The 124,641-nt window shown below is 40.3% G+C and overlaps 26 protein-coding genes across 26 annotated transcripts; 17 read left to right on the forward strand and 9 right to left on the reverse strand.

Moving 5' to 3' along the window:
• Positions 1–26,754: 26,754 nt before the first annotated feature.
• Positions 26,755–28,287, reverse strand: INS49_015051 (uncharacterized protein; the record flags this gene model as incomplete). Its single annotated transcript, XM_043175737.1, has 2 exons — positions 26,755–27,281; positions 27,813–28,287. The coding sequence occupies 2 exons, from the start codon at positions 28,285–28,287 to the stop codon at positions 26,755–26,757; spliced, it is 1,002 nt and encodes a 333-aa protein (XP_043020694.1).
• A 1,310-nt stretch (positions 28,288–29,597) lies between these two features.
• On the forward strand, positions 29,598–30,311 carry INS49_015052 (uncharacterized protein; the record flags this gene model as incomplete). Its single annotated transcript, XM_043175738.1, has 2 exons — positions 29,598–30,021; positions 30,082–30,311. The coding sequence occupies 2 exons, from the start codon at positions 29,598–29,600 to the stop codon at positions 30,309–30,311; spliced, it is 654 nt and encodes a 217-aa protein (XP_043020695.1).
• Positions 30,312–30,341: 30 nt separating this feature from the next.
• INS49_015053 (uncharacterized protein) lies at positions 30,342–33,357 on the forward strand (the record flags this gene model as incomplete). The annotated part of the gene is made up of 7 exons (XM_043175739.1): positions 30,342–30,391; positions 30,454–30,700; positions 30,786–31,019; positions 31,074–31,228; positions 31,351–32,059; positions 32,129–32,647; positions 32,674–33,357. 7 exons carry the CDS (start codon positions 30,342–30,344, stop codon positions 33,355–33,357), a joined length of 2,598 nt encoding a protein of 865 aa, XP_043020696.1.
• Positions 33,358–34,949: 1,592 nt separating this feature from the next.
• On the forward strand, positions 34,950–35,947 carry INS49_015054 (uncharacterized protein; the record flags this gene model as incomplete). Its single annotated transcript, XM_043175740.1, has 2 exons — positions 34,950–34,955; positions 35,018–35,947. The coding sequence occupies 2 exons, from the start codon at positions 34,950–34,952 to the stop codon at positions 35,945–35,947; spliced, it is 936 nt and encodes a 311-aa protein (XP_043020697.1).
• Positions 35,948–35,976: 29 nt separating this feature from the next.
• On the forward strand, positions 35,977–36,466 carry INS49_015055 (uncharacterized protein; the record flags this gene model as incomplete). The annotated part of the gene is made up of 2 exons (XM_043175741.1): positions 35,977–36,314; positions 36,367–36,466. 2 exons carry the CDS (start codon positions 35,977–35,979, stop codon positions 36,464–36,466), a joined length of 438 nt encoding a protein of 145 aa, XP_043020698.1.
• Positions 36,467–36,634: 168 nt separating this feature from the next.
• Positions 36,635–37,513, forward strand: INS49_015056 (uncharacterized protein; the record flags this gene model as incomplete). The annotated part of the gene is made up of 1 exon (XM_043175742.1): positions 36,635–37,513. The coding sequence occupies one exon, from the start codon at positions 36,635–36,637 to the stop codon at positions 37,511–37,513; it is 879 nt and encodes a 292-aa protein (XP_043020699.1).
• A 317-nt stretch (positions 37,514–37,830) lies between these two features.
• INS49_015057 (uncharacterized protein) lies at positions 37,831–40,345 on the reverse strand (the record flags this gene model as incomplete). The annotated part of the gene is made up of 3 exons (XM_043175743.1): positions 37,831–38,891; positions 38,945–39,170; positions 39,242–40,345. 3 exons carry the CDS (start codon positions 40,343–40,345, stop codon positions 37,831–37,833), a joined length of 2,391 nt encoding a protein of 796 aa, XP_043020700.1.
• Positions 40,346–53,278: 12,933 nt separating this feature from the next.
• On the forward strand, positions 53,279–54,731 carry INS49_015058 (uncharacterized protein; the record flags this gene model as incomplete). The annotated part of the gene is made up of 3 exons (XM_043175744.1): positions 53,279–53,625; positions 53,711–53,909; positions 54,183–54,731. 3 exons carry the CDS (start codon positions 53,279–53,281, stop codon positions 54,729–54,731), a joined length of 1,095 nt encoding a protein of 364 aa, XP_043020701.1.
• A 344-nt stretch (positions 54,732–55,075) lies between these two features.
• INS49_015059 (uncharacterized protein) lies at positions 55,076–56,756 on the reverse strand (the record flags this gene model as incomplete). Its single annotated transcript, XM_043175745.1, has 4 exons — positions 55,076–55,451; positions 55,514–56,191; positions 56,262–56,581; positions 56,661–56,756. 4 exons carry the CDS (start codon positions 56,754–56,756, stop codon positions 55,076–55,078), a joined length of 1,470 nt encoding a protein of 489 aa, XP_043020702.1.
• Positions 56,757–59,861: 3,105 nt separating this feature from the next.
• INS49_015060 (uncharacterized protein) lies at positions 59,862–60,416 on the forward strand (the record flags this gene model as incomplete). Its single annotated transcript, XM_043175746.1, has 1 exon — positions 59,862–60,416. One exon carries the CDS (start codon positions 59,862–59,864, stop codon positions 60,414–60,416), a length of 555 nt encoding a protein of 184 aa, XP_043020703.1.
• Positions 60,417–62,216: 1,800 nt separating this feature from the next.
• INS49_015061 (uncharacterized protein) lies at positions 62,217–63,476 on the forward strand (the record flags this gene model as incomplete). Its single annotated transcript, XM_043175747.1, has 1 exon — positions 62,217–63,476. The coding sequence occupies one exon, from the start codon at positions 62,217–62,219 to the stop codon at positions 63,474–63,476; it is 1,260 nt and encodes a 419-aa protein (XP_043020704.1).
• Positions 63,477–65,319: 1,843 nt separating this feature from the next.
• INS49_015062 (uncharacterized protein) lies at positions 65,320–66,213 on the forward strand (the record flags this gene model as incomplete). Its single annotated transcript, XM_043175748.1, has 1 exon — positions 65,320–66,213. One exon carries the CDS (start codon positions 65,320–65,322, stop codon positions 66,211–66,213), a length of 894 nt encoding a protein of 297 aa, XP_043020705.1.
• Positions 66,214–66,554: 341 nt separating this feature from the next.
• On the reverse strand, positions 66,555–70,172 carry INS49_015063 (uncharacterized protein; the record flags this gene model as incomplete). Its single annotated transcript, XM_043175749.1, has 6 exons — positions 66,555–66,683; positions 66,740–68,415; positions 69,369–69,513; positions 69,570–69,644; positions 69,702–69,909; positions 70,102–70,172. 6 exons carry the CDS (start codon positions 70,170–70,172, stop codon positions 66,555–66,557), a joined length of 2,304 nt encoding a protein of 767 aa, XP_043020706.1.
• A 650-nt stretch (positions 70,173–70,822) lies between these two features.
• On the reverse strand, positions 70,823–71,940 carry INS49_015064 (uncharacterized protein; the record flags this gene model as incomplete). Its single annotated transcript, XM_043175750.1, has 2 exons — positions 70,823–71,824; positions 71,893–71,940. 2 exons carry the CDS (start codon positions 71,938–71,940, stop codon positions 70,823–70,825), a joined length of 1,050 nt encoding a protein of 349 aa, XP_043020707.1.
• A 710-nt stretch (positions 71,941–72,650) lies between these two features.
• On the forward strand, positions 72,651–73,592 carry INS49_015065 (uncharacterized protein; the record flags this gene model as incomplete). The annotated part of the gene is made up of 1 exon (XM_043175751.1): positions 72,651–73,592. The coding sequence occupies one exon, from the start codon at positions 72,651–72,653 to the stop codon at positions 73,590–73,592; it is 942 nt and encodes a 313-aa protein (XP_043020708.1).
• A 1,487-nt stretch (positions 73,593–75,079) lies between these two features.
• INS49_015066 (uncharacterized protein) lies at positions 75,080–76,270 on the forward strand (the record flags this gene model as incomplete). The annotated part of the gene is made up of 1 exon (XM_043175752.1): positions 75,080–76,270. One exon carries the CDS (start codon positions 75,080–75,082, stop codon positions 76,268–76,270), a length of 1,191 nt encoding a protein of 396 aa, XP_043020709.1.
• A 1,031-nt stretch (positions 76,271–77,301) lies between these two features.
• Positions 77,302–78,980, reverse strand: INS49_015067 (uncharacterized protein; the record flags this gene model as incomplete). Its single annotated transcript, XM_043175753.1, has 2 exons — positions 77,302–78,668; positions 78,737–78,980. The coding sequence occupies 2 exons, from the start codon at positions 78,978–78,980 to the stop codon at positions 77,302–77,304; spliced, it is 1,611 nt and encodes a 536-aa protein (XP_043020710.1).
• Positions 78,981–80,857: 1,877 nt separating this feature from the next.
• On the forward strand, positions 80,858–82,010 carry INS49_015068 (uncharacterized protein; the record flags this gene model as incomplete). Its single annotated transcript, XM_043175754.1, has 3 exons — positions 80,858–81,419; positions 81,476–81,540; positions 81,903–82,010. 3 exons carry the CDS (start codon positions 80,858–80,860, stop codon positions 82,008–82,010), a joined length of 735 nt encoding a protein of 244 aa, XP_043020711.1.
• Positions 82,011–86,580: 4,570 nt separating this feature from the next.
• INS49_015069 (uncharacterized protein) lies at positions 86,581–87,006 on the forward strand (the record flags this gene model as incomplete). The annotated part of the gene is made up of 1 exon (XM_043175755.1): positions 86,581–87,006. The coding sequence occupies one exon, from the start codon at positions 86,581–86,583 to the stop codon at positions 87,004–87,006; it is 426 nt and encodes a 141-aa protein (XP_043020712.1).
• Positions 87,007–88,458: 1,452 nt separating this feature from the next.
• Positions 88,459–88,971, forward strand: INS49_015070 (uncharacterized protein; the record flags this gene model as incomplete). The annotated part of the gene is made up of 1 exon (XM_043175756.1): positions 88,459–88,971. One exon carries the CDS (start codon positions 88,459–88,461, stop codon positions 88,969–88,971), a length of 513 nt encoding a protein of 170 aa, XP_043020713.1.
• A 2,316-nt stretch (positions 88,972–91,287) lies between these two features.
• Positions 91,288–91,889, forward strand: INS49_015071 (uncharacterized protein; the record flags this gene model as incomplete). The annotated part of the gene is made up of 2 exons (XM_043175757.1): positions 91,288–91,627; positions 91,702–91,889. 2 exons carry the CDS (start codon positions 91,288–91,290, stop codon positions 91,887–91,889), a joined length of 528 nt encoding a protein of 175 aa, XP_043020714.1.
• Positions 91,890–98,349: 6,460 nt separating this feature from the next.
• On the forward strand, positions 98,350–98,933 carry INS49_015072 (uncharacterized protein; the record flags this gene model as incomplete). Its single annotated transcript, XM_043175758.1, has 2 exons — positions 98,350–98,361; positions 98,631–98,933. 2 exons carry the CDS (start codon positions 98,350–98,352, stop codon positions 98,931–98,933), a joined length of 315 nt encoding a protein of 104 aa, XP_043020715.1.
• Positions 98,934–99,831: 898 nt separating this feature from the next.
• On the reverse strand, positions 99,832–100,443 carry INS49_015073 (uncharacterized protein; the record flags this gene model as incomplete). The annotated part of the gene is made up of 1 exon (XM_043175759.1): positions 99,832–100,443. One exon carries the CDS (start codon positions 100,441–100,443, stop codon positions 99,832–99,834), a length of 612 nt encoding a protein of 203 aa, XP_043020716.1.
• A 679-nt stretch (positions 100,444–101,122) lies between these two features.
• On the reverse strand, positions 101,123–102,811 carry INS49_015074 (uncharacterized protein; the record flags this gene model as incomplete). The annotated part of the gene is made up of 1 exon (XM_043175760.1): positions 101,123–102,811. One exon carries the CDS (start codon positions 102,809–102,811, stop codon positions 101,123–101,125), a length of 1,689 nt encoding a protein of 562 aa, XP_043020717.1.
• A 2,242-nt stretch (positions 102,812–105,053) lies between these two features.
• INS49_015075 (uncharacterized protein) lies at positions 105,054–107,673 on the forward strand (the record flags this gene model as incomplete). Its single annotated transcript, XM_043175761.1, has 2 exons — positions 105,054–105,358; positions 105,423–107,673. 2 exons carry the CDS (start codon positions 105,054–105,056, stop codon positions 107,671–107,673), a joined length of 2,556 nt encoding a protein of 851 aa, XP_043020718.1.
• Positions 107,674–109,582: 1,909 nt separating this feature from the next.
• On the reverse strand, positions 109,583–112,764 carry INS49_015076 (uncharacterized protein; the record flags this gene model as incomplete). The annotated part of the gene is made up of 6 exons (XM_043175762.1): positions 109,583–109,722; positions 109,791–110,013; positions 110,076–110,929; positions 111,031–111,154; positions 111,212–112,573; positions 112,717–112,764. The coding sequence occupies 6 exons, from the start codon at positions 112,762–112,764 to the stop codon at positions 109,583–109,585; spliced, it is 2,751 nt and encodes a 916-aa protein (XP_043020719.1).
• Between the last annotated feature and the right edge of the window lie 11,877 nt (positions 112,765–124,641).

Raw genomic sequence — 124,641 nt, forward strand, 5'->3', positions numbered from 1 at the left:
ATAATTATAAAGATAATATAATATATTATTAAATTATTATAAATAATGCCTTTTTTTATAATTTTTTTTTAAAAAATATAATTATTAAGGAGAATAATATTAATAAAAATAAAGAAAATATAATATTTATTTTTACTTTTTAATTTACTTTAATTAAGAAATATGCTTATATTTAATTTTAAGATATTATCTTTAATATAAATATTATAATTCTTTTTATAATAAAATATAAATAATACTTTGTTTTTTAATATAAAAACCTTTTTATTTAACTTAATACCTTATAAATAGGAAAAGCATTTATTAAATTTAATAAGGAATTATAAGCTTTATTTTTAAGAATAGTAATAATAAAGGTTATAATTAATTTAATTACCTTTTATATTATTAAAAAATATATTTTTTTTTATTTTATATAAGTAATATAAATAAGTTATATATTTATTTATAAAATATAATAAATAAATTAATTTAATAATAATTAAATAGCTTTAAAAAAATATTTTTAATTACTTAAAAGTAAAAATACTTATAATACTTTTTATATACCCTTATTATATTCTTTATAAAAAAGAAATTATATTAATTATATTAATATTTTAAATATTTATTAATTAAATATTTTAATTATTTATTAAAAAATGTTAAATATAATATAAAAGCAAAAACTTAAAAGATTATTATAAAATTTTATTATTATTATTAGCTTTATAATTTTGCTTTATAAAGATTTAAGTTTACTTTAAAAAATAATTATAATTTTAATTATAAAATTATTATTAATATTATATATTTTTTTAAAAATAAATTTATTTTTTATATTATTAATTTAGTAATAATATTTTAAATAGCTTAATGTTTTAAATTACTTTTAATTAAAAATATATAAAAGGCATTTTATAAGTATTAAATTAATACTTATCTTAGCCCCTTTAATTAAATTTTTTATAATGCTAATATAAATTTTATATTTATTAAGTTTTAAGGAATAATATAAATAATAAGAATTACTTATAAATAAGTTTTAATAAAAGCTTATTAATTTATTAATAAGGTTAAATATTATTATACTTTTTTTTAATAAGCATTTAATATTTTATATATTAAATTAATTATTATTTATATAAAAAAAGGTATTTTTTAAATAATAATAAAGGCTATTAATAATACTTATAACTTTTAAAGCATTATACTTATATTATTTATTTTTAAGGCTTATTTATATTTTATAAAAAACTTAACTTTAACTTTTTTAATATAAAAGTAAATTAAAGCTATTAAAATAATTATAAAGTTTTTAAGGAAAATAAATATTAAATAATAAATAAATATAATTCTTAATATTTATAATAAACTTAATATTATAAAAACTTTTAATTTATTATTATAAAGTAATATAAAAATATAATAAGAAAAGAATAAATAGTAAGGCTTATATAAACTTTTTATTATTAATAATTATAACTTTATTTTAAATTTTTTAAATAGCTTAATAATTTTTTAATTTATAATAATATAATTATATTATTATAATAAAATAAAAAATATTATAATTTAAACTTTATAATTAAATAATAGTTTATAATATATTATATACTTTAAGCTAAATTTTTTAAAAATATACTTAAATCCTTTAAAATTAAGATAATAAAAATAACCTTTAAAAATAAAGAATAAAGTTAAGACTTTTATTAAAGCATTTTTAATATAAATATTTATTATTTAAACATTTCTTAATTAAATATTTATTACTTAAAATAAAAAAATAATTATAAACTTATATTAAAGCTTTAATAAGATAATATAATTATTATATTTAAAAACTTATTTAAGGAATTTAATTATAAGGAAGTATTAAACTTAATTAAATATAATATCTTTAAGTTTATACTTTATAATAAAAAGATATATAATAATATATAATTCTTTAAGTTTTAAATAATATATAAAATTAAAGGTAAGATTAAAAAGCCTTATAAAAAGTTATACTTTATAATAGTTAATTATAATAATTATAATAAGAAAGAGATTTTTACTTAATTCTTTATTATTTAATAATTAAGTTAATAATTTTTAATTACTTTAGCATTATCTTTTTTTTAATAAGAAATATATATTAAGCTTTAAGATATTATTTAAGCTTATTTATAATTAAAATTAAAGCTTAAATATATAATACTTATAAGGTTATTGCTAAAGATTTATAATAAGTATTTTCTTAGCATTATTATATATATTATTAAATCTTTATATAGCATTATTAAGTTTAATATATATTAATAAATAATATATTATAAATATTATTATAAGAAATTAAGCATAATTATTTTTGCTTATAATTTATACTTTTTTATTTTAAATAATAATATAAATAATTTTAACATTATAACTATATAAATAAATAATACTTTCTTTATTATTACTTTAATATTTTTAATAATAAAAAAAGAAAAGATTAAAAAGGTAAATATTTAATATAAGCTAAAGATAATACTTATTCTTAAAATAGCACTTAACTTTAACGGTATAAAGATTATTATTATAAAGAATAATATTATTAAAATACATTAAAAAAGCTAAGGCATAAAGATTACCCTTATTTAAATTACTTTTCTTAATTAAAGATAATAATATATTAAGCAATAAACTTATAATACTTATTTAAGTTTTATTTATTAATTAAAAGCTGCATTTAACTTATTTATAGCTGCTTAAATTATTAATTTAAGTAAAAAAAATTATGCTAAGCTTAATAAAAGGTTTTAATAATAAGCTAATTATCTTAAATATAATATATAATATATGCTATTTAATTTAATTATAATTAAATTACTTATCTTTATTAATAATTCTTTTATTAATAATTAAAATCTTAGCTTTTAAATAAACTTTATTATTATTTTTATTAATAAAACTTAAGGTAATAATTTTATAAAATTAAATATTTATAATAATATTATTTATTAATTCTTTATTAAGTATAAGAAAGTTATTAAAAGTATTTTAGCTTTTAAGATTTATAATATAGTTTATAAATTTAATATAAGTATTATTTTAATAGCTACTTTATATTAAATTATTATTTATTTTAATATTAATATTATTCCTTTTATAATTTATATAAATTTATACTTTTTATATAAATGCTTAATTAAGCTTAATATAATTAAAAAAAATGCCTTATAATTAACTTAATAATACTTTAATAATTATATAAAAGATATAAAATCTTTAAATTTTAATAAATTATTAATATTTATAATTTAGCTAATGCTTTTATAAAGAATATATTAAATAAAACTTTTAAGCAGCTTATAAATATTAATAAATTATAATTAAAATATAAAGATATATTAATTAAGAATAATTATTTACTTAAATAAGAGGAAAAGATATATTAAAGCTTAATGCATTACTTATTATTAAGGAAAAACGTTTAAATGAAAGTTAATAAAAGTTAATAAGTTAAGTTAATTATAAATAAGGTTGCAAAGAAAAGATTGCTAAAATAACTTAATTTTTACTTTTATTTAATAAAAGTATATAAAATTAATAAAAGTTTAAATTTTCTTTTTATTAATTAATTACGAATTACCTTAAGGAATAATATAATATAGCTTATATTTAAAATTACTTTCTTTTTAAAAATAAACCTTATAGCTAAGATTTTTATAATAATGCTTATGCATTAAGGGTTTAAATAATAAGAGTTATTATTATTTTATAGGTACTTAAGTTATTAGCTTATATTTAATAAGCATTTTTAATTAAATTTTATAATTTAATATTTATATATTAATCTTATATATATTTTTATTTATTAACTTAATTAATATTAAATAATCTTTTAATAATTCCTTATATTAAAAACAAGCCACCTAAACAATAAGGGATAGGTTTTGCTAAACCCTTTTAAGGATAACTTAAGGAAAAGCTTTAACGCAATAAAGAGGGAAGATAGGAATAAAAGGAAATTAAAGAAAGAAAAAAGATAAATATTTTAAAAATTCTTAAAAAATAAGAAAAGCTTAATTAAAGCACTAAATATATAAGAAAAGAAAAGAGTTAATTTCTTAAAAAAATATTTAAAATAAGCGTAAAAGCTAGCTTTTTATAGCTAGCTAAAATTTAGCATAATATTATTTTTATATAATTCTTTATACCTATTAATATACTCTTTTTTAAGCACTTTATAATAAATATTATAAAAATTATTAAAATAAAACTTTATTATCTTTAATTAAGCCTTTAAGTTTTAAAATTTACTTTATTATAATTTTAATTATTATTATTATTTTTAATTCCTTGCTTATTTATTTTATTATAGCTTTTGCTTTTTTATAAAAGCTTTAAATATTCTTAAAACTTATTTAATAATATATTTATTAATTATATCTTCTTAGCTATTAAAGTTTACTTTAATAGCTAGCATTAATATAACTATTAAAGATTTAAATATCTTTATAAAATAAAAAGTAAATTTATTATTTCTTTTAATTATTATATTAAATATAACATATTAACTTTATTAATTTTCACTTTTATTTCTTATAAAGCTTTTGCTTTTACTTTTACTTTTTATAATACTTTTGCTTTTTAAATTATCCTTAAATAAATTTTATTACTATTTTAATTATTTTAAATTAATTAATATGCTTTAAGTTTTATTTATATTTATTATTAAAATAAGTAAGTAAAAAAGATTCTTATATATATTAAGATAAGCATTTTTTGCTAGCTTTAAAATATTTTATAGCATAATGCTTAAGCTAAAGGCTTATTTAATTAAAGTTATACTTAATTAATTTTAAATTATTTAAAAATTTATACTTTATTATATATTAAATATTTAAAATTAAGTTATTAAATTAATTTATATTAAAGGTATTATTTTTTTTATGCTTTTTTTATAATTAATAGTAATTTTAATATATTACAATTTAAATAACTATTATTAAATAATATTTCTTTATAATAAAAGCTTACTTTTTACTTTAATTACTTTTATATTATTAATTTTAATAAAAGAAATTAATATAAATATTTAAATAGCTTTATTAATTTTATTAAGCTTTAATTAAATAATAAATATTTAAATAATAATATTAATAATAGCTTTAAGCATTTTATAATATATAATTTTAATTAAAAAAGCCTTAGCTTAATTTTATACCTTTTAATTATTTTTTCCTTAATTTTCTTTAAAGTAATTTTTAATAAATTTAGCAATATGCTATTTATAAAATATTTTATTAATTTATTTTAATTTTAATATAAATTTTTTATTAAAATTTTATATTTTATCTTTTAAAGTAATTATTAAATATTTATAAATAAGCGCTTTAGCATCCTTATTTATTTTACTCTTCTTATTTCTTAATGCAAGATTATTTTATAATAAGTAATAATTCTTTATTTTATTAAAAATTGCTATTATTTAATAATTAAATATATAAATAAGCATAATAATAAATTTATAATCCTTTATTAATTTATATTATTAATATTTCTTAAATAAGGTATAATTATAATATAAAGGTTTTTTAAGTAAAAATATAATATTTTAAAAGTTAAAAAGCTATTAAATTATAAGGGCTATAATATATTAAGTTTTTAATTTTTTATATTTATAAAGCATTTTTTTTATATTAAAGAAATTAAGGGTAAAAAAGGCTTAATATTATTTTATTAAATTTATTAACTTAGCTAATTTTTTTAGCTTAAGATAAAAGTTAATGCTTAAAAAATATTTTTATATTATTTTTATAAGCTTATTATTAAATGCTATTTATTTTATATTAAAGAATAATAATTAATTAAAGATTTAAAATTGCTAAATATTATTTAAGTAAACTTTATTTATAATAATTTTTATTTTAAAGGGATTTTTAAAAAAATTAATACTTACTTTTTAAGTAAAGTTTTATTAATTTTAAATATTTATAATATTTAAAAATTATAATGCTTTGCTAAGTAAATTTTTAAAGTTATTAAAATAAAGAAGTTTTATAATTATTAGCATTAAATTATTCTTTTTTAAATTAATAAGCTTAATTATTAAAATTAAAGCATTAGGGTTTTAAGGTATTTTATAATATAAAGATAATTAAAATTACTTCTTTACCTTGCTTTTTTAATTAAAAGATATTTTAACTTTTAATTATAAAGAAAAAAGATAAAGAAAATAAATAATAAAGTAAAAAGTAAGTAATAAAAGTTAAATAATAAAGAAGGAAAGTATAATAATAAAAAAAGCTTTATACTTTTAAGAATTATTATATAAATAATTAAAATAAAAAAGTTTGGAAATAAGGAAGAGATATAATTAATATTTAGCTATAACTTAAGGTAGCTTTTATAAATAATTATTATTTATTTTTAAATAAAAATTAAGTAAGGGAAAAGATTAATATATTAAAAGTATATTATTATTAAAATAGCTAAGTAATAGCTAACCTTTAACCTTTAATTAATAATAATATAAAGATAGAAAGAAAAAGAAAAAGAAAGAAAGAGAAAGAAAGCTTAATTATAAATAAATAAATATAATAATATATATAAGTTAAAATAGCAAAAGCTAATAACTTATTGCTTTTAAGTTAAATAATTATATTAATTAAAAGAAAGAAGTAATAAAAAGGCTTATAAGTTATTATTAAAAGCTATTAATTTATTATTTTGCTAATAATTAAAGTAAAAGGATATATAGTTTTTTATTTCTTTTAAATAATAGCTAATTATAAAGTACTTTTTTCTTAATTTATAAGTTTATTAAGTATAAATTAAAATAAGTTACTTAATTAAAATTTCTTTATAATAAAAAAATAAATAACTTTTTTATAAGTAAGGAATTAAAGATAAATAACTTCTTTTTAGTAATAAATTAACTTTAATTAAAAGTAAGGTAATAAATTACTCCTTTTAATAATAAAGTAGTTTATTATTAATATTACTTACCTTTTCTTATTATAGCAACTTTATATATATAAATTTCCTTTTTTCCTTTAAGTTTTTTCTTTTTCCTTCCTTTTTTTAATATTTTCTTAATTTTAATTAGCCTTTAAATTAAATTAAAATTAAAGCAAAATATTATAATCCTTTTATTTTTTAATATCTTTTTATAATAATATCTTTATTATTAAACCTTTCTTAATTAAAATTAAAGAATTTAATATAAGAAAATTCCCCTTTCCCTTTTTAAACTATTTATTATAACTTATAAACTAAATAAACCTTAATTAAGAATATTTATATATCCTTTAAATTAAAAGGCATTTTTAATAAAGATTAATTTATTAAAATTATTCTTTATAATGCTTTTATAAAAAGTATTTATATATATAAAATTATTAATATTAAATAAAATTAATATCTTGCTTAACAACTTATTAATTTTACTTTTAAAAAGGTAATTAAGGAATTATTTAATAAATTTCTTAATAAGCTATAAAAAAATGGTTTTTAAATAATATTAAGAATTTAATTAAAAGTTATATAAATATTATTATTATTAAGAAAAGTAATAAAGCTTTTTATAAAAAGTATATAATAATAATATATAATTACTTTAATTATTACCATTAAGCAACTTTACTTATAGCCTTTTATAATTATTAAAATACTTTTCCTTATAAATATTATTTAAAGCATATAAATTATAACTTTTCCTTAATTATAAATAAAAATATTCTTATTATAATTCCTTTTTTTAATTATTACTTTTTATATAATTTTTATAATAATGCTTATATTAATTATATTTATTATATTAAGGGATTTAATAATATTTTTAATAAATATAATAATATAAAGAAAGTATAAAAGGTTATAATAGCTAAGTAAGTAAAGTTTAAAAATATACTTAGCTTTATAATTATTATTAATAAAATAATATAGCTTAAAGAAATAATTAACTTTAATATTATTTAAAATAAAAAGATTAGCATTATTTAAGGTTAATAATTATAACCTTATAATATAAAATTCTTATTATATTAATTATAAAAATAAGCTTTTAATAAAATATAAATAATAATTAAAATAAAAGGAAAAAGGAAAAAAGTAAATTAAGTTATTAAAAAGAAAAAGAAAGTTTTTAATCTTAATAAAAAAATAATAAATAAGTATATAATAAATTTTATAATGCATTTTTTAAAAATATAATATTTTATATTTAAACTTAAGGCTAAATTTAATTAAATAAATAAATATATATAAAAAGAAATTTTATATTATAATAAATAAATATATATATATATATATAAAAAGATAACCCCCCCTTTAAATAAATACTTAAGCTAAGATTTAAAAGTATTACTAAATTAATTATATTAAGAATATTAAAGGTTATTTAATTAAAGCAAAGGAATATTAATAAATTATAAAGGCTTATTTCTTAAGTTTCTTTATTTTATATATAAATATATTATAAGTTTAGCATTTTAAATATTAAAGTTTAAAGAATTTAATAAATTTAAGCTTATAAATAATTAATATACTTAAATAATAAATAAAGATATATTTAATTAATCTTAATAATAATTAAAGTTAAAATTATTTAAAATAAAGTTAAATAAGCTAAATTTTATTAAAATATTTAAAAAGGGGTTATTATTTATAATAATTATAAAATTAATTTCTTAAAGTAAATAAGGTTTAAGTTTTTATATTTTAAAATAATTAATAAATCTTTTTAATTATTTTAATAAAAATATGCTTAAAAGGTAAATATTATTAAATATTTAAAGTTTATAAATATTATTATAATAAATATTATAAATAATAAAAGGATTAAATTAATAATAAGTTAATTTTTAAAATAAAAAATAATTAACTTTCTTTTATATATTAATAAGTAAAATTAAGTTATTTTTTTTTAAGGAAATAAATTAAGGGAAATTATAATATATATCTTGCTATATAGCTTTCCTTTTATAATTAAAGATTAATTTAATTATTACTTTTATATTTTATAAGAAATTAAAAAGTAAATAAAGCTAGGAATTAAGAGTATTTTAAGGAAATATATTTAAAGTTTAGGTTTAAATATATTATATAGGAATAATAATTTTAATTAAAATAATTAATTTAAAGCTATAAAAAAAATAAAAAGAACTTTTTTTATAAAATCTTTTAAGTAAAGTTTAATTAATAAAGAAAGTATAAAGTAAGATTTATACTTAGCTTTTAATCCTTTTATTAAGTATCTTTTTAATAATAATTATAATAATAAAGTATTTATATTTAATAATATTATTAATATAAAAATTATATATTAAAATTATAATCTTTTTAACTTTAATTATTAAAAAATATTAAGTAAATTAATTTATATTCTTTTATTTCTTATTTATTATTATCTTTATTAAAAGCCCTTATTTAAGAAGGAATTTTTAAATAAAGAACTTTTTAATACTTTTTAAGTTAATTATTTTAAAAAGTATAATTTTAATTTATCTTATTAAGTTATATTATTCTTTAATTAACTTATTATATTTTTAATTAAAAGGTAAATATTAAATATTAATATAAATCTTAATAAATAATTAATTTAATATAATTAAAATAATTTTATTATTATAAATTTAAATATTTTACTTATTATAATGAAAATAATTAATAATAGCTTTTTTAATATTAATATATATTCCTTTTTAATAATATATAGCTTAAATTTAAAAATAAGTAATATTTTTTTTATAATACTTAAAAGGAGCATAATAATTTTTAATAATTTCCTATTTTTAATTAAGGTTATTAATAACTTATTATTATAATAAATCTTTTTTAAGTTATTTTTAAAGAGTTTCTTTATAAATAAAGAAATAATAAGCCTTTTTATAAAAAAATAATTATTATTATAATATTAAGTTTTTAAAATAAGTTTTATAATAAAGGTATTAAATAATCTTAAGTAATTTTTTTAATTAAAAATAATTATTAAGCAATAATGATTTTTAATTAAATAATTAAGGTTAAGATAATTAATTAAGAAAAGCATTATATTAATTCTTAATATCTTTTTTAAATTTATAATTTATTTTATTTAATAACCTTAATAGCTTTTTAAAAAATATATTTATAATAATATTTTTAAAACTTTTAATATAATAAATAATAAAATTATATATTTTAATTATAGCTAGCTATTTTATAATATAAGCGCTTAATATATTTAAGGTAAATCCTTTTAATTATTAAATTAAGATATTAAAATTTATTTTTAAAATAAAGTAAATGCTATAAATATAAAAGCATAAGCACTTAATTATATATAAAATAGCTTTATATTTTTATTTTATTATATTATATAGCTTTTTAACCCTTATTTAAGTATTATTCTTATATTAAATTAAATATTATAATTTATTTTTAATTTATATAAAATATATACTTTATTTCTTAAAATTTATATTTATTATAAAAATAATCTTATTATTAAAATAATTAATATTAATTAAGTATAGCTTTAAAGTAATTATAGCTTTAAAAGCATTTATAATTTTTTAATAATTTAAAATTTATTAATAAAGTATATTTTTCTTTAAAAGATTAAATAATAATTTAATAATAATTTTATAAAAAGGCATTTATACTTTATAAAAGTTTAATAAGCTTAAAAAGAATTTAAGCTTAATTATATTTTTATAAATATTTTACTTATTAATTTTAATAATTTTTTTATTTAATAAAGATTAATTAAGTATTTTATAAGTATAGTTAATAATATTAATTTATTACTTATATTATTTTAATTTAATAATATTAATTACTTTTTTAGCTAGCTTAAAATTATAAAGAATATTATTAAAGTTTTTAATATACTTAGTTATATATTTTTAAATCTTTAATAAAATAAATACTTCTTTATTTTTATAATTTATTTTTAAACTTTTAATTATAATATTATTAAGAAAAGGTTTTTATATTATAAAAATTAAGTTATAAAAGATTTAAATTATATATTATATAAATTAAGTAATAAAATTTATAGCTTTTATAAATAAATTATATTATTAAAATAATTTAATTAAAGTAAAAAAGGTTATAATATTTTAGCTTTTTTTATTTAGCTTAATTTAATTATATTTTAAAAAGAAGTTAAAAAAGGATAATATTTTATATATTATAAATTTTTTAATAAACTTATTTATTAATAATAAAATAAAGGTATTTTTAATTATAACTTTATTAACTTTTAAAATATTATTAATAAGTTAATAATTAAAGTTTTTCTTTTTTATAAGAAATTATTAATTTTTATAAATAACATAAGATTTTTTAATAACTTTATTAGCTTATTAATTTTTAAGCATTTTAATAATTATTTTTCTTAAAGCTTTTAAGAATTAAATTATTTTTACTTAATATACTTTATAAAGAATTATTTAAATAAATTATAATAATATTATATTAATATTAATTTAAGCAATATAAAATTAATTTTATATTAAAGATTTCTCTTAATTAAAAAGTAAATAAATAAATATTTCTTTTTTTCTTGCTTTAAAAAGAAGTTAGTTTTTTTTTTATAAAAAAGCATTTAATTAATTAAGCATTAATTTTAATTCTTTATTAATTAAAGAAAACTTAAGCTAAATTTAAATATTATATTTACTTTTATAATTTTTATTTATAACTAGTTTTACTTCTTTTTTATAAATAGGTTTTTAATTAATTATATCCTTAGAAATAATATTATTAAAAAAATAATTATTTATAAAATAAACTTTAATACTTACTTATTTATAAAGAGTTTTAATTAAAAATTAAAAGGTTTTATTAATTAATTTAATAATTATTAAAGTAAAAGGAATTTTATTAATTTATTTTTAATATATGCAGCTTTTTTTTATAAATAAGCATTATAAATATAAGTTAATATTTATTAACCTTCTCCTTTAACTTAATAAATCTTTTAAACTTTAATTTAAAAGTTTTTTATAAATATAAAAATTAAATTTTTTATATTCTTATTTAAGAAAATATTTAAAACTTTTTTATTTTTTTTATCTTAATATTAAAATAAATTAATATTATTAATATATTAATTAATATTAAGCTTTAATTAAGGCTTAAAAAAAATAAAGAAATACTTTTAAAAGTTAATAAATACTTTTAAGGAACTTAAGCTTCCTTAAAAAGAGCTACTTTAAAGAGCTTTTAATTCTTTTATTTTAAACTATATATTACCTTAATATCGCTAAAAATAAAATAAGCATAAAGGTATTTTTTTAATTATTTAAATATTAAGTTTATATTTAAGAAAAAGAGTATTTTTAAAAAAATATAATATAAGATATTAAAGGCTTTATTATTAATAATAAAAAATATAGCTTTAATTTTATTTAAATTAATATAAATTTATTTTTTTATAACTTTAATTAAAAATAAGGAATCCTTATTATATATTATTAAATTTATATTATTAAGCAAAGTATATAAAAGTTTATTATATTTATAATATAATAAAGATAAAAGATTTATCTTAGCTTTAATATTTAAAAGAATAAGTTATAAAGAATAATTATTTATTTTTATATAAATTATTAAATAAGTTAAATTAAAATATCTTTAATTAATTATATTTATAATAAATATAATAATAAAGTTAACTTAATATTAAATAATTTACAATAAATTAATTAAAGTATTAGCCTTAATATTATTTCTTAAAAAAATAATTATATTAACTTTAAGAAATAAGTTTTTAATATAATTTTTAAAATATATTAGCTTAAAAGGTACCTTTAATAAAATATATATCTTAAATTATATTATTAATAAATGCTTAATTAAAGTTAAATTAATATTATTAAGCATTAAAATATTTATAATACTTATTTTAATAATTATAATTAAAATTACTTAAGCTACTTTTTCCTTAAGTAATAAGGGTTATTAAATATATTTCTTTAATTTTAAGTTTATTATATTTATTAAGCTTATTTTTATTATAAAAAACTTAATATTTTCCTTTTAAGCTTAATCTTAATTAATAAATAAGTTTTTCTTTTTTTTTATTTTCTTTTTATTTTTTAATTATAATTTATTATTAATAATTTAAAATTAATTATTTTCTACCTTTTTAAAGTTTTTAAGTTTAATATAATTAGCCTTTATAATTTTTATAACTTTATTTTAATTTTTAATATTCTTAATTATATGCTTTTTCTTAATTATAATAATATTTATTTAAAAAAGCTTATTATTATTTATAATTATAAGTTTTTTTTTAATATAAATTATATAATTTATAAGATTTATAAGTATTAAAATTAAGCTAACTTTTTTTTAATTATTAAGCTTTTAAATTACTTTTAAAGCTTTTAATAAAGCCTTTTTTTTAAATAAAGAATTTACTTTAATAAGCTTATAATATTTAATTATATAAAGTAAATTAAACCTTTTTTTTTTAAATAAGAACTTTAATTAATTATAAATATATTTTTTTAAATTATAGCTATTTTAATTATAATATAATTAAATATAAATAAAATTTAAATATTTTAAAAGGCTAGCTTAAATATTTTTAAATAAGCTAAAGAATATTAATAATTTCTTTAGCTTAAAAGCTATTAATAAGCTATTTAAAAAAAGTTGCTTAAGCTTATTATATTAATATATATTATAATTTTAAAAAGTATAATTATAATAAACTTTAAGTAGCTTATTTTTTTTAAAGAAAAGCATTAAAATTATAACTTATACCTTATTATTATTAAGATTATTTTAATTAAATTTTATTAAAAGCTGCTAAATAAAATTTATAGCTTTTAATTTAATTATTTTAAAATTACTTTATTATTTATTATAAAAAAAAGCTTTAATATTTTATTAAAATAACTTAAATTTATTTTTAAACTTAATTAAATTAAATTTTAATTTTATAAACTTTTTAATAAATTTATTTATATTTTATAAATTTTAATTATATTTTTTAATAATATTAATATAATTAAATTTAAATAAAGATTATTAAGCTTATAAGTTTTTATTTTAAAAATAATTTAAAAAATTAAAATTATTTTAGCTTTTTTAAAGAAAATTTAACTTTTTTAAATTAAGTAAATTTTAATTAAAATTATTTTATATAAATAAATATTTATTTTATTTAAAATATTTAAATTTTTAATTAATAATTTTTAATAAAATATACTTAAAGTTTAATTAAAAAATATTTCTTATTAATTTATAAGTAATTCCTTTCCTTATTAATTACTTTTTTAAATATAATAAAAGCACTTTATAAAAGGGTTAAGTTATAATAAGAAAAATATTATTTATATTATTAAGTTTTTAATTATATTTTATAATTTTCTTTTTTTATACTTTTAAATTATTATAAAAGTTATTATAAATAATATTTTTAATAATTATAATTAAGTTTATATAATAAGTTTAATTATTAAACTTATAAAAAGTAAAAAGCTTTTTCTTTTAATTTTTTTAAATAAATTATTTAATAATAATGCTTTTAATTGCTTTTATTAAGTTTAAAGTAATGCAATATTATTTAAATAATTTTAAGATTTAATTATTTAAATAAAAGAATTAATAAGTAATAATCTTAAAGCTATTTAAAACCTTAATAATATTAATTTTATTAAACTTTAAAATATTTAAATTATAAATTATAAATAAAGCTATTTATAATAAAATTATTATATTAATAAAAAGTAAGATTTTTAAAATATTAATTTAAATTCTTAATTTATTATTAATAATAAATTATAAGGTTTAATTAAAATAAGGCTAATGCTTTAATTAATAATAAGTAAAATTAAATCTTTCTTTTTTCTTAATAAATTTCTTAAGATTCCTTTTTTAACTTTAAGTAAAAAAAAAAAAATAATTTTTAAGGTTTTAAGATACTCTTAAAATAAAAGTAAATTTAAAAGGATTTTAAGCTTAAAAGTATAATATATATATTATAATAATTCTTATTAAAATAATAATAAAATAAAGAAACTTAAAAGTAATAATATTTTTAATTAAAGCAATTACTTTTAAGAAATTTATCTTTAATATTATTATAAAATATTTAAATTAAAGTTTAAAAAATAAAGGTATTAATAAATATAATAAATAAAATAAACTTAATAAAAAAATATTTTATTAAAAAATAAGAATTATAAGGTTATAATAAAGAAAGCCCTTTAAATTTATATTTAATGCTTTATTTATTAATATTATATTAAATTCTTAATAAATTAAATTTAAGTTTAATTAAAGCTTAAGCAAAGTTATACTTTAAATTTAAATCTTTTATATAATTTAATTAATATAAAAATATATAATATAATGCTATTTATTAAACTTATAAGTAAGTAAGGTAAATATTTTAATTTTATATTATAACCCCCTTTATTTAAGCTTAAAATATATAATAATAATAATAAATATTAATTAAAAGTTTAAAGCATCTTTAATTAATATTAAGTAATATTTATAAAGTTTAAATTTATTATTTTAATTTTAAGTTTATATTATTATTATATTTTAAGCATAATCTTTAATAAAAAACTTAAAATAAGTTTAAAGCTTAATAATATATTAATATATAATTAAAATAATATTTTATTTAAATATTAAAAGCATAAAAGGTACCTTAAGATTAAAAAATAATTTTAAGATACTTATAATATTATTATAAATTTAATTATATTTAACTTTTCTTTATAATAAATTAAAAATAAATGCAAGCTTTAATTAAAGCTTTAAGTTAATATATAAAATAATTTAATAATATTTAATATAAAAATAAAAAAAAATAAAATTAATAAATAATTAATTTATAGCTAACTTTTTATTTTTTTTATTATTAATTAAAGATGTATAAAATTAAAATTATGCTTAAGCTAAATTATTAATAAAAATAAGCTACTTAAATAATAAGGAATAGGTTTTATTAAACCCTTTTAAGGATAACTTAAAGAAAAGCTTTAACGTAATAAAAAAAGAAGATAAGAATAAAAGAGAATTAAAGAAAGGAAAAAAATAAATATTTTAAAAATTCTTAAAAAATAAAAAAAGCTTAATTAAAGCATTAAATATATAAGAAAAGAAAAGAGTTAATTTCTTAAAAAAATATTTAAAATAAGCGTAAAAGCTAACTTTTTATAGCCAGCCGAAATTCAACGCAATACCATTTCTCACATAATTCCCTGCACCCGCCAATACAATTTAATTTCTTTCCTTTATTTAAATACCTTATTTATTAACCCTTATAACTTATCTTATTTATTCTTTCTTTATAATTAATTAATTTTTATTTAATTATAAAGATTAAGCATAATTAAGCTTAAGTTAAATTAAATTAAGGTATATTATAAGTTAAAAATTAAATAATAATGTTATTAATTTAAGGGTTTAATGTAATCCTTATTTAATTTAAGCATTATAAGTAATAAAAGTGTAAATTTATAAAATATATTATAAATAAAATATTTATATAATAAAAGTAATAATTTATGCTTTATTAATTAATATAATTAAGATAATTTATTATATATAATTATTAAAATAATCTTTATTTATTAATTGCATACTTTAATAAAATAATTAACTTTTAACCTTTTAATAATAACTTAAGTCTTTTTATATGCTTGCCTTTTATAAGCATTTAATATAATTAAATAAGTATATATCTTTAATTAATTTAATTAATTAATAAATTTAAATTTAGCAATTTTAAGTTTAATTTAACTTCTTTTTCTTATATACTTTTTAAAGGCATGTATTAACTATTTAATTAAAGATTATTAATATAATTATAAATATGCTATAAGGGGATAATAACATTATGGGTGATAAGCATTATAAGCAATTAGCATTAAAGCATTAATAAGCAAGGGTTACGTGCCGTAATACGTAATTAACCTTAAATAGTTTATAGCCAAAGGGAGGTTTTGCAGCCTACGGCCGCAACCCTCTTTCCTTCTATATAGCCGATTTAAATATAACCAGTTTGCTATCAACCAATGTACGTTAACCCAGCCAACAAATTATATTATTAAATATTAGTTTATTATAATATAATTAAAATTTAATTAATTAACTTTTTTATTTTTTTATATATTTTTATATTATATTTAATTTTATTATAATTATTATATTATTATTTAATTAATTTATTATAAATTAATTTTTATATATTATTATTTATTTTATTAATTAATTACTTTTTTTATTTTTATAAAATAAAAGCTTAAAACTTCTTAATTATAAATATTTTTTTTAAATTATATTTAAGTTTTTTTAATTTTTTAAAATAATAAATAAATATATTATTATTTATAAACTTTTTATTATTTAATTAATAATTTTTATAATTAATATAAAAAATCTTTTTATATAAATTAAAATTTTATTTTTAATAAAGCTTAATTATTTAATAATTTATTAAATATTAAATAATATTTAAAATTTTTTTTTTTTTTTAAAAAAAATAAAACAATATTATATTAAAATTTATAAATAAATATTAAGCTTAAAATTATAAAGTTAAAATTTTTAAAAAAGATTTTAACTTTTTTAAATATAAATTTAATATTTTTTATTATAAAACTTTTATTATAAATTATTTTAAATATAAAAAAAACTTAAATTTAATAATATAATTAATTAAAGCTTAAATAAAAAGATTAATTTTATTATTATATATATATATTAAAAATAAATATAATATAATATTAAATAATTAAAATAAATAAAATAAATATATAATAATATATTAATAATAATACTTTTATTAATTTTATAATATTAATTAAATTTAATTAATATATAATTTTTATAATTATTTATAATTAATATTTAATAATTATTTATTTTTTAATTTAATATATTTATTAAAATATTAAATTAATTTTAAATTAATTTTATTATTTATTTATTTATTAAAAATAAGCTTAATAAGTTAATTATTTTAAAAAAATGTTACGGTTTAGGCTTTGCTTATTATAATTAGTTAATGGGCTTTAACTTTATAAAAATAGGCTTTAATGCAAATATAAATAAAAAGCAAACCTTTTCCTTTATACTTTAAATATAAACCTTATTTAAGCACTTTATAATAAATAACTTAAGGCTAGCTTATAATATATATTTAAAGTCTTCTTATATTATAAACTTATAATATAATTATATAAAACTTAATATAGCAAAACTTAAAAAGAATAATAATAATTTGCTAAGCCCTTCTTTATTTTAAAGAACTTTTATCTTAAGAATACTTAATAATTTAGCTAATAAAAATAAAGGCTAAGTTTATAATAAATAAGGAAGTAATTAGCATTAAAGAGGCTTAATTCTTTTATATATTTAATTAGCTAAAAACTTTTTATAATTAATTTTTACTTTATATTAATTTTATAAAGATATTTAAAGAATAATTAAAAAGCTTTTTAAAAAAGGTTTATCTTATACTTAAAAATCCTTTTAAATAAAGATATGCTAAGCTTAACTTAGTTATATTATAATAATATTATAAAAAGGAAATAATAAAATTTTTTGCTTAATTTATTTAATTAGCTTATATAATAAAGACTTAAAATTAGTTAAATAAATATAAAATATTATTAATAATTAATAGCTTAATCTTTATAATAAAAGCTTAGCTTAATTATAAAAAGTAGCTAAATATATTTAAGGCTTTTTGCTTTGCCTTATGGCAATATAAGGGTGTTTTTAACGCTATAGCAAAAAAGAATAATACTTAACCTTAAAATAATAAAGCAATAAAAATTAATATTATAGTAATCTTAATAAATAAAGTTAAATATTTTATATATAGCTAATTTAATTATTATAAATATAATTATTTAAATTATTATAAGAAAATAAGGGTATAGCTTTTATTAATTAAGGCTAGTAAGGGAAAAGAGTTTATTTAAAAGGGCGTAATTTTTTTTATAAGATAAGGCTTAAAAGCATTGCTAACTTAATGCTAACTTAAGCTTAAAGCAAGCTAGCTATATATTAAATAATTTAGCGCTATAAAAATGCTTAAAATTTAAGAAATTCTTATTAATAAAGCAAATTATTTATAATTAAATATTAATTAATTATAAATTATATAATAAATTTATAATCTTAAGTTTTTAAATAAAAAAGCTTATATAAAAGGCTTATATTAAAGGATTATAAGAATATTATTAATTTAGCTATTAACTTATACTTAAATAATTATCTTTTATTAACTTACTTTAATTAATATATTAAATTATAAGGGCTAAAGTATGCTAATTATAAATAATAAGCTAAACTTTTAATATAATTAAAAGGCATTAAGGTATAATTAAATAATTAAGCAAAGAGTAATATTTAATTTATAATTAAATTATAATATTCTTTATTTTTTATTATATAGCTACTTTTTAAGGCTTATTATAAGAACTTAAAAAAGGAGAATATATTATGGTTTAGGCTTTATTTATTATAATTAATTAATAGGCTTTAGCCTTATAAGAATAGGCTTTAATGTAGGTATAAATAGAAAGCAAACCTTTTCCTTTGCACTTTAAATATAAACCTTATTTAAGCACCTTACGGCAAACAACTTAAGGTTAGCCCATAATAAAAAATTAATTTTATTACTTAATTAATAAAATAATAAATATCTTAAATAATTAAAAATAATAAAATTTATAATTTATTTATATTAATATATTTAATAATTATTATTTATTTTTAATTATTAAATTAAATTAAATTAAGTTTTTTATATTTTTATTAATATATATAATAATTAATAATATAATAATTATATTTATTATAAAGTTAATTTTTATTAAAATTATACAAGTTATTATTAATAATTTAATATTTAATTATTATAAAATAAAATAATTTAAATTAATTTTTAATAATTATAAAAATAATTAAATTTAATTTTTAAATTAAGTTATAAATTTATAAAATATTAAACTTAATATTTATTAATAAGTTTTATATTTTATAATATTAATAATAAATTAATTATATTTTTTATATATAAAATTTATATAATATTTTTTTAAATATTTTAATTAATAATATATTAAATAAATATTTATTTTTTAATTAAATTAATTTTATAATTATTAATATATAATTTATTATAATAATATTTTTAATTTATATTTTATATAAAGTTTATTTTAAAATATAAAAAATTTATATTATTTACAAAATATTAAAAAGTTTTACATTATTCTTTTAAATTTATTAATTACTTAAATAATTAAAAAAATATTTACTTTTAAAAAAAACATATATTATAATTATTAATTCTTAATATATTAAATATTTAAGTAAATAAATTAAAGTAAAATTAAAATAAAATAATAAAATATATTTAATATTAAAAATAATAATTTTATATAAATTTTAATAATTTTTAATTATATTATATTATTATTAATCCCTTTAAATTAATAAAATTAATTAAAATAAAGAAATTTAAAATAATTAATATTAATTACTATTAACTTTTATTAATTTTTTAATATTAAATAAATAATAAAGTTAAATAATTTTATTATTTATTAATATTAATTATTTATTAATAAATTATATTATAAAAATTATATAATTATTATTATTAATATATTATTATATTTATTTTATTTATTTTAATATATATATATATATATATATATAATAATAAAATTAAATAATTTTATTTAAATTTTAAATAATTATATTATTAAGTTTAAAATTTTTCAATATTAATAATTTATAAAATATATTTATAAAAAATAATATTTAATTTATATTTAAAAAAATTAAAATTAATTTTTAAAATTTAAATTTTATTATTTTTAAATTTATTATATATTTATAAATTTTTATATAATTCTTTTTTATTTCTTTTTAATATTAAAAATTTTAAATATTATTTAATATTTAATAAATTATTAAATAATTAAGCTTTATTAAAAATAAAATCTTTATTTATAAAAAAAGCTTCTTTATATAAATTATAATATATTTAATTATTTTTATAAATAAATAAATTTAAATATTTTAAGATATTAATATAATATTTATTAAATATTAAAAAGTTAAAAAACCTTAAATATAACTTAAAAAAATACTTATTATTAAAGATTTTTAAGTTTTTATTTATAAGAAATAAATAAAAGAATATTTATTAATAAAATAAATAATAATGTTAAAAGAAATTATAATAAATTAATTAATATAAAATATAAATATTTTATTAAAAATTACTTATATTAAACTTATATTATACTTATATTAATTACTTTAAATTAATTAAATTAATAAAAAATAAGAAATTTAAAGTAATTAATATTAATTAATATTAATTTTTTAATATTAAATAAATATTAAAATTAATTAAAGTTAAAAAAAATAAAATAAAAATTAATAATTAATGTTAATTATTTATTAATAAATTATATTATAATAATAAATAAACAATATATAAATATAATAAATAATAATTTTATATTTTTATATTTTTATATTAAATAATTATTAAAATATTTAAAAAATTAATATTATTTTTTTTATAATATTATTTTTAAATTTATATTTAATTTTATTTTTATAAGTTTTTTATAATATAAAATATTATTTTATATTAATATTTTTAATATTAAATATTTATAAATATTATAATTATTTTAATAATAATTATAATAAATAATTAATATATTTATTTTTTTTTATATTTTATTAATAATTATTTTTTTAATAATTATATTATTTTTTAAAACTTTTTTTAAATAAAATAAATATTTTTATTATTATTTTTTATTTAAATTAATAATATTATTATTATATTTTTATAATATTATATAATATAAAAATAAAATAATAAGTATAAAATTATTTAAATTTTTCTATATATTTTAAATTATTATTAAATTTATATTTAATAACTTTTTAATTTATTTTATTTCTTTTTATATATTTTTATAAACTTATAAGAAAATATTTAATAATTATAATTTTTTTTTTATAAATTAAGCTTTTTTTAACTTTTTATTTTAAATAAATTATTATATAATTAATATTAAAAGCTTATTTTAAAAATTAATTATTAATCTTTTCTTTATATTAAAGTTTTTATAAAATTATATTATAATTATAAATTATATTTTATATTAAATAAATATTTTTAATAAATTTATTTTATAATAATATTTTAAATTATTAATTAATTATATATTATTAATTAATATTAAAATTATAATAAATTTATAAAAACTTAATTTATTAAGCTTTTTATATTTTAATATTAAATATATATAAGTTAATTTATTAAAGTAATTTTATTTTAAATATTTAATAATATTCTTTTTTTAAAATAAATAAAATAATTAATAATATTAATATTTATAATAAAATTAAGTTTTATATTAATAAAATTAATTTTTATTAATAATAATTCTTTAAATTTAAAATTATCTTATTTAATTATCTTTAAATTTAAATAAATAAATTTATTATTATTTAAGTTATTATTATAATTAATAATTAAAAATTTTAATATATTAATAAATTATATTTATTTAATTTTAAATTATTTAAAAATAAATCTATATTATTATAATTAATTAAAAATTATTAATTTAATATTTAATATAAAACTTCTTATTTATTTAATTATTTATATAATAATTTAAATAATTATTAAAATTAAAAAATATTAAGTTAATTAAATTAATTTTTTTAAGTTTATTTTAATTACTTTATAATAATTATTACTTATTTAATTATTTTTATTATATAATGAAAAATAAGTTTTTTAAATATTAATTAACTCTTAACTTTTAAATATAATTATTTTTATTTATTTATTTTAATTTAAGATTTTTTTAAAAATTAAATTTAATATTTAAGCAAATTTTAAAAGTTTTTTTTTAATTATTTTAAAATAAACAAATAATTAAAGTTTTTTAAATAATTTAATACTTTTATTATTAATTATTTATAATTAATTAAAAATTATTAAAATATATTTAAACTTTATTTTTTAAATTTAAAATCTTAAAATTAATAAATTATTTAAGTTATAAATAATTAATTAAAACTTTTACTTATTTAAAAATAAATTTTTTAATATATAATTAAGTTTTAATTAATTATTTAATTTATTTAATAATATAAAAAAGTTTTATAATAAAAAAACTCTTATTTTATAATTTAAGTACTTAATAATAAATTTAATAATTATTATAAAAGGGAATATAAAAACAAGGCAGCTATCTTTAATATGTTAATTTAAATTAAGACGGCGCTACCTTTTATATAAAGAAGAAGTCTTATTAAAATTGCAAGTCATGGGTTTTATGCTTAAGGGGTATAAGGCTTAAAGTTTTAATAAATGCTTGCAGTTAATAGGGTCCTTTACTTATATACCCACTTATAATAACCTTAAGTATAATTATTATATAAATATTTTAATTATTTAAAGAAATTTCTTATAATTATTTATTAATAAAATAAAGTATAATAAGTAACTTTATATTTTATTTATAAGTTTAAAAATGGTTATTTATATTAAAGAGTTTTTATTAAGTAAATTAAAAGGAAAATAAGGCTTGCAAAGAATAAAAAGGAAAATATTTCTTAAAAAACAAGCTATTTAAAAAATAATACAAAGAAAGGTTAATTCTTTTTTAAATAAAAAAAAGGAAGGGGGCTATGAACTTATATATACCTATTTGCTATAAATTTCAAATAATGCACTGCCATAATAATAATATTAAGGGGGTGATTTGCGGCAAACCAATTAAATAATAATGTAGTAATTATAGTAAAACTAAGTATAATATAAGAATTTTAAAAAAAAAACTTTAGTTAATGAAATTTTAAATAAATTATAGTTTTTTTAACCTTATTAATAATAATTAATATTAATATATATATTTAAATAATTTATAATATATTGCATTTTTAATAATATAATTAGCTTTAATTAATATTAAATATATATTTTTTATTAAAAGTTAGCTATTTTAAATTAATATTATACTTACATTATTTATTTTAAATTTATAAAATTAATTAAAAATAGGGAATTAAAAGTAATTAACATTAATTAATATTAAATTTAATTAATTTCCTTGCATTAAATAATAATAATAATAATAATAATAATAATTTATTTACGTTATTTTAAGCTATTGCTAGCTAAAAATTATTTAATATGCAGTCCCTTTATTAATTTACTTATAGGGAAAAACTATGCTAAATAGCTAGAAAAAACTCTTATGCCGCGACCTTTCCATAATAACGCAGCTATTTATCCACGTTATATTAAGTAATATAAGCATTATACTTATACTTAAAAATCCTTAAAAAGGGAAATTTTTCCTTTCGCCTTATAACTTTTTCATAAAGTTCTTAACTTATCTATTTATTATTTCTTAAATAAGAAGGTAGTAAAAAACTATTTATATAAGTAATAGAATTTAAGTTAAGAAGTATAAATAATTGCAACCCCTTATTTATTTCTTTTTTTTCTTTCTTTAATAATATATTATTTTTTAGGTAAGTTTTTAATTATTAGCGACCTTATAAAGTATTTAAGTGCTTTATAGCGGCATTGCAACCCCTTTGCAGCCTCTTTTTAATATTTCTTAGCTTTATACCCTTATTATTATCTTTGCAACTTTTTCGCGATTTTTATTATATTAAATAATATTAAGGATATGGTTAAGGCCTTAAATTAATATTTCCGCCCTTACTTCATAATCTTTAATAACCTTGCTAAGTTTCTTAATGGAATTAATAATAATAATAATGATTTTTAAATAGTTTTAGCGTTTTCTTAAAAGCGTTGCTGCATTAATACCACAACCCTTAAGAAATTTAGCTTTAAGGGTATTACCTTAGCTATTATAAAGAGCGTTATTAATAACTTTACTGCGATTTTTTTTAAGGCTTTTAAGGCAATGTTTATAAATATAATTAAGCTTAATTATATCTTAACTTATGCTTAAACCTTTAAGATATTAAAGCGTATTCTTGATAAGTTTGCCGTGATTATTAGCTGTCTTTTGGCTATTATTGCTGCCTAGGGTTGCGTTTTGGATAACGTTTATTTCTGCTATACTTGCGCTAAGCGTTATGCTGATCGCGGCTACTTCGTTGCAACCCCTTGCACTTAGGCCGTGGGTTCCTTGCACTAAATAGGTATTAAAATTAATAAAAATTAAGTAATATCATAAAAATCAGCTACTTAGTGGTAAATTATATTATTATGTTTTTAAAAATATTTTTAAAGTTTATAATATAAATATATTAAACTTTATATATAAAATATTAACATTTAATAATAAAATATATATAAGCATTTTTAAAATAATTAAAAATAATATACTTTTAAATAAAATATATTTATATATTATAAATATATAAGTTTTAAATATAAGTTTTTAATTTATTACTATTATTTTCTTTAAATAAAAAATAATACTTTTATAATTTCTTTATATAAAACTTATATAAGGAAGTTTTAATAACTTAATTTTATAAGTAAAAGATATAATATAAAATATATAAAAAGAAAATTGTTAATGTTATCATATAAAGTATTAGGATTTATTAATATTTTAAATTTATTAATTTTAAAAATATATTTAAAATTATTATGCTTAAAAACGAATTTTTATAATATTTTCATATAAGTTTTTAGATAAAATTATATATAATAAATTGGGAATAAACTTTTTAGATTTTACTTAGATTTAATAAGAGGGGGTTGAAAAGTGGGTGTATGTGTGGAAAGGGCGGCCGGAATCGGGGGGGTGTCGGAATCTGGGCCGGGGACGTTAAGAAGCATATATGTATAGATTAAAAACGAGACCACACACCCATAGCTCTGTAATGTCTTACTCTGGACAGCGGGAAGGGAAGGGGAGCAAGCGGGTGTAGAAAAAAGTGCCTGGGGATTGAACCCAGGCCTTTGATACGAAGGCGGCCGTGAATGGTCACTCCGCTGATCGGCACTCTTCTTCCAACTGAGGTGCCTTCCTTTGCTGAATGCTCTGCTGTTTATCAGAATCATGACCTTTCATTGTGTTGCTCTCCTGGACGTACAAAACTGTGGGCCCGTCTGCGTGGCGAGTAGCTGAGTCTTTGGGTTGCGGCGGGAGTCTCGTCCTTTCTGATGTGGGAGCATATGGAGTCGGCCGTCCCACAGGCAGCAGGGCGTAGGAGAGAGGATATATGGTATCACGGCTTATTGAGATCTATGAGCGCGAAATTGTTCTTGAACAGAGGAGTGATTACAGCATCTCACACCACTTGGTCCAGTATGCCTGTCCCGGCACACTTCCTCGAGACCTTTCACCACTGCAACAGAGGAGGAAAGCTTTTCGGATGATCTCATCTAAATCCTATTGGGGCAGAATAGTAATTGATTTGCGAAACTACGAACTGTGTATTCCATGGGGAAACTTTCCGTCGCCAGGCCATGCAGGCGGCGAGCTGTCAAGAAATCCCGATGAGAGATGCAAGGAGATGGGGTGGGTAGTGGTCATGATGGGTTTTGTGGTCCTTGGAGGAGGGCAGCTTGATCGTCAGGCCATGCAGGCGGACGGGTTGCCCAGTAACCCAATGCAAATTGCATGAATCTTGCTCCAAAAGATGGCGGTGAATGAGTTATTCCTTTTTCCAGCCCTTTGGTGGCCACTTGAGGTCTTCCAATCCAAGGGCCTTGGACTTGCGGCACGCAACTGCCTCCCGACTACGACGATCCTCGCCCACTAACGCGAGGAGGTTTGATCGAGGTCATACGAGGCCAGCGAGTGGGTCATCGCGAGGGATGGATGGGGCACTGCCTCTCGAATCATCTTGGGCTGGCAGGATGGTGTTCTCTTCGTCATTGTGATGAGACTTGGCCTTCTTCGGGTCTGGCGGAGACATGTGCTCCTCGTGGCTGCTTTCCGTTCTGGGCCTCTTCGAGGTTGACCGAGATGCATCTTGCTCGTCTTCCTTGTCTCTCTTCTTGTCCTTCTTTCCCTTCCTGCTCTTTTTCTTGTCCTTCTTGTCCTTCTTGCTCTTCTTGCTCTTCTTCTCTTTGTCCTTCTTGGTCTTCTTCATGTTGTCTCCGGCTGGGTTGGGAATCTCGGCCACGGGTTCCTGGAATGGCTTGGAAAGCATATTGTCGTTGCCCTTGTGCTCGTCCAAAGCCTTCGAGTATGGACTGAGCACGATCGGGGAGTCGCTCATGATAATGTGATCATTGTCCGGGTCTAATCCGCTAGAGTCATCGTCCACCCGGTTCTTGTCGCCTGCCACGGTTTCAGAGGCCCTGCCTAAGTGGCTTGCAAAAAGGGAGCCAGTGGACTCATCTGAATCGGAGGCTTCGTTTGCAAATGCAAACTATGAGCCAGTGTCTATCATTAAGTACGGGAGATCGAGAGAAATATGGCCCATCGGACTCGAACTCCGACACTTCCTCCGCGAGTTTCCAGTCTCTGGGTTGAAGAAAGAGAGCAGCGATGGCGTCGATAGCGTGAGTACCCGCTTTCTGTCGTTGGGCCTCTGGGAAAGCCGGCTGGAGCTTTTGATCCAAAACCTGGCCTGCTCATGTGCTTTTGCCGGGCGGCCCCTGTCTCGTGCAATAGCTCCTGGACCTCTTCCAAGGCCAACGATGTCATTGAAACATTTCGGTCCATCAGGTCAGCCTCCAGCAATTGAATCTTGTTACTGTACTCTAAGGTTTGCTGGGACCCCAACTTGTTGACAGAGTTCACGAGATGTGGCGACAGTTTCGTGTTGTGTTTAAGTACCACGTTGAATTGCGGTCTGACCTGGTCCTCATTTTCCGTGTACACGATCCATACGCGCTTCATCTGTGTAACTGCCCTGTCTTTCAAAGCGCATGGGACGGTGAAGACACAAGACGGCGGGCGGGGTCGTCTTGTTGCTTGGAGGTTGTACCAGAATGAATGTGTATGGGCCAAATCCGTGGTACTCCATATCAGAGTCCATCGCCTGGGCAGTGATGTCCCAGTCGAACGTGCAGTTGTCTGCCGCAGGCTTGACAGTAGCGACAAAACCGGCGCTGGACACCCGATTGACTGGCTCATCATCTACAGCTTTCTTGTAGTAGTAGTAAAGATCCAAAACGGAGAATTCATAAGAAGGGTGCTGAATGGTGAGCGCAGCAACCAAGGCGTGCAGAAGACTCCAGCATCCGGTAGAGCTGACTTTGTAGACGGTGAATCCGCCTCGATGATCCAAGTCGAACGTCTTCTCGATGCTGTGATTGGCGTCGACGTACCTGAAAAGTGATTTGTGCGCTGGCGGTGCCAACATCTATGAGCTTGGTGAACTCTGGGTGTGACGATGCGAATTGATCTCAGAAGTAAGAGAAGCTGACGGGGAAAAGTCTGAAGCGGGTAGCAATCGGGAGTTGTGTAGGTGTTGTCGCGTGAGTGTTTGTTCTAGACAGACTTCGCGTTTGTTGACATCGGTGGTTAGGCGGAAAGTCAAACAAAACCTGTTCTAGTGGAGCTCCAAGCTGTCTCTCACCAAGCTGGGTGAAGCACAATTACTGGTAGGCCACCATGTGTAGTAATGGTGTCCCAGCATTGACGTTGAGCAGGGCACACTCCTTACAGGCACCATACTAGGCTGGCCTATACACCGTCACCGTTCTTTCTACAAAGTAGCTCACCACAGGAGTACTTTTTCTTTCTGTATGTGTAGTTGATCCAACAGTAGACACGTCTGCTTGCCAGTGACTTCGTCGTCATGTCTTGGCAACGGGAGACCGTCGCCCCCGACTGCTGTCGTACACACTGCTTGGAAGCTCTTGCAGCATAAAACTCCTCAAGATGAATGTGTATGTGCTGTAGGAGAGTCGATCTGGTCAGACTGGCCGTCAATGACGATCCGAGGCGAGTAGCAGCTAGCAATGCTAGCAGGTGATAACCGCCTGGAGATCCAATTGCTGTCCTCTGCAGATTGCTATTGTTTGCCTTGAGAATAGCAATGAGAGGAAGCCTTGGTCCCTTAGCTTCAAGAGAAAAGTGGGTCCACCCAGGTGTCCCAAATTAATTTAAACTCGAACTGTCTCGTCTGTTGGCAAGTCTTCTTGGATCTCTTCTTCCAACCGCCCCAACCTCGCACTGCGAGCACAACCGTTGGCCGTTCTGGTCGTTATGTTTTTTGTTTGTTCTCGGAAAGCCAAGCCAGCCCTGCATTGCCAGGCATGGAAACCAGTTAAGTCATCGTCTGTTTGCTAGGGAGCATGCACTGCATGCTCTTTTTTTCTCAAAGGCCAACCAAGCCCTGCATTGCCGGGCACCAACTTCAGTTATCGTCCAGTAAACAAATTGAGTTTGTTGTTTTTCGCAGTTCACCAAACGCAAATCACAGAAAACCTTGACCCACTTTTCCTCCTCCTCCACTACATTTCTGCCTGGGACTACCTTTTCGGCCACCGTCAACCTCCAGCCATCCCTTCTACTTTGCCATTTACCTGACCGTCTACACATAGTTTGATCGCCGCACGCGACTGTCACTCTCGCAATTGACCATCAACCTCACTTCTGGCTATTTGCGCATACTCCAGCCCTCTTGCGCCACTGTTCCCAGCATGCATGTCTAGGGTCTCCCGAGCAATGGGCAAGGTCAAAAACAAGACCAATGCCCCCGCAATCATAGGCATCATGACTGATGACGACAACGTCATGATGCTTGGAGGCAGGCAGCTCAAGGCTGGCGATGAGTATCTCTTCCCCAAAAACGTCAAGACGAGTGTGTTTGTCAACCAGTCTGGCTATGGTCACAACGGTCACAACCCCCGCGTTGGATTCGAATGCATTGCTGAGCATGGCGAGCTCCACGGTCCTTGTAGCACCGCCACTCACTATGAGGTTCAGGCTGATGTCAAGGCCGCTAACAGCTACAAATTGTTGTTTGTCGGCCCACTCAAGGGAGCCACGGTTATAGCCTTCAAATTGGCGGGATCCGCTGCTGACGAGGAGCTTGAAACTCTTCCGTCGGAGGCAGTGCCCCAGTCAATTATTGACGCCAACAAGAAGGGTATGTTCTCACTCTGTACCTTCCGACCGACTTCTGGAAATACTAACATAAGAAAACAAGGTGCCGATCTGGTCGCTCTTTGGATTTCCTGGGATGACAAGCCTTTGGACGAGCCTAAGAACGAGCTTGAGAACGAGCCTAAGCTCGACTTGATGACCTATCCTCCAGCTGTCGCCAAGGGCACCAACTACGGCCTTGTCCACAATGATGAGCCCTTCGATGGTGGCGTCACCATTTCAAAGATACTGGCCTCGCCTTGCATCTTCGCGTATATTCCAAGGAGCCACTAAATACGCATGATGAATGCTATAAGCCATGGAATGGCAGCTTCCCCTATCGACCTGGAGCGACCCTGTGGCATCAAGGCGATGTAAGTCCTAGTCCTTGTTCAACTCCTGCCCTTCTCGATCGAAGACTGAATGTTATACACAGGCCTAACTACGACCGCTCTCACCTGGAAAGCATCAGTGATGATTGCTGGCTGGGACCCGACGAAGCGCCAATCATCCCGCAGCGTGTCACTGACTACTCCCACATCCACAACGCCATATTGCTGGGGATGGGTTTAGATACGCTCCCCATGCAGCAGGACATTGAGAAGTTGGCAACCAAGACCTGTCGAGCCATACTTTTTCGTGGAAACGATGGAAGACTCTTTGCTGGCTTTGAACTGCCCCGGGTGAGTACTGGTGCCGCTGCCATGGTTTACAGACTACATAATATCATTAAGTGTTGAATGTGTGCTAATCAAAAATCATGAGAAGGGTGATGAATTCCGTCAGTTACTCGATGCGGTCAACAAAGACGGCCAGGAGGTCCATATCCTCACGAAAGGGCCGATTCCTCGGGATCCCAAGTCGAACGACAAGAAGCCGAAATTCGAAGAGCGTAACCCATTTCCCGCCAAAATTCTCGTCGCTCTTCCAGCTGAAGTCGATTTACCCTCAAGCTGTGACATCTTTGCAGAAGTGTACCCCAGAATAGTTGGCGCAGAAGAGGTTGGTGGTGCAGCGGAGTTGTCAGACCTGGTTGCGAGCAATGGAGAGACTTAGTTGGACCTCCGGCTCAAATTCAAAGACGAGACATCGCAGACCAAACGCCACATTGCGAGCTTCAGCGAGCACCTTGACGAAACCAAGTTACAACCCGGCGAGCATGAAGCGAATTCAGGTTATGAGGAACACCACATCCGCGAAATGCAGAAGAGGTCTACCAGAGACATGTTGTGTGGACGTGGAGCTCGGCATTACTACCTTGGTCCCAACCGTCGAATCGTGGAGTCATTGCCTCCTTACCCCTTCAATGAGGTCGATGTTGTGGAACTCACAGGCACCAAGCTGAGGGTGATCTGTTCGCCACGATCCTCTCGAATACAATTGGCAAGCTTGGCTCGTACAGCGAGCTCATAAAATCCTCCATCAGGGCTCTTCCAGATGGCATCCTCAGCATCGAAGCGTTCCCAGGAGCTGGGAAGACCACAGTGACAGCTGCCATTGACGCATTCCTTTGTCTGCTGTCCGAAAAGATCAAGATCGTCGTCATTGCTGCACAGAATGCTGCCCTAACCGGCAATCTCTCCAACCGCCTGCGAGAAGCAGTCACCAACATAAACAAGGAGCTGAGCCTTGACTCTTCTGGACACCAGAAGCAGCTCCCATTGGTGCTTCGTGTGTTTGTCAGCCATCACAAGGAGATCATTGAGCTCGTGCGCATTGTCAAATCATGGTACATGTGTGGCCCTGATCCTGAGCGCCCAAATACCCTCTGCGAGCTGCTGCTTCAGCTCCTTGGTGCCGGTCCCCACAGCCTCCCCGCCTTCTCGAAACCTGGATTAACCGAGTTGGCCACTAAAATCAAGTTGGAAGATAGCGAAGATTTTCAGAAATTGCGCCACTTTATTGCTGGCGATATGACTTGGGAGGACGCCAACTCAACGATGCGACAGGATCAACCCAGCAAGGCAGCGCAGTCGGCTTTGACTGCACAGCATGCCCTCGAGAAAACCGTTGAATCCATTTTTCCTCTTGTTAACGTTCTTGTCTGAACAAATGCGGCAGCGACATTAGACCCTTGCAAGAGGTTCGTGGAGCAAGCGGATCTCTGCCAGAATGAGGAGGCCGGCGCGACATCCTCCCCCCAAATCTTCTCCGGATGGCGCGGCATCGGCCAGCCCTTGATTATTTCCGGCGACAGTGCGCAGTTCGGTCCTTACGTGCGCGACTACAAGAAGCACATTTTCCGGGAGTTCTTGGCCACGTCGACGCTTGACATGATCAAGACTGCTGGATACCCAACCTTTCTATTGAATACGCAGCACCGAGCCATTGACGGTCAGTTCGAACCGGTCTACGAGATCTTCTACAGTGATTTCAAGTCCATCGAGTCTGCCCCCAGTCAGCACCCTGACGACCACCCTGACGCCCAGCGAATCGAAGAGGCCTTCGTCGCAGATTTTGCGGGTCTTGAGTTGTCTCCAGCAGACCGCATTTTGCCCATGTTTATCCATGTCCCTAACTCTGCGTGCGAGTACATCGGCAAGTCGAGTCACAGCCCTCTCCAAACCAAGGCGGCCGTCTATGTGGTCAAGAAGCTTGCCAGCCGCGACATCAAGGAAGCCGATATCATGGTCATTGGGGTCTACGGGCAATTAAGGAGACAGTTGCAGATGTGGCAGAGCCCGCCCTTGGGCCGTTCACTGTCGACGTCGGTGACGAATGGGAAGTGAGGCTGTTTGCGCAGGTACACGACGCCATCGTTGCGCTGAAAGATTACCAAGCATCGAAGTCCAAGGAGCCTGTCGTAAAGTCGAGTATTGACTCCGACCTGAACCAGAAGTCTGATACACCTTCATCGGAGACCGAGGCCACCACGAAGCCAATAACTCTTCGGGAACGCTTGACTGCTTTCGTGAGAGAGGCTCAGCAGCCCGTGCTCAAAGCGGCTGCTAACGCTGACAGCTCTTGGAACGGCTCTGACGACCCTCAAATGTCTGGCGAGAAGACATCCTCGAACCCTTCTCACAGGTTTGGCACCTCCGGTGAGAACAGCATTAAGGATCATGGTAGTGGGGAGTCCGGTCAACTACGCAAGGATCGCCCGAAGCGAGAGCAGATTACGTGCTACAACTGCCATGAGGTTGGCCACAAGATCAGTGACTGCAAGAAACCACGGCAGGAGATAGATTACAGCAAGATCCAGTGCAGGAGGTGCAAGAAGTTCGGTCACACCCCCACCAAGTGTGATCAACCTCCGCCGTCGCGGGGTCCCAACTCTGGCTTCGGCAACGTCAATACCCCAGGAGCCGATGACAGCACATCCAACTACACTGGCTGGTAAATTTAAGATCGAAATTGGCCAGGGGACAGGATGGAGATGATATTCTGGTGCGGCAAGCACGGCAACGCGGAAAATAACCAACCGTCACTCGAGGGTCACGGAATTTGGTTGCGTTTTGACATTGATAGACAAAAACAAGTTCATAGACAGACAGACAGACAGACAGACGGGTTCGATATCCGGAGAGATAAAATGATACATTATCGTCTCTCGAACGTCCATAACCAACTATTTTCAGGTGATGACCACACGTGTACCTGGAGGCCTGAGCCTCCATCATCATCAACTTGGGTGCACAGCTCACCTCTTTGCCAAGCAGCCTCAACCTCAGCAATGCTGTGGCAGCAATCTTGACGTATCATTGATGTGTGCAGACATTCATGAAGCCAAAAATTATGAGAATTCCGACGAGCTCTCTTCAGAAGCACTACTGTGTCACAAAACCTTTCGATGCTCACCAGTATCAGCGGCACTCAACATCCTCGTGCGCTCCTTCAGGTATATCGCTGCCATACACTGCTTGAGGACCCCTAAAACCCGCCCAATCGCTTCAAAATGAAGGTATATATATTTTTTTTTAGGAGAGCCGTATTGAATTATAAGGTTTGGTGCTACCACAAGATGCAGAACCGACCCATCATCCTAATTTGTGATTGGGGGCTTGTCTCGAGCAGTGGCAGCAGCTTCTCGCTTGAACCACCGAAACACCCAATGCCTGGTCTAGAGAGAAAAAGCTCTCGATGTTGTTCCACCGTGTTCTGTTGGTTAGTTCTGAGCACAGTGGTAGAATATGCGTTGAGTCTTGCTGGCTGACACAGTCGATTTGCATTGAATGAATGGGTTTCCCTTCCTCCTGGACCAATGAGCTGGCACTGCTCGTCCCATCTTCAACGATGACCGGATGGCTTAGCTGGTGCTATTGGCTGCTTGCAGGTTCCCTATTCGTGTCCAATGGGCTGGCGTTGCTCATCCCATTCTCTCAGTTTATCAGATGGCCTAGCTGATTCTATTGGCTGCTGGCAGGATCGTTCACTTGTCTTCATTCACTGGTACTTTCCAATGTTCGGACGAGCCGAGCGGCGCCCTTCAGACACTCGCCTCCTTCGTCTATTTAAACCCTCAACCTCGACCTCTTCCTTCGACTTTCTTCCCACTTCAACGCACAACACACTTCAACGCACAACACATCTGCAATCTTGACGTTCCCCTCTTCCTCTACTTCTACCTCTACAGCTCTTCCCACCCATCCACCTCGCTGGTCTCTCCCTCCATCCTTATTCCCTACGACTTTCTTCAACTCCTTGCAACTTTCCGCAGAGAGCAGTACGATGGTTTTATGCGACAGGAGAGTCGCCTACCTCCACTAAGCTCCTACATACCTTTGCGCTTGCTCAATCTTGAACAGAGGTTCAAGAAGGCTTGTTAATTGGAGGACAGCAGACTCGAGTAAGTGTTCTCGCATTCCTGTCGTCTATTTGCCAGGCACAACTGGCGCTCAGTTTGTACAGATGAGATAATCGCCGCCCAAACTCTGCCATCACACTGATCTGTGGGTTCAGTGCCGTGCTTACGCACCAGCCATATTTCATCATATGTCCGTGGCAGACCAGGAAATCGAGTCGATTGACACAAGACGCGCGCCCTTTCAGACTTGTTTAAGATTGCCAATGAGCTCGAGAAGCTGTTCGACCCTGAGAACGACGAGACGTCTTTTCGCCCTGGTCATACCGCCCACCACACTCTGGACACGCTGCCGTATCCGGTAGACAAGCCGCGGAATAAGTCGAGGAGCATGACCATGCAGAGACCGGAATTGGCTCTCGATAAGTTCTGGGACGAGCTTGACAAGTATGTCAAGAAGCACTGCTCAGAGGACTGCTTTGATGCCTGGCAGTCCCAGTGGCCAAGACGAGAGGACCTGAAGAGGACGAAAGATTGGGGAGATGCCGAGACGGCTCCACTGGTCGGTCGTCTCGCTGCGGTCAACCTCAATCTCGGTCACGAGGAGAAAGCGCCAGCAACGGAAGTGGCTCGACCGTCGAAGAAGTCCAAAAAGAAGAAGCGCAAGGCGCCAGTACCGGAATCCGAAAACATTGAAGACCCACGGCCAAACGAAGCTGAGGATGACACTACACAGCCAAAAAAGCCGAGTATCAGCATCAGCAAGCGAGCATGGCAAGTCTTCCATGATGGTCTCTCTTTTGTTCCGAAAGAAAAGAAAAAGCCCGCCGAACTTCGATGGCAAGATTTCCTTCATGCAATGACCTCGCTCGGGTTCAGTGCGACTAAAATGTTCGGCTCCGTCTGGCGATTTGATCCAGGCGAGAGGCACGGTCTGCAGGGCTCAGAGGAACCCAAGGCGAAGTTACAGCCCCGCGAGCTCTTGGATAAGTGCGTCGAGTCGACAACTCTTCCGTTCCTCCACGTGCACCTGAAGTCCGATCGGAAGCCACGCCGCGTTTCGGACTGGACCAAACACTCGGAATGCAGATGTTCCATCGGCCCTGGAGAGTCTATACAACGCTGCGTAATTGAACATGAGTACCGGACCGGTCGCATTGGCGACCAACAAACCACTTTGGTTCCTTGAACAAGCTCTTCGGAACGAAGTGATCGAGGATGCCGCCCCCAAGCCCATTGACCCCCAAGACACCGGGATACATCCTCGACGTGCTGAACAACAGCAAGTTGTCTGAGGATAAGAAGTTGGTCCTCGAGAATCTGTCAGCAGCCGCAGAAGAAGCCCTGCAGAATGTGTCTCACTTCATCGTACTCGACGGAGAGGAGGACCTCCCGATCGATTGCCTCGACTGTTTACAACGCGCGATCTGGGGAACCGGTGCTTTTGCGGCCGGCTGGCGTGCCCGTCAACCCCGAGACGCGACGATTGAGGAGTACGATGGTGCGGATCCAACCCGTCACACTCGAGTGAGAAGGGGAGGACCACAGTTTCTCGCGTAGGACAGACCCTCCCTCTTGTTTTTGACTCGGTTTCTAACATGAATGCAGCAACGAACCAGTCATTGACTGGATTTCCTTGTTTAAATGCACAACGATAGTCATCACGCCGCGCCTGAAGAAGTCATACCAGGGAGCCAAAGCCGGCTGATGTGTCCCCGGGATCCCTCCGTCGTGTCATCAACACACTCCACCTTTTGATGAAGACATCGCGGATGTCGTTACTCTCATGGGAGGTACGTTCGATCCCTGTCCCCTGGACGACAAAGCGGCAGCCTACCCTTTGCAGCATTGCGTTCCCCACTCGGGCCGAGAAAACATGCCTCGTCTCAATGATGTGGACGTGCCCATGCTTCAAGCGGCGGAGGCCGTGTTCCTGATGCAGGGCGAGCGGCCCCTGGGGTCAAGCAAGCTTGGTGGGACGGAGGCGGAGACCAAGTCGTACCTGCCTGCCCGGCCTGGACTGTTCTTCAACTGCATGTTCCCGCTAGAAGGCCCGATACGCGTCAACCGCCCCGAGAACGGACACAGAACGATCCTGGCAGATGTCGACCTCCACGTCCTTTTTGCAAACTGCGAGGTTGCGCTTGAGCTGCTCACCCGTCTGTCGTCTCAGCCCTGGTGCTCGATAACTGGGAAGGAGTCCCGCTTCCTCCGTCTCCTGATGACCACTGACATCCCCGCTGTGGATCTTGCACGTTCGCTGCGTTTCCTCCGGACCGATCCCCAGACATCGATTGCAGTATTCCACGACGTCGCATGCGCAGCTCCGCGCGCGGACAACATGCCATCTTTCTTGTCCGATGCTGCTTTGGCCCGATATCTCGTCGTCGGTGACGAATTGAAGCGCAAAGACAACATGCGCATGTTCTTGGACGCTTGCAATGAGCACCACGACCCCTCACCATATGCTCGTATTGAGCCGCAGTTCTCTGAGAGCGACTACGTGGTTGACTTCCAAGACTGCGTGCAGGACGAGGAGGACGTGAAGATCGAGAGGTTTGTGGTCGACTCCAAAGCTGGGAAGCGGCTGTACCCGCTGCACCGCGAGGCTGTGCTGGAGAACTTGGACCGGTGCCGCTGGTTCACCTGGGGAAAGCAGGATCATCTCATTTTCCATGACAAGCCCAGAAAGTTGAACGAGGACAAGGAAAAGATTTGGAATGGGCACTCATCACCGCGCAACGTACATAGTTAAACCACCCACTGGAACTTATCTAGCATACGCGGTAGTCTCGGAATATGCAATTGAGGAATATCTCCAGAGTTTGTCACGAGTGTGCATGTGTGAAATTCACAACCGTAACTGTGCGTAAAGGTCTCAACATTCTGTTCAATTTCAACTACATATATACAGCGGATGAGGACAGTGCCAAGGTAAAAACACCAACGAGCCTGGCACTGTACCTCGTGACCCAAATCGCTAAAAAAGAACACTTTTCTCTCTTGAAACACCTGCAAAATCGACTATCTACATGGTACTCCGCATATCCTTCTTACTTATGCTCCCCTCGCTTAGAACCTGGCCAGGGGCAGGTTCGTAGCCGTAGCACAAGCGTTGCCGCTTCGAGCACAGAGCGTCGACACACTGACGAGGGTGACGGTGGACGGCACGCAGGCGCTGGCGACGTTGCCCTGGTTGGTGGGCTTGGGGGCCTCCTGGGTGACGGTGGTGGCCTGGCTCATGGTCAGGGTGTAGGTGGAGACGACGCCGGCGCTGCCCGTCAGGGTCAGGGTCTGGGTCTCCTTGGCGACGACCTCGCTGGCCGTGAAGGTGCTCGTCATGACGCTGGTCTCGGAGCCGGAGCCCACGGTGACATAGACGGTTGAGACCTGGGGCGGGGCGGTGGTCTCGGCGGTCTGCACGGCGGCCGCCGTCGAGATGGTGGACGTGAGGACCTGGTCGCCCAGGGTGACGGTGAGGATCGTCTCGACGGGGATCTGCGAGGTGACCGTCTCGTAGATGGTGGAAACGAGGTTTGACACAACCTCCGAGGCTGGGGCGCTGGGCGAGGGCTCCACAATCGAAGTGTGGACGCTGGTGGACTCGATGACGGTGCTGGACTCCTGAGCAATGCCCGAAACTGTGACAGTAACCACGCTTGGGACTCGCACAATGCTTGTGCTGAGAACCGTGGTGTGAACTGTCTCTTGGGCCGGGGTTTCTTGGGCCGGGGTTTCAGCCGCGGGAGTCTCAGCTGCTGGGGTTGTAGGAGCAGGCACAACCGTTGTAATGGTCGAAGCGACTTGCAAAGAGCTGGTTGAGGTCCTCTCGAAGCCATCGCTCAGGGTAATGGTGATCACAGAAACGACTGGGGACACAGATACGATAACAGCGGTGGACGAGGACCCAGCGACGGCCTCAACAGAAGAGGAAGCCGATGCCTGTGGGACGATAGTCGTGACGGTTTGAGGCTGCTCAACGACCCTGGTGGAAGTGCTCTCAACGCCATCGCCGAGGGTCACCGTGAGGAATGAAACGACGGGCGTGGCCGTGGTCAGCACAGATGTCTGGGATACAACGGCGGTCTGGACGCTGGAGGCACCGGGGATGAAGAAAGAGGCGGAGCCGCCGACTTGAAAGAACATTAGTACGCTGGCGAGAGACATTGTTGGGGAGTATTCTTACCAGTGGTGGTCACCACAGCAGAGCTCAGGCTGGCGCCGACCTGTGATGACACGGCAGAGGCCTCGGTAACGGGGCACACAGTGGTTGTTTCACCGACAATGCTGGTCACAATAACTGGCTGAACGGCAGAGCTTCCGTGGGAGGAGATGGCTTCGGAGATCTCCTTGGTGGCGGTGGCCGCGGGGCAGTTTGTGACGGTAGGAGCGCAAGAAATGACGGTGTGGAGCTGGAGAAGATAAGCAGGTTAGCAAATGCTCCTATACATACCCAGAGCAACCGGTTAATGTGGCAACTTACGTGTGTGACCTGGACAGTCAGGGTGGTCTGCTCGCCGCCAGGGGCCGGAGTGGTCTCAGGGGCACCTGTGATAGCTGCGACCGACGAGAGGGAAGCAATCTCGGATGAAGCGAGCGTGGTTTTCAGAACGGTGGTCGACACAGGGACGATCTCAGTGGCAACAGAGCTTCCGGCAGGGCAGTTGGTGATGCTGGCGGCGCAAGACGTAACCGTGTACAGGTTGGTGGCGTACACGGTCGAAGTCACCTCCTGAACGGAAGGGATGGATGAGTTGCCGACGGGGAAGGGCCTCACTCCAGTGCTGTTGGAAGGAGGCTGAGGAACAGCCCCCGTGGGTGCTGGCGGTGCCTGGGAAGCACCTGTCTCAGGCGAAGAGCTTTCTTGAGGAGGAATGGCAGAGCCGGATGGGACCTCAGCAGCAGACTCGGGTGGGACGGCAGCAGACTCGGGTGGGATACCTGCAGAAATTGCGGACGAGGTGGCGGCCTCTCCGGACGGCTGAGGACCAGCACCGGCCCCAGTGTCCGAGGGGCTCGGGGCATCAGTTGGGAGGGAAGCGGGGAGGCTCGCGGATTGCGTGATGGTCGTACCGGTGATGCCGCCTGTGGCAGCAACAGAAATAACGCTGGAAGAGACCGACTCGGCGGCTGTCACGGGGCAGATTGTCGTGGCGAGCTGCACAACATCCGTCACGAGCACGGTAGACACCTGCTCGGGGGCTGTGGAGGCCAGGTTCGAGAGGGACGAAGAGTCGGCCGGGCAGTTGGTGACTGTGGGGGCACAGCTGATGACGGTTCGGACCTGGGTCGACAGCACGGTGAGAGTGGTGAGCTCCTCTTGGGCGGACGTGGGCACCGTGCCGTTGGCGATGGGAGCAGGAGGAGCGCTCTCGGCGTTGGACGCAACACCGGTTGGCGTAGGGACCGCTGCCGCAGATGAAATAGGCAACACTGTGGCAGTCACAGTCTCCTCGAGATCCGGGTCACAAGTATCGTCATCTTCAATTGGGAGGGTGGCATTTGCTGGCTCTGCAAGGGCAGCTCCGACGGCGACGCGGGAGAAGAGCAGGAGCGAGGCAAAGGCCCCAGCGGATTGGAAACGCATGATGGATGAGTCGTTCTTGTCTTGGTCTTGTTGGATGGATCAGTGACCAGTGAGCGTCAAAAAGGATCGAGGAGAGTCGGTTTCTATCCCGATCGAGGGGTGAGTGAAGGTCTGGAAAAGAACGGATTGGGTGAACTAGCACCGGTAGAAAGAATGAACAACCCGCCGGGTTTGTGGGTGAGGCAAAAGAGAATGTGAAAAGAAGACACTGTCGACGAAGATGCCAGAGCCGAGATGGTGCCCGGAAAGCTGGGGGGCTCCGTTGCCCTTATAGGACCCGGGCGGCTGTGGCCATCACGATGAGGAAGAGTCGAGCCACGGCATCAGGGACGAGTCCCAGCCCAGTCAACTCCAGTCGACAAGCCCAGCCCACTCGAGCTGGCGTTACATGCAGCCCTAGACGCCCATGGTCCACCGTCAAGACGGAGGAGACTGCCCTCCAGGGCCGGTTCGGCGAATACGGGGCAGTCGATGGTGAAGATTGTTTCGAAACACCATCGAGTGCTTGACGCCGCAAATGAGCTGATGTGGACATGGCTGGTCGAGGAGGCTCCAGGCCCGGGCTGTCCTGCAGTAGTCAACTGCTTCCGGGCCCCAGGAGCACCAGGTGCACGTCGAGCCGAGATGTGTGTGGTCCAGACGGAGATGTTCCAATCCCTGCAGCACATCCTGGACGCTGCCCGTCTGTCGGCGTCACGCCGTTGGTCGAACAGGCTGGAGCCGCAACGGGCCTTCTCCACCTATCGTCGATCTCGACGCGCTTTCGCATTAGGCGCCCCCAGCCGACGGCCCTTCAATTGCGGGAGCACAGGGGGCTGCTGACGTTTCACGATTCCAATAAATCGCCCTCTTGCCTTTTTCGTCGTGCCCTGCACCCACTCTGCACCTGGCAGCGGGCGTCGTGGCGAGGCTGTGAGCACACCTGTAGCACGTTGGAAAGGAGTCATCGTACTGTGTGTGCAGAGGGGCTGCCAGAATCTGCTCCGTCGACTTGCCTGATGCGTGTCTCTCGAGCATCGGCCGAGACGCATCTCACAGTCATGAACCAATTATACCACTGCAATATAGACATGCAGCCCATGGCCCCATGGCCAACCAAAAAAAAAAAAAAAAAAAAAAAAAAAAAAAAAAAAAAAAAAAAAAAAAAAAAGGCCCGGACATGGAGAAGCCACGAGATATTCTCCATCTCAGCAGCTTCTCCAGACTTCGGGGAAATCTCTCGTTGGTATGCGGCAAAACCATGTGGTTGGCTCAAGACCAGCTTCTGGAAGTGATCTAACTTTAGCAGAACTGGTCTGTGCCTGAGGATTTTTCTTTCCAAAAACGGACATGTGCTCTCGGAGCAGGGTTTCAGGGATAACCCTCGTATCACCACCTCAGGGAATTAAGGGCAATGCCAAGACTCCGAGACAATATCATTGTCGAATCGATCAGCTCGGAAAGAAACGTTAAACCCGCCTCGGTCCCCATAAACCTTTATGTTTCTTGGCCAAGATCTTGCCAACTTTCACGCCAGAGTTGCAGATAGAGCCATTGCTTGCGTTGTCCCTGAAAGTTGAGGGGGCAGCGTACCCAAGTGGATCACCATGGTCAAGATGCCCAGATACGGTTTACGGTGATGGGGTAAAGGGGTCACCGACAGAAAGGGCAGCCGGGTTGCTTCAGGGGCAGCTTCGAGTTCTAAGTTCATCTGATGTCTGCATCACCCGGCAGCCTGGGAAGTACAGCACTGTGTTTACTGGAAAGGCCCCTCGTTCACAAGACCATGGTCGTTCCAGAGCAGACATTTCGAAGCTCCTCAACCGTGGTTACGACGTATCAGGTATTGGCCGCCTGAGGGGGTTCCTCCATGTTTGGAGGGACGCATCTGACGAGAACGTCAACGACTCGTCGTTTTATATAAGCCCCTCTTGCTTGGAATACTCGCTGTTGGCAAGTACGACCCTTGCACTTAGAAGGCTACTTTAGTTATCCCCTCCGGGGCATGTAACCTTTTAGAACTTAGATAAAATAACATTAATATATAATTACTTCTTATATAATTATTATATATATAAGAAATCTATTAATACTAATTAATAATTATAAGCATTATAAATTAATAAGGTAAAAGAAGCAACCTTATAAAAATTTCCTTAACTTAAAAATTATATCCTCTTTATTAATAAATATTATATAATAATAATTACTTTTTTAGGCCTCTTTATATTATTAAACTCCCTAAGCAAATATTATAAAGATTAAATAAATTAAGTAGCATTCTTTATAATATTTATATATATATTTATTGCTATTTAAAAGATATATATTTATTATATATAAGACTTTATTAAAAATAAACTTATTTTTAAATCTTTTTTAAGACTTAGCAAAACTTAATAAAGCTTTATTTTATTAATAAATAAAGTTTATAATTATTATAATTATTAAATGAATAAAGCTTATAATTATTATAATTATTAAAGCTAATATAATGTTATATTATAAGTAAGTATAAGTTATAAATTATGCTTTTAATTAATATAAAAAGACTTAATAATAAAAGAAAGCCTTAGCTTTTAAAGCTTAAAGGAATTAATAACTTTTTCCTTTTAATAATTATAACTTACTTATTATTAAATTATTATTATTAACTTATTTTTAAATATTATTTATTTTATTAATATTTCTTTATTTTATTAATTTTATTTTTTATAATATTTATTATAAAAACTTATAAGCATAATTAATAATATTAAAAAGCTATTAGCTTTTATTAAAGGGTATATAATTAATAAGATGCTTGCTTAAACTTTAATTAATTTAGCTTATTATAAATATATTAGCTTAAAATTATAATTTACGGCCCTTATATAAGAAGTATTAATAAAATATTTAATTACTTATTTAATAAATATTTTAGCAAGTTATATATAATAAAACCTTTATAATAATAATTTTTTTATTACTTATTATAAGAATTATATAATATAAATATAAGTAATATTTAAAGCATTATTAAATCCTTATTAATAATATTTAAAAGTCTTTCTTTAAATGCAAAGCATTTACATAAAATATAATAATTAACTTATAGCATTATAATTAATTATTATAGCTTAAGCTAAGGAAAGATTAAAATAAATTAATAATAAGCTTTATAATGCTTTATTAGCCCTAAAATTAAGTATAAATAAATATTATATATAACTTTAAAAATAGTAATTATAAGCATAGCTGTGATGGGCTTGGGCTGGAAGCCCAAGCCTTATATAGTGTGGCTAGGTAATCTAAGGGAGCTTGGATTATTACATACCTTTTGGCTTAATTGGTTGCTGCTTTTGTAGCTTATGGAAGAAGGCGTTAGCCAGCCTGCAGCCCCTTTAGGGCCAGCCTATAATAAATAATCCAAGCTTTAGAGTTGAGGGTTTAAGTTACGTTTACCGTAAATACGGGCACTCCTTTCATAAAGAAGATCCCTAGCTTAAAAGGCGATATCGCAAGTAAGCCTTAGGGGTAATTATACCACTATATAAGGAGGGAGCCCTAGAGGAAGGGGCTATGTAATGGGCTTAGGCTGAAAGCCCAAGCCTTATATAGTGTGGCTAGGTAATTCAAGGGAGCTTAAATTATTACATACCTTTTGGCTTAATTGGTTGCTATTTTTGCAGCTTATGGAAGAAGGCGCTAGCCAGCCTGCAGCCCCTTTGGGGCTAGCCCACAACAATAGCCCTTATAAGCATTATAAGCAAGCTTTAAATAATAATAATTACTAAGAGAATAGTCCTTAAGATAACTTTTATTACCGTTGCCAGCTTTGGATGCGCAATTATAAAACCTAAACGTAGTAATGTAATTTATTAAAAACTAATATGGATAACAGGGCTTATTATTATTAATAAAGAGATAAAGATAAAGCTTATATTAAAAATATATATTATACTTAGCATAACCTTAAGCTACCCTAAGAATACCTTTGCTAAATAAAAAATATAATTTATATAAAACTTTTTCCTTATAATATATTCTTAATAAATACTTAAATTTAGCAAAATTAATATAATTTATAAAAATTTTTAATAATTTTTATAAATATATTAAGGACTTATATAATTTACTAAATAATAAAATAAAAATATTTTTTAATATTTATTATTATATTAAAATTTAGCTAAATTAATTTTATATAATTTTTCCTTAAATACTTAAAGATTAAGCTAAAGCTTACTATTTTTATTTTAAAAATTAAATTTATATATTTATAATAATATACCTTAAAATTAAAATGCATTTTAATATAAACCTTAATTATTAATATTATTATATAAATTAAATAATAATAATATTTATAAAAATAAAAATATAAAACTTAAATAAAGACTTATATAAGGTTTTATATTTAATGCTTAATAAGCTATAACTTTATTAATAAGTATTAAGGTTAAAATTATATTAAGAAAGATAATTTAAGAATAATAATAATTAAAGCTTATAAAAGAGTTTTTAAGTTAAAAATAGCTTTTTTTAAGCTAGCTTAATTATATAAAGAGTTATTTTTAAATTTAAGATTTATAATAAAAACATAGCTTAATTGCATAATTATAATTTATATTATAAATAAAGTTTTAAATTAATATTATATTAATTATAAATATAATAACTAAAAGCTAAGGAAAGGATAATAATTATAGTTTTAGGTATTTTAAAGAAATTAAAGATTTAGTTAATTAAACTTAAGCTATTTAAGTTTTAAATAGCTAAAATCTTATAATATTAGCTATAAAGCTTAAAGTAATAATGCTTATAAAGAAGGAGGAGAATAACCTTAAAAAAAATATTATGTTTATAAAAAGAAGGGATGCTAGTTAATTAAATATTTAGCTAATAAGTAATATTTAGCAAAAAAAAGCTACTTAATATAATATAAATATAAAGGTTATAATAATAACTTTAATATTTTTTTAAGTAAGTTTAAGAAATATAAAATAAATAATAAAAATAAATTTTATAAATATAAAGATAAATAAAATTAAGATAATAATTATAATAATAATGCTTATATTATAAAGATAGAATTTAATAAGAAAATTTATTATATAAATATTAATTTCTTAGCTAATAAAGCATTTATATATTAAATTATTAAAGATAATATCTTTTAAATAAAGATAATTATTATAATTAATTAATTTATTTTAAAGAATAAATATAATTAAATTTATTTTTAAGGAATCTTATTAAATATAAAAGCATTATTAATATTTATAGCTAAATATAAGTAATTTCTTATATTATAATAAAAAAACTTAAAGTATTAAATTAATATAATTGTTATAAGAAAAGCTAAAGTTAAATTTAATAATAAAATAATTATTAATTTGCTTAATATAATAAAAGTTTTTATCTTAATTAATTATATTAACTTTTATATTATTTAAGCATAAACTTTATTCTTACTTTACTTAATAAATATAAATAAGCTTTAAGTATATTATAATAATATTATAAATAAAATAATTTCCTTTAATAATATAATTATTATATTAATACTTAAAAAATAAGGTTACTTATAATTTTTCCTAAATTAAATTATTAATATTATATATTTCCTTTTAAAAATAAAAATAAAGAGATTTTATTATTACTTTAAATATTTATTAATAAATTAACTATATTAAATGCTTAAAAAAGCTGGTAATTTAAATATTAATAAATAAGCAATAATAAAGATTAAGAAGATATATTATTATTATTAAATGAATAAACTTGCATTTAAGCGTTTTAAGTTTATATTATATAATAATTATAAATTTAACTATAAAATCTTAGTTAATATAATATATTTAAATAAATATTTAGTTCTTTATATTATAAATTAAGTTATAGCTTTTTAAAAAGTAAAGTTCTTAAAATTTATATTTACAAAGATTGCATGGTAAATATTATAAATATTTTAAATTAATATATATTAAAAATCATTAAATATTATTAAATATAACGTAAAAATAAACTTTACATTTTTAAAATTTTATTTAAAAGTATAAATAATAAAAATTAAATATAAATAAGTTTTTATAAAGATATATTAATTTATTAAGAAAGTTAAAAGATATTATTAAGCCCTTAAATAAGCATATAAAATTTTATATATTAAATTATATAATAGCATAAATAATAATATTATTTTATAAATAGCTATAAAAGCTATTAATAATATTGCTAAATTAAATAAATTAATTTTTATATTTTTAATTTTTAGCGCCTACTTATAAATATTATATAAATTACTATTATTATTATTAATATAAAAATAAGCGAAAGTTATTTTAAAGATTATAAAGATGCTATAAAAAATTATAACTAAATAATAAATATAAAATATATTAAATATTAAGGTTAAACTTATCTTTAATATAAAATACTTATTATAATGCAAAGTTTATATATAAAAAGAGAAAAAAGGATAAAAGGGTTTATATAAAGTTATTGCTATGGATAATTATAATATAACCTTAGATATATTAAATAAAGCCGTAATATTTAAATTAATAATTATTTAATTATATTATTAAGATAATAATAAGGAAATATAACCCTTATAAGTAAAAGACTTAGCTATAAAATCTTAAATGCAACCTATTATGTAATTATTATTATTAAAAATAAAAAACTATATTATTATATTATATATCTTAAAGAAAGAAAATAAAAATTATAATTTAGCAATTAAATTAAGATAAGATAAAGTTATTATAATATTAAGCTTATTATTTAAAGAGTTTAATAAAATAAAAATTAATAATTTTATTATTAAAGGTATTTTTTAAATTAAGAAATAATTAGCAAAGCAATATAATAAATATTATTTCTTTAAGTTTTATATAATATAAGAGATAAAAGGTAAAATTATAAAATTTTATAAAAAATCTTAATTTATTATTTAAGGTTATAATAATAATAAAAGAGGATTAATTTTAATATAAAGCTTAATTATTTAAAAAATAAGCTAATAAATAATCTTTATACTTGCTTTTTTATTAATTTAAAAAAAAGGCATAATTTTTATATTTTAAGATATTACTTAAGCTTATTCTTAAATAAAATTAAAATTATATAAAATAATTTTTATAAAGCTATTAAAGGAATTAAAGAATAAATACTTTTTAAATATAATTATTTATATTATTTAACCTTTATATAGCATAATAAAATTTAGTATTTATTAATTTAATATATATTAAAGATATTATTAATAAAAGCTTAAGATAAATTACTTTATATATAATTCTTATTTAATAATTATAAAGCTTATATAATTCTTTAAGATAATAAGTATATAAATAAATAATATATTAATTTTATTTATATTATAATTTTAAGATAAGAAAAAGATTAAGATAAAAGCTATGAAATTATAAGAAAAATTAAAATAAAAGCTAATGCTTAAAAACTTAATAAATTATAATAAGGCTTGCATAATTATAAATATTATTAGCTTAATTATTATTTAATAAAAGGGATAGGTTAATAAACTTACCTTTATTAATATATAATTAAAAACGCTTTTTAAAAAAATTTTAAATAAAGAGCTTATAAAGTATATATAACTTTAATTTATTAATTAAAAGCTTTATATAATTTTTTAATAATTGCATAAGTATAAAATTTAAAGATAAGAAATTATAAAAGCTTAAATATATAATTATTATAATAAATAAATAATGCTATATAAGGAATTAAATATATATTTCTTAATCTTAAAATAATGAAACTTTTTATATTTATAAATAAATTATTTATAAATAATTAAAACTTAATATTTTAACTTAAATATATTATTATTTTTATAAATAAAATTTATAAGGAAGTTAAGAAATTTATAATAATAAGTAATATTTTTTATTAATTATTAATAAAGTATAAATATATTATTTAAAGTATATTAATAAGTAAAATTTATAATATAATAAATAAAGTAAATATTAAAATTTCCTTAGCTATAATAATTAAAATAGCTATAAAATAACTTTTATTATTAAATATACCTTTAATTATTTATATAAACTTATATAGCTTATATAAATACCTTATAAAGCTAAGAATAATAAAGAAAAAATGTCTTATAATTAATATTATATTATTATAAAAGTTATATAAAATAAGAAAGATTATTAAAGTAAGATAAATAAATAAAAAAGATAACCTTATTAATATAATAATAAAATTAACTTTAAATACTATATTATAAAAGCTTATTAATAATAATAAGCTTTATATATAAATAAATAGGTTAATTAAGAAATTTAAAGTAGCCCCTTTTTATTAAGGAAGAAGCAACTTGCTATTAATATCTTTTCCTTTTAATCTTATTATTATTAATTATAAAACTTTATACCTCTTAAACTTAAACTCTTAATATAAACTTTAACTTTTTATGTTTTAATTAAAACCTTTTTAATACCTTATAATATATAAAAATAACCTTATAATTATTAATATTATTAATAATTATTATTTTAAAATTAACCTTATTATTATTATTACCTTTTATTATTATTTATTAATAATAATATTAAAACTAACTTTTATTAAATTTATTTATAACTTATTAACTTTTTTTATAATTAAAAAATAAATTAATAATTACTATATAATAATTATAAAGTTTTGCATTATAAATATTTATTTTAATTATTAAATTCTTATAAAATCTTTTTTTTATTATAATAAAAAATATTAATAATAATTTATAAGAGTTATTTAATACTTTTATTAATATACCTTATAAGGATAATAATAATAAGTAAAATTATTTAGCAAATATTATATTTATTACTTGCATTAAGGATATATTTAATATAATTATTATTATAATTATTATTAATATAATTAATATTAAAGATAGCCTTATTATAACCCTTAAATAAAATTAAGGTTCCTTTATAAATATTATAATTATAACCCTAATTAATAAAATAAATATTATAATTATAACCTTAATTAATAAAATAAACATTATAATTATAATCTTAATTAATAAAATAAATATTATAATTATAATCTTATTAAGTAATAAAATAAAGATTAAAATTATTATTAAAGTTATAAAAAGAGCTAAAATTATCTTAATTAATAAAGATAAAAATAAGCTTATTAGTTTTATTAATTTTTATAGCAAAGTTATTGTTAATAATGCTTATTTAATAAATATTAATAAAGATATTAATAATAGTAACTCTTATTTACTTAATATTAATAGGAATTTAATTATTATTAATAATAAAGATAATTAAAAAAACTTTAATAAAGATTATAAAAATTACCTTTAACTTTACTTTTATATTAAATATTAAAAAAAGTAAGCTGCTTATTAAGATAAACTTTTAAGGAATTATTAAAATTAATAAATTAAAGGTTATAATTATAGCTTAAGCTAAAATACTTTTTTTAAATAATATTATTATAATAATTATTATTTAAATTATTAATAACTTTTAATATTAAAATAAATAAATATCTTTTAATAATATAATTAAAAAGTTATATATTTATATTAAAAGCATTAAAACTTTTAATATAAAATTATATAATATTTTTAATAATGAAAATTATTAAAGTAATTATTATCTTTAATATTAAATTATTGTAATTTTTATAATAAATAACTTAATAAAAGTTTTAATTTTAAGTATTTTTTATATATATTAAATTAAAAAAGATTTAGCTATTAAAGGATTAAATTATTATATTAATTTAGCTTTAAACTTTTTTATATTAAATTATTAATAAATATATATAAAGCTTATATATAAAGGGATTTATTAAGAAATATATGCTATTATTTAAATAATTTAAGTAAAAGATAATTATTAAAAAAATTAAAAAGAATAATAAAAAGTAAAAAAAGGAAATAATAAATAATTAAGTTGCTTATAATATTTAGTTTTAAGAAAATAAAAAGTAATTAAAGAAAATTAATTTAAAGTAATATTAAATATATTTTAATAATAAAAGTAAAAATAAAGATAATAATATTTATATTATAAAAATATATAATAAAAATAAATATAAGCTAAAGAATTTAATATTAACTTTATAAATATTAACTTTTTTTATAAAAAAAAAATTTAAAATTAAGGTTATTATATAAAAATTAATAATTTTTATAAAAAAGTAACTTTAAAAGCTAAATATTAAGAATAATAGGTATAATATTTAAAAAATAATATAATAATAATAATTATAAGTTTAAAAGATAATATAATAATAAAAATTATTAAGATTTATTTTAAAACTTATAAGTTATAATTTTAAGCCTTTTTAATAATGCTTTTTTATAATAAAAGTTATATATACTTAATATATAATAAATTATAATTTTAAGCTAATTATAATAAGAATTATTAATTATAATAAGGATTATATATACTTATTAAAAAAAAAGAAAAACTATAAGTATTAGCAAGTATAACCCTTATATTTAAAAGGCTACTTTAGTTATCCCCTTTAAGGCACGTAGCCTCTCAGAACTTAGATAAAACAATACCAATATATAATTGCTTCCCATACGATTATCGTACGTACGAGAGACCTACCAACACTCGCCCCCTGGAAGCAGACATGCGTTCTCGTCCCCTCGAGCTTTCTGGGACCGTTTCGCCACTGCAGTCCTCCTGTTACAGAAACTCAGCCACCTGTACGGCCCAATAAAGCCCTGTCTTTTGAGATTCAACACAGTGGCGGTTTAACCTGCAATATCAGTCATGCATAGTTGGCGTTTGTGCAGTAGTCTCACGTTATCCTCATTGTGAAGTTGGCAACCACCTTCTCCCGGAAAGCCGCTACTTTCCTTTCCTGTATTGTCGCACCGTGTGCCAGTCTCGTGAAATTTGAGGCCGGTCGGCATAGCTCCTGTCATCAACATTGTCCAGTTTCCCAAAATCAGCCCGGCTCATCCGGCTCAGGAGGTCACTCTAAAGGTGCAGCCGAAGGTCGGTTCCGGACAAATGGACCCTCGGTGGCGGAGCGTTTCCGCCGAGTCTTGGCTCTGTTTGGGGCCCGGATAATGTCCGCATTCCACAGAACTGAGGACTCTAGGGCGTTGTCAGTATTACCACTTTGAGGCTCCTGTGACAGGGGCAACAATTAGTGTGCCAAGAAAGAGGATGCGGTCGAGTCGGCCTTTGTCACAGTATGGACCTGATTGAAGTGTGGTCACTCAACTTGTATGCATGCGCCTGGCACCACATATCAGTGAGCCTCTGGACATTACTGTATTGGCCATACGGGCGTGCTTTACATAATGACTCGGAATAGTAATATTATCTACATTTGAGGAGATGGTCGAATTCATTGCACCCAATCGGTGACACAGAGAATATGGCAATAGGCTCCACCCCTGGCTCGCGAAGTCGTTAAAATTCCATGTCGCTGGTGATGACAAAACCATGCTGATGGTGTGAGTAGGTGACTAGGGCGGTGTCTCAGCATGGTATTCATGTCAGACATGGCCACTCGCCATCTGGGCTGCCCGCTGCGAAGCCACAGTCCCTAGGAAATGGTGGTCCTGGCTCAGTACTTTACAGCAAAGACCATCCAATATCTGCTGTGGTCGATCACTTCAACAAGGTTAGACTTTCCCGCAAAACTTAAGTCGGGCATTAATAAAATAGAAAGAACCTTGTGCTGGTACACTTTAAATAGGCAAGGATCCTGGATCGGGAGCAGCCGTGATCTGCGCTGGCCAAGGCTCAATTTAGGTACTGGACCGCCGTGAGAGTCGCAGACAACATTGGCAGCCGCAGAACCTACCAAGGCTCGAGCAAGGCTCAGTTCAGGCCACAATTTGATCAGTCAACACATAAAAACGGCCCTTCATCCACATGTACTGCAATGTGGCCAGGGATCTACATGCCGATCACTCAATCACTATGCATGTCGAGATCGGTGGAGTGCGAGAGATCAGCGTACTGAAACGCTGCTTCGGGCAGGACTGGGCCCGGCCTGGGCTGCAAACTGTCACTGATCGAAGATTGTATTTGAAGTCTCAAACAAACCGACTCTGTGGGTCATTTGTGTGTAGCACATGGGGAGCACAGCCCAAATTGACTGTCGACCTCAATCTGCATTCCGACTGGACTCATTGATCTCCGGCAGACTAGATTCCCTACAATGCTTCAACTTGACAGAGATGAAGACCGCTTTATGGTAGTCATGCGGGTGTAGATCTACGGAATGACGTGCAACGCCTGCAAGGTCGCTTGAAAGTGCACTGGCATGTTTAAGATTCAGTATGATCTGATTATACCTCGGGTGGAAAGCTGACAATGTAAATATAGGGTCGTCCCCAACTGAGACTATGCGATACAGTATATCAGCTGCTTTCAAAAGGCTCAGGAAACTCAAAAAAAAAAAGGTAAGCATGCAAAACACTGCGTAGGGAAGATTCCAATAATATTCAAAGGGTGATGAAGATTATAGGATTGGTGGTTAACCGTTCAAATATGGTATACGAATAGTTCGAAAGTCTCCGGTCTAAGCCCAGCTGGCATTTGACGAGTCTTATGTTCAAGTAAATCACGTCTTGACTCAACCCGGAAAGCGCTTGAGATGACGCGAGACCACTACATATACGATTGTTATTGCCGTCAAGCCCGCAAGACCAGTCCACTTGTAACCAGCAGGTAGTGTGACCATGTTGAGCACTTAAGAGATGACGTCGGAATTTGGTACACGTGTGATACCTCAGCCACGGCTGCTCAATGATATGTACACCCGTTGACTGGCACCGAAGCTTTACACATCCACCTCCGAAATCAAATTCCAATTGATATCCGCAGAACCGACCGGATTCGAAAAGCCCCAGCAGCAGGAAACCTCTTTGTAACGAGTCCAGAGCCCATATCTCGAGCGGAGAAATCACGGGCCGCACCAACCGCATCCGTAGCTGCCTTGATGGGCACCTTATGGAACAGCGAAGAGATTGCTGATGTCTGGGCCGTAGCAGACAGAGTCACGGGAACGGGCAGACAGAAACGCCCCTTCAACCCGCCGAGGCTGACCATCAACCTGTCTCTGCCCTCGGAGCACCGCTACGACCACGTCGCCTCACTGATGAAGCAGCACCTAGACCTACCCAACCTCTTAAACTCTATACTGGACGATCTCACCGGACCCGCGATCTCTGCCATCCTGAAGATCCCGATCCGCCTCCTCATGAGACGACTGCACTCGGACGAAGAGGACGCCGAGCTCAGGGGGATATCTCGGGCCACCGGTGTCCCGCGCGCGCTTCTCGTGATGTTCAACGTCTTTTGTGGATATGATCATGGGATGCACGAGTGGCGGGGCACGTGTGACCATGCCGGTACACAACGAGGGTGGCAGTTCCCGCGGCCGTCCCGAGGGCACTCCCGCCGGCGCCTGTGACGGGAGCAACTCACGCATGCTTCACTTTCGCACGCTTGACTGGAGCGGCGCAAAGCTGCGCAGGATCATCATCGAGCTCGACTTCGTCACCTCTGAAGGGGGTCCTGTTGTTGCGAGGACCCTGGCATATTTTGGCTACGCGGGCGTCTTGACGGGTGTGAGACCCGGTTTGAGCCTGAGCCTCAACCGAAGGCCTCGGCATGATCCAAGTACCCTCACCCGGAGGGTCAGGTATCGGTGTCACCAGGCATTGGTCATCTTTGGCCTAAGACCTGGCATCTCGAGTCTATTGCGCGGCCTGCTCTTCAACGATTTACTATCCACCACCGAACCCACTATGTCAACGGAAGATGAAGACTGCAGGTCTCTCCTGTGGAGACCGACCGATCAGAGCCACCGCGAACATAGAGACATGGCAGCCATTCTACAGAAGCTGCGGGCCGCACCCTCCACGGCTGCATACCTGATCCTCTGCACTCCCAAACGCGCCTACAACATTGAAAAGGACCACCGTCCCGCAAGCTGGACGAGCTCCAGCCATTTCATACTCACCTGCAACAACGACGTAGCAGAAAATGCAGAGCCCCGAGACCCCCCTGGGGAAGGACCAGCCGGGAACCAGGGCAAGCCGCACTCACTTCTGTCCCCAGCCTCATCTCAGGGCATGAAGCAAATGGAATGGACCATCAATGGCTCGGCGGAGCGGAAACGGGGCATTGTGGCAGTGCGGGAAGGCTTGATGGCCACACAGCGACGCAGGAACGCTCGAGAACACGACCTGGAAGACCGTGACCCCCATTGTCAGTGTGGCGAGGGCAGGGACAGGGACATGACGCCCCAGGACCTGCTTGTGATGGTCAAGAACCGACCAATGAGTAATAGCCAGACTCAATATGCTGTGATTATGGATCCTTTGGCTGGCGCGTTCGTCTGGCGCATGGCGTACGCGGAGAAGCACAGAGCCGATGGTGGCGAGTAATGCCCATGACTTTGTAGCGGGCAGGAGCCGGAACTAATTCACACACCAGTACAACAGTCTACTCGGAAGTCTGAGAGATGAATAGCTCGACGCCTCGTGCGAAATTTTGTCGAAAAACCCATCGTGCTGAAACGAGTACAAGTGGCTAGAGCTAGCCACAGATATCTCGGAATATTTCCAAGGCACGACATTTTGATTATAACAAGAATAGATACAGATTCAAAATTGGTATCACGAACGTGGTATTTGTCAACTAGACTGACAAATCTCCCCTGGTAAACTCTCTTTCTCTCCTCCTTTTTTTGAGGCACCACCGCAATTGACTCTCAGTTCTCCCTTGCCTTTTATACCATCTTCTCAGAGAGTTCGGTCTTGACGGCGGGAGGAGTGACTGGTGCATTCTTCAGACTTCCTCGGCTGGAAGCATGCCCTTCGGTCGAGCCTCCGAGCACGTCGTTCATCGTGCGGCTCAGCTCGACATAGTCGTAGGCGAACTCGCCAAGCTGGGCATCGTCGAGCCCCAGCTCCTCTTCCTCGACTGAGGCGCGCAGGCTGAGGCCAGGGATCAGGTTCATCACAAATAGGATGATGCAGGTGATGACGAAAGACCACGAGAACCCAGCGACGCAGTCGGCGAGCTGGTAGGCCAGCTGGATGTAGTTGTGGTTGAGCCAGCCGCCGTCGATCTCGGAGAATCCATCAAGGTGAGCAATATAGTTGCTACGGTGAGGAGTTAGTCACTTGTAGCAAGCTGAACAAGGTAGTCGACGATGGGAACTTACGCAGCAAAAAGGCCGGTCAGGAGGTTTCCAACAATGCCACCAACAGCGTGCTCGGCGAAGATATCGAGCGCGTCGTCGATGCCAACCCAGAACTTGATCTTGGTGGCCAAGTTACAGGAAATACCGCCAACAACCCCGTAAATGACAGCCGCCCAGGCTGGCACAAAGCCGGAGGCCGGTGTGATGGCGACAAGGCCAGCAATGACACCACTGCAGAAGCCAACAGTGCTCCACTTCCTCTCCAGGCGGTAGTCCATGAGACACCAGGTGAAGCCACCGACGCACGCCGCGATATGGGTCACAATACAGGCCATAACGGCACGCAGGTTCGCGCCGAGAGCACTCCCACCGTTGAAACCGAACCAGCCGACCCATAGGAAGACGGTCCCGAGAACGACGTGGGTGACATTGTGCGGGCGGTATGGAAGACCGTGGGTCTTGTTGTATCCAGTACGCCTGCCCAGCATCAGGGAATAGGCAAGAGCAGCAGCGCCCGAGGAAATATGCACAGGCGTGCCACCGGCGAAGTCGAGACCGCCGAGCTTGAAGGACCAGCCGTTGGCGTTCCAAGTCCAGTAAGCTATGGGGTCATATACGATGGTTGCCCAGATGAAGATGAATACGAGACAAGGCAGCATCCGACCGCGATCGGCTGCGGCACCGATGGCGAGGGCGGGGCTGTTGATCAAATTTGTCAGTCTCAGGTTGCCGCGGAGAGATTTCTCGGGTGCCTCAAGGTCCGACATACGTAATGGCGGCGAACATGCCCTGGTACAAGCAGAAGAGCAAGTCGGGGATCTTGGTGCTTCCCACGCTGGGCTGACCCAGGACTTTCATGAGGCCGAAGTTGGACAGGTCCCCGATGAAGGCGCTGCCTGTGTGGCTGAAGGCCAGACTGTAGCCCCAAAAGAACCACTGAAATCCCACGACCGCTATACTCATCAAGGAGAGCCATATCAAGGCGAGTGCAGACTTGCGGCGGGCAAGACCGCTATAGAAGAAGCCCACGCCAGGCACCATGAGCAGGACAAGGGCGGATGATGTGAGGATCCAGGCGAAGTCGCCTGACTGTTTGAAGAAAGCTCATTAGGTTCAATGCTCAGGCTGTGGGCGATGCCTGGAGAAGCGAGCCGAGAATACAACGTACTGCATAGTAAACATTCAGGTCGGCCGTCAGCGAGTCGCCGCCCTCATCGGCAACACCGGCCGTGCCGGTGTATTCTTCCAGAGGTCCAGCCGACATGGTCGTCCTCGAGACTGATTGAGTGTGCTGCGTAAGGTTGTGACTACTTTTCTAGCTGTCACATGTAGGGATGACAGATAGAAAAGGAAACGCTGCAGGCTTTGACCAAAAAAAAAAAGCAGCAAACGAACAGAAAAGAAAAAAGGAGCAGGAGACGGGACCACGCCTTGGGGGAGACCGCAGGAGTGGGTGTACAGATAGATAAATAGCAAGTGAGATATTGGTCTCAGCTTAGCCCTGGCACAAAGACGCATGCAGCCTTGGCGCATCCGAGGGGATGTACTCTTTGCGCAAGGCAATTTCGAGGATGGCCTGCCTTTTGCAGGCGCATACCATACGGATCCTTGATGGACCCTGGCAGAGATATCAGGAAAGCAGGTGTCCAATGAGAAGGAGACGCCCAATGGAGGCTTGGCCTGTTCCAAGCAAGCCAGCCAGCCCAGGGTGGAGCCTCACCTCGACAAGCGAGCATCCAGGCACTCGGCCAGACGGCTGGGGAGAGATAAGCGGCGGGTCCCTCCATGGGTGCGTACAAGCCGCGTGGTGGTGAATGGCGAACTTGCATGTGGCGGGCCCTGTGAGGCCTGGCATGCAGCAGATCCGACAAGTCGGATCAGAGTGGGAGTGGTGAAGCGGCCCACATGCCCGATTCATCCATGGCCAGCTGGCTTATCAGGACGTACAAGACAAGTGAGCCGGGCATGCGGATGTTTTGTGGGCAACATAGGCCAGTTGCAAGCGGTATAATGTCCTGGCTCCCGGATGAGGCAGACACGGCACGAGAGTCCAGGTCGAGATTAATTGCATGCTTCCGAAACAACAGCATGCAGAGCACTAGGACCGGCGGCTGAAGTGAGTACTTGGAGCGGGCCGGACTACTGTGGTAGGAAGCTGCTGCAGACATGTGTACCAACAGGCCAGGACAGCCGGAAATTGACCATGGAGGCCGGGGTGGGACAGGGAGTTATACGAGTCGCACGGGGGGGATGAATACTGTAGCGAGCTGAGGAGCTGCTGCTGGGAGATCCCGGTGGTGGTACCGGCCAACTAGTTTTCGATAGGTTGGACCAGTACGCAGTACAACATGGGGCGGGATCGCCTCACGTCGCATCGCATACTTTGCGTAAGCTGACAGCCCAGCAATGCGGAGGAGGCGGGCGTGTCTCTGGATCAGCTATAAACGACCATCAATCAGCATCTGGCATTGGGTAATGGGATCGGGGGCTTGATGCTACCTGGGTCTCGCCCTAGCCAAGCCGGACTGTTGAGTGGCAGACCTCCAAGAGAGCAGGCAGCCTGGGCAGCGTCTTGTGATGCTGTTGCTGTTGCTGTTGCTGTTTCTGTTGTCGTCGATGAAATTAGACCGCCAGCACAGGGCCGGGGGTCGTCCCGGGAATCCTTCGTTATCTTGCGGCCGACTGACCAACCACAAGGAGCGTACACGGGTTCAGAGACACCTTGAAGGTTCAAGGATTGCGCCACACCGGACGCGGCGCTGGGCATTTGATTGAGCCGTTGACAAGCTGATAGACTATGACTGTACACAAAGACATTGGTCTCCAGGAAGAGCAAGACTCTGGCCCACGCCTCCCCGTTGGTGGTGAACAGCAGAACCAGCCTGTTGGTTCCCGGGGGGGCGGGCACAATGCACCTGAGGTGGCATCAACGGGGATGCAGGAACGGTTTGGCCCGGTCTGGGACGTTGACCTAGCCATGGGCACGTATTGGCCTACTGTGTCGTAGAGCAAGGGCCCTCTGCATGGCTCGACGATAACGTGGCATGGAGCAAGGCGCGATCATCAAAAGGAAAGCAGAGAGCTGTCGTTGGTTGCCCGTCGTCGAATGACCATAACCGCTTCCGGCTTAGCGGCCAGGGAGCTTATCTCTGGGCGAGGTGGGGTCAACCTTGGAGCCTGTCCTTGCCTCCTGCCTCCTTCCCTGCCGATCTGTGCTGCTTCTTCTTCTACCTTCCTTCCTTCCTCCTTCCTCTTCTCCGGCCCACAGGCCGAGGGCTGGCAGGCAGGTGCTTGCATGTCACCAGTGAGTGGATCGACCGCTACCCAGGTAGCTCCCCTTGACAGCTTGACTGACAGCTTCTTGGCACTTGCCGCCGCATGCCCCTATCGTGATTGTTCGATCTTTCCATCTTCGTTCCAATGCAAGCCACGACGTGCTCCCACCAGATCAGCACACTATAACTACCTAGGTTACTGAAACGGCCCAAATTGGATTGGCTTCTAGGCTCCTGCCCGTGCGGGACATGGACCAGCTACCATTGTTTGCCATGCTCTGCACATGTGGCTTTGTTACGAATGGATGAGTGTGACATTGGTATTGTGCCTAGGGGAAACATCATAGCCTAGACTGTAAACGCCTAGATCGGAAAACCGCTACCAAGCTCCAGCATCATGTCCAAACGAACCTTGGAATTCAATGCTGAGTTCCTCTCCCGCATAAACAATGCTCTCACCCCATGTATCAATCTATCGTGATCGACGCAGTGCAGTACAGGTTGTTGTGGTCTCTGATCCGAGCCATGGCCGAGCGCGTGACTCTGAAAAGGAGCATTCTCTCCGTACAAATTCTCCATGCTGTCTGCCTTGTCCTTGGATCATTTGCCACCTAAGCGCCGCTTTGCAGCAGAACTGCCCAAGGCGCAGCTTTTGAATCGGATGCTGAGGGGAGCAAATTCTAGAGAACGTAGTCTTCCGTCAATACACTGCAGTCCAATCAATCTGACTGGTTTTTGGTGTCAGCGTTGCGACTTGGAGCCAGAGAAAGCGAACGTATTCCGTGCGCGCCTTGTAAACGGGCTTGCTCGGCTAACACCTACTGGCAACGGGGGTTTCTCTCACTAGCAAGGAGCCAAAAGCCATGTCGTCCAACTGGTTTATGTTAGTATGGGCCCGCGCGGCCAGTCTGCATCATGTCGACTTATGATCCTTAAGGCATGGTCATTTGCGAGCGGTCCGCACGCCTAGGACTCGAGCATCCCATAAAGGTCGGGCCACCCAGTCAAATTCTTATTGTGCGAGATTCTTTCTATCACTCATCTTCAAGACTATTTTCACCGATACTCGTCCATTTTTACCCAGTTCGGCCATCATGCTCATATCAAACTTTTGTCTTACCCTCCTCAGCCTGCTCATCGGTGTGAGCGCTGCTCATGCCGATCTTGTGGAGACTGTCGAGTCCACACCTGCTGTCATCGACCACCTCAAGGAAGTCCAGAGTCAGACAGTGGAAATGGCTTTAGTTGTTGAGAAGTGGAATGGCGACATCCTTGACGCGATTGCCATCTTGACCGCATCCGATTCCCTCCTCAAGGCCATCGACGATGGCACCGATACGGCCAGAGACCTGCCCAAGAAAATGACTACGCGGCAAGCTATAAAGGTCAAAAGGGCAACTAAGGAGCTTCTGAAGCATATCAAGTCCTCGCTGGGCACCATCGCCCGCTCGAAGCCGCTGTTCGACCACGCAGGGCTTACCTCAACGATGATGTCCAAGCTCGAGGAGACCAAGGAGGGGGCGGAGAAGCTCATCGCAGCTATCGTGGATAAGTTGCGCGTCGGAAAGGGAATCGGGAGGAAGCTGGGAAGGAAAATCAGCGCTGCGTTTGACTACGCCATCGAAGAATTCTCCAAGGAGGAGCCTTGACGGGGCGCAATCTAGGCTAGCGGTGGATCTGACGCGAGGCCGTGGCCGCGTAGTGCCTAAGTAGCTGCGGTACTTGTACTGCGGCAGGGTTCAGAGCTATAGGGTGGTCGTTGAGATCTATCAGTAGATATAGGTGGTTGTGGGAGTCACAGGGCCCATACGCCACGCAAACCATCTTTCATTCGTCACATCATCTTCTCTTCCAGTCATTGTGCTGAGCTGGCTATCAACAGATGCATGATTACACTGCATGTATAACGCTTTACTGAAAACAAAGATTTGCTTTCTGCAATCTCATCAAGTTCTGGAAAGGTGTTCTAACATTTTGGTCTGTAGCTGCCTCTTGTGAAAATCGCCCGAGCACATTTCCAAGCGACATGGTAACTGTCGGGCTCGATCCTCCTCCATGACCAGGTAAATGGACTGTAACAGTAATCGGGTCGCAATTGTACCCAGAACAGGCAGAGGCTGCTTTCCTCTCAGATGCTGTTGTAGACCACATAATTAAATGTAAAATGCTTGAATTCGATACCAAAACTTTTGACTTGAACTCAAAAGGGAAAGGGGAAAAGAAAATGTGGTCTACGCTAAATCTTTGGGAGCACTAAGTTGAAACTCCAGAGAGACGCATTATATTGATGTTAGCATCTGTTCAGAACGACTTGCCATGATTATAGACTTAAACACTTCCATTCCATGCTGTTGCAGAAAAAGAGTGCCCCGGATCTACGTGCAGGCACAGTCATCTACAGGTCCGAGCCAGTGTGTGATGCCCAGGCATGAGTGCTTCTCAGCCGCATGCTGCTGGATCGTGGCGCCGCTGGCACCAGCGGTCCGTCTAGGCCACAAGGAACTGATACTTTCTATCGTGGAGCAGACTGGGGCCATTTGTACATTGTAGAAATCCTGAAGTCCTCTCGGTCCTTTATACGGCGATGCTAGAGACGGTGGACTTGATGGACAAGAGGACGGCCAGAGTGAACAAGCCCTTCAAAGACTTGCTAGCAGCCTTGGGTTTCAAGGAAGACGGGTCGAGCAAGTAAACAGAACTGAGTTGTTCTTCTACGGCACCGCCATGGAATACGTATCTATAGAGCATTTGAAAAGGCATCGTGCATGTTGCGTTACCTTCATGGTTCAACATATGCATCTGTACGAAAGACTGAAAGCAGAAGTTGCGAAGCTGAAAACTACACAGGTAATCATTCAAACATGGGAGCGTTTTAAATTCTCCTACGTGCAGACTCGCAGTCCTATGTTGATCGTAACAACACATTGTCAAGACTGTCTGATAATTTTAGATGAAATCATGTCCGATCCAGTGTTCGGGCCCGGCCTTCGGAGAGCCCGGACGCCGGCAACCTCACGGGCAGTCCTCACAATTTTGCTGCTCATATGCGATCGCGTCATGGACTAGCGACAGCGCCAGGCCACTGACACATTGGCGTGCCTTAAGTACCCGATCAGCCTAGCTTGCTGGGTGCAGAATGGTGACGTATAATTGGGGCTTGGGTTTTCCAAGAAATCAGATAGAGTTGCTTCTCGGCCTCGGCATTGGCAGCGCCGCAGCGGTGCCATACTCCTCCGATGTCCGACCCAGCACCCTGGGCTAACTAGTAAGCGGCGTGGCCGATCGGCCGAAAGCACATGCTGTGATGTGTTCTGAAGCTCATAAATATCGGGGAACTGCCCCGTGGTGCAGCTTGGGAGCAGGGAGTGATCGTGATGCTTCATTCACAGAAGATAATTAGGCTCTAAATTAAGAAAGCCCCAGACCATCCTCTACAGCTCTCATTCATCATGGCGCAGCTAAAAGTCCTCATCGTCGGAGGGGGCATTACTGGCCCTGCTCTAGCCCATTGGCTCTCGAAGGCGAACTGCGATATCACCATCGTGGAGCGAGCGCCGGACCTGCGTGCTTCGGGTCAACAGATAGACCTCCGGGGTGAGGGCGTGGCCGTCATGCGCAAAATGGGCATCGAGGCCGCTGTCAGGGCCAAGGTCGTCCAGGAGGAAGGCACAGAGTTCGTCGACAAGAATGGCCGGAGACAGGCATACTTTGGAGCCAACAAGACCGGCCAGGGCAGGCAGAGCCTCACATCAGAGTTCGAGATCATGCGAGGTGATCTGGTGCGCATCCTATACGACCTGACCAAGGACAACTGCAAGTACGTCTTTGGGAACTCGGTGGAAGACCTTGAACAGACCGGCAATGGGGTGCGCGTCAGATTCTCGGACGGCAAGGAGGACGACTTCGACTTGGTGGTTGGTGCAGACGGCCAGAGTTCCAGGACGAGGAGGAAAGCATGGGGCCCTGATGCGAAGGACCCATTCAACTTCCTGCAGCTCTACCTCGCCTACTTCACCGTGCCGAAGGGAAAACAGGATACAATGACAGCGAAGATCTTCCACTTGCCCGGCCGTCGTGCCATAGCCACCAGAGTCGACAACCCGAAGACCATGCAGGTCTACCTCGGCTATTACGAAAAGGGTGGCCACGCGATGGAGGACGCACTGCGGAGCGGCGACGTGAAGAAGCAGAAGCAGTTATGGGCTGACATGTACAAGGACGGCGGCTGGGAAACCCCGAGGCTGGTAGACAGCATGCTCAACTCCCCGGAGGCGGATGATTTCTACTTCCAGAAGATCGGCCAGGTCAAGCTGGACAAGTGGTCTCGGGGTCGTGTTGTCCTGGTCGGTGATGCCGGCTACACACCTTCTCCCCTGACCGGGAAAGGCACTTCACTTGGTCTCATCGGCGCCTATGTCCTCGGTGGCGAGCTCACCAGACACCTCGAAAACAGCAAAGACCCTGGACAGGCAGTCGATGAAGCCATTGAATCCTACGAAAAGATTCTTCGCCCATGTGTCGACAAGGCGCAGGAGCTGGCGAGGGGTGTTCCATCTATCGCATATCCTGAGACCGAATGGGGCGTATGGTTTCTCCACCTTGTCGTGAAGATCCTCAGCACCCTCCGCATCGACAAGCTCGTCGAGCGCTTCTCATCAGACAATTTTGCCGGAGATTGGAAGCTTCCAGATTATCCTGGATTGCAGTAAAAATAAGTCAAAAATGTCAATTGCTTATTGAGCTGCGGACAGTGGACTGTGAGCTGTTTATTGCCGTCGACGACATTATGAGGTCAATAGGAACCGGGCATCCCTATGCAGACCATGTATTCGGTGCCTATCACTTACCATCCATGTATTATTTACATCTCCCTACTCTACATGGGTACGATCAAAAATTAATTCAGCATATATAAACTAAACTCGCAAGCATCCATACAACTTGAAGCTTTTGATATTCGCGTAGTATCTCGCCTGCTACATAGGTGGACTAATCCGACCTTTGGGACTCACGATTCATCATCAATGACCCACCAATATGTCAAATTCAAGCTCTTGTGGTCATTCGTGTGGGACAATCACATGGGACTGGTGAGGCGTTTCCAAGTCGACAACATCCGTACTCAAGTAACGCAGGCCCGATAATCACCAGCCGAATCCATACCTTAGTAGCTTAGGCAGTCTCACTGTGGTGTCCTCATCTTTCGAAGTCCCCCATCACTCAGTCTCGAAGTGATTCGTGACTTTTGGTGATTCTGAACACTTCATGTGCAAACATCAGCGCCGCATCACGCCCTGGCTTTGTATACTTCCTAATCACACGTATTGCCATGGTGTGGTGTGTGCCCAGACGTGTTTGGCATTCGCATCTTGCTGTTTGCTCAGGGGTCAGACTGTTTGACACGGGAAACATACAAGCCATGCAGTTTCAACAAGTCTCTCAAACAAGCCAAAACTCGGTCAATGAGACACAACCGATCTGTTGTTGGATCCAATGGCCTGTTAGACATGATTCCATACCATGACGTCGCGGCAGTCTGGCCTTTCAACATCATCACCCGACGGCTTTATTTGCTGGCTGTGGCACATGTGTTCCTGGCGCTCACAATCTACACAATTCGACATCAGCTAGCCCTTTCCTCTTGACGACCATCATTAATCACTGATACTCACAGCTCAAGTTCTCGCTATTCGGACCCGCTAAGAAACGAAACGCATTCTATCGTGTGCGAGACTCGCCAACATGCCGCTGATACTGTCAAAAAGAGACACCACGTCGGAGAGCAACGGTATTGAGCCGATCTGGATGACCGTTGCCATACTGCTGCCTATCCTTCTCTCGGCCTTCCTGCTGTGGTTCTGCTACAGATGCCATCGAGCAGACCAGGAGTTCATGGTACGTGGAGTTGTAATCCAGTAGTAATATTCACAGAAAACAACAGAATCCAGTACAGTGATTGTTCCTTGCTGACGTGTGCGGTGGTTCCGGCAGGATGGGGAAATTTTGAGAGACCGGCGCTCGCGCGGTAGCGTTGAAAGTTGCTAGGAACCTTGGAATGTGGGAGGCTGGCCTCCCAGGATACTGGAAAGAGTTTGCCATTATTTTTCTCAACATGGCTGCAGGAAGGCCTCTAGGCTTCGAGAAACACTGAGACGGTCCCAAATTCATGAACGAAAGCCCTGAAAATTGACAATTGAACATCGCTAATCGTGCAGACCAGTGACGGGAACCGACTCAGGAAATTACGGTAACCAAGTGCCTCGCAAATTGGCAGAAACATTGGAACTCTGACTTTTGCATCGATGGCACCATCTTCACACGCGATCGAGCTTCTGATCTAATGACCCTGCTCCAATCGCGCCTTCCTAGCTTCAAATACGCCGGTACTCTGCCTTTTGGGCACCCAGGGACACAATTCATGTCGGGCCAACCGCACAAATCTCTAGCCCGATGTCTTCTGTAGAACACACCATATTCATTGTATCAAATCCCCATACCTCCAGATTCACCACTCAGATCATGATCGAAAACACATATCAACGACAAGACACCATGCATGTGCGTAACTACAAGGGAAGGAACGGCCCAACAGACCGGCCTGCGACGAACTCTCCCGCACAAGCCTGTGCACAAAACCTGTCACAGCAGACCACACCCCCGGAGGAGTCCAACATGTATCCTGGACTTAAAGCCGCCGATGCCAGATATTTCAAGACCTCAGTGCCGGAAGCCTGCCCGAAGGCAGCGCGACAGGCCAGAAACCCGACCTTCTTCACGGAGCTGCAGTCGAGACCTGGCCAGAAGAGACACTTGAACGATCACGACGAGGAGGCAGATGCGGAGGAACCACTACATAAGCGACCGAGGGCGAAGGCTGTGAGGCAAGCAGACAAGGACACTAGGGCCCACGAGAGGACATGTGGCATGGCGGGGAGGGAAGATGATGCAGACAAACACGCTGAGTTCGAACAGTCCTCGGGGACAGGGAGCAGGGTTTGTCAACACAGCACCTCGAAAGACCCCTCCAGATACCAGGAGCGAGGCAACTTGAACATGGATGCAGTGAAGTCTTCACAGGATGGAACGGCCGAGGCAAAGCAGCGCAGGAAGAGTGCGGATGTTGAAAGATCTAGCATTGCTCCTCTCAAAATCACCACGAGATCGTCTGGGATTCTCCAAAACAGCAAATCCTCGCGCCCAATTCTCGGGTCACTTAAGAAGAAGGTGCGGTTCGAGGACGAGGTCCCTGGCAAAGTACTCGAAAAGCCAGCCTGCCTCGGCAACAGGTTCAATGAGACACCAAAGGAGCAAATGGCAGGATCTGAATCACAGATCCCGAATGCTGCCCAGCGGAAAGTCCTGAGCCAGCCTGCTGATGCTGATGTAATTATGCTTGATGTCGAGACGGCACTGTCTGCGCTGTCTGTCCTGCAATCACACCAGTGACGACCAGTGCAGACGACCTCGCTCGACAAGCCGACGACCTGCTGTGCCTATCATCTCAGCCACACGAATCACTAGGTCTGCGTGTGGTAGACAAGGATCGCCTTTTCGCCCAAACCTTTGAAGCTGGGTTAGGCCTGTCCGTCACTTGATGGAAGTGGTCCATCTCCCGGAGGATGCCCTGGGCCCCGGGCCCGGATGTGCAGGTGGGGAGGGCATTAGCTGGAGTATGGGACGGGTTGGTATACTCAAATTTTTAGATGGGCCCACCGCACATGGCCTGATATGTTGTTTTTATAGCATTTACTATAATTATCGGCCCCTGTGCTTCCGGTTGCTATCGTTCAAGGCCTCGACCGAGGCCGTCTGAGGGGGTGAGCCTCGGTGTTGAAGACGTACTCGTCTAGACTGATGACGTCTGGCGGAGAGAAGATGAGGTAAAAGTATTTCAAGGTCTCGGCCGTCCAGAAGCTCTGCAAGCGTATGTTAGGGACCAAGTCAGAGATGTCAAGTAAAAAGAAGCACATACCTCCATCGAGTTCAGTTTGTCCGTTGGCCCTGAGACAGTTACATCCCTGATTGCAGAGTTTGCTAAAGGAGTCTCGGTGGCGCGCATGATGCTTTGGAACATAGTCCACGCGATGTCCCTGATCTCCTCCTGCCCGGTGACCCGGTACAGTATGAAAACACTTTCGATCGCCTCCGGCCGCAAAATGTAGCGAGGATCCCGTGCGTGCTTGAAACCCTTTTTGAGATTTTTGTTGCCTTGTTTGGACCATTGCTCTTCATCCCAATCGCAGGGAGCCAGCGACGGGCACGGGAGGAGGCCAAACAGTTCCGGTAGGAGACCCGTCGGAAATGCGTCGTAGCCCCAAGTACACCCACGCGTAACGCGCTCGCCAATGCGGATGTGAGGTTCGATGCCGAATGTCCTGCCTCCGAGCAGGAACATACCACCGACAAAACAAGCTAGGTGCTGGCCCTCGGGGTCCAGTGTGACGCCGTCTGACCTCACATGCGCGTTCCCTGCAAACAGTATGTCATCCTGGTCTGGGAGCATCGGCCTAAATAAGATGTGCTTTACGACCACATCCATGGACTTGCGATACATCTGCTCATAGGAAGGCTCCAGCCCTCCGGTGAGAATGAACATCTTAGGAAGGTACTCATACAGGCTGTCAGCCAGGGCGCCGAGGGTGAAGCTGTTGTCGGACATAACTTCTTCGTGCTGGAAGTTGAGCGCTGTAGGCCACATACCAGGGAGCTGGGACTCGTCCTGGGTGCGAACGAGAAATGCGCGCACACGGTCGACAGCATCGTAGTATTTATGGTCTCCGGTCAGTTGGGCTAGCCTTGTAAATTCGAGTGCCAGAGACGACGGAGAGGCGCTTGGATCATGTGTCCCAGCAACCTGGCGGCCATTGCGGGCGTCCTCATAGTTGAGCCAGAAGCCTGGCAGACGGTTGGGAGTATCGAAGCCCATGTAGAGCATGTCACCAAGCTCTTTCGCCTTTTCCAGCAGCGCGGGTGTCCCGCTCAGGTCGTAGGCGCTTAGTAGGCCCCCCAGATGGCGAATTGTAGTCTCAAACAGGTTTGCGCTTTTGTCGGTGGTATTGGACCAGTCGAGCTGGGCGGCAGCTTTTGCAGCGTCGTGGAACTCATCGAAGAGACCCATTATCCAGAGGGTGTCAAGGCTGTCGACGAGAGTAGCTCCCCAGCCGCCAAATGTGTTCTTGCCGCCGCCTGACACGGGCTCCAGCTCGTCCCAAAGCCATGCCTGCTTCGCGTACGCGGACCAGGAGCGGACAAAGGCATCCTTGACGGCTTTTCTGCGCCCCTCGGCAACCTTGTTCTTCTCAGCACTGCCTTTTGAGCCGAAATTGTATTGTACGTGGGGGAACGTCTTGGGAGTGCCCGTAGGCAATGGGGCGAGAGGAGTCTTGGGCGGGAAGAAGAGTTCGGCTGAGGTCCAATTGAAGGCGGACGGTACGAATCTGATGCTGTGGAGGGCGGAGAAGTATCTCGAGGGAGGGCCGGAGCCAGAAGAGGGGAGAAATGTCCGGAAGATGATCAGCGCCACCAAGGCCAGGGCGATGAAGACGGGATGCTTCGACAGCCGACCCGCGGCCACGCGCGGGGAGAGGAGGCGCATGCCCAGCGCGCGCTGTGGTGGGTTCGTGGGTCGGCGGGTAGCTGAAGCCGCGGCTGTTATACACTACTAACTAGATGTCAGGTAGTCTTGTAGATGCGATGCGGTGGAACTGTGTGGACCGAGGGACTGGTGCTTGCTGTGAGCCGGGTCGCACGACGTGCAGTTTCGTGGACTGCTCTCCTGTGTCACGCCCATCCGCGCCGTCGACAAAAAAAGAAGGTAGTGAACAATAGGAGATGGCCATAGATGAAATAGCCTGGTGGTGATCAACCGTACGGCACAGTTCTATTCGAAACAGGGACGACCCAACGTCGAGTGGGTCTGCTGCGCTTGAAGAGGAAGTGATTCACAGGCCAGATGGATGTGTTGGGGAACAGGGCTGCTTGGCTACTTCGGTACTTCGGTACTCGTGGTCCTGCACACGGACAAGCCTTTACGGCCCGCATTTTGGGCAGGGGCCCCTCGTCTACCGATGCAGGTACCTAGGTAGCTTGAAAGTGGTCCGAACTGACCTCTTGACCTCATCGTCTCAGCCAATCGAGGACATCTACAATCCAGCCTGTCGCATGCTGAAAATTTGACCAGAAAATTGTGCTTCATGTCAGGTCGTCAAACTGGTCGGCTGCCAAGTCACCATTCATGTCACCTCTGATCTCCGTATCTTTGTCACTTAGGCTGCGAGTCCAACCAACATTCGGATTGCAACGGATGATACGCGTACCAAGGACAGATCACCCATCCTGTCTAGATGCCTCCCGCATTTATGAGCTATCCGCTTGGCCAGGGCATATGGCAGCGAACAAGAGCACTCACCGAACAGCCTGGACATTTACCCGGGCGAGCCTCACAGGTTGCTGAAGATACTGCGGAGGTACTTCCGATTCGGGTGGTTATAGAATATCATGACTTTTTGAAAGAATGACTCATGACAGAGGGAATATGGACTAGGGAATGTGTAGTCTCTTCAACAAAGATACACAACGATGCCTTCTCCATGTTCTCTCACTGAACCTTGGCGCATTCCAGATCTGCTGAACGCACCTCAGCCCAGTCTCGAAGGCGCCCTGGATCCACTCATGGGTGAAGCTGGCCTGCTCGTCAGAAAAGAAGACGTAATCGTCCGCCGGGAATACCTGCAAAGCCCCGGCCTCCTGGAGGTCCAGCGATCCGACACCAGCTGGCTCCGGCGCTCCGGCGCTTCGCGGACCGCGCCCCCGAGGATGGCCAAGCCCCGCTCAAAGGTGTAGGCTGCCATGATGACGCTGCAGTGGGAGTGGGCGAACTACTCGTTGCCGTCCGTCTTGGGGAACATGGAGCAGCGGATGGGCAAATCACTTACAAGCCCGCCATCATAGCCCAGCCCGGCGCAGCTGAGGACCTTCTCCCACCACCTCGTCCTGTACTGCAGGAGGATCTTGGTCACCTCGACGTAGCGAACATCGCGGACGGCCATTTCCGGCTTGGGGACAAAGACATGGCTCTTGGTGATCAACCGCTGTGACGTATACGGGATAGCGATAATGAGGTAGTCCGAGGTGAGGGTCTTGCTGCAGCTGGTTGCAGATATCTTGTACTTTCCCGGAATTCCCGGCTTGTTCTACTCCGCAATGCCGACTTCCCGAACTCGCGTATCAAACATGATGTTGTCAATCAAAGAAGCTGAAACCAGTCAGTTTGTGTGATGCCAATGTATTGTTCAGGCTTGATTTCTGCTCGTTGCTTTCTTTCCTGGCAGCCACCAAGAGGCTTCGAGGATGGCCAATTCGAACCCGGCTTTCTTGAGCTCGTAGCCCGGAAACAGACCCGACATTCCCGCCCCAACAATGGTGACCTCAAAGACGGTCACCCGGTTGACAAGCGTCAGCACAATGTATATTCATCTTGATTCTCGCAAGCGGGAGCGAGTCTGACCCAGGACATGATACGTGTGCGGATCTCCAGATAAAGAATCTGTCATGTCCGTGTGTATTAAGGCTCAGACTCTGTACATCATTCAAAAATTTGAGATGTTAGTGTAAACTTGTACGAATATCACGTCATTATTGGCGGCGACAAGTTGGTACACAGTCTATCATTTTCGTCTCTCAGCGTACGGCTCTTTCTCTGTCTGTATCTGTCTCGCCCCCCATTTTTGTTCTTCCTTTTCCCCTCCGTGTGATTGATGATGTTACTGCATGTGATTGCTGAGATCGATTTCCAGCTGCAGTTATCGAATAGCTCCCACACTTATCCAGAAGATCACACTGTACTCTCCAGTTTCATTCGGTAACAACTGTCGGCATTTCGATATCCCGTTCCCCTGAAATTGCGAGGTGGGAAGTCCCATGTCAAGTTTCTGTCTTTCGACGGTCCTTGAAAGCCTTCTCCAGCAATGGAATCTCAATGGCTTTCAAATCCCTCAAGAGCTCCCACAGCCCCTTGAAGCCACCAAACGTCTGTCCTTGCAAGGCCCGTCTTTTCTCAAATGGCCCAATGTTCATTGTCCATCATGTTGAAAGATGTGACAATATAAGGCGCGTCGGGAGACTCGGTGCGTGACCTGTCGATGCAGAAGTCGTACAAAACATGCGCGGTATTAAATGTGCGACCGTATTCGCAGTGCGACCAGCGGTGTGTGTCCGCGGTCTGCATCCAGAGCCTTCTGAACTTCGACATCTTTTGAACGGCCTCATCCATGCTGGTGCTGTCTCGAACAAACGTGACACGATCATAGGGACAAACGCTGTCAAGAAACTGGGAGATTGGCCAGTCTCCCACTGCGGATACCAGGTGGTAAAGTCTGCTGTCGCCGCAGAATGGCCTCATGGTTCGCTCAAAGACGATCGTCAGCTCGTTCAGGGCCGTAAAGTACTCGAGGAAGTGAGGCTTTTCGCTGCAGCTCCAGCACCCGAGCGTAATGCGCTGCGGTAGAAAAGGCTCAGCAGCGGTAGGTTCGGTATCGCTATCTGTGGCCTGCCCATCTTCATCCTCGTGGTAGCTTTCTTGGTCGCTGTCTTCACTTCCATCTTGGTAGGTCTCGTCGGCCTCGGGAAGTGCGTATTCGTAGTAGATGTAAAGAGCTTGGACGGAGTCGAGCGCGATGTTCTTGACGCGGTCGAGGGCCTTCAGCCCCTCAAGAGAGGGTGTGGACCATCCAAGGCACCAGTCCTGGTCGAAGAGCAGCACGTCCTCAGGACCCCACCAGAGCCCTGCCTCGCCTTCCAGACCAAAGATGAACTGTCCATGTCCATAATCCAGCAGGCACTGTCGAGACTCTGCACAGATCTGGGAGAGGATGGGCTGCGAGACTTTGGAGTCGAAACCGAAGACGAAGCGGCGGTCGTCGCTGCGACGCGGATCCATGTGGGCACCGGAGCTTCTCGCCTTGAAGACTCTGCGGCCGGGCAACAGGAACTTCCAGATCATGAGGCGCAGCTCGGGTGGCAGACGGAAGAGGCTTGTCGGGCCAAGTGTGTTTTGCATCTTGATGGGAGGTCAGCGTTAGTGACAGGTTGAGTAGGGCCACAGTCAGTCTAGGGTGAACTGCATACCTGCTGCAAGGCAATGGCTTTGCCCGAGTCGCCAACCGTAGCGCTCATGTTGCTGGGGGTGGTTTATTTCTTGTGCTGCGGAGGAGCGCTTCAAAGCGGCCTTTAGTTAAGAGGAGCAGTGTTGTCGCAGTCGCTGGTCGACGCAAAAAGTTGGCGTGCGATGCAAAGTCAACCCTTGAAGTGGGCTGGAAAAGTGACACGCCACGGTGTTATGCTTCACTGAGACTGGTGCTGCGGTACCCAATGCGGAGCAAAATCAACGGTCATGTTTGCACAGATTGGTTCACTTCAGATTCAGAAGGCCAAGATTCTTTATCAGCTTCATTGCTTATGGTGTTGATGTTCTGGCTCCTGAATACACCTAGATCGAGCGATTTAGAAGGCTGGACTTCACTTGCAGCCTTGCGTATGGGAGTACCGAGAGATGGGCGTCGGTTGGGGCGCAAATGATTTTGCAAAACGGTTCAAATGCCGAAACGGCCATTGAGTGATATAGAACGCAAGAGCAAATCACCTAGAAGCAAGCTCAATCGCTCCTTCCGACGACAAATGGGTCTCGGATTGCAGCTACAACTGCGAGCCGGAGTCAGACCACCTTCGTGAATCTTTCCTCGTTGAGTATATCACTGTCCACTTTCTTCACAACGTCTTCACTCTTCTCAGGGTTCACCCTCCCAGGCTTCCCTGGCAACAGAATACAGTGCGTAACCACCGCGGCCCACAACAGCATCGAACAATCCATGAACAACTAGCCCGCGATGGAGTCTCGTGGTGGCTCCGCCAGCCACCAACTCGTACCGGCGCCTGACACAGAAACTACGCAGCAACCCCCCAGCATCTTCGTCCTACCTCACAAGATACGAAAATTAGTCTGGGAGTATTCAATCCCCGACAGGAAGACCGTACAGTTGAGGGGAAGATTCGATCAGGCATCGGGCGGCTGGGTCATCTTTATTTTCCGCGGGTGGACTCGACAGCCTAGCCTCACCCAAGTCTGCCGGGAGACGCGCGAATTCATGTTGCGTAACGGAGACTTCATCTTCGGCAAAAGCCCAACAGAACCAGGACTGTGGTGGAATCCCAAAGTTGACATCCTCATGTTCACCCACAACTGGGATCTGCGCTTTGAATGGAATGCCTTGGAGGGGCTGAGGGGCTTGGAAAAGGTCAAGAACGTTACCATTGATCAGGATTTGGCGCGGTGGATGTCTTACCGTCCCATTTACCGGTGCGACCTCCCAGCATACGACCCCAGCAACATCCACAGTCACAGCGGCGAGCAACCCGTAGGATTCAGACTGTGGTACCCAGACGACACACCCTATTTCAAGTTCTTTCTTTTCAATGGAATCCACCCCGACAACCTCGCAGTGCTCTTTACAAGATTGCTGCAAGAGCCAGCGGAAGGACTCGACAATGATCACTTTCCGGATGTTCGAGTCGATTTCGACTTCCTTAATGACGATTTGGACGAAGTCAAGCGAAAGCTGACCCGACTGGGGAGTCTGTGGGTGCAAAGCAAGCAGCTCAACCGGCCCGATCGATACATCATTAATATGGACTATTTCTTCCATGAAACAGAGGACAAGCCTGGACCTCTATTCCGCAGAGGGGCGTCGTGTGAAGGCGATGAGCATGTGGATGCTTCTGTTCTCCATTTTTTCGTAGACATGGATCCGGACAACGTTCCCCTCTTTTGAACTTTATATTCGTTATCTTGGGGAATTGGAGAGCACCTGTAGCACTTCCACATTGCAGGAGACGTGATCGAGGAAGTCGAGGAGACAACCTGGAGCTAAAGCTGCTACAGTTGAAGTACGTGTGCTTCGATGAAGATAACAGATAGACTTTGGAAGCCCACATATGGAGTAGTTTACAGTAACTACTCCCGTGTGAACTGAAAGAAGGTACCATGATCAAAACGGTAGGGTAGGACTATATGTCTGTATTTCGAAGGAGGTCACAATCGCCGCTGACCACCTCCTATCGGACGCCGAAGGCCTGCGCAGATCTATCTCAACTGATCCTGTTTTCCTCAAATGCAGATATCAATACGGATTCCGACAGCTTTTCACCAACCAAAGTCTTGTGTCTGGTCACTGGGATTGGACGTGGAACTTGTAGATCATGTCGATGGTGGAGTACTTTGCCCTTGCTGCTTTGTATTTGTCTCGGACCCGTGTCTCCACCTTTCAGCAGGGGGCACTTCGATGTTGTGGTCAAAAACATTGAAAGGAGTTATCCAGATATATGGCGAGGCATTGAGGACACTTTTTCGAGATGTTGTTTGAGCGGCTGAGCGACGAGGATCGGAGGGTATTCGAGCGAGAACCTTTTGACTCAGAACACGGACACAGAGTGTGAGATCGACGAGCCTCGGAGGCGCAAAATGAATGAATTCATGGCCATTTCAAATACCTTCAGATCACTCGGGGGATTCTGGCAGTCGGGGCCAATCAGGCTTGATTGATACCACTTTGTTGGCCCCTAGCTTGAGGCAGTCCTAGCTACCTAGGTATTTGGCACTTTCATTTCCCATCCCATCCCATCCCATCCCAATGAAGCTTACGAGGTGGCACACGGCGATTGCTTATTTTCCGTTCAGGGTGGCCCATTGAAACCCCAAATTCAAGTCTCTTAGAAACATCGGGCTGTCTTGTCATGTGTCATTCCACAACACTCGCAAACCTCCTAATTTGACACTGACGCTGCCAACCACCAACCACCTCGAGCAAACAGAAACAGCGCAAGAAGAACAACAAAGCCACCAGACCTCTACCACCTGGACAGACGTCCATATTGACGACCTACTCCAGTCTGTCAATTGCGCCAAGTTCAACTCACCAACTTTCAACGGCAACGGAGGACCTACAGGGCTTGCATGAGCACGCCGCCCTGCAATCTTCGCACCACAGCTGAAGGCAGGTACTGACACCTCCCAGCAGAAACACCTTTACTTTGCTTATGGGTTTATTTCCAAAACCATTTTCAACTTTCGAATGTTTCGTTTGCACTCATCATTGACGATCAACCTCGCAGAAACCATCGCAGAGTTGTAGCCCCGCGTCTCTCAGCCTCAAGCGACCAACTTTGTTCCCACATTCCCCGGCTCCAGCCACTTCCAGCGTTGGTTCGCCAAACCCATTGTCTTTGATCAATCCCAAACAGCCTAAGCGAACAGTCGAACATGTCTTCGATCACCAACGGAAGCGACGGCGATGGCGGCGGCGACACCGAGACCAGCCCCGATGCTGGACCCAAGACCAACCACAACCTGAGCATCGTCTACATCGACCACAACCTAGACAAGTCGATCGATGAACCCACCTATGATGATACGGCCGAGAACACCAGCCATCCCAACTTGACTGTGGTATATATTGACCACCATCTGGACGGCTCGATCTCGTCTGACACCGGTGCAGTGATCCAAAATCAGCAAGGGCTGTTTCGTCTCCCTCCCGAGCTACGCATCATCATCTGGGAGCTTCTCCTTCCAGGTGAAAGGATTCTGCGCGCGCGGGCGCGATTCGGACGAGATCGGAGAAATCCCCTCGACAACGGCTCCTCCAAGACTAAGAAGCGCCGAGGCACATGGCATTTCCGAGTCTACAAATGGGAAATCGGCGATTATGAAGGTCACTTCTTGAGATTGCCAATCCCGACTGTCCTCGAGATCTGTAGGGAATCTCGCCAAGTTGCCCTACGACACGGCTCATTCATTTTCGGTCAACGCGACAACGTTCGCGAGGCTGGAACTTGGTGGAACCCCGACCTAGACGTCCTTGCCTTCGATCATTCATGGGATCTGGATCAGCATCCATGGGCACTTGAAGAGCTGTATGGACTTGAGCACGTGAAGAATATCGCAATTGACGAACAACTTGCCTGGACTTTCCGCTACAATGCGGGTTACAACGGGAGTGATCCCTTGGACATCCCTCGCGAGCTTCGTGAGCCACTTGCCGTGACATTCGAGTTCCGAGAATCTGATGACAGACATCATTTCATTCTGGAGTTCTTTCCCCATTTCCAGCACCTAAGCATTCTTTTTTCTACTTTACACTGGATGAAATATCACGAGCGGCTCATTCTGAACATGGACGTCTTCGATGAGGATTTCATCCTTGAGGAGGATGCGTGCAGCGTCACGTTTCGCTTGGGAAGTGACATGAAAACAGCCGTGAAAGAGCTGAGGAAGTGCAGAGAGTTGTGCATGAAGAAGACAGCGCATGAACCTGACTTTCGCAATTTCCAAGCACTCGTTGACGGCCCCGTCTACTCGGTCAAGGATGATGATGTGGATGTGGATCACCTGGAGTACTGGATGGGAGCAGGGTTTGGAATGTGCCGGTTAGATCAGGATGTCCCAATCTGAAGTGGGCGAGAAAGACAGAGGAACTCTTCACGATAACTGCGTTCTGTTTACATGGTCTTGCGGCTGAAGACAGTTTGGGGGAGGGCGTTGAGCTGTAAACCACCGGTGTGAGAAGTGATGACGACATGGTGGTGCTGTCTAAACATGCTGCGAATCTGCCGCATCAAGCACTGTGACATGCAGCAGTTGAAGGCTGGTGATGAGCGAAGCCTATGGCACATATGTGACCAGTCAGAAGAAGCAGGCGGCGCCAACAGCTGCGGAGGCCATCTGAACGAGTCTCGATGGGAACCACAAACGCCTTTAATGACGGAACGACCAAAATAGATAGCAGTCATAATTCAATCTGAGAACTGCGTTATCTTTATAACGGATCACATCACCGAGGTCTCTTGTGCCGCATCATCATCCTACCCAAGTGTTCGTAGACAAACAAACTTGAGCCACTCGGCCAAGAAGATCACCCGGTGCGCGCTTAGCTTTTTAAGAGAAACCCTCCAGCAAACCCCGCAACCCGTGCTTCTTTCTTTTTCTTTTAAGTGATAATAATGAGACAATTCCCTGCCACGTAGTCCATTTTCCATTTTATGCGAAAGCGATTTCATCCCAAGGGTGACTCGAGTTCCGACAAACACACTCGTCGCGACGGAACCTAGACATTTTCCACCCAGGAGACCAAGCCCCATTGTCAGTCATTATGCTTCCATCAGGTCTTCCTTCTTCGTCGTTGAGCTTCTTGCATCATGTCAAGTGTCTGAGCCTTACTCATGCCACTTTACAATGTCTCTCCCTTTTCCTTTTCCCATCATTGTCAAATCAACACTCCTTTTAAGACTACAATGTAGTAGTTGCCCTTTCAAAATATCTTGGTGTCCATCCAGAGGTTTCTCCCTAGATGGCTCTCGGTCCAGATGGTATGACTCTTGATCAAGTGATAACCCGTGGAGGATTATCCCACACGCAGCCTGGGCCTAACTCATTTGGACATAGATGTGGCTGTCCTTCTACCCGATGTGTTTGATGCGAGAGTCTCACAATGCGCCTACTGATATACCGCCGTTTGGGCTGGAGATGTCCTCCTCCTCTTCATCTGCGCACTCGTCTCGGTTTCCGTTTTCGATTGCGTGATCGGATGGTGAAGGCGCGGCAGACCGTTCGGGCTGTGAAACGGATTGCCGGTTCGAAATAGCAGACACATAACGGTCAACGGCGAGGTCATCATAGTGCAAGGACCAGGGGAACCTGCAGAAGCCCTTGCCGCCGCGGAGCTTGCAGTCCGGCTTCTGGCAGAGATGGCCGGAGGTGCAAGCCGCGTTACGGCACTTGTCGCGTCGGGGACAGGGCAGAGACCTGGCGAGCCACTCGAGGGTGGGGATGAGGTCCTCGTCGAGCGGGGCGTGGTCGTAATCGCAGTGCGGGTTGGCACAAGACCCAGTTAGATGTTTAGAATTGCAGAGCCGCTGCATCGAGGATCTGAGTTTGAGGCGGTTCTCAGACTCGGGGGTTGGGACGGGGATGTAAGCGTCTAGGCGCTGCTGGGAAACGTTGACGGCGACTTGACCGTCTGGGATCTCATCCCTCTTCGGAAGTTGGGCGAAGAGGTCGGACTGTTGTAGGTAGCTTCGGTTGGAAGCGACATGGGGTTTAGCTGGTGTGGGATAGTCGGAGGTATCGTAAGGTTCACTTCCATTTCGCCAGGAAGACCGGCTCAGCTTGGAGGGCCGGAGAGCAAGAGGCGAGGGCGCGGGGCCAACGTGCAGATTCTTGCAGTTCTCGCCGTACTTGCACCTGCCAACCGAGTAGAAGGCGCATATGTCTCTCGACTCTGTGGGCTGACTCCTGGGCGGAAGCGGAGCTGTGTTAGGCTTCCCTAACAAGGGCTTGGGATACAGGGCATCCATTGCGGAGCCCGTTGGGCGGAAGACACCGGGCAACTCTTCGATGCCCAGGCCAAGCTTTGTGAACTCGTCGTGAAAATGGAGGCCGGAGGTTCTGATAAGGGTGAAGCGGTCGCTGTGGCCCCGATAGGCGGTAAGCTGCGAGACGTAGCCGGCATCGTGACAGGCGGCAAAATAGATGTGTTTACATTGGGCGTTCTCGGCATAAAGCCTGAGCATCTCGCGAAGCTTGAAGTCTGCGTTCTCCTTGAACTCTCCGGCGTCGACGAAATCGGTCAGACCGTAGGACCTGTTGAAATTTGCGATGAAGGGGGCCAGCGAGCGTTTGTCGGCGCCCAGGAGGTTAGCCTTGGCGAGGGCTTTGGACAGGCCGGCGACATTGGCATAGACGCGGACCATGGTCTCGCAGGCCTCCAGCCCCTTCCTCCTCTGGCTGGCCTTGATGGTGTCGTTGAGAAGCTTGGCAGCCCGAGCGCCGCCTTCTTGGCCGGCAACAATCACTGGACACAAAGGTTAGCAAACTGGGAGGTCGTGGGTGCGGTCGGTTGTTAGGTGGGATTGAGATTACAGTCATCATCAAACACGTAGCCGTCGGCGTCGACAAGGACTAGAACGAAGGGGTTGCGTTCCTGGCCGCGGGCCTGCTGCTTCCAGCGCTCTCTCGCCTCGCGCTCCTCCTCGTAGTCGCTCTTGAGGCGTGTGTAGTCGCCCAGGAGGGTCTCATAGCGGGTCAGGATGTCGTTTAGAGTGTTATCCTTGCGGTAGGCGGCCAGCTGGTTAACAGCGGCGTCGATTTCCCTGTCACCCAGCATCTTGGGCGGTCTGCTTCTGCCTGTGGCTGCTTGTGGTTGGCGCGTTTGGCGTGGTGGTGGGCAGCAGGGAAGACGAAGGCAGAGGCAACGGCGAAGTCGGCAGTTGAATCCTTGCCCAGGGACCTATCCAGCCTTCTTATGAGATGTGGAACTCGACCTTCTGTTCCTTGACCTTTAACCTCGACCTTGACCTCTGTACTCTCTGCTGCTTTCAAGGTCCCTGGAGGCTTCCGTTGCTGCCTTTTGCTTAACTGGCGGTGGTGGAAGAAAACGGGCTGAGGCGATAAGATGGAAGGTCCGAATTTTGAGGCAGTTGGGCGGGGCAGCGGCAGCGGCAGCGGCACCAGCACCAGCAGCAGCAAGGTGATGTGTGTGTGACCTGAAAACCTGACTTCACCACATCCAGGCCAGGAACTGTACCTGGTAGATAGGTTGGTGCCCAAGAGGTAGTCTCTCTTCTGTCTGTCCCACCACGTTGTCTAGGTATTGTGAATGAAGCTGATTGTATGTTTGGGCAGATTAGCCTAGCCCAAGCTCACTGCTAGGGAAATAGAGCCTAGGAAAACAGAGCAGAAAGGCACACGTCAGGCCTGCAGCTCTGATCCCTGTCCCACGGTGACCGTCATAGGAAGGAAGGAGCAACAGCTCATGTCTGGTCAACGCCTGCAGTGTAGAAAACGGCATCCGTTTCAGAAAGCACTGTCACCTTGTCATCTGGGGTCAGACTGGAGGGGCCACCCCATCACTGGCCCAGGCAGGTGGGCAGTGCACAGGCGACAGAGAGGCACTTTCCTCATGTACAGACATGTCTGTCGAGAGATGACGGCAGGAAACCATCCCATCACGTTGGTTGTGTGCTGACTCTAACAGAAGCACGTGGGGGTAGAGTGAAACAATGTTAGCTTCGTAACGGCTCGGGACGGGCGGCACGGATACAAGGCAGGCTTGGATTTGCAGCCCCTCAGCTCATGGTTCGAGCTCGGTGAACCATGGGGTGTGAGAAACTGAGGATGGAAATGAGACAAACTTAAAGAGACGCAAGCCAATATTTCCGAACCGAAACACAGACGTGAACAAATTTATTGCCACAGTAGTAATGATACCCTCCTCCCACTAGCCAATTGGCAGCACACCACCGCCAACTCATGATCATTACTATGGAGGTCAAAGTTACCCAAGCTCAAGCACCATCTAACCGTCCATTAGATTACGGCCACATAACATTAACCCACAGCAGTTGCTTCTTTGCCTCGGCACATATCTGAGCTATCAACCATCAATCATCAAGAATTCTGTGGACCGTGTCTCGCTGTGTGGACGGCCAGTCATGCTGTTCATGCAAAACAAAACGGTGGAGAATGCAGCGCTGGTGATTGAGCAGACCAGACCGTCGGCCGTCCACATCACGGTTACAGGTTACGGGGAGGAAGGAGCCAACCAGCGATGACGTAACGGCAAGGCAAGCATAGACTGCCAGGTACCTACCTACGTAGGTATTGTGAACAGTAGATTACCTGCTCTACACGTAGGCATAATGAATACACATCCAGTCATTTGGATTGAGTTTCTTGCATAATGCAAATGCCCACTAATCAACGGACCCGTCATGCCTGTCCACCTGGCAGCGGGAGCAGTTGGACGGCCAGTGGCGCAGACCCCAACTGAAACGCTCCACCACTCCCAACCTAACGTCACGTCACGTCGGGTCAGCCTCCTTTTATCCTCCACGCATCGCCTCCTTTGTTCCCTCATCCGACAACCTTCAACAACCTCCATCTCAACAGCACCAAGTCTCAAAAACCACGTCCCGCCTTTCAACCGCGCATCAATCAGAGCACAGACAACAAAGACACATTCGCAGACCAGGCCAGCCCACGATGCCCTCCCGCTACACAGAACTCGACACCGACGAGGAGCGCCTGCCCGAAGGCATGGTCCGCGTTGGCTATGACGCCGACACCCAGGTCTACACCTTCCGCGACGCAGACGGCAGCCTCTGGGAGGGCCCGCCGGGCTCCCGCTACGGGCATCTCACCAAGGTCGCCAACGCCCCCAAGCCCCCGTCTAACCTCGAGAACATCGACGTCGAAGCCGGCGACGCCGACGCCCCGCCGCCCTACGACGAGAACGAGGCAGCACAACCATTCCTCGACCACGCGACCGCACGCAGCAACCTGAGTCAGAGATGGGCCGACGACGCCATGAAGAGGCACTGGCGCGCCGAACTGATGCCTCTGCTGAACTTCTTCTTCATCCTGGCACTCTTCCTGATGGGCGTCTTCTGGTTCCTCGGCTGGATGGCCAAGTCTGAGCACATGGCGCACTGCGGGCCCGGCAGCCACGGGCACCAGATCCAGCGCGGCGAGACGTGCTGGAGCATCGCCAATATGCACGGCATCGACGTCGAGAAGCTTAAGGCGGCGAACGAGGGGATCACTTGTGAGTTGTTGCGGGTTGGCAGTGCGATCTGTGTGCCTGCTATGCCCAAGGCCTAGGGGCAGGATCCATGGCGGTCATATCTTCCCGGACAAACCCCGAGAACACTACTATTCTAGAGACGGTCAGTCATTGGCGGACACTTTGAACATTGTTATGCTCCAGGAAGATTGGGCGGCACATCCTTTTACTCTCTTAGCGATCTTTGCGATCATAAATACCACATGGACTCTGGGCTTGGCGTTAGGAGGAGCATTCAATTTGCTCTGGCGGACCAATTCAACATGCGTCGTATGGCACCTCAGACCACTCGCTGCACATTCTCAAGGTCGTTTACAGTTCGAGAAGAAATTGGCGAGACAGGTATTGTTTCGCTAGCCTGTCCGACCAGGAAGCAGAGGGGATAAGCATGTGCCTCACCGTCTGTGAGCATGCCGCAGGAGCCGAAGCAAAATGAGATATTGACCGTCCCACATTTGCCATCAGAGTGCCAGCCCCTCGGAACGCCCCGGCTTGCAGACCGCCCTGCCGAAGGGCGTGGTCATGGGTCTGGCTAGACGGGCCCTGCCGGCAAGCCACCGTGAAGAGGCTTGACTATGCTTGAACGCACGCACTACCAAAAGACCTCGGCCGGCCCTGATATGTGTCGTGTCAAGACCCGACGTGTCAGCCTCAGATTCAAGTCTTACCTCGGAATGTGGGGCCGACCTGGTCAGGAATATTTGTTGTTGAACCGACTGTCGTGGCGGCTTCTCGGCCGCGGCCCAGGTGGCTCCGGAGGCGCGTCTCCCCTCGTCGGTGGGATCCGGGCGGCTCAGACTATGGGTTCGCCCTTTCTCGCCAAGATCTGTATATTGAAGGGTATGTATCCAGCTCATTCGAATGGGAATTGCTATTCTTTGCGCAAGCCGTATTCAAATGTTCTGTCCCTGCACGTTGGTCCACTCGGCACTGCACGGTGGGTGAGGCTGGGGGACGATGATTAGTCTAATTTGGTCCTGTGGCTGCGGACTATGGTCGTGGAAAAAAAGCAAGTCCAAAGGTGCACCAAGAAGTGTGACAGCGATGATCCTTGTCCGTCTCCATCTCTTGGGGTGCCCGTCTTTTGGCTCACCGCCGACGATCCGCCGCTCGGCTGCATCTGTCAACCTGAGACGGGGGGAAAGCCGCACAGTCGGGGTCGTCACGAGAAAGACAAGCGCCGATGGTTCACGAAGCTGAAGAGGCCTGCTTTTGGATGATGGCTTGGCGGAATGCATGCCGAAGCTGCCACCGTGGAATCTCCTAGACATTTCTCTACGGCTCCCGTGGTTCCCTTCAGGCGGTGGCGCCCTTGGATGAAAATTCGATCCTGCAAGATCATGCAACAGGGGCATGATGATATGATTGCCCCTGGGTCCTTTGCAGCCCGCAACTCGCCTAACGGGGCCGCTCATTCTCAGTGCCTGCGCTAATGTCGTCTGGGGGTTCTGGCGGCAGACTAATGCTGAGCGTTGGAGGGTGTGCTCGGTCAGGTGAGGTCCGGCAGTGCTACCAGGTGGTGCGGTCGAGGAGGAAACCAATCATCTTACACGGTTGTCGAGGCTGTGGGGCCGAGTTTAACTTCACAGCTCGGTCGGACCTCAACCTCGAGCCCAGCTGCAATATGCAGTCGGCTCTGCGGGATCTTGGTTGGGCGGGCGATAGGAGATTCGGAGGAATTGCTAGACAATGTCCGATCCTGCCATCGATCCCGGGTTCTCGTATATCATAAGGTCGTGTTGGGGAGGACCTTGCGCTGAGACACCCCCCTTACGAGCCAGACAATACCCCATCTACCTGCAGAGATTGGACCCGTCAGAGACAAGCTTTCGGACCCAGGGTGTCTCACAACGTTCCGAACACGATACACCGTACTTATGCAAGAGCCGTGAGTGGCCGAATGGAGGGAGCGCGGTTGGTAGCTGGAGAGCGGAAAAGGAAAAAAAGCAACAGAAAAGCAACCACGGCACATGCATTGGCGCTGGGCCTAAGTGGGACGCGCACGCGGACTAAGTTCCCCGGAGTCTTAGTCTTTGATCGCATTGTGTGAGATGAGGTGCCTCTGCTTGCTGCAGTGTGCATTGCAGTATGCATCTCGGTCTAGACCCCTTGGGCCGGCACACGCCATCCGATGCCATTGAGAGGTTATCGATAGTTGGCGTGGTACAATGTGGCTGATCACACGGAATCAACGATCTCAGTGGCACGCTTCACTCTGCCTCTGCTCGATACACCAGCGTTCTTGGACCGGGCTCCTCCGAAATCCCACTAGGTCTTCCTGCGTCAAGTCCGCAGGTTGATTGTTGTGGAGATGCGAGTTCGAAAGCTTGGCGGCTTTGTGTCTATCAATCGAGACATGCCGGCGCATGTGGCAGCCTCGGATATATCCCATGCCGTATCTTATCGAATCACGCTTCTATTCCCGCCGAGGGCCCTCTCAACGGCACCTCGATATTGTTAGACAGTGTTCGCCAAAATAGGTCTGATTTCCCAATACCCAAGGCCGGTGTGCACTCGATTTGGAATGCAATGTGATCTGGAGATTGCTCGTGTAACCGCATCTCAGGGGTCCACTGCGCGGTGACGTCTCCTATGGATCCAGCTCGGCCGAGCAAGGCGTTTGTGCGACTTCTGGGGCCCCAGGATCCAGTCCCAAACCCTTACTCTTTGCCTCAGCTTCTGCTAGGGAGTGGTTGCTCGGGTATCTGGTTTACCACTCCCTTCCCAAACCAGACGTGCTTGGTGTCCATCTCTTCTGGTAGAGGCTTGACAGGCACACACACCTCGTCTGTCAGATGGCAACCCCTGTCTTACACCTGTCAATTATGCATTGACCGTTACTTCTCCGTTCCAACATGCAGGATACTGCGTTCAGCGAGATTAGGATCGAATCGGACCCATGGCATCGGTACCTGGGACTGCAGGACGGTTCGCGGCCCCAGCTGTCCCCGCCGGTATCCGCGACAGGGCCTGAACGACACCGGACGCAAGAGCTTCTCTGAGACCGCAGAAGGTGCCGCGCGGCTTCGAGAAGCTTACGAGGCGTGCGCAAGTGCGTTCTCGAAGGCCCTCTCGCAAGGCGACAGGCGTTGCGTGGCTTCTGGCCGTCGCACAACCGCTGGCGTCGTGTTCGTGAAAGATGCCCTTGTCACACGGCACATTTCGCACTACCTGATTGACAGGATGACCTGTCACATCCTCCCGAGAGGAAGCAAAAGGACGGCTTCGCTTTGACAGGCATGCAGCGCGCATATCGAGAAACAGCATCAGGAAAACGTCACCGGGGCCAGTTTGGCGCCGTCAAGGTCCGCTGGGCAATGATTTGCATATGAATAGATATGGTCAAGTGCCCAGAGAACCATCGAGTGCCTGGCGCCGAAGTCCGCTGGATACCCAGTGGGTCAGGAGACGTGCCTCATTTTTGCTTTTTCTGCCATTTGGTGACGACATAGTTCGGCCTTCCTACTTCTTCCGAGCGTTTTCGGGGCATTCGTCCAGAAACCGTGTGATTTCGTCAAGCTATCAACACACAATGCCTGCCATCGTGGATTTGAAATACACCTGAAGCTCGACGAGGCACACACCTGGTGGGCTGCAAACCACTCGGGTGATTCTAGGTGCGGCAGGATATGTGGGATGGGGCGTCTGGCGCCTACATGGCACAAGCCACATCGCGTGTTCAGCCCTCCTCCTTTCAGGTCCCGGCGGTACAGCATTATCACGTACTACCCAGGCACTCTAACCAGAAGCGACCCGCGATCTGCCGCGGGTCCATCTCTCTCTATCTATCCCTCTCCCTCTCCCTCTCCCTCACTCTCTCTTGCCGACCTGACTGACAGGGGCCTCGTGTTCAGATCAGATCGGGAGCGGACCTTTGGCGCTTACATTCTGCCTGGATCTAGCAATTCAGGGTCATCTCGAATTGCTATCTTTAGGGCGCATCTGAGGCCCCGAGCATCTCGTGGTGTCTCACATCCTGTGGCTCCCAGATGTCTCATGTTGAAGTTCGGACATCAGAATCCCACGAGTTCGCCTTCCTCCCAACGTTCCGCAACGTACAAGAAACCACGAGAAAGCCACGTGTAGAAGGCCACAGTGGCATTCTGGTTGGACAGTGGCGGCCAATTATTGCAGCCCGGCTCTGCAATGTTGCGAGTAGATGCAAAAGTTTGGTACCGATGGGATGGAAGGGTGGCGGGAAGGCGTTGTAGTGTGCTCCACACAAGCACATGGCTACCGCGAAATAAGGCCCGCGGGAAGAGGGGGGGCTTTTTGCTACCGGCAAAACGGGATTTGCTCATGATCTGGCGGCCTTATACAAATGATCTTCGACATGGTCTCTTTGAAAGGACTCGTATAAATACTCACCGAGTCTCTCCGTCCAAGCCATGCGCATGGCATTCTTGTGCCCAGCAGGGAGTCGACAACGTCGCAAGAATAAGCAAGTCCGACACGGAATCACTGCCATTAAGGAAGAGCTAAGTCCGTGGACACACAAGAACTCGAGAACATAGGGGGACCGGCTGACTTTTGCCCCAGGATATATTCGTCCGAAAGCCTCACAGGGCAAAGGATCAAGCCAGGCACACGCCCTCTCCTGATCTCTCATCCAGATCGTCCCACCTCCACCACAGGGGCAGACTAGTCACCAGACTGAAAGATATATAATATCAGCCTAGCCTCTTCTCCCACACCAGATCTCCTCCTCTTGCAGCCGTTGCTCAATCTGACAGCTGCACCGGCCCACCATCCTGCAAGCTCCCCTGTCTCGGCTAGGTACGTCCCCTCTCGCCCATGTGTGTGAAAACAGACGTTGACTTGATGCAGGTCCTCGGAAGCAGCCGCTCTCACGGTCCTGCCAGTGTCTAGCATCACTTCGGTCAGCTTGGGCCTCACTCGCCATAGTCGTCAGAGGACCACGCCAGAGTGCCTCAGCCACACACCCATCCGCCCACCCACCCCGCGTCGACACGCCACTCGAGAGGTTTCGAGGTCGAGACCTTCAGGGGCTCCAAGGTTTCCGATTGAGACCTCGCCGGCGCCACAGAGGCGGCTACGATCCCGCCTGGATATCAACAACACACCCCTTGGAATACTTCAGTCCCAGTCGTCGCACCAGCTCTGCCCGGGGCACACGGCAGCCATGTGTATCTACTACTACCTCCATCACCACCACAGTGCCCCATGCACGAGGGACATCGAGTTTGTCATACACTATGTCTTCTGCCCGGCCGCCACGCTCGACGAGACGTTCCAGACCTGGTCCGCCTGCCCGGACACGTCCTACTTTGACGAGCAGAGCGGCAGCCTGGGAATCGACTTCAACAACCCGTGCGCCAGTGGCGGGTGCCTGGCCAGCCCGAAGTGCAGCCGGGGCGCGTGCCGGCTGGAGGAGCTGAACGGGCTCTGGGTCTGCTGCCGCTGCGGCTTGGGCGGCAACACCTACCCGGTCTGCTACCATCCGATGAAGAAGAGCCCAGACTCGCTCTGCTATCACAAGTGCTGCCTGGGGTGCGAGCCGGATGTGGCCGCGGGTCCTGGGGCAGGAGGAGCTGGACCCGGCCGGTGACGTATCGAATCCTTTTTGGACTTTTTTTTCCTTTTCCTTTTTTCTTCTTTCGGTTCTACCGGGTATCGAGGCATCACTTTTGTCATCTCGGGGCTGCTGTACGATTGGGGCAACAGAAGCGAGTCGGGCCGGGCCAGAAGCAAGCACACACGAGGCAGTCAGTGGTGGAGCCTTTTTCTTTTCTCTGGGTTGCCATCTTTGTGTTTTTGATTTTGATTTTTTTATTTTTTTTTTTGTTGCGGAAGACAAAGGGCCCACATCTGCGGGCTGGAGATCTGTGGGAGAGATATTACGCACATGCTTGGCTGTTCGATCTCTGTTGGGATCGGAAGGGTTTCTTTTTCGATTCGGCATCGGGCTGCAAGATCTCGTAAGCGAGATCCTGTGGGCTGAAAAAAGTAAACTCGCAAGCCAGGGTCCTACAAGGGAGTGCAGCAGGGCAGGAGGTCAGCTGAACAGCACATGTTTGTGCCACACGAGGCCAGGACCCTGACATTCCAATGAGCAACACCAGCACGGCCAAGTGGCTTCGGCTTGGGTGGGGTACCCTCATAGACTATTCGATGAGGCTGTGAGAGCCATTGGGAATTTTGGGAGGCTAGGCGGTACGGGCCACACGGGCGGGACTCGGGAGGTGGGCAAGGTGGGCCACCCAAGCAGATGGGAACAACTAAAGCAAAATGTTTCTGTACAACCCTCAACCATACGGATCCGGCTCCGTGGGAACCACCCTTCCCTCGCCTTGAGGCGTCTGTCACCCGCGAAGATCACCGCGTGGCCCCACACCCCCCCTCCTCGCCCCAATATCCCGTCGCAACCTCTTCTCCTTTGTGCCGAATCGAGTCCACGCCCAGACGGTCGGGACATGTCCAACAGTGGCCCGGCTGGAAAGAAGGAATTCCAAATTGGCTTGGCCAATCCGATGACACGAGACGTCGAGAAACATCGACGGTCCTCGACGACGTGCCCTCGTCATCTATTGATCGCCCACCCCTGGCACTTGTTGAGATCCCATCCCACTCCGGCTGGAAGCGAGAGCCGCTGACGAGCAATGACACGACGGAAGCTGAAGGTGCTTATATGCGGAGACCCAGCGGCGGTCTCAGCTAGCTGACCGGTATGACCACGACATATAAAATCGCCCTGTCGTCGATACCCGGCCTGGTGGTTTGGGATGGCATCCTATCGCATCAGACGATCAGAGCAACCCCTTCCACATCCCGGCGACTCCCAGCTCAACCTCAACGGACAGAAACTTTCATATTTAAGGGCTTGCTCCCAGGAAACACCAACTACAGACCACCAGGGACCGATTCCACTCGCAGAGCACCTTGGATCGTTCCATCACCGTCGTGACACAAGTCCGGCCCACGTCAGCATCGAATCTACCTCTCCAACACCGGCAAGCACGGAGATCTACAGTTCCTCAAAGGGTTCACGAGACTTGAGACCATGTGTCACCAAATCACCTACACTCTGCCGTGCGAGCACACGCGGACAGACATCGTCTACTGCGCCGACGCCCCGGCCGAGTCGTCCAAGTCGTCATCGTCAGGTGGCTCGTCATCAAAGTCCTCAAAGAAGGACAGCGGCAAGAAGCACCACAGCAGCAGCAGCAAGGGCAAGGAGAAGGAAAAGAAGGGCAGCAGCAGCAAGTCATCGTCGTCCTCGTCCTCGTCCTCCAGGCGCAAGCCGTGCCGCAACCTCACGGCGCAGTCGATCGCGTACCCGATGCCGCCCAGCTTCGAGGGCAGCCCGGCGACGGCGGCGAGCAGCCCGCTGCTGCCCAAGTGCCCGCTCCCCAACTGCCCGTTCGAGCAGCGCAACCGGTGCTGGAACTGCTGCTGGTGCGGCAAGAGCTTCAACGAGTACGGCCGCTGCAGCTGCATCATGATCGTCGACGGGAACAAGGTGTGGTGCGAGCACATCTGCTGCGAGACTTGCACCCCGGCCGGGCCGATGTGATTGGGGGGGGGGGGGGGGGTGGGCTGGCGCACGGGGAGGAAGCGGGTCAAGGGATGGGGGATGGGGGATGGCAGCTTTGATGGGAAAGAGTACTAATTTTCCAGGATTTTCTATTTCATTTTCTTCTTCTTCTATCCTTTTTCTTTTCTTGGGCAAGGAAGGAGTATCGGGAGGGAGTCTTGGTGTCAAGGCGTTTGTGTGCCCGGAGGCCTTTTAGGGTTTGCTTGTTCGCGAAAGACCAACAGGGCACGCTTTGCTGCACACATATATGGGCTACGGATGGGGGAGGTATGGGGGTCACAAGAGGTTGGGGGCCGGAATGGTGGCGTTCACACGGAACTGATGTATGTATGACCTGACTTAGAAGAGGGCTATGATGGAGCAGGGCATCTCTTAGTGTCGATGATGAGAAAACATTCGATGGTGATCATCTTGGATTGTGAACAAGGCCCCAAATAGACGTGATGATGATGTCGAGCACAAGATCCTCCAGGTCCGTGGCACTCCGTGGCGTGTCGATAGTATTGAAACTCTGGGAGAATGTGCGACACTGTGACCAAAAGGGGGCTTGCCTGTGACGAATCCATGGCCGTTTGAGGCACGAGCGCCGCGGTGCAGAGATCGCGAGTCCTCTTTGGGCCGTGTCGAAGAGCAAAGAATGCGGCTCCAGGGATCCCGAATGCCTGGGACCTGAAGACGTTGGACCCGGGGATTCTCATTGGCCGGGGGGGACAGAGCTTGCCGATGGCCCTGGGATATCGCCTGCATGCACGACACAGATCGGATCTGCGAGACGCATGCAGTCAGATTCAGATCTGGGTTGCGTCCATAAATAGCTAGGGGGGAAAAGATACATGCAATGCACCTCGGTGGAGATCGAAACGGTGCTGGACAATGCCATCCCATCAATGGGCTCCGACCGCTGTGCGCCCTGTTTGTTGTTGCCTGGCTGACCTCACCATCCTTAATTTCCAGGTCGCCTCATTTTTTCTTTTCTTTTTTTTCCCTTGTTATGCTTCGGTCCGTTGGTCAACCTCGTTCGCCTTTCCTTGGTCTGGTCGATACAGGGGCTGGCCGGTGTGTGGGAACCCCAGCACAACACAAGTACTCAGGTACCTACCCGGAATGTGTCGGAAAATGACCTGTCCCTTGTCTCGTGTAACCTCAACAGAAAAAAAGTAAACTGCACCGACAATATTCGGAGACCCACGTTGAGTGTCCGAAGACAAAAGAGACAGCCGGATACAAGATACAAAGAGGGCTATGACCTCAGCCGTCTGACATCACCCACCCCCTCGAGGATTCATCCTCCCGGTCCAGGGCTCACGTGGGGCCCCGAGAGACCGGTGTGAGATTCCTGTCAAACCTGTTGCAAACCAGATAAGCGAGAGCCTCGAGGGCTGCATGTGGAGCCTGGTCTTCCACGAGCCTGGGTGCCGGGTGGATACTGCAGCACGCCCGTGCTCTCGGCCTGGTGCCGTGTGACCGCATGGCTGGGCGAGCTGAAAGGGTGTGTAAGAGACCCTCGTGCAAGACTGCGAGCGGTGGTTGCACCGGTCAAGCCGGGAGAGAGGGCCTCATGAGCCCTCGGTCGCACGACGGCAGCCTGCTGCTCGACTCCAGGCCCCCAGATGTTGCATCGGAAACAGTGCAACATCAGGCAATCTGCCACAGCCTGGTCAAGCAGCAGCTGTTGTGCACGCTTCTGTGCCAGATCTCTCGACTTGCCGCATCTCGTACGCCGTGCGGAACTTTTAATTGTCGGTTGCGGGTAACTCAGTGCTGAGTCCCGAAACACCAAATCTGAGAATGGTTTCGTGTCTCGTGTTTCTCCACCGCGGATGCCGCCTTTGGACCTCGAGGACAGAGTCGAGAGCAGCGCCGCGCTCGCTCACATGTAGATCTCTCATGACAGGAACGGTCCATCTCCCATGCAGCCTGGCTTCTCCCAGAGACGTGACCAATTGCCGTCTTGGCCCCAGATTGCGATCCAATTAAGCTATCCGGCTGCCGTTGATGAGCAGTCTCGACGCCAAATTGCAAGACCCGGGGCCTGATTGGCATCTAGTACGCTCGAAGGGGATTTATTAGACGAAAGAATGTGTTGATCACCACGTACGAGCATGTCTGGGAGGGAAAGCATGTGCTCCTTCCTGGCGACTGATCGAGTTATAAAGAGGCCATGGCGGCCAGCACATCTCAAGAGGGCGAGATTCCTGAGGAGCACCCTGATTCAACGGGATTCCGGGAGACAGACAGGTGTTCCGGGAAGTAATCAACATCTTTGTGGAATTCTCGATCCTACTTCTCAACGAGATGTGCGTTGGTCACCCCAAAAGGCACCCGTGCCAACACACCTCGGTGACTTACAACCACTGCGTGGCCGCCCATTTCGATGGAGCAACCCGAGTCACCACTCCTTGCCACAACACCACGTACGCAGCGCCCATAGACACCGAGTCCAAGTGTACCAACCAGCTCTGCTTCTTCGAAGAGCTCGGCGGGAGCTGGATATGTTGCAAGTGCGGGAACGGCCCCAACTACGTGGGCTGGTGTACGTACGACAACCCGAGAACAGAGGTCAACGCCATTACGCAGCAGGTAGAGCAAGTCACGAAGTGTGATCACTGCTGCTGCTGGAATTGTACCCCGTACTGTGAGTCAACGGCCAGATGTAGCACGACTGCCTGTCACAATGAATTCGAAAAGACTGACACACTGCCCTTTCAGCGACTTCGGGCCAGGGCGGCTCAAGTCATGGTGGCTCATCAAAGCGCGGCGGCTCGTCAAAGCACAAGCATCACAAGTCGTCCAAGCATGGCGGATCCTCGAGCCAGGGCTATCAGTGGATCGAGATGGACTATAGTTCGAAAGGAGGCTCTTCTGGCCACAAGAAGAGGAAGCACAAGGAGAAATGAGGACGCCGTAACTTCAGAAGCGGCTGAAAGTTGGACACTGTGATTTGATGTACTCGAACGTATAGTTGGAATGGGCACCAGAGCCTCTCGGCGATGCCGTTTCCTAATAGTAATCTCTCTTTCTCGACACTGGTCACTTAACCAGGTAGGAACCATTGCTCAACAGCTTTGCATATTGAGCAATTAATACGATTAACGCAACAAATAGTACAGCACGTTTTCTAAGGCACACGAGAGGAAAACGTATTTGTATATAGCATATTACTCTCCAATGAATACGGCAAGGTTCAACTTCCACACAATTTCTCTCAACATATTGTTTGCTCATTCACATATGTCATCAACTAGGCGACTTTAGAAAAATGTGAGAGCAACATTCTGGGGACGTGTTGCTCGGGGAATCTAGGTATTAAAATTTCAACCAAAACACCAAGGTATGCCATTGAATCTGAGCATCCACTTGCAAGCAGAAAGTAAACAGCAACACCGCGAAGTGAGCAATCGGTCAGAATTCCAAGGCTCCAAGGCAAGAAAGAGGCTGTCAATATATCATAAACACAACAAACCACACCCAAAGCCAAAGCCAAAGAGCATCGCATCGAAAATACGGACAGCCTCTACCAGATTACCCTGGAGATTACATGACAGTATTACTCTGATAATATTTTTTTTTTCCCACCAAGATGTGCAATGCATACTACTACGAATACAGTTGCGGACATGTCATAATCTAGTGGAACTTTTGCGGTCACGCGCTGTATGATCCTGCGACAAATACAAGCAGCACTTGTGGCCATCCTAGATATCCTCGCGGCAACACTCAGAGAATGGGGAAGTGCCCCATAGCTGGTGTCCCTGGACTGGAAAACAATGGACGCGCTGTCGCTGTCAAGCTTCCCCCAACACCCTGGCCGATTGCAGGGGCTATGTCCAGAGACAGGGCGCTCAGGATCCGGAGATGTGCATGCACTCAATGGGTGGAGCGTGTGAGTACTTGTAAGGTAATATGTTTCTGCTTTCACAGAACCGGTGGAGCTGTGACTCCCGGGCATGCTGACAGCTACAGATGAAGACGACGATAATGCCCCGTCTGGCGACGGAGTCAGCGGAGGCAATGGGCGCAGGGGACACCACGAAGGACAGGGAAGACGTTCTCGGCAACACAAAAATGGCGGGAGCGGGTTGGCATGGGTCGCGGAAGCTTCTTCGAGCGGGAAATACTATTGCTGATTGTGGACAGCGAGATTTCCTCTTTGAGATCTATTTTTATTGCGAGGGAAAAGCGAGGATGTGACAGGATGGACGAGACGTTGAATTTTGAGTAGGGAAGGATTTGATACGCGTTACTTTAGCATTTTAATTCTGAATCGATGACTTTCTGCACTGCCAGACAAGGTTCCGATCCGGTAGAGAGTTGTGTGGGTTTACCTAACGAGAGACTTCACAGAAGTGAGATAATCACCTACAGCTACGCGTCAATAAATCTCACAAGTCCTCAAATTGTGTGAGCCACTGATGCAGGTGATTTCAGATACAAGAACCACTCTTTGCAGGTAATGGTGTCCCACACGCTCTGCAGTATCATCGACCATGTTGATTTGAAATTGTCTGGTTGAGTGCAGAGTAGGCCGAGCAGACTTAAGGAGCACACCGGAGCGACGCTGACTTGAACCACTACTTGAAGATTTCTAGGCAGTCACCCGCGTTACATAAAGCGAGTTCGATATTTTCCATGTGGTGAGGCTGACTCAGACTACTATACTCACGGATAAGCAGCGGTTGGAAAGTCCGTGACGGAGTAAGTTCAAAGGAAGGAAGTGCCCCGACCACACTCGGCCGCCACCTGCAGACTCCTATATTCTACCATATAAACTCAATTCGCACACTTGGAGCCACACCCAACGGTCTCCTACTGACTGTTACGCATCTACAGGGTTATAGTAGGCCGAGGAACACTTGTCCATTGTGAACGAGATGAGACCTTCATCGTGGAGACAGATTGCTTGGTGCGAGAAGGGAGAAGCTCAATTAGGCTCCGTACAGTGGAAAGATCGAAGGGGTGAGATGGCTGTTGCTATTCGCGCACAATACATACACCCAGCATTGAAGATAATGTCGAGGCTGTTGGTTTCGTTCTGAACACAACTAGGCAGAGGCAGTGACCTTGGCCGATAGGCACAGCGCACTGACCGTCTGGGCGAGTAGTAAAACTCAGACAACATATTTGCTTGTAATGCGGAGCGATGGCTCTGGACTTTGCATATAAGAAGTCGGTTTGTGGGTAACCTGACAGGATCACATGTCATCCCGTGCTCGGGGGCTGAGGTTGTGCCGCTGCGTGTTAGACAGCACTCTAGATCCCCACTATCTGTGAGCACACTCCTTGTGCGACTATTCGTGGACTGAGGACACCTTCCACAGCCATCAAGCCAGAATCCCCTCCCTAAAACAGCGGGAGAATATCTCACATGTATGACAACGCCTCTGCATATCTTAGTAATGCGTCAAGATTACCCAGCCGACAACCACGAAGACCAGCTGCGGCCAAGTCGCACCGTGAATACCGTTCCCATGCTTGCATTAGTGTTTATGACAGGAAAGGTGTGATACTTGGTCGTAGCATGGTGATTCGCGTAGACGGCCGCCGGGGGGATGCAAACTGTCCGAACGAGCTCCTGTCGGTCTTGATGGGGGCGGGCGGGGAGACGGAGCAGGACAATCCGCTGTTGATGGCTCATTTCTGCTGTTCATTTTCTCGTGCTTGCTTATGCAACCTAGGAAGCAATGCGGCCGATTTGACAGGGCGTAAAACGGCTGTGCTTTTGCTGGTTTATGTCAAAGGACTGGCTGTTGGAGGAAGTCTGGTTCTAATTTGCACGAATAATTTTGCGTCTCGCGCAGCCGAACCGCGGCCCAGACCAATGGTACCTCGGGGGACAGGTACGCACAGTCAAATAGATTCTCATGCCTGGTAAAGGATGATCATGTTCTGACGGGTTGGAACGACAGTGGCTGGAGTGGGCATGATCGAGATACGGCAGTGGCTGTCCATCTACCCGCTCCAGGACTGACCCGGTTGGGCTCTTGCAGATCTCACGCCTGTCATATCATCGGCGTGTTATGGTCCATTGAGCAACGTGCCACAAGATCGGTTGAAAGCGGATTGAGTTTGCCTGGCAGGGAAGCTAAAGAACCGAATTCACAAAACTGCACAACGCGTAGGACCGCCATCCCGCTGCGCTTTGCTATCCCCGTTGCTGGCTGGAGGTGGCCTTGTGCAGCAGGACGTGAATTGGACTCTGGAGACAGGCTCGGGCGTCCATGCTCAATCACACTGCAGATGGCACGGTTGCTCGCTTTGACCGTGACGGGCGAAAGGATGCCCGCCTCAGAAGATCTAGAACGTGTTGAAGGAGTTGGCTGGGAGGGCAGCAAGGCTGGCTGGAAGAACTGGTGTCGTCGCAATGTACTGCCTCAGACGGGCTTACGGTGGGAAAAGAGAGGACAAATTATCGCCCACATTACACGTTGGCTTGCAGGACAGAGTGTGCGTGAGGTGGGCGCAAGATTGAGGCAGGAGCTTGCATGCAGAGGCGCCTGTGACGGATCGCACGAGAGACAAATCGACTGGTAGCTCCCGGCGGGTGGCTGGCCCACCTGTGTGGGCACTTGTGGTGGCTAGTAGCTACGGTACATTACAGTAGCACACCCTCACACGTGTGAGGCGGAAACATTGATGTTTGTCGTGGTATGATTGTCGAGTACCGGTCGAGAGGGGTTGTGCCCTGTGGTCTGTTCCCGCTTGGGCTGTGTTGTTTGCACTCGAGTACGACGCTGATGGTACATTGTGCTCGGATTCGGGCAGGTTTGCCATGTGCTTCCGCTGTTGTGCGTGCTGTCGTACGCTGCTGCCGCTCGGTGCTTGCTGCTTGGAGCTGCTTGGCTTGCTGCGGTGCTTGCTGATGAGTGGGACGGCGTGGGCGCCACGTGCTTGTTATGCGAGGCAAGGATCAACGGACGGGGCTGCCCGCCGCCCACGGCCCCCGATGATCAATTGGGTGTAGTCTCGGAGGATTTGGGGAGGGAAAATGGGGCCATCCATCAAGGTGGATTACTGAGAGGGGTGTCTCATCGGGTCGGGTCCGGCGCTTGAGTGTCGAGACCGAGGGACGACGAGGCCGTGCGGCGGGCATGAAGCGGCGGGTGGTGAGCAGGAAGTCCAACGAGTCAAGGTTTGGGGCTACCTGGACCGCGTCAAACTCTCAAGAGCTCCGTTGCAAGCTGTCATCTGTTTCGGTTTCTAGTGTGGTCTGTGCAATAATACCTGAACACTAGCACCGTTACACTACGATGACAATGCTGTTTAGTCCTTGTCAGCTCGACGCAGTGGCATCGGTCAGAGTCAGGTGCTCGCAGCTCAGGGCCTGAGGATTGTGCTCGTCTGATGGAGAGATGGGAGAGGGTGTGGTCATGTTCCATTGGTGAGCTGACAGCGTGCTTCCTTCCGCCTGCGAGATGGGGTTTGAGGAGAAGATGGCGGGTGGCGGGTGGCAGATCGTGCATGCTGATCAAGATAACCTTTGGAGGGAATTGGAAGTGGAAGGGCCCAAATGATGAGCTGCAGGGAAAACCGGAAAACCAGAGTCCAGAGTACAGGCCAGGCTGGGCAGGCCAGGCTGAGAGGCACGGAGAGGCACGGAGCAGCCGTGGCCGGGTCAGCTGCAGGTCTGCAGGCCTGCAGGCCTGCAGGCGAGGCCAGGCTACTGTGTAGACGTCGTTTGATGTGCCTACAGCAGACCTCCTGGGGAGGGGGGGGGGGCGATCTGACCGCGCTCCTGTCTGCCTGTCTGCAGTGTGGCGCTGCAGGTAAGTATTGTTATGTTTTCTCGGCGTGGAGCTCATCGAGTCGAGTCGAGTTGAGCCATTCTGCGAGAACAAAGCTGCCTTCTTTCGATTCCCGTCAGGGGACAAGTATGCAGGAGAGGGCAGAACGGCAGGCAGACTAGGACTAACTGTGCCTCGTCCAAACAGTAGACCAAACCTTGCTAAGCCGTTACCCACTTTGGCCAGTTCAGGTGGCCGTGCAGCTGCCCTGTTGGTTGATATGTATTAAATCGATTGTCTGGTTGACAGATTGATAGGCAGCAGGTACCGTGGTACTGTCGTACGTACACGTGTAGAACGATGATTCCGACCGAGAAACTTGGAAGGCAGATCGCATGCACTTTGCAGCAGGGTCCTGACAGCCTGACAGCATGCCTCCCAAGGTTGTTGGCAGGTGGCAGGCGGCAGGTGCGAGGCGAGGCAAGGCGAGCACGAGTTGAGGAGGAAGGAGCCTGGGAGCATGTGGGAGGCGACAGGGTAGTGTAGAATCTCTGGGCCTCCCTCCGTCGCATCGTGCGGATTGATCCCTGCAGCCACGCGTGGTGGGTGCGACTGACCGGTGCGTGGAGGCAGGGGCATGGGCGGGTACTCAGAAACTACATGTTAAGTCAGTCGTTCTCGGTGGCTATCAGTGTACCCTTCGAGTATCCAGCCCATGTTCCGCCTCCTGAGAAAGGGTCCACAGGCCTGCACAGACTGTGCTGTGGAGCCCTTCAGGGCGCCCAGGTGCAAAGGAGCCTCCCGAGGTCTGTCGAAGGGCCACTTCAGGCCTTGCCTTCAGGCCCCACACAGCCTCTCCGCCCTGCTGGACCTCTTGCGTCTGGCCCAACGCGGAACGCAACCCAACCCGCCTATCCACTGTGGCAGTTGCTCCCTCCCGTCCCCCTCCCCTTCCCTTGTTGTGCGTGCAGCACCACTGCACAACACAACCCAACGCAACCTTAGCCAGGGCCGACCTCCTTAATCGCCTGCACCTGCTAGCGTTCATTCACTTGCCATTATTCTCAAACCACAATCACAGATCCCCACGCCACCTCCGATCCTGTCTTGTCCTCACCGTTTCCCAATTTCCGAACCCATCGAGTCTCCCTCTCCCCTATCCACCCTTCTCCAGACCAGGCCCTCTTTTGGACAGCCCACTGCCTACCTAGATATACACTACCGCCCGGTTCGACCCAGCTCGTATGCCCCATCTTGACCAAGGCGGCTGGGCCTGAACTGATCCGAACTCGACCATAAAGGAGAGAAGAGCCGTCGAGACTTGAAACGCAGGACAAACCCCGTCCATCCGGCCATCCACCCACCCACCCACCTGTCCACCCGTCCAGCCAATCCACCACATCACAACGCCTCTCCCCCGACTCTGACCCTCCACTTCTTTCTCCTTCCTTCAATCTTTGCATTAGCCCTCCGACCCAGTCTCTTCCTCGTCTCGGCACCCTCATCCTTCCCCAGCAGCCAGTGCCCAGAGCAACAGCCGTACACTGCGCCAGACTAAGACTACAGTACATATCATCCCACGCGACTTTGCTGGCCTTGCACGATGCCCACTTCTCTGGAATCCTCTCGCCCAATTATGGCGCCCTCGGTACGTCACCTTCTGGCTCAACTTTCTGCCGATCGTCGCTGGAGCCACTCAGTGAACCATAATTCGTTCTACATAGGCGCAATACTGCGCTTGCCCGTAACCCCCCCCCTGAGCCGCATCTCGTGTATGCCCTCCACAATCCCGCAGTCTCTGTCGCTGTGCCGCCAAGTCGCCGCAAGTGGCATCCTTGTTATTATCTCTTCCTCTCCGGCCAGAATATTCTTTCCATTGCTCTGTAAATTGAACCTCGCTGACGACAACCCCAAAAGTCCCGAGCCTCCGTCCGCTACAGCACCTACTCCATGTCTCCCTCTCTGCACACCACCGACAGCGCCATCGCCGAGATCAGCGATATTGAGAAGGGCCTCACCCGCATGGAGAACAAGGCTCTCACTTCACAGCGCGTCTTCCTCACCGATGACCAGAACGACAGGATGAAGAAGCTGGCCCTCGGTGCCAAGCTCGAGCGCGCCCTCGACCGGAGGATGTCGTCGCAGGACGCCGTCATGCGAAAGCGGACAACCTCGACGGTCAGCCAAAAGAGCATGACCGAGAAGGAGGCAGCGGCATAAATACCTGCCTTTACGAATCGGAACATTGGCCGACGGGATGATGGGCGCTGTTCCGGACAAAGATCAACACGGACCACGGACCACGGATTACGGACCACGGGATTCGGCGACTCGGGATTGAGTCAGCAACACGGGCCCAAAACAGAAATACCCCGGGGAGAGGCTGAGAAGGTAGCCCAGAAGCATTCGCGGAGTTTGGAGTCGGCTTCGTTCGGAGGGGCATCGTCCTGTTTGGCGGAATCGGGATGGACAGAGGTCTCCCGTCTGCTTGTCGCTCATTCATCGCCACCATTAGGGAAGACGGGGTGGTCTGCCATCTCGTCAATCCCATGTACAGGGAGTTGTACAGGGAATCCAGCATTGCATTGCTTTTTAGAAGACAAGTGTGTGGTGGTCATAGTATAACCAGTTATCCTGGGGCTTTTTGGTGGAAGGGGTGCTGCGTCAAACATTCGACCTGGCAAAGCGTTCAAGTCAGGAAGGACAACATTTGTAGTACTTGGAGATTTTCTAAATGACAGCAAGCAAATTGCAATTCCCCAGAACGCAGCAAGGACAGCGAGGCATGCCACATACTCGGACCACTGAATTTGGTGATGCAGCTGGAAAACACCAGCACGCCTTCTGCCGGCATTATCTCACATACAAGCACTGCCGCTGCTATCGAATATAATCAAGGAATAGTTAATGACCCACCCGTAGGACAAGCCCCCTGTGACGCCAAACGCCGTGATGCGCAAAATCCCAGCCGGACGGTTGAGATGGCATGCCAGTCTACCACGTCCCATCTACCTCGATGCGACCACAATCACAACCACCATCACCATCACCCTTTCATCCCTAGCAGCCATGGCCGCGCCTCAAACATGAAAGGCCTCCCACCCCGTGCGCCACCCCTTTACTTGGGCAGCTTGCCCTCGATCTCCTTCAGCAGCTTGGCCAGCTCCCCGTCCTCGCCCTCCATCTCGAGGCCCTTGCCGACCCACTCCCTCGCCTCCTCGTAGCGGCCCATCTCGAACAGGCACTTGCCGCGGCGGTACCAGGCCTTTGGGTTCCCGACCTTCTTGGCCTCGACGCTGCACTCGGCGTCGGCGCCGCCCTCGACCCAGTCGCGCAGCTCCATGTGGGCCTGGGCGCGGTTGGCGAGTAGCATGGCGCTCTCGTCGCGGATGAGGCCCGCCGGCTCCCACGCGGGCCTCGTCAGGGCCATCTGCACGCCCAGGGTGTAGAACTTGATCGCCTCCTGGTATTTCCCCTCCTTGAACGACTTGTTGCCGCTCTCCTTGAGCTTGGTGATGTTGTTGGACCGCTTCGGGTGCACGGGGACCGGCGGCGGGGGGACCACGGCCGGGTGTTCGAGCGACAGGAGCGAGCGGTGGAGCGCGTTCAGGGTCTCGAGCTCCTGCGCCAGGGCGCGCGACGACGTGGACGGGTGCGTGCTGGATATGGCCTTGGACTGGGGGTCCATGTGGAGCGGTAGGAAGGTGAAGGTGTCCTGGTCGGCGGACATTGTGGCGGCGGTCTCTCTGGGTTTCTTTGTGCGCTTGGTGATGGTGGAAGCGAGCTGTCGCAGGTGAGTGGTGAGGCTGGTTTATTACGGGGTTGGCTTATTTCGTGGCGCGTGTGTGCCAGGGAGAGTAGAGTCTAGAGAAAAATTTGCTACTGAAAGGTTTCGGTGTAGTGGAAAATAAAGAAAAGCGAAAGGACGTGGTGGTTGTAAGTTGAATTCGTTCTCTACTGTTGGCGGCGGTGGTGGTCGGCGCGGAAGAGGACAGCTTTGACTGCCTCCAAATGCTTATCGGTGCCGATAAGGGAGCACTGCAAAGCCAACTCGGCTGAATGCGGCTGGCTCCATTCGAACCGGTTCGCTTCAAGGTCTAAGCCTCCCTAGGTTCCCAGGTACCTAGGCAGTTTGAAGCATAGATATGTCTGACTGGACCCTTTTACCTAGGCAGTTTGAAGCATAGATATGTCTGACTGGACCTTTGTCTGACTCTTGAACTCATTTCTCACTTCTCTCCCGATTTCATTCCGTCACAACAACCAGGGGTGTATACAAGCGACAAACGCCCGCCCCCGGTGGCTGCAGGTTCACTCACGCAAGACATCACTACAAAAACACCGATACCATCGAGCCCATGCGAGATATTACGATTAATATGATCACTATATGCCTTGCTTATATGTACTCAGCCTCGGAACACCTTTTTTAATGATTTGGTGAGCGAGAATCCTCCGAAAAGCCAGTCGTTCGCGTGCCTGCCCGCGTAGGTATGCACATTCGTCTGGACGCGCTGCGACGGCGGTTTCCTGCCTTTCGCCTTCTTGGACCTCCCAAACTGCGCGCCTCTGCACATATAGCAGCCAAGGACTTCGAGTAGGTGCCGCTCCTGGTACTTGAAGCAGTTCGCGGCGTCCTCGTTGAGGAGGTCCTTTGCGACCTGCAGGAGCAGCCTCATCAGCACCTCGTCCTGCGTCTCCGCGAGGCTGTGCCAGTCTATCGTCGGCCCGTACACCGACGAATTCATGGCGAACCTGGCGTGTCCGAACAGCCTGCCCGACAAGTCCCTGTCCCGGAGGACGCGCAAACAAAAGTCCTCAAATAAGTTGTTCTTCCTGATGACGTCGAGCGCACACATCAGCGAGTTCGGGTCCGTCACGAGTGACGTGAACGCGTCGCTCTCCCCTGATGCCTTGACCCTTAATACCCGACGGTGATAGTCATTTGCATATCTCAGCGCTTCAAATACGGTGTCCTCGTCGATGGAAGATATCTGGCCCAGCACAAAGGGCCGCTCGTAACCGACCCGCTTGCGCCAGAAGATGTTGACGGTTCCCGAGGTGAGGATACACGGCACGAGTAGGAGGTAGGCCCACCACTGCGTGGCCGTGATCAGGGCGGCCACACCGGCGACGATACCGGTGATGCCGTTGAGGGCGGCGTGGAACTGGATGCTGGATGTGCGGTTACGGAGCATGGAGCTGATCCTGGTCGAACCTTTGACGTAGTTGAGGGCTGCGGCCTGCTGCTTTTTGGCCCGTATGAAGACGTAGGTGGACCACAGCAGGTTGGTGACTCCGAAGATGGCGGGGAACGTGTTTCCGATGTACCCCGTCAGCAGGTTGCTTGCCCGGTAGTTTGCACTGTCGTGGTTCCCATCCATGGCCATGTATGTACCGATACCGACCATAAATGCCGATATTCCCAGTAGAGTGTCACTGCCAATCCTGTCAACCAACTCGGTGCCGCTCTCTCTCGTGTTCATGTCGAGGAAGCAGTCGATGGTACGCAGCATGTTCGGGTTGTCGAGGTACCGCGGCCGCTGGGTCTTGAGGTAGCGGCGCTCCTCCCGCAGGGCGCGCAGGTTGGCCAGACTCAGGCGGCCGTCCTTGATACAGAAGTATATCATGCCGAGGGCGGCAGTACCGCCCAGGCCCATGAGCACGAGGACATGGCGTGGCACGGGGGTCTGGTTCCACACGTTGGCCGCGAAATCACACGCGTTGGCGGCCTCGAGGAACCCGACGGCGCCCAGCAGGCTGTTGCGTAGTTTGGTCTGCTTGTTGGGCTTGAAGCGGCCGCGCCGCGTCTTCTTGAAGTCGAGGCACTCGGCGGCGCCGGGCAGGGGCTGTGAGGCTTGGGGACGGCGGTTGGCGGTGCCGGGGAGGCGCACATCGCGGGTGCTGATGGAACCGGCGGGAACGATCTCATCGTTCCACCCGCCAAACTCGGAGGGCGGGGCGCTGGGAGGGTCGCCGAGCGAGTATATGGACTCTAGCTCGAGCACCCAGCCCTGTGTCCTCTCGTCATAGCTGTCGTTGCTGTCGGCATCGAATTCGTGGTCGATATGGTGGTTGCGCTCGCGATCATCTGCCATGATGGGGCGGGGAAGCGCCTCTTCGGAGGCGGCAAGACGGCAGGTTGGTGTGGACAAACAGACAGGCTGCTTCCAAGCAAAACGGCCGTTTTTCTTTGCACTCGTACCAGATATCTTGATTCGGGTGGTTATTTGTCAGTTGAGGAGGACTGGGAAGGGTAGAGGGGGCTCGGATGGGTGGTGGGAACGAGTGAATCGATGCTGGTAGAGGATGAGGTTGAGCAGGAGGAGGAGGAGGTAGTGAAAGTGGTGGCTTGTAAGGCAGAGAGTAAAATACCAACCAGACGTAGGACTAAACGTAGGACCAGACTGACGGGACAGACCAAGGTAGACTACGGATAGTATAGTCTACTCTAAGACAGCGAAGAGCGAGAGAAGTCCGGGGAAAGCAAGATAAAGTCGGTCGTGGGGCCGGCCGACTAAGTTGCGCAGACAGCTAGCACTGCGTAGCACGGTGGCCCTCTGTCCAGCCTTAGAGCATCGAAAAAAAAACGGTCAACTGGTCTGCCGTCCCCACGCTTCCTCCACTCTGTGCACCTGTGGGCAGCCAGCCTGTGGGCGGGCCCCGTACTGTGGCCCCAGCCTGGAGTCTTGGTCAATCCAGTTTTGTCTTTTCTCTCGCCTTTTTTGCCCTGCACGGGCATGGGCACGGGCACGGGCAGGCAGGCATGGCCAGACGGCTGGACATCGGGGTGGGGGCCGATCCTCATCCAGCATGAGCACCGTGGCTGCATGCTGTGCCATGTAGACGACCTCGATAGGGCTCACCAGCCTGGCACGAGACTGATCGACTTACTGAACGAGGCATACTCTCTGGCGGTCTCTGACGACGGACTCAGCCGACTTCACCCGCCTGGAGTCTTTGTTGTTCTTTCGCGTCGTCGCTATTTGCTCGCCCAATCAGCGGCCGTCTTTCTTCGCCTATCCTTGGCGTCGGAAGCCTCCCTGCTCGTCGCCTTCTTGGCTGTTCCCACCATGCCACAGCTGTGGATGGCCTCATCCTAGGCTCTCAGGTCGGTCGTGACTCGTTCTACCGTTCTACATACTTGTTGCATCTTGCGTGCTGACCAAGCAGTCGCTGTGTGTCCAAGGAAGACGTCGAAGGCAGACCTGAGCACAGCTCTGCAACGGTGCTGGCCGTTGAACGGCGTCCTCTTTGAACACACGGGCTCGCCGCCGACGCCGAAGCCAACGCCAATGCCTAGCTTTTTCCGTGGTGCTACTTTAGAGTCGGTCCGCCCAGGCAGGTGGTAGGCACGCTTGGCAGGCAGGGCTGGTTGATAGGGATAGTCTGGGCACAGCACAGCTCGCAGGGATCGCAAATGTCGCGTTTCGACAGCCAGACAGATTTGACCACTACGCCCTTGTTGCGCGACAGTCTTTGGCGCGACAATCTCATACTCCGTACATATGTGTCCTGAAATACACCTTTGTGAGTGAACAGGAGATGGGGGTGTCCATACTGATATACGCACGGAAGTGTCCCTGCGCTAACCTTCCCTCGAGATCCCTGCGAGGGTTGTTTACGCAGGACTGCGTGCTACTGGGTGCGAACATTTCAGAATGCCCCACCACTCACTGCCCGTCACCCTCAACTGCCGGGCGTGTGGGCGGCCCGGTCCCGGTAAACCAAGACAACTTTGTCGTCGATGACACGAGCTTCCATGACCTTCGTGGCGGTCCTTCATGGTGACGACATGCAGCGTCGTCATGTTCATGTGTGCGGCTCCGTTGTGCCATGTAATGCCATGTCGTGCCATTCCTCAAGCTCAAGCAGGCTCGGTGCCGATGCCATTGCCCTTGAGCTCACCATCCGGTATGTCGGGCTTCAGATAGAGTGCCGGAGATCGAGTTGCGTCTCGCCCCGGATCTGCTGAGATCCGGGCTCCAACCTTTTGCTGTCTAGATCGGCTGCACCGCCCGCCTCTCCACTCGGGCTCGGGGCACGTCCTCTGTCACAGCGCCGAGGCTCTTGCAATGCAACCGCATCGGATTCGGACTCTGTAGCAGCCCGGTTGGCATCGTGAAGCCTCATTGATACCTTGAGCAGCGTCGAGCAGCATGGCTTACAAAATGCATTTACTATCTTTATCAGAACGCTCTGAAGGATGTCAATTATCGTGATTTCTTAGCATCTTAGCATCAACTCTATCTCTATTTTCGCTGTCGTGGTCCTCTTTTCTAACTTTGACATTTCTTGTCTTGTCCCAAGGACGGCCTCTTCTCCGAAACCTAATCTGTCATGGCCCAAGGCAAGGGCTTTAAAATCATCATTGCCGGAGGCGGTATTGCCGGCCTAACGTTGGCAGCCATCCTTGAGAAATTCGATATTGACTATATCCTGCTCGAATCGCATGGAGATATCGCTCCTGAAGTCGGTGCAAGTATCGGCTTGTTCCCCAATGGGCTACGCATCCTCGACCAGATCGGGTGCTACGAGGCCATCAGGGCATTGCCTGAGACCGATGTCAGGCATACGCGTGTCGCCGACGAAAATGGCAGAACAATAGCCCAAAGGACAGACCCCATGCCTCACTTGGAACAGAGGTAAGCGGCTGTACTTTCTGCATTGCTGTATTTGTGTCCTGTTTTGCTAACCCCTTGCCCTTAGGCTGGGATATCGGAGCATTTTCTTTGATCGCCAGTGGTTATTGAGAATCCTCTACGACCACCTGGCCCACAAGGACAGGGTCAAGCTCAACAAGAAGGTGTCCCAGATCAAGCTCGTCCCCGGCGGTGTCGAGGTCCTTACCAAGGACGGCGACAATTTCAAGGGCAGCATTGTTGTCGGTGCCGATGGGATCTACAGCACCGTCAGGGCAGAGATGTTTCGCCTTGCCGGCGAGCTCCAGCCCGACTACCTTGACCAAGAGGAGCTGGACAAGGTACCCTGTTACTACAAGTGCAGCTTTGGCATCGCAAAGGACGTACCGAACTGGAACTATGAACATATGTACATGGTTCAGTCAGAAGGTGCTTCCCAGATGCTCATCTCGGGACCTGAGGGCAGGCTTTACTGGTTCTTCTTCAGCCAGCTGCCCGAGACCAAGTACGGCAAGGCCATCCCGAGGTACACCGAGGAGGACGAGGCGCAATTCGTCAAGGAGAACGCTTACCGACCCATCACCGAGACCGTTACGTTCGGCCAGGTGTTCGAGAAACGCATCTCGTCAACCCTTACCCCTTTGCACGAGAAGGTGTTCGAGAAATGGTTCTTTCGCCGCGTCTTCATCCTCGGCGATGCCGCCCACAAGCCGAACCCCATCGGCGGACAAGGAGGCAACAATGCCATCGAGACCCCCGCGTCGCTCGTCAACGTGCTGTTGGAGAAGCGTGACAGTCGAGGAGGCAACCTGGACAACCTGACGGACAAGGAAATCGAAGAAGTCTTCTCGCGGGTCTTGGACATCCGCCATGAGCGAGCCAAGAAGTTTGTGAAAGAGGCACATCAGATGCAGTCGCTCTTTGCCAAGGAGAAGCCCCTACTGTCAACGATTCTGATGCGTCTCGATTCTATCAAGGGCCTGGATCCAGGCATAGACAGGCTGGGATCAATCTGCAGGCCTGCCGTGAGGATAAACAAGCTCCCCATCCCGAAACGCCCGAGGTCGGTCCCGTACGATGACGAGCTCCCGGCGAAACCCATCCACTCCAAGGCCAACTTGTTCGTGAAGCTGCTGGTTGTTGGTGCCATGCTCTTGCTCCTAACCATATCGGCCCTCACCCTTCGTGTTCCCTTCGAGCCGCCCGCGATTTGGGGCCGTGACGGACCACTGGTGGAACGTGTATGGTTCAGCGGCGCACCTGCTCTGAACGAGTTTACCAACTTCCTCGTCTCTGTCTTCTCCCTGCAGGTCGGCGTCCCAGACGTCGGCCCCAAGATACACACGGCCAACTTCTTCCTGGGTCAGCTGACGTCTTATATCCTCATATGGATCATCGAGTCCTACCGCGCTGGCAACAAGGGCACCCTCATCACGCTGCCCATCATCCCTCTGTTCCTTATGCAGTTGCAGGGCATCTTCCGCATGGCACCTCTGTATGTCATCTTCGCCATCTTTGAGGGCTTTGATCTGTCGCCCGGGCGGTTCGTGCGCCCGGCAGTCGCCAAGTCTCTGATTCCCGCGCTGGTGCTCGGATACATCATTCCGACAACCTTGATGATCCTACCCACGCCCAACGTCCACGTCCTACAGACCTACGTCGCAGTCTGGCAGCCGTCTCCCGCGTTTGTCGCCGTTCTCGTCTCGTTGTTTTCTAGGGTGGTTGGCTGGTGGGACCGCCTTGGGGCGCAGAAGAAGAAGGAGAACAGTGACAAGGCCATCGAAGCTGCAAAGGTGAGCGAGAATTCAAAGGAAGGCAAAGATTCACGAAAGAGCAGGGCCGCTCGGGAGAAACAGCACATGGAGGACCCCAACGTGCCGATCGAGCAGACCCTGGAGCGCTACAAGAACCCGGACCTCCCGATCCTCCAGGCCGCCTACTCAGTGCTGTTCTGGCTGCAGGCGGCCGCCCACATCTCCACATTCATCTACACCTACCACCACCCGGATCTCACCATCTCGGAGCTCTTCTTCGGCCTGCAGGATCCCTTCGCCGCGGACTGGGGCATCACCGACCCCGTCGCCGCGATGCTGGCCTTCCTGCAGTACGACATGGTCGTCTCGGCCACCGCGCTGATCGTCTACGAGCTCTTCTCCGTCTGGAAGCTGCGCCAGATGGGCTACGTGACCACCCGCCGCGCCGCCGTCGCCGTCTTGGGCGTCGCCGCTGGCCAGCTTACTGTTGGGCCCGGGGCCACCTGGGCGGCGCTGTGGTCCTGGCGTGAAAACGTCTTGGCCAACGTGGTGCCGGTGAGGTGATGATCACCCGTATATTATTTGGTTCATGAGCCGGCTACTGTGACGGTTTTGGCTTTGCATGGCGTGACATGACGTGGGCTCATCAGCCGTGGTAGCGGGCATCACCCTGCAGTCGGGGGCTGGGCTTGCGGTCTGAGCACCTAGACCGTAGGGTCCTTGGTATGAACTGTTTCTTTCGTGGCATCTCTTTACTTCGCGGGCTCTTATTGGCCATTCAATTCGTTCGGCATATATTTTGGGCTGCCCACTGGTCTGGGAGCTGACCTGGAAATACGGATCTGGAAATGTGGGGATTGTAACATATTGAGTAGGACAAATGTCGGATCATTGGAGGCATTTATACTGTGTAATATATATCCTTGGAGAAGCGTGATTATAACCCATGGTCCTTGCGAATGGGGGCACTGTGACGACTGCCTGCCAGCGCAATGGTTTCGTATCAGCTACGAGTTGTTTAGTTATCATCCAGTACCGAGATGCTTGTTTTACGTTGCTAGAATTCTTTCCCGCCTCGAAACAAGTAGCCATGCTTTTTTGAGCCTCATCATGGGGCCAAGGCGCGAGGGCCGGCGTGGCCGTGCTAGGGGTAGTTTGTCTGCATGCGCAAGCATCTTCACCTCCCTGGAACCTGTGTGCTATAGCACGATCCTGTCGCAGTTTGCGCCCATGGAAACTAAAGTGTTTCAATATGGATCCAGGACGAAAATTGTGATTGAGCCTCCCAGCCTGATTGTGGGTGCACTGGAGGATAGATACTAGCTGTTGTGGATGTCTCATGTATGATACCCACACACAAAAAGTTCTTGTATTTTGGGTATAACAATGATTGATTCATTCTTCAGTGTTGAGTAATTTCATTAGAAGGCCTCAGCGCCGGATTGGTCCAAGGCCTCATAAAAATGGAGTGCTGCAAGTACCCTGCGTATCCATCAACCTATACCGCACACGAAATATAGCCACATACATAGTCTATCAGACTTTTTTGATAGTGTCGTATGGAGCAAAATCCACCCAATAGGTTCTTCCATAGATCTCCACTCTTCTGCGCCTGGAGTCTTGTGAAACGACGTGGATCTGCTTGAGCAGGAACTCTACCCACCCTGAGGTGCTAGGCGTGGACACTCAAAACCACTGGTTGAGCCAATCCCTTATTTCAGTTGCTGTGGTGAAGGCTGTGATTTGTCGTTCTGATGATCCTCGTCCTCAAATAGTTTCATGGCTTAGTGCTTGTCCCAGCGTGGTGTGAGCAGAAAGAGTTGGTCCCACACGCGTGTAGAGGTTGAGACGGTCCGACCCGGCGTAGAAGGATTCGCATGCTGGCAATTTTCATACCCGCAATCGACCGACATAACCCACTTGCTTTCCTTTAGCTTTACCACTTGTATTGTGCTAAGTGCTTGAGTCTTTCCAGCTAGTCAGTGTACACTTGAGCTCCACCATTTTGCCCTCCTTCTCGTAGTGGTCAATCCACCATATCTTTGTTGTCGAGACCGCCACGGCGCCCGAGAGGAAGATGCCACAATAGACAGACAGGGGCTCTAGCCCGGCACTCAGCTGCTTGTGCCTTTCATGACTCAGTCCTCGGTGATTTTTCCCGAGAGTCATTACTTCGTGAACTTCGTAACAAACGCCTCCTTGCCTCCCACTTCCTTCGGATCAACATGAACATGCGGTTTGTTTTCCCCGTTGCATAAACTGTGATCAATGCACAAACCACCAACGCAGCAAGAAACTGACTAAGGGACCAAACAAGAAAACACGCGCACGCTATCACACAGTCTTCCAGCACGTACTACAAGTCCAGCCAGGTCGATATCGAAGAACCATCCGTCAGGAAAATACTTGGCGCGGCTTCCAGCTCGTGTCAACCATCTGGTCAGCAAAGTACCTTGTGTTTGTCAGTCATCTGCTACGAAGCCCAGAGCAATGCATTCTGGAAGAATTCAAAGAACGGGAGAAGGGGAACTGTAAAGACCTGTAGTACTGACATGCTGTGGCACCATTTTGTCCACCATCCTTCGGTTTTCTTATTGTCGTACAGCTCGTCGTCTTTGAGCGCAAGTCAGCAGCTTTAATTACCACAGGGGAAGACCGAGCTCAGGGAAAGAAGCACATACCATGTGACCTATCCCTCCACTGCTGAATCCCATTCCAAAGCTCCTGAACCATGGCGAGTTGCTCTGGTGTCAGTGCCCGTAGAGGCGTCTTGTGCCTAGTATTTCTTTGCTTCTCAGACTTGAATTTCCCAGGGTCAGTGCTGCAGTTGAAGTAGTGCCAATGCGCCAGAATGATGTTAGCGCTCTCATGGATGTCTCTGATGATGTGGGCATTCTTCGGTCCCTAGTAAAGGTCAATAAGGTGTGGAAGTCAACAAGCCCGTAAGGTGGGGAGCAGGGACACACATTGCGCTTGAGGTCCTTGTCATACCATCCGTGGCGATATGCATCCTCTGTTGCTTTGGACAATTCGCTGAGCAAAATGAAGGTGGCAAAGAAGATGCTCATCCAGCGGTCATATTGTCGGTCAGCAATCCAAGCCATGAGTACCTTGAGAAGCGACTTGGTAAGAGGCTTCAGGACGCAAGCAATTCGAATGCAGTCTATCTGCCCTACCGCCAGTCTCGGCGTGCCAATACGGTTCCGGAGCGGCAGGAAGTCTTTGATCGGTTCTGCGCCTGGGATAGCTCCTTCCAGTATCCAAGACCAGCCAGTGGCATGCCTCAATGCAAAGCGTAACTCGAAGAAGCCCAAGAGAAATCCCTTCTCAGATACTGGCCTTGGTTCCTCGGTCTTCTTCGCCGGAGGCTGATAGAAGAAGTCCAGTGTTTCATTCGCGCTCGGAAGGCCGCAGAAATAGGCCCAAGCCTGCTTGAAGACCTCTCCGACAATGCCTTGGCCTGTCTTCTGATAATCTTCGACGAGCTTCGTAATGACTGGCTGACAGCCCCTTTCAGTGTCTCCGAGGACGCTGATGCGGATGTAGTCCTTATATCGAGCCATGGTTTGGTGGACGTCAGCCAGGGCGTAGTCTGGAACAGGCTCTCGTCGAACGTCTGTCCCGTCGTACCACTCGCGCATAGTCTTGTCGTGGTGGCTGCCTCGGCCGGTCTTTGCCACCTTCCGTACTTCGTACTCGAAGGGGATATCCACAAAGTCCTGCATCATCTGCACAGAGAGGGTCTTGCCGTACGTCATTACATTCCGGACCTGTGCACTGTGCCACCGATCGGTAACCCTCGATCCCGAGGTGCGGAAGACTGGTACGCGTTAGTCACCTGCGACGGTTCCCAAAGTAATGCATTCTGGAAGCAAAACATGACAGACAGGGAACCATGAAGGGAGATATAGAGGTGCTTACGGACGACCTCCTGGAGTTTGTATCGATGGCAGCCGATGTGGTGGAGGACCTTCTTTGAGTAGTTCAAGGCGACTCTTGAGCAAGCTTCACAAGGCCCAGCCGGGTCCTCCTTATTGGGGATACACTAGGTCTCGGTCAGCATCTGTCCCCCCCGAGCACATATGGGGCCTGTACTTCATACCCGAACGCGTTGGATTTTGCACCTGATACAAGCCCCTATATCGCGTGTTTGACTTGTTTGTCGGCGGGCGTCCTCCTCCAGACGTTTCCTGGGTCTCGGTGGCTTCTTCTCGCGCTGCCCAGGAGGCTTCAGCTTGTATGTGACCATGACCCACGATCGAGGGCTGTTGATACAGGACGAACAGGGAGGGTTAGGGTTGGAAGTCTCGCAGGTGCATTCCGCCCCGGTGTCCTCCTGGCTGTCCTCGGAGACCGTGAGAATTTCTTCTTCACCCGCACCGGCAACCGTGTGTTGTGGGTCTTGTGAACTTTGCTGTGAGCTGGGCAACACCAAAAGGTCTCTATGGCTCATCTGGCCCTCATAGGGGGCTTCATCGAGGCATAGTTCGCCCTTCCCGCGAGGCCGGATGGGTGAGGTGCAGCTGTTCAAGGCTTGTTGCAGGAAGGGCTGCGCCGGTATTTCGGTATCAGTCCGGTCTGAGCAGTTCGGCATGAGAGTAAGCCCCAGCTGCTGAGGGGGCCAGGACTCATGATGACCTTCTGGTGGAAGCTGCTCGCATTCTCCTTCCGGTCTGGATAGAAGTGCAGGGCCAGCAAAGGCAGTCTGAGCCTGGTGGGACGTTGGGAAATGCTCTCCACCGCCCATGGCGAGCTCGTTCGATGCAGTCCAGGGATAGTAGCAAAAGTCTGGGTTGAAGAGTCCGGCAAGATAGGATGTTGGTTCTTGGTACGTTTGGTTGAGCAAGTAGTTGTACAAGTCGTCCCCGCCTTCTAACTGTTTCGGCGGGCACGTGAAAGCTTGTGTCTCCAGCAGGGGCTCGGGGTTACTGTTCACCCACGTTTCCGGTGATAACAAAGTGTCAGAACAGATTCCGGCCCATTTCTCGTAGGCAGTACTTGAGAAAGTAACAGATGGCGTAGGATCATAAGTTGATAGGCTGAGATCCGTAGCGGTAGGTGAAGGCTGCAAGAAGATCGCTGGCTCATGTGACCACTGCTCGAGGTAGGTGGCTTCACATGAGAGTCGGTCGCTGTAGACGGGAGTAATGACAGATCCAGGTATATCTTGTGTGGTTGACAGGCCTCTATCTGGCGTAAGAGAAATGCAGGATTGCAGTTGCTGTGCGGGCTGGTGGTATTCAGCTATGGCCGTCGCTTCCACTCTAGTTCCGCGGAGGGCTTCTTCGGGCTGAGAAACATCCGAGGACTCCTGCCAGGCTTCAATATCACCCCCGGGGTAGCACTGCTTCTGTGGACGTCGCTTCTTCACAGCTGGCTTATCAACCGGGCTACTGGCAGGTTCCGAGCTGAAACAACCTCTCTTGAGTCCTCTTCTGGAACTACCAACGGATGTGGTTGATATCTGTCGAGGTGTATAACTATTAACTTGTCGCTCGTCATGTGATGTGCAGATACAAACAGAGATGGCCTGATGGTGTGATGAGAGATGTAGTTGAGCGAGAACAAAATATATTCGTAATGAGATCAGAGGCCCGGCAAACGAACCTCATATCGGCGGATGGGAATCATCTCGGCTGCCTTATATGCATCCATATTCATTAGAACAGCTAGGTATTCGCCCAAACATCGGCGAATCATCCAACATGAAGGCTTCGGCTTTTCCCTTGAGCGAGCGACCCCTTCGACGGGACGCCGTGGAGATTGCCGAACCCAGACCAGGAGAGGAGCCGATGTACAACGACGGGCTGATGCAAGGAGAAGGAAGCAGGCCACTAGGTGATGCTGAGTATCCAATAGCGATGCGTTGGCTGTCCAAGTCCCGGGCTGAGGCTCGGACTAGTGACCCAGCACGGCGGTTCCTAACCTGACCGGTTTCCACGGAATGGCTTTCGACCAACGGCCAACCTTGGACCGGCCCGACACGACCTGACGCCGGTAACAAGACCCGTGGCGTGGAGTGAGTGGCAGCTTGCATCTGCCGGTCCGAGCGTTCACAACGTGGACGTCTAGGAAAGACTGGCTCGCCGGGTTATGGCTTGGAAAACAGAGAAACACACAAGACAAGACTGGCCACCACCAATCACGACCAGAACATGCCCAGGGGTGTCGAAAGACCGGTGCCAACTTGGCTTCGGTGTATAGCAAGAGGTGGAGTTTGTGGACATGGACCGGTCGAAGCCAGCAGAACGTGGGGGGGAAGGGGATGAAGAATTAATCAATCGACCCCCACCGACCGACCGAAATAGGACATCGTGTACCTCACAAGCAAACATCGCTCCATCATGCAAGCCATCCTCGTGACGGCTGCGAGCAGAAGCGGCAGTGGTTGGTTGGTTGCGACGGAGTTCACATAGGAACATCAATCCGAGAACTGCATACAGGTGTGCGTCTCCACCAGGTGATAGCACGCACAGGCTGCTGCACGCATGCACGGCATGCTTCTTCTGGGCGAAAGCCAGTCACAGCTACTGGTCTGCATTACCAGATCCAATGGCAGGTACAGGCTGTCATATTTGACCGGATGACCGGATATCTCGTCCTTGGAGAAAGCGGAACAGATGATGGGCTTGCCTCCATTGTCATATGTTTAGGGATTGTGGGTGGCAGATATTCGAATGCAAGGTATCAAGGACGAGGAAGGGCGGCCAGTGGCAGTCTCTCAGTCAAGTCGGCACCACGGCTTGGGATCACGCTCGATATTCGACATCAGGCAGAGGAACTTCGAGTCGTTCGGTTATCGAGGAACGTTGTATAGTGGGCAGCAGATCGTTGTTTTCGTTGTTCGATTGAATTTTCCTACTCCAATCACTTTTCATCATGTTTGATGGATGTATAGAGATATACTCAGCTCGACGTGTCGGAGTGCCTAGGTATCTCCTCAACCACAGCCGCCACAGCTCAGAGCAGCTTTCCGTCGGTGAGGTGCATTTCTGGCGGGGAGTCTTTTCGGAGTTGCTTGAGACAGTGGGAACAACCGGTCGAGACGATGTGGACGCTCGTAAGATGAAGGAGGCAGCAAATCGTACTTTCGCTCGAAAAGAGCGCGGGCAGCCGTGGACGCGTGAGCGCGTGAACGAGGCTATGACCCTTGGGGAGGATGACCGCCCGGGGAAATTATAGGTACTGTACCTAGCTAGACGATCCGGGATCATACCCCTTCCCACACGATGGAAGATCCCCCCCCCCCCCGGGATAAGATTCCCGCATTGTCCACTCACAGAACGCATCGAGAAAACTTGCCAATGACGGAATCATGAGGACTTTCGAGTCCCGTGGGGGTGGTGGAGTTTGGGAGGGGGGGGGGAGGCGGCGTCGAGGTTGTTATAAATACTTGCGTCTTCCCGTCGCAGAGTAGATTCGATGCCTTGCAAACTTTTTTCAAACTTTGACATGATCATTGGCATTCCTGCAAAGACGCGCCGTTCTGTTTTTGGTGAGACAAGCCTTTCCAAGGGAGGAACCCTCTCTGAACGGGATTCTCCGGGAGACCAACAGAACATTGAAGACGACCAAGGGACGAAACCACCGAAGGGGTTCGACGGGATCCCTCATATCTCCTCTGCATAATTATGTGGATCGTCACATGAGAAGCGGCTCAATACATAAAGAGCAAATAGATAAGTTGAAGACTCCCGCCTCGTAGCATCGGCATGCAGCTTGCGATACACATCCAACATCGCTCCTTACCACAAGCGTTCCCGTGCCGGGGTGAAAAGCAAGGCCAATTCTTGCACCAGCCTGCAGGACGCGCACTCATTCCAGGACCGGTGAGGAGGGTTCCGCACGCTCGTGTCCAAGCAACTCGGCACCGACACAGGTAAGGGGGTCTGAACAGCTCATCAAATAAGCCGAAGACGGGCCTAGCAGTCTTCACCTGCGCTCAACTTAGCAGAGGTGAGGGGTCCTGGGCTCTTCTTACTGTCACACCGGCTGGAATCGATCAGTGGGGACCCTTGGAGCTGGGTCGTCCGTTGATTGCAGGCTAGGTACAGCATACGTCTCCCGTCGGGCCGCCTGTAGAGGTCAGCCCTATTCTGGTTCCGAGCCCCTGACACTTTCAGTCTCTACCTGTTTCGTATGCCCAAGCCTCTTCAGAGCCTCCAAGGACCAGGAATGCTATGAGAGCAGTTGGCCCAGAACCTATTTCTTCCCCCTTCACACCGTTGCGAAGTACTGATAGGAACGCCCTCAGCCGGTAAAGTTGCTGCATGGAGATGCCAGATTGCCGCAGCCTCACTGGTTACTCCCCTTCTCAAAGCTCCGCCTGAAGCGGAGCGAACGATTTGGAACATGCTGCCTGATTCTGCGGGTCTTGAGCTCTAGAGCCCACTGATGGGCGTAAATTACCCTGAACAGCCATCCCTCGATGGCAGCTAGATACCTGATTTCGCGGTTTGCTTCCCAGACTGGACCTGTTTATCTAAACGCGCAGTTGACTACGTTTTGATTCATTGCTGTTGCCTTGGGGATTCATCTCCACTTCCATCGTTCGTGGGCAAGACTGAAATGTTGGAGGGCCAGAAGCAAGCGTTGAGACAGTGCGTGACGCGACTGGAGCCTGGCTAGCCTTGCCTGCTTGTAGGCCTGTAATCTGTACTCGTATCAACGATGCCCTGCCCTGTCTCCCAGAGCTGCTGAGCTCTGAGGACCCCGAATTTACTGTTGAAACCATCAACATCCCACTGTGGTTAGGCGCATATGCTCTTACCTGAATTCGCAACTCAAGTCATTGACACCGCCTGGTTCCCCAATGACAGGAGTGAAAACTGCAGGCCACACGAACTCTACGTGCGGTGTCAGAAAAGCATAGAATGGCTTTAGCGGTGAGGACCAGGGTGATACGCAGCAAGCGCAGCACGTCCACCCGGCTATGCTGACTATTTCCTGCCCACCAATCTCTTCGAGCCACAGATCATGGAGTGCTTTCGTTTGACTGTTTATTGTAACATGTGAGTCATGTCGTTACGAATATCTTGTGACGTGGCAGCCCAAAAGAGCCCATGTTTCGGGTTTCGGGCCTCGGGGCTGGTCTTCAGTGCCTGATAGCTCATACTCCAAGTGGAGCGCTCTGCGGAGTGTCTCCTGTGAATCACGCACGGTAGTCCAAGGAATGGACCACAGGATCCCGTGGATATGTCTCGTCCATGCTTGGCCATAGAGAATGGTCCATGAAGCTTACCTATCACCAGCTGCTGAAGATTTTCACCTGCTCAATGCAGCTACTGTGCAGGAATGGCTTCGACGTCCTCTGCGGACCGTGTCTTTCCTGGCAAGTCTTGGTGAGACGACTCAACTCTCGATGATGGCGCTCGCCGCCAAGCAGGCAAGATAAACTTGACCGGCAAGTTCACCCTCAATCGCTATCACGCCGGCCCATATGGAAATGACCAGAGTCAAACTATTAGGTGCGATACAGACCATTTGTAAGGGTTGTTGAATACAAGAAGAGTAACTAGGGATATATAAAAGCAGCTACTTTATTATAATAATAATATAATTACTTTTCATTAATTTTTTATTAAAAATAATCATAAATTTTAAACATTTTATTTATATAACTTTAAATTTATACTTTATAATATTTAAATAAAGATTTTATTATTATAATTATTTAAAAATACTTTATAAATATTATATATATTATAATATAGTTTATTAATGTTATGAGCTAGCCTTAAGTTGTTTACCGTAAGGTGCTTAAATAAGGTTTATATTTAAAGTACAAAGGAAGAAATTCGCTCCTTATTTACATCCACGCTAAAGCTTATTCTTATAGGGCTAAAGCTTGCTAATTAATTATAATGGGCAAAGCTTAAATTATAATATATCCTTCTTTTCCAAGTCCCTATAGCAAACCTTAAAAAGTAGCTATATAATAAAAAATAAAGAATACCTTAATTTAATTATAAATTAAATATTACCCTTTGCTTAATTATTTAATTATACTTTAGCGCCTTTTAAATATATTAAAGGCTTAACTTATTTTTTATAATTAACACGCTTTTAGCCCTTATAATTTAATATACTAGCTAAAATAAGCTAACGAAAAATGATTATTTAAGCATAAGCTAGTAATTAAATTAATGGCATTCTTATAATTAAAGTTGTGACAATATTTATGTATTTTGTATTTTAAAATACAAAATACAAAAATACATGTATCTGTATTTGTATTTAAATATTGTATTTGTATTTGTATTTGTATTTTAGGAAGCCTTGTATTTTGTATTTATATTTATATTTGTATCTGTATTTTTTAAATTTTAAATTTGTATTTTGTATTTTAAATACAAAATATAAATACAAATACAAAGTTTAATTTAAATCTTATTATTTTAAAAAAAAGAATTATAATTAAGTTTTATTTAATTTAAGCTTTTTAAGTATATTTTTATTTTATTTATATTTAATTTTACTAAAAAGCTATAAATACTTTAAGGATAAAAAACTTAAGGTAGAAAAAACTTAAATAAGATAAGGCTTAGATAAGGAGATAAGGTTTTTTTTTATAAAAGTACTTAGATATTATATAGCTTATATCTTTTTTAAAAAAAGATATAATTATATAAAAAATATACTTAAATAGCAAGTATTAAGTTTATTTTAAAGAATTTTTCAATATATTTAATTAATTACTTTATATATATAATGTATTTTATATTTATATTTTATATTTATGTATTTAAAATACATGTATTTGTATTTGTATTTATATTTTTGTATTTGTATTTATATTTTGTATTTTTGAAATTTTATGTATCTGTATTTGTATTTATATTTTTAAAATTTTATGTATCTGTATTTGTATTTGTATTTTGTATTCTATATTTTTTGTATTTTCATAACTCTGCTTATAATCCTTTAATATAAGCCTTTTATATAAACTTTTTTACTTAAAACCTTAGAATTATAAATTTATTATATAATTTATAATTAATTAATGCTTAAATATAAGTAATTTACTTTATTAATGGAAATTTCTTAAATTTTAAGCATTTTTATAATATTAAATTAGCTAATATATAATTAACTTACTTTAAGCTTAAGTTAGCATTAAGCTAGCAATGCTTTTAAACCCTATCTTATAAAAATAATTTTACGCCCCCTTAAATAAACTCCTTCCTTTCGCTAATCTTAGTTAATAAAAGTTGCATTCTTATTTTCTTGCAATAATTAAGGTAATTATGCTTATAATAGCTAAATTAGCTATATATAAAATACTTAACTTTACTTATTAAAATTATTATAATATTAATATTTATTACTTTGCTATTTTAAGGTTAAGTATTATCTTTCTTTATTATAGCGTTAAAAATACTCTTATATTGCTATAAAGTAAAGTAAAAGGCCTTAAATATATTTAATTATTCCTTATAATTAAGCTAAGCTTTTGCTATAAAAGTTAAGCTATTAATTATTAATAATATTCTATACTTATTTAATTAATTTTAAGTTTTTATTATATAAGCTAATTAATTAAATTAAGCAAGAAATTTTGCTATTTCCTTTTTATAGCGCTATTATAACATAATTAAGCTAAGCTTAGCATACCTTTATTTAAAAGGGTTTTTAAATATAAAGTAAATCTTTTTTAAGAAGCTTTTTAGCTACCCCTTAAATATTTTTATAAAATTAATATAAAGCAAAAATTAATTATAAAAAGTTTTTAGCTAATTAAATATATAAAAGAATTAAGCCCTTTTAACGCTAATTGCCTCCTTATTTATTGTAAACTTAGCCCTTATTTTTATTAATTAAGTTGCTAAGTATTTTTAAGATAAAAGTTCCTTAGGATAGGAAAGGGCTTAATAAGCTGCCATTATTCTTTTTAAGTCTTATTATATTAAGTTTTATATGGTTGCATTATAAATTTATAATATAAAAAGACTTTAAATATATATTATAAGCTAGCCTTAGGTTATTTACTATAAGGTACTTAAATAAGGTTTATATTTAGAGTGTGAGTGGGTGTATGGGTAAAGGACCCCATTGACCCTCAGGCATAAAACCCTTGCCTTGCGATTTCCGTAAGACTTTTTCCTTATATAAAAGGTAGCGCCATCTTAATTTAAATTAACGTATTAAGGATAGCTGCCTTATCTTTATATTCCTTTTTATAATATAATTTGAATTACCTGCGTTTACCTTAAACTTAATTTTTTTTATTTAAGAAGATATAAATTATTTCTTAAAGATTAATAATTAAAAAGTATAAAGCTATTTAATATAATAAGATAAATGAATAAATAAATAATAATAATAAATTATCGTTATAATGATAAAAGATAATAATGTAAGGTTTAATAAAAAGCGCTTAATACGCGCTTAAAATAAGACTTTTTTTGTATTTTAAGAGGCTACTTTAACCCATAAGATAGTTAATAACTTAATGCATAATACCTTGCTTTTAATTATATAATAATAACTTTTTAGTTATAACATGCTAAGTTTAAATAAAGTAATAGCTAGTATAATTATTATGTTTAATAAAGGTAAGAATTATAAAATTTAGCAGTAAATAACTTATAATTAATTAATAAAGTAATTACCTTTAAAAACATTTAAGAAGTATTAATATATTATTATTATGTATAACATTATAAATAACTTTATAAAGAAGCTTATTTATCTTATTATGCATTATACTAAGATAAAGAATAAATTTAAATGCTCTTATTATTTTTTAACCGCTAAGGGAAAGAAAGCCTAGCTATAGTTTAATAAAATATTAAATTAAGCTGCTTTTAATAACTTATATAAGAAAGATCTTAATATACTTTTTATTAAGTTTAAGGCATACCTTTTTAAAATGCATATTTTTATAATTTAATTTATAAATATTTATATTATAATTAAGTAATTAAACATTAATATAAACATGCTATATTAATAAGTTAATTAATTAAGTAATAAGCTTATTAATAAGGATGCTATAATTTTTAATAAGGCATAATTTATTATCTTTAAAAAAAATATAATTATTAAGTAAAAAGATATAAAGATTATATAACTTAATTAAATTATTATTAATCTTACCGTTAAATTATTAAAGAAAAAGAAAAATTAAGAGTTAATTAATAATAATAATAGTAATAATGATAATGCTAAAGGCAAAGGTACCTTAAATTTTAATAATAATAATTCTAGCTTTAATAAAGATAATAATCTTAATTATTATATTAATAGCGGCTTAAGCTAAGGAAGTTATTATATAACCCTTACATTTTAAGCTATAAGCTAGTTTATTATTAAAGGAATTAAAGTTAAGCATACTTTAAAAATTAATAATTTATTAAAGTTTTATAATAATTCTTAAAATAATATGCTTTTTAAGTTATAAATTATATAAATGCATTATAAGCTTTTAATTAACTAAGATTAGTTTAACTTTAATTAAACAAAGATTTAATATATAATTAGCTGCCTAGCTAATTAGCCTGCCTTAAATATCCTTTTATATATTAATTTTAAGAATTTAATAGCTTTTAATAATGCTAAGAAGATTATTAAGTACTTTAAGTAAAATTATTATAATGCTAATTATTAGTAAAAGATAATTATTTAATTTAAGAAGCTATAAATAATAAACTTTAAGATATATTAATTAAAAAATATTAAGAATAAGATTATTAATTATTAAAAGTTTTATAATACTTTTATCCGCTTAATGGCTTAATTATAAAAGCTAAAGGATTAGTAAAAAAATAAATTTAAGCGCTGCTTAATATTAATACTTATAAAGGTACTTATTATTTAATTTTTTAATAATAAAATTAATTTTATTAAGATTATTATCTTAATATAAAAAGTTAAATATATTAATTAAAGCGTTAATATTAATGCTTATATTTATTATAAGGTTAATAAAAATATATTTAGCTTATCTTTAAATAATATTAAATATAAAGGCTGTAATAAATAAGTTAATAGCCGTAAAGGCAGTTATAAAGGAAGAAAAGGTAATTAAGGCGTAGCTTAAATTAACGCTTTACCCTTTTAAAAGCAGTTTATTAAAAATATAAAAGATAGTAATTGCTTTTATTACTATAAAAAGAAATACTTATTTAAGAATTACCTTAAGGTTGTAAAAAACGCTATTAATAAAGTTAATAAAGAGCATAAGAAACATATTAATAACTTATATAATAAATTTTATAATAATGAATAGTTAATATTTAACTTAGCGTTTAACTATAAAAAGCTTAATATATTAAATAATAAGATAAGAAATGCTTTACTTTAAAGTAAATTAACTTTCTTTTAAAAAAAATATTATTAAGGAAAAAAAATAATATTTTAAAAGATAAATTAAAAGGTTAACTTAAGGGCTTACTTTTTATACTTTTATATAATATAATGCATAATAAATTATCTTTAATAATAAATAATGCCTTAATTAATATAAAAGTAAGTAGCTTTATATTTATAAGTATATAAATAGTAAGGAAGGCTTTTAAATATTTATATATTTTATAAAATATCAACTTTATTTTATATAGGGTAGGCGGTTTTAATAGCAAAGCCTTATAATTAATTAATATAGCTTTTAATATAACCCTAAGAATTAATTAATAAATTAAATATATAAAGCTATTAGTTTTAAATATAAAATATAATATAATCCTAGGTTATAAGTAATTAAAGGAGTATAATATTTAAATTAATGCATAGCGGCATAAGCTGCTTTTCCTTAATTTATAAATGCTAAACTTAATGCTGCTTAATATTTTTATAAATAATATAATAGATACGCCCTTGCCTAACTTAATTTATTAAATTAATGTTAATTAATGCAATAAAGTCTTTATAAATAATAAAAAGCATAAAAATAATAATTATTAATTACGGCTTAATTAAGCCACTATTAAATAGGTAGAGATCTGTATATATAAGCTATAGGAAGCCTATATACATAAGTAATAAAGCATTTAGCTAAGTAATATAGCTATTTTAAAGCTAAACATTACCCCTTATAATACTGCCTTAATACTAGCGTTAGCTTAACTATCCTTTAAGATCCTGCCTTAACTCTTAAAGAGCGTTATTATTAAAGAAGTAAAAATAAATTAATAGTTATGTAATTATAGTTTTTCTTTATTAATCCTTATAATAAATAATTCCTGCAATTTTAATAAAGATAAAAAGGAAAAATTAATTTTAAAAGTTTTAAAAGATATTATAAAATATAAATATATGCTTAAAAAGGAATTAACTTAATATAAAAAGTATATTAATATTGCTATTATTTACCTTAGATTTTTTATTAAATTAATTTAAAATAATATTATAGGCATTATAATGCTTTTTTAAATTATAAAATATATATAAAATAAAAAATAAAAATAAAGTTAAAAGAACTTATTATATAATAAAGATAAATTATAATAAAAGACATATAAAATAATTTTATTAAAGTATTATAACCTTTTTAATATATTTAATAAGTATAATTTTAATATATTAATGCCTTATTATTATTATAATTATAAAATTAAATTAATAAATAAAAAGCGTTTAAAAGATCTTAGCTTTACCTTATTTTATAAATTTTTATTAAAGGAGTTAAAGAAGTGCTAAAAGTATATTATTAAAGCTTTATAAAAGGGGTTTATTAAAATAAGCAATATCCTTTAAGTAGCATTAATTTTATTTATTAAAAAGTTTAATAAAGGATTGTAATTTTATATAAATTATTATAAATTAAATGCGCTTATAAAACGGAATTAATACCCCTTGCCCTTAATTAATAAAACTTTAAGTAAGATTATTAAGGTTAAAATCTTTTTATAAATTAATATATATTAAGCTTTTTATTAAGTTTATATAATATAAAAAATATAAACTTAATTATATTTAAAATTAAATATAAATTATTTAAGTATAAGGTTTTTTTTAGGCTTATTAATAGCTTAGCTATATTTTAAACTTTTATTAATTATTAGCTATGGAAAAACCTTAATATTTTTTATTATATATATTTAAATAATATTTTAATTTATTTTAAATTACTTATAAAGTATTAAAAGCATATTTAATGAGTTTTAAAAAAGCTAAGAAATATAAGCTTATAAATTAATATTATTAAGTATAAGTTTTATATTATAAAGATTAAGTATTTTAGCTTTATTATTAATATTAATTATATATTTATAAATTTCTTTAAGATTAAAGCTATTAAGAATTAAAAGAAGTTTAAGTTTATTAAAGCCATTTAAGCCTTCTTAAGATTTTATAATTTCTATTAATGTTTTATTTATACTTATAATTAAATAATTAAGCTGCTAATTAATCTTACCTAAAAAGATGCCTTATGAAATTTTAGCGGGAAGCTATATAAAGCGTTTTTAAAACTTAAAGTAATAATGATTTTTATACTTATAATTAAATATTTTAATTATGCTAAATAAACTTATATTAAAATTAATGCTTTTAATAAAGTTTTAATTAGCATAATATATTAAAAATATAAAGATAAATGGCATTTAATAGCATTTTACTTATAATTTATATAAGGTGCTAAGTTAAATTACTTTATTTATAATAAGGAATTAATAGTTATTATTTACTTACTTTAAAAGTAAAGATTAAAATTAATTGGCTTATAATAAAGCAAGCCCTTTAAGGTTATAATTAATTATTAACCTTTAAAATATTTTTAATAAAGTAACTTTTAAATATGCAATAAGCAAATTAAGTAGCTACCTTAGCTAACTTTTATTTTATTATTATATATTAATTAAGTATTAATAATATAGTTTTTAATTTCCTTTTTTAAAAGACTTAAGAAATAAGGATATTAAAGGATAAGTAAAAGGCTAAGTATATTATAGCTATATTTTAATTTATTAATATTAATATTTATATATTAAAGTTTATTAATGTTAATATAATAATTTAATTAAGCGTTTTTAATTATAAAGATAAGCTATTATTTTTTTAAGTATGTTGCTTATAAATATAGTTTTAAATATAAATGCAATGTATTCTTTTTTATAAGATAATTATATTAAGGTTTATATTAAGTATAATAATTAATAAATGTTAAATAATAAGTACCTTATATATAAGGGGAGATTAATAATCCTTGCTTATAATTATTTATATATTTGCATTATTTAAGAGCTATATAGCTATATAATATTTATATATTTTAAGGTGTATAAGATAAGGATTATAATTGCAAAGCTATATTAATAGCTTAATTTATATAAAGATATAAATACTTTTATAGCAAATTATTCTTGCTTTTTTATTAAGCATTTATATAATAAAACCCTTAAATTACTTTATTTTCTTTTTATGCTTAAAAGGCTATAATAATATATTATAATAAACTTTAAGGAAATGCTAAAGAGTAAAAAGGGGTATAATAATATTTTTAATATAATTAATTGCTTTTTTAAGCTTTCTTAATTAATTGCTTATTTTAAGACGGCTATAGCGAAGAATATTGCTTAAATATATTATTAA

Source organism: Diaporthe citri, assembly GCF_014595645.1.
Source record: "Diaporthe citri strain NFHF-8-4 chromosome Unknown scaffold_8, whole genome shotgun sequence".
Lineage (NCBI taxonomy): Eukaryota > Fungi > Ascomycota > Sordariomycetes > Diaporthales > Diaporthaceae > Diaporthe > Diaporthe citri.